Here is a 124,104-nt window from a genome sequence, read left to right as displayed (position 1 = left end):
ATATATTATACCGCTGAGGTAACATGAAAGCTGTGCTGTGATTGGTTGCTATTTCTTATACCGTCGAGGTAAAATGAAAGCCGCGCTGTGATTGGTTGCCATATATTATACTGCTGAGGTAACATGAAAGCTGCTCTGTGATTGGTTGTTATAAATTATACCGCTAAGGTAACATGAAAGCTGCACTGTGATTGGTTGTTATATATTATACTGCCGAGGTAACATGAAAGCTGCACTGTGATTGGTTGTTATATATTATACTGCCGAGGTAACATGAAAGCTGCATTGTGATTGGTTTCTATTTCTTATACTGCTGAGTTAACATGAAAGCTGCGCTGTGATTGGTTGCTAGGGGCAACAAGGATTTTCCTTGAACGGGGTCATACACATGAGCGATGTTTTCCTGTATGGCACCGCGTTGCCGGGAACGAATTACGGCACATCCTATCTTTATGCGTGATTGTTTTCACTGGGGCCGGCGGCAGCATCGCACCACATAATAGGCGCAAATGCTGCGATGCGAAGTCTGCCACTGAAAACAATGGGAGAAACTCCGCGAAGTGATGCGAGACTGTTTTGACATAAAAGCGCCTCACATCCGCGGGGAATTCTCATGTTGTGGAGCGCGATATGGGGTGTGATATGGGGCGTGATTCACAGCCCCATATCGCACTCGGCCGTGTGAAGTTAACCTTAGGCCTCATTCACGCGAGCGTTTCATCGTCGTCCGAAAATCGTGACCATCTATGGTGTTGGATTCCAATGCATTCCCCCAGATGGCCGATTTTCAGCCGCGTCAAAACATCTTGCCCTATCGTTCGGCCGCGATCAGGGGAGGGAGGGAGTTTCGTAGCGGACAGCGCTGCTAAGACATGTCCGCAGGACCCATTTAAATAACAGGAGCCATGCTGAGCATGTATGTCAGCCGGGGGAATTCAGCTCGCGTACGTCGCACCCGGCCGTGTAAATGGACGAGAAAACGCGAATTTTAGCGCAATGCGGCTGGCCGAAAAGTGCCTCGCCCACGTGAATGAGGCCTTAGGGAAACATTACTTCTCGTATGCTGTGAGCTGCTTAAGAAAACAGCAGGTGACTGGGGACAATAGGTAGGAGAGTGGGAGGGAAAGTAGGTGAGCGAGCCAAGGGGGGGCGGAGCTTAGGACAGGATGTAGAAAGGAGGGAGCGGAAGAAGGGAAGCAGAAGAAGAAAGACACGAGGAGAAGAGGTGATCGGTGAACGGAGAAGACGGCAGTGAAAGAAGATAAAGAAAGATTAGAAGCAGAGCAGCTGAACGAGAGCGGGGAAGAGTCCAGGTGAAGAGGCAAGCAGCACAGCAGAAGTCAAGCGGTCGCAGCATCGGACGTGCAGCGGTGAAGAAGAAAGAAAGGCGATCGGAGGGCTGTGAGTTGGCAAAAGAGCGAGAAGTCCCAAGAGAGATGGAAGATTTGCAGAGGATGATCCGGGAGGCTATCGACCGCGATGGAGCCGGGTGGCTGGAGGAACTCCTAGGCAGCTGCAGGTCGGGATCGGAATCCGGAAGGCGGGGGGAGCCAGCAGTTCAGGAGCCGGCAGCAGGAGAAAAATCAGCGCAAGAGGGGGATGCCGGGCGAGGACGCCCGAAGAGAAGGAAGAACCCTCCCGCGAGGCTCAGCCCGAGCCCCGCGGCAAAGAGGAGCGGCCGGAGGAGCAGCCGAGGCGGCGAGAAGACAGCGGGGACAGTTCGCGCCAAACAGAAAAAGGCGCCAAAGTCAAATCGCGCGGCGGGAGGAGCGCCCGTCGCCGACCAGCGGTCACTGCCGAGTGGCAGTCCGCTGGGAGCGGGATTACAAACGGCGGCATCGTCGGGGTGCCCCGGCCCGAGGGACCAGCGCGTGGCAGGGCGCACGGCAGTGGAGCATAACTCGGGACAGAGTCAGCAAGGAAGGAGAGCGGCGCGCGGCGGTGCCCCGCAGGAGCGCAGGAGAAGACAAGATGGCGGCGCGAGCGTTCAGCAGGCGCAGGTAGGACAGACAGGGACGGGTATGAGAGGTGCAAGGGAACGAGGGGGGGGAGGCAACGAGGTAGCAGGCCACAGCAGGAGCAGAGTAGAGGGGAGGGGGAGGGAGAGTTATAGCACGTCTTCTAGTGTAGTTAGCAGCTTGGATAGCAGGAGAGGCAGCAGGCAGGGTAGCGGGGGCAGGGGTTGTGAAACAGATGGTAGCGCTAGTTTGTTCTCGGACAGCCCACCACAGGGCCCTACGCCTGGGGGCTACACAGATATCCCACCCTCACAAGGCTACGGCAGACAACTCTCGCGGCATCAAGTTGCGGCCACTGCGCTCCCACGCGGTGCCGCGGCGTGCAGTCGTGACAGTTACGTCGCCCTTAGTAACCCTCCCCCACAGCAGCAGCATGATGGCGCACGCTCAACGTCGCAAAGGTTCTGCTACGTTAACCCACGTTTCGTGGAGGCTCTCTCTTCAGGTGGAGGAGAGTCATCATATAGCTACGTTAGTCGCGCTAGCAAGAACAGGCAAGGCCAGGGCGCTAAGCGGAGGCAGAGGGAGAGAGCTAGAAGGGAGAGGTATCAGCGCAGGCGTGATAGCGAGCAGGCCAGGCTAGCTGCGGAGGCCAGCGGCATCAGGGCAAGAGCAGGTAGAGAGACCGTAGGCGAAGGGTTCCGCGGTCCTGAGCAGCGGCACCAGACGGGAACTTACCGCCAGAGGGACATCTTGCCGGAGACGCAGAACACCAGGGATTGCACACGCCACAGGAGGCGGGATGTTACGCAGGAGCGGCCGGAGCTGGGCCACCTTGGTACAACACAGGAAACGAGGGCTCGCAGGGCTCCGCACGTGAATTCGCGGCAATCAGCAGCCCTCGGGGGCAGAAGCCCAGGAGGAAGCCCGGCAAGGTCCACGCCCTTGGCGACGCCGGAGGACAGGCATGCCGGTGAGTCCAACTACTTAAATGCTTGGAATAATGTGTTGGATCCCGCCAGGGTGGCGGAGAAATGTGATTTAGTCACGGTATTGAGATCGCTGTTGAGCAGAGTGGATAATAAGGATGGTGTGTCAGAGTCCTGTGGTTCCCCAGGGGGCGCGGGCCCGCCGGTGGGGCAGGAGGGTGGTAGCTCAACAGCCGGTGGTGATGTGGACCCTATGGAGGGCTTGAAATATGCGGACTCGCTGTTTTGTGGTGTCGCCCCTTTGGGGGTCGGTTTGTCCGATGATGTGGTGGAAAAAATACGGAAAGGTATATACGTGGATATATGGTCCTTGCTGTCGGCGGACCATGTGATGGTTGATAAGGAAAGGGTTACGGAGCGTGGTGCGGACAGGAAGCCGAAAGTGGCTAAAACGTTCGCCAACTGGTTACAGGCTTATACAGTGTTGGCGTACGTAGTATGCCAACAACAGCCTAAAAAAGGCCCTGAGATGTTGGTGTACCTAAACACAATTTTTAGTGCATATAAGCTACATGGCGGCGCTGCGTGGTGGCGTTACGACGAGGATTTTCGTCGGAGGATTTCGGGCGTTAACCACATAAGTTGGGCGTCAAAAGCGACGGACGTCTGGATACAACTCATCCTGGCACAGCGCCCGCAAAAAATGACATTTCAGGGAGGAGCCGTGGGGGGCGGGCAACAGCCTCCTGCGGCCTCCTCAAGACCCAATGGCACCTGTTGGCTCTACAATGAGGGCCATTGCAGGTTCTATGCCACCTGCAAGTTCAGACACGAGTGTTCTGTCTGTGGGGGTCAACACGCGGCGGTGCGATGCTTTAGGAAGCAAAGAGCAGCAGGCGCCGGAGCTGGCGCCAGCGGAGCTCCGAACGCCGGTGAAAAGCCAGTACCTCTCCCTGTGGCTAGACAAATATCACAGGAAGGAGGAAGCAAGAATCCTTAGACAGGGTTTTGCAGAAGGCTTCGGTATACCGTTTACGTTTCAGCCCGCGTCCACGTGGTGTCCGAACCTAAAATCAGCGACGGATAATTTAGAGCTAGTCAAAGAAAAAGTACTGAAAGAAGTAGCAGCGGGCCGCATGGCAGGCCCCTTTGCTGAACCGCCTTTCCCCAATTTGCGGGTCTCCCCATTGGGGCTTGTCCCCAAGAAGGAACCCGGAAAATTTCGTTTGATACATCATTTATCCTTCCCAAAAGGGGAGTCGGTAAATGATGGGATATCGAAGGAGGAAGCGTCGGTAGTTTACGCTTCTTTTGACCAAGCAGTAGCGCTGGTAAGAAAAGCGGGAAGGCGGGCGCAATTAGCAAAAGCTGATATCGAATCCGCCTTCCGCCTCCTCCCGATACATCCAGATTGTTTTCATTTACTCGGATGCAAAGTGGACAATCAATTTTTCTTTGACATGTGTTTGCCGATGGGCTGCTCAATTTCATGTTACTACTTCGAGCTGTTCAGCTCCTTCTTGGAGTGGATGCTTAAGTATGAAACGGGCATCTCATCGGTGACGCATTACCTTGATGATTTTTTATTCATAGGTACGGAAACATCCGGCGCGTGCTCCTTGTTGTTAAACACGTTCCGAAAATTGATGTCGCGCGCGGGGGTCCCATTGTCTGAAGAGAAGACAATGGGCCCAGTTAACAGATTGATTTTCCTGGGGATCGAGATCGATACCGAGGAAATGGTTTTCAGGTTACCTCTGGAAAAAATTGCGCGGCTTCGGCAGACGGTAAACGAGATTGCGAGCTGTAAGAAGGCCACGTTACGCCAAGTGCAGGTCTTATTGGGTTTATTAAACTTTGCTTGCAAAGTGATTCCCATGGGCCGCGTTTTTTCCAGGCGTCTTTCCCTTGCGACGGTAGGCATAAAAGAGCCACATCACTTCATAAGGATCTCGCAAGGAATCAAAAGGGATCTCCATATTTGGAGAGTTTTCCTGGAATCCTTTAACGGGCAAGTGGTGTGCCCTAAGGAGGAGTGGTTGGGCCCCGACCTCTGCTTGTTTGCGGATGCAGCAGGATCGGTGGGTTTCGGGGTGATTTTCCGGAACCACTGGTGCAGGGAACCCTGGCCAGTATCCTGGCTGGAAAAAAGTTGGAACAGAAATATTACGCTCTTGGAGTTTTTTCCGCTGGTGGTAGCGTTGGAATTATGGGGCGAAGAGCTCCAGGATCATAAGTTGTGTTTTTGGTCCGACAATGCGGCGGTGGTGGAGATAATTAACAGGCAGTCCGCAGCTTCCCTGCCGGTACTGGTACTGTTGAGACACGTGGTTTTGAGGTGTTTGCAGCGGAACATATATCTACGCGCAAAGCATGTACCGGGTTACAAGAACATGGCAGCTGACGCACTCTCTCGTTCGCAGATGGAGCGTTTCAGGGAGCGGCATCCACAGGCGGACGCCGAGGGCGTACGCTGCCCGCCTTTCTTGTGGAAGCTGGCCGAGCAGAGTTGCTGAAGCTAGTTGAGACATCCGTAGCGGCGGGAACGTGGAAGCAGTACAATGCGGTTTGGCAGAAGTGGGTGAATTGTGCGGGGGGCCGCATGGTACAGGGCGAAAGGGCGCGCGCGGTGACGCTGGACATGTTAGCGGCATTGCGAAAAAGCAAGGCGTCAGTCGACGTGGTCAAGAAACATCTTGCTGGTGTTGCCTTTTTATTAAAACTCCACAGCTTGGTAGACGTTACAAAGGAATTCGTTTTCCGGCAGATTGTCCGGGGATGGAAAAAAGAAAAGGCCCAGGTGGACACCCGCCGTCCAATAACTTACCCAGTTTTGTGTAGGTTATTGGAGGTGTTGGAAGGCATTTGCACGGACTCGGCGGAAGCGTTGCTATTCAGATCTGCATTTTTGCTGGCGTTTTTTGCGGCCTTGAGAATAGGCGAGCTCGTGCCCGCCAGTAGATGCAAGGCGGGAGGGCTACACGACAACGACGTGATGATAGTAGAAGGGGCGCTACGAGTACGGATAAGAAAGTCGAAAACGGACGTGTACGGCAGAGGTGAGTGGGTATCCATCAGCCCGCTGGGCGCCCGTTGGTGCCCAGTCGCGACAGTAACACGTTATATGGCGTCCAGGCCTCAGGGCGATCGGTTTTTGGTCCACGCGTCGGGTTTTCCCCTCACACGTTTTCAGGTTGCGGCTGTCTTGCGCAGGTCCCTACGGGCAGCAGGTTTCGACGCGTCTGATTTCGGTACCCACTCGTTTAGAATTGGCGCAGCCACATCGGCCGATGCGGGCGGTATGAGTGAAGAAGGGTTAAAGAGACTGGGGAGGTGGAAGTCTCAGGCGTATAAGTCCTACGTTAGGCCGGATCTAATGGTAGGGAACTTCCATGGTTAGTCGTGTTAGCGTTTTTAAAAATAATTTTTGTTTGTGCTCAAGAAGAGATCGTTGCCCTTGGAACTGTTTTTTGTTTTCTCAGTTATGGAGCCATGGAAGGTGCACATCGTGGGCCACTCATATATATATTGGGCCCAGAAGAGGGCGGCGGTACGGCCAATGGGATTGGACTTGGGCCTTACCGGAACGTCCGTAACCTGGCACGGCGTCCGGGGGCTAAAATGGCCGGACATGCTAAGACTCGTAGCGGACATTGGGAGGCGTAACCCCGGGAGAGTGGTTTTGGTCGTCCACGCAGGGGGTAACGACCTCGGCAGTTTGAAGACCAGGGACCTTCTGGTCTTAATGAAGCAGGACATTTTGCGTTTCCAGGAATGTTTCCACATGGTGACTATTGTTTGGTCGGACATCGTTGCCCGCAGGCATTGGAGAGGAGCAAAGAACATGGAGGCGATAGAGAAAAGCAGGAGATTTATCAACATGAAAATGTCTCAGTTTGTGCATTCCCTTGGGGGGGTGGCCGTGCGGCATTGGGAATTGGAGGATCAGGAAAAAGGTGCATTGAGGGAGGACGGTGTACACCTCAATGAGCTAGGCTTAGACACGTTTCTATCAGGGATACAGGACGGAGTGGAAGTTGCACTGGCCAAGGTCGGTGGGGTGGGACGGAATGAGCCGAAGTAATTCGCCACATCCCGTGTGGCCCGGAAGTAGTCCATGCTGGGTTAGGGTTAGAGAGGAAGGTTCGCAAGCCCAAGGACCGGGGCTTACGAACGTCCTTGGCAGACGGTTATGGACTGTAATATACCAGCTTTGCAGCATGGATAGGGTTTTTCAGAAAAGTTATGAACATTAATGTTATTTACAAGTTATTCAATAAAGCTGTGGCCTACCCCACGTTTTACAGCAAGAAGTGGTAGATGGTTATTTTGTAATTAGGTAAGCGAGCGGTTTAAGTAAGTTATTTGTCCCCAGTCTCGTATGCTGTGAGCTGCTTAAGAAAACAGCAGGTGACTGGGGACAATAGGTAGGAGAGTGGGAGGGAAAGTAGGTGAGCGAGCCAAGGGGGGGCGGAGCTTAGGACAGGATGTAGAAAGGAGGGAGCGGAAGAAGGGAAGCAGAAGAAGAAAGACACGAGGAGAAGAGGTGATCGGTGAACGGAGAAGACGCCCGCCCGCCCGCCCGGTAAGTAGGGTAGAGAGGTGGAGGGTGCAGAGTAGGTGGTTAGTTAGGAAGTCGTCACAGCTAGTGGTTGGCCCGGAAGTAGTCCATGCTGGGTTAGGGTTAGAGAGGAAGGTTCGCAAGCCCAAGGACCGGGGCTTACGAACGTCCTTGGCAGACGGTTATGGACTGTAATATACCAGCTTTGCAGCATGGATAGGGTTTTTCAGAAAAGTTATGAACATTAATGTTATTTACAAGTTATTCAATAAAGCTGTGGCCTACCCCACGTTTTACAGCAAGAAGTGGTAGATGGTTATTTTGTAATTAGGTAAGCGAGCGGTTTAAGTAAGTTATTTGTCCCCAGTCTAAATGTGTGTAATAACTGACCTTTATATAATGATCTCAGCTATGTAGGAGCCCCTGAAACAAAGGATGGAAAACCCCTTATATAATCACAGGACCGAGGGCGGAGAATGATACAATAAGGTACAGGGGCAAGAAAAAGTAAGTGAACCCTTTGGAATTCCCTGGATTTTTGCATTGACTACTAATAAAATGTGATTGTATCTAAGTCACAGTTCTAGAAAAACACAAGGTGACTAATAACACACAGAGCATTGTACTATTCACCATCCACAGTGCAGGGGGAAGAAAGTAAGTGAACCCTGTGTTATTGACTTCCCCAAGAGTTTGGCTGCTTTTATACGAAACGTTTACCATTCAGAAAATCGTTCAAATGAGTGAAACTGATGATTATCGCGTCTCGCTCGTCGTCCAGTTTCAGCCGGCATAGAAATCAGCGCTGGCGGGTGCAGTTTAGGCTTCTTTCACACAGGGACCCACGCGCGCAAAAATCACGGGTGTGAATAACTTGCAGCTATTAGAATTAATAGTTTCCTATGGGAACGTTCAGATGAAGGAATTTTAGGTGCGCCAAAGACCTCTGAACGTTCCCACAGGAAACCATTGGTTCCAATAGCCTCTAAATTATAGTTAGTTTAGTCACTAGCTCTATATTGATGACAGAGCAGTTACCTACAGTGATCACAGGTGGCGTCACCTCTGATTGCTGTCTCTCTCTTTTCTTCTCTATCCGCGCTCAGACCACCACAATGACTCCTACCATCCACAACCTGCCTCTGCAGAATTTGACACACAGAAATCTTTAGCTCCTTCCTTTTCCATTACGCTCCCAATATTTTCCACATCTCTACACAATCCATAATGCCCCAGATAGTAATTAGGCCCCATGCAGTAGGTGCTGTTCTTGTACCCGTCACACAGTAAAAGTGCCCCCTTTTCTGCCCCCATGAGTAATAATGCTACCTTATCTACCCTCATAAGTGATAATGCCACCTTTTCTGCCCCGTAGATAGTAATGCCATTTTTTCTGCTCCCGTAATTAATAATGCTACGTTTCTTTGCCCCCATTACTAATAATCTCACCTCTTCTGCCCTGTAGGCAATAATGCCATCTTTTCTGGACCCTCCACCCCTATCATTAATGCCGCCTTCTTCTTGTTAGGTATAGCAGATAGGTCTGCTGCTGTCTGTTATCTGAGTTTGCATTTATTTTGCTTCAGTGAACACTTCCTGACTCCACCACCCAGCTGGAGCCTGTTTGCCAATCACTCCACTATATAGCTTCTATAGTTCTGGTATCCAGTGCTTCCGGGTTGTTGTTTTACTATGGCAGCTTGTGGCTGCTACTCCTGCAGTTTCCTTTGTGGCAACCTATGTCCAGTCTGCACCTGCTCACATCATTGGTATTAGTTCCTGATTGGTACAACCTGTTCCTGTTGTAGGGCTTTGACAGGGGTATTCAGCACCTAGGTTCCTGCTCAGGGCTGTCCTTGTCAGGACGATTGCTCCGCTTATGTTAGGCAGGGACTTCCTATTCCTTACCAGCCCAGGGCTAGCTCAGTCCTAGTTGCTGTTTCATATCAAGCCACGCACTGAGAAGTGAGCATCTGTCCTCTGGGTCAGCTGTCACTCCTGCCGGGTGTTTTCCACCTGCCTGGAGGGCCGACACAGTGGTTACACACTTGCATATATAACATTTCTACTCCAGTAATTAAAAACAATGCCTTTTCTGTCCCCATTATTAATAAAGCCACCTATTTCATCCCCGTTAATAGTGCCACCTTTTTCTGCCCTTGTAATTAATACCGCTTTTTATGCCCTCATCTATATATATAAAGGTGAAAGCCCTCACTGAATGACTCAACACTAATTTTCTAACTTCCCGATGTTGTACAAACATAAAATTTGGCAGAAGCATTCTTTATGTCCTAAATAGGAAAAGTAAAGAAGTCACAACTTGATTGTTTAATGCCGAGTGCAAAAGTATTGGAACCCCTGTGTAATGTACCTAATCTAATTCTCTAACTTCCTGATGTCGAATAAACATAAAATTTGGCAGGAGCATTCTTAAGGTCCTAAATAGGAAAAGTAAAGGGGTCACAACTCGATTATTCAATGCTAATTGCAAAAGTAAGTGCACCCCTATGTAATGTAACTTCCCGGTGTCATACAAGCGTGAAATTTGGCACAACAATAACTGGCCTCTGTGTGTATATACTGAAGACAATCTAACTGACCTCTGTGTGCATATAGAGAGGAAAATCTACCTCACCTCTCTGTGTATATACTGAGAAGAATCTAACTGACCTTGGTGTGCATATACTTAATGGCTGTAAAATACATAAGGAAGCGGCCCTGGACTGCAGGCATGGAGCATGCCTTTAAGGCTAAGAGGGGGCTGCAACCTCCAGTCTGGGGGTTAATTTGAATAAAAGGGGTGTTAATTTTAAGGGTAAAAAGTGAGTGAGGGAGAGGTGGACATTCTGCACAGGGACATTGGTACATGCAGTCTGAGTAGAATCTAACGCTTCTCTATGTGTATACATATTTTATTCCTCTGTTCCTCTGAAGTAACTATGACTTCATGAAAACTTTCTGTGCGAACAACAGGTAAACACCTGTATCAAGTTAACTCAGGTGAAGCCGGGTATATCAGCTAGTTAATAATAAAGCCCCCTTTTATGCTGGTTTAAAAAGCAAAAAAACACTGGTGTACTCACCTCCCTGCAAAGCGCACCCCATGCCACTCTGGACTGCTTCTCTGATCCTCCCATCCTCTGGGTGCAGCGCGGTCACGTGGTAAATTCGGTGACACGTGCCTAGTAATAGCACTAGCATATCCCTGGCTAGGTAGTGTTAGTCACGTGTCATGGCACATATCACATAACCGTGCTGCACCCGAAAAAAAGGAAGATCAGAAAAGCAGTCCGGAGCGGCATGGAGGGGACCCTCTGTATGAGGCTGGACAAAGCTACAAAAGCTAAAGACCGGGATGTACATCAGCTTACAGTTATTATCAACAAATGGAGAACATTCAGGACTGTTCTACACTGCTTAGGAGCATCCTGTTACATCACTCTAAGAGAACAACAGAAAATCCTGAAACAGCTAAGAAAAAACCCAAGAGGAACAGAAAAATACCTACAGAAGACTCTACAAACTGCAGAAACCTTTTTTCATATGTCCACTTATTGAGAAACACTAACCAAGAATGATGATCATGGAAGAATACTATGAAGGATGCCACTGCTGGCCAAAAAAATATGACAGCTTCTTTCACGTTTACTGGAAAATGTTCTATGAACTGATGAGAGATAAGTAGAGGAAGAACTCTGGAAGCACACCAATACAAAAACCTCATCCAACTGTGAAACCCGGTGAAGGGGAAATCATGGTGTGGGCCTCTGGTAGAGAGACCATCATGGTTTAGAGCTATGCTGGAAGGGGCATCGTAGTTTGGGGCTCTGGTGTAGGGGGGCATCATAGTGGGGAGTTGTGATGAAGGGGCATCATGGTTTGGGGCTATGGTGGAGAGGCCATCATGGTTTGGTGCTGTGGTAGAGGGGGCATCATGGTTTGGGGCTCTGGTGTAGGGTTGTATTATGGTTGGGGGCTATGGTGGAGGGTGCATCATGGTTGCATTATTAGTGAGGGGTTGCTGGCAAATAGGATCATGATGGGCTTCATGGTGGTTGGCATCATGGTATGAGGCTACAATGGAGAGGGCATCATGGTTTGGGGCTATGGAGTAGGAGCATCATGGTATAGGACTCTGGTAAGAGACCATAATGGTTTGGAGCTATCATGGACGGGGCATCATGATGTGGGGCTCTGGTGGAATTGGCATCATGGTTTGAGGCTCTTGTGGAGAGGGGCACTATGGTTGGGGGTCACGGTGGTGTAGGCATCACGGTTGGGGGCTGTGGTGGTGGCATCATGGTTTTGGGCTATGGTGGAAGGGGCATTCGTTGGAAGTTCTTCAGATCGCTGGATTTTCCCATCTAATATGGATTCACACTGAAACTGATCCACTGAATACCTGTCACGAGATTTTATGCTGCACTCCAGGGTAACGGGGAGAATTTCCATACAGGGAAGCACCAATTGTGACAGAGCCAGGGGCTCTAATATAGGGGCCAGTCAGTGTACATCCCCTACTTCCATACACAGTCCTACCTACATATGTAATTTAGAAGCACTGGATTTATTAGTTCCTTGAGATTTTCTGATAGGACAAGCATCAGACCGACCATCTCTCATAAAGCACAGAAAATGGCGCACACCAATGAATAATCGTCATTACAACCATCTAGTACTGAAGAACAATTAGTCATGCTGCGGTCTCTATGAATTGTGCAATAGAATATAAATATCTGCGTTTTGTTGTTAGGAGATCCTGGCTGCCTGAAACAGAATGTCAGCCCGTCAGCAGTTTCTACCAGGCGAATACAGATCGGTTATTTTTTTATATAAAGTTTTATAGGAATAGTTCTCTATTTTTGGAAATTTAGGCATAGAAAATGGGAATAAAAAACAACAGTAAGCTAATAGTAAAGCCCTTAGTGTGAAAAAAAACCCATGCTCTAAAAAACCCTTGTCAGTCATTTCTATCATTTCTCGCAAAGCATTGACACAGTGACACAGCAATTTTTTTCTCTCTATTTTTGAAAATATATAACTTTTATTTTAACATCGACATAGCTCTATTAGGGCTTGTTTTTTGCAGGGTGAGTTATATTTTTCTATGGCACTATTTAATAATTGTTAAGTGGAGTGAAATGGAAAAAAACCCAATGCTACTGTCTTTGGAGGGAGGGGGGGGGGGTTACAGTGTATACCCTACAGCAAAAATAGCATGATAACTTATTTTTTCTTAGGCCCCTAGGGCTTAAACTTGATATTGCTTAATCATGTATACCCTATACTGCATTACGTCAGTACTGCAGTATATGGTATTTCTTCAGGCATTTTATTAAGACGTGTCACAGGCACATCTTAAAAGGCAGAAATACATTACAACCCTGGGGCCCTCAGAAGGCCCTGGGCTGCCATGACAACTGACTGGCACCTCACATTCTCGCCGTGTGCGGGAAGAGGGGCGTGTTCGGGACTGACTAGGGCATTTAAATGATGCTGTCAGAATTCCCAGTGGCATTTACAGGGTTAACATCAACAATTGGCGTAAACACTGATTTGAAATATTATGGCTGGGAGTCAGCTCTCAAAGACGGCCTTCACCGACCGTGTGGGGAGTGGCTCAACTGCCAATCCCACTCCATACAAACCCTGCACACCCAGGCCTTATATGTATGTTCTAGCGTGTCAAGGGATTAACATACCAAATGTGTAAGCGTTTCAAGATGATAATCTTCTCAGGGCAGGAGACTCGGACCACCTTCTGTGTGTTACCCCCACAGTTTTTAGAGTTTTTTGGCTTTCATTTTCAGTACCAGCAGTGTGGATGATATAGGAATACACTGAGGTTTAAATTGACCTGCAGAGCAGACTTTAACCCTTTCCGATCCAATGTCGGGCCTGCCCCAACATCATCATTTCCCTCCACAGCTCCGATGTCGGGGCAGGCCGGACACTGCAGTGCAGGAGTGCATCTGCACCTGATCATGAGACACATCGGGTGCAGATACACTCCTGCACTGGTCCTCATCAAGCACCCCAGAGGAGAAGGCAGAAAGGGTTAAAAACCCTTTCTGCCTTCTCCTTTACACATTACATAGCGCTCAATTAGCGCTATGTAATGCACAGAGATTCCGGCCGGCGATCATGTGACCGCCGGTGTTACCTAACCCCCAGCAGTCACATGAACACCGAGCCGGGAGCCTGCACCGTGGGGGGACCTGCTTACCTGTCCGGCGTCCTCCGCATTCTCCCTTCTGCCTCCCAGCCCGGCGATCATGTGACCGCTGGGTGCCACCTGACCCAAGCGGTCACATGATCGCCAAACCGGGAGGCAGAAGGGAGAATGCGGAGGACGCCGGACAGGTAAGCAGGCCCCCCCACAGTGCAGGGAGCACCTGCACCCTCCTGAACTCTGTCAGTTCAGGAGGGTGCAGGGAAAATGTATTTTTTCTCATCCATTCTCCACAGCTTCAATTTATTTGGAGCTGGGGAGAATGGATGAGAAACAATAATTGAATTGGAAAGGGTCACTGCGAGCGGGTCATACCTTACAGGAATAAAAGGGTTAGTAATAGGAGAAAACCAATGTGGCTCAATAAAGATGTAAAGGGGGCAATAAACAACAAATAGATGGCATTTAAACTACTCAAACAAGAAGGCAGAAAAGAAGCACTAAAAACCTATAAGGAAAAAAACTTTTGTAAAAAGCAAATATAAACAGTAAAGGTGGAGACAGGGAGACTTATTGCCAAAGAGAATAAAACTAACCATAAACTATAAACTTCTTCAACTATATTAATAGTAAAAAGATTAATGATTCACAGGATAGACTAAGTGGTAAAAAACTAAATTTTATTCCTAATAAAGTTAAAAGCGTCCCCACATAAGGGCACACTGGACTGTCCAGATGGGGCTGGAGGGATTATCCAATCCCCTGGAGAATTGAGGACAAATGCTGTATACATACAAATATACAAACATACACTATTGGTTGGTACCAGTGTCTTGTGGCCCTTCAAATAAATGATAGTATAGCTAAGTACAATGGCCTCACAGAGTCTGGTCCATAAGTAGATAATCTGGGAGTTATATACCTCCTCAGAATTTCTAGTCTCATCAAAGAACGCAAATAGTCACAACTGACCATATGTGTGATGAAATGTTGTGGAATCTCGTATTCAGAAGTGAGACCTGAATTGCCAAACTCACATTTTACCCACAATAGAAGTCAGACTTACCGGCCTGTAGTTTCCAGGTACTCATATAATAGAATCAAGTCTTCTTCATAGTGTCAAAGCTCATCTAATGAATTCTATAATTCATTAGAACTTAGCTTCTATCAATCTATATTGATGGATTGATTGCATCGAATATACATGTCACCACTACACGCTAAATTGGAAACCACTGGGGAACACTGACATGGAGAAGGACTTCGGCATTTTAGTTAAAGGGGTTTTCCATGGAAAACACTATTGATGACCTGCAGTTACAAGCACCGACCAATACACAGAGTTTGGCCCGGAGATTTCCGCTGCTTCAGCTCTGACCTCTGTGTATTTGCAACGCTGACAGCATGCGCCCGCTCAGCTAATCGGTCGGGGGCCTGAGTGACGGACCCCACCCAATCAACTATTAATGACCTATCCTGAGGTTAGGTCATCAATAGTATTACCCCTTTAACTGTAAACCTTACTGGAACAACTAGTGTCAGGCAGCTGCTGCCAAGGCAAATAGGATCATGGGGTGCATCAAAAGAGGTCTAGGGGTGAAGGACGAGCAGTGACACTGTGGAGCTCTCTGCCTGAGAATGTGGTGAACTCGATAATAATGTACAAGAGGTTCCTGGACGCCTTTCTTGAGCGATACAATATTACATGCTATATCACTTATGACTTCGGAAGGATTGGTGACTCGGGATTATTCCCATTACCAGATTCCAGTCAGGAAGGAATTTTTTTCCCTTAAAAAATTAGGATAATTGGCTTCTACCTCATTGGGTTTTTTTTCCCTTCCTCTGGATCAACGTTGGGTGGGGAGGATAAAAGTCTGAACTGAATCGACACAAGTCTTTTAAGTCTTTGTCACAGCCGCGGCAGAGGATCACAGAGTTCTCCCATTATTTTCAATGGGGCCGGCCTCTGGGTGAAATTTGCACGAAAACTCTGCAGCATAAATAGATTTAAACTCTGCGTCACAAGTCAATTTATAGGCAGGTTTAGTGCAAATCTTGTCAGCAGGATGTGGAAATCTCATCTGCTACTCAAACCCAACACCAACTAACGTGTCCGAGGGCACAACTCGCCGTTCCTTAGCACGGATGGGCTATAACAGAAGATAACAAGTTCCAGCGCCATTGTGGCTAAGAGAAACAGAAAGGCGAGACCCCAGGGGGCAAAAGAGCGGAAAACTTGTATCACTGAGCAGCGGAAAAACCTCTCGCAGTCAGAGAGATGCAGCCGATGCACCCGTGTGACTGAGCCCTAAGACTGTGTGAAGAAGGTAGATAGTTCTGATGCTGCTAACGGTTGTTTGGGAGAGTAGAGTCGGCAGCAGGACAGGGGGCAGGGTCATTCGAGGCCCTTGGGCAGCTGCCTAGGTGGTATGTCCACCCCTGACTTGAGCAATGTATGGTGATATTAGTTAGTCACTGTGTACTGTTATTTTTTGGACACTTTATATGAGCTCTTCATGATTTATCGCCTAGATAACAGAATACATATGTATCGAGGTGCGGCATATTATATAATATACTGCAGCTTTCTTAATAAAGTTGCTGTTTAAATACACAAAGAAAGAGAAACTGGAAATAGTGCAGCTCTCACTTGTGCCAATCAATCCGATAATTACATATATATATATATATATATATATATATATATATATACCCTCAAGGTGAAACCCCAGGACACTGACTGCCAATATAATGTGCAGCAGTGGCCACGAAATCACGGACCATGACTGGCGACGTAATCAGTGTACCGTAATTGTCTGTGACAAATATAGTAACTGCTCCTAGTATCACATGACCCTGTGACTAGTCATGTGATCGTCACTGACAGAGGTGTAACTAGAAGCTCTTGGGTCCCGATGCAAAATCTGTAACAGGGCTCCCTACCTACCATGTGCTGTTTGCACAATACTGCTGTCTTCCTCTGTGATGGAGGGGCCTTTTGACCCCCTAAGGTTTCGGTAGCAACTGCTGCCCCCTATAGCTACGCCCCTGGTCACTGCTGTGATACATCCAGGAGCCATTTCTATGGCATAAAGCAGGTTGAAGCCTGGATTATGTAAGCACTGTGTGGCAGTATTACTATATAGGCACTGTCACTATTTTGTAAGTGCCATAATACCAGTATTATATAAACACGGTACGGTTCTGTTATATGGAACTATTACATACACTCTGTGGCAGTATTATGTAGGCGCACTATAGTTCTGGTATATGTCCACTATATGGTGCTATTATGTGCACACTGCATGGCACTATTATGTAGACGCTCTATGGTTCTGTTACATGACACTATACAGTGCTATTATGTACACACTATTTGGCAGTATTATGTAGGCACTGTTACAATTATGTAATAGCCATATGGCAGTATTATATGGTGGTATAGTTCTGTTATATGTTAACTATAGGGTACTATTTATGTACAGTCTATTTAGCAGTATTACGTAGGCACTGTCTGGTTTTGTTATATGTTCACTAATATAGTACTATTGTGTATACACTTTGTGGCAGTATTATGTAGCCACTGTATGGTTCTATGTTTACTATAAGGTAGTATTATGCGTGCACTGTGGCAGTATTATGTAGACAGTCTATGGTTCTGTTATATGTTCACTATATAATGCTATTATGTATGTACTGTGTAGTGGTATTATGTAGGCACTGTCACAGTTATGTAAGTGCCCTATGGCAGTATTATATGGTCATAGTATGGTTCTGTAATATGTTCACTATATGGTGCTATTATGTACGCATTGTGTGGCAGTATTATGTAGGCACTCTCACAGTTATGTAAGTGCCAAATGGCAGTATTATATGGTCATGTATGGTTCTGTTATGTGTTTACTATATTCTATTATTATGTATGCGCTGTCTGGAAGTATTGTGTTGGCATTGTCTGGTACTGTTATTTGGCAAAGTATTACAATACTATTTTGACAGTATTATACTAGCATTATACACCCCAAGTTTCTTTGATATTATGGACATATTGATAAAACTCTAAAGTGGCTACAATGGTGACACCATAGATGTCATCATTCATTTCTTCATTATTCTAGACCACCAGGGACACAGGCATTCACCCATCCTCTACCCTAGAACACTAGGGATACTGCATTAGTTCTGTAGACCACCATAGATATCAACATTACCCTCTTCAATATGCTCTCAATATGCTAGACCGCATCGATTCTAACTCTACTGTAGACTACCAGGGATTTCTGGCATTAACCTCTTTTATTCTTTAGACCACCAGGGATGCTGGGTTTAATCCTATTAATACTCTAGACCACTAGCAATGCTGGCATTACCCTCTTCTATTCCCTAGACCACCAGGGATGCTGACCATAACCACTTCACTTCTGTAAACTACCAGTCATACTGGAATTAACCCCTTGTATATGCTAGACTACTAGAGATTCTACACATAACATCTTCACTACTTTATGCTGACATTAACCCCTTCAATAGTCTGGACCACCAGGGATTCTAACATTAGCTTCTTCACTACTCTTATCCACCAGGGATGCTAGCATTAATCTATTTTCTACTCCAGAGTACTAGGGATACTTACATTAACCACTACACTACTCTAGATCACCAGGGATTCTAGCACCAAATTCTTCACTATCCCAGACTACCAGAGATGCCGAAATTAACCTCTGCACTACTCCAGACCACCAGGGATGCCGGTATTAATCCCTTAACTACTTTAGAGCACTAGGGATGCTGACATAACCCATTCCTCTGTTGTAGACAACCCAGGGAATTTCCATTATCTCCTTTATGCCATAATGTAACCGTGATAAAATGTATTAATCAAGAAGTCACCATAAATCACCATGGATATTATTATTAACCCCAAAAGCCACTCACAGGTATCTGGAAAAGTTTATATTAGTTTTCACGCTAAGTAGTTTATGGTGTTGTAAACAAAGCAATGGCGCCGTATGAATGCCAGACTAAACGTATTCCTCCATGTTATAGTGTTTCCCTTCATTGTGCTGCTTTACCTCAAAATACTCGTATCAGTCCTTGCCTTAGATGACCCTTACATTTACTGACTCCCTAATTGCTCAGCCCGATACCAGTCTATATGACACCTTTTCTGTCTATTCTCATTATTATTCAGATTTTCCTGTGTAGTAAATTACAGTCATGTGGTGGATATACAGAGGAAGCCTCATGAGCAAGAACGGCTGACAAGCTTCAAATTTTTAAGATTTCTCTACTGAGTAAATCTAAAGCAACCACAGTGGTTAACCACAAATGAAGACTACCATGTTGTAAGTATGGGAGACTTCATACAACTCAGCTTCTCAAGAAATCAGCAAACTTTAAGGCCTCTGAAAATATGTCGTAGCTGCAGGAACAAAAAGTAGACATCACCTACAAGCGCTGTCCTGGGTTCCGACACAGCTTCTTCTCGGTCCCTGGCATCTTCTTCTTTATCATCTCTTCTGGACGGGGATTGAAAAATCACCGCATCCTGGAAGCGCTGGCTGTGATTGGCTAACGCTTAGCCAATCACAGCCAGAGCTTGATGAATGGCTGTGATTGGTTGATCAAGCATTGGCTGTGATTGGCTAAGCGCCAGTCAATCAGAGGCAAGGATTTTTCAATCCACAGCCAGAAGAGATAAAGAGAAATAGTGCCGGGGGCTGAGAGGAAGCTGTTGCGGCATCACAGAGCGCTTCTAAGGTGATGTACGTGTGGTTTTTTTATGTTTTAACTTCAGCTAACGCTTAGTTTAGGCTTTGACAGTAGGATTTCCCACGAGAATCGCGTTTTCATGTGATACAACAAAAATGAAGGCTCCATAGGGAAACATAGGCTACAAAACCTCACAAGTTGTCGGCATATCGCCGGATCCACAAGGTTTTTGTATCGGGTTGTTGCATGCTACAAAACATTGCATGTGTGAAGGAACCCATAGGAAAGCAGGGGCTTCACATACATGCAATTTGTAGTATTATCGCAACGTGACAAAATCGTGCGACTTTATCGCCCGTGTGAAGGAGGCCTAATAGTTTTATCATTTACTAGTGATAGACAGACAGAAAGCTCTGATAGTTCCAGATCCACCACTGTGCTGAACGAATGAGAAATCTATCTTAGGTTCAAGGTTTATTGGGCTCCTGAGGACCCAAGTAACGGTTTGGTGAAACGCGTTGAGTCAATCTAACTGTTGAGCTCAGCTAGAATCTGCTTTGTTCAGATAATTTATGCAGCTAGTACCACCAGGTAAATTTCTTGTTGAGCGTCAGACAGAATTAAAGAGCTGCACTGAGCCTGAATCAGCTTTGTCCAGCCAGAATTCTGTTCTAGTTGACCATCATCACCTTTTATTAGGGGAACTGCACCCCTTTCGGTACAGTCTAGATCAAATAGGTGGGAACTCACATATCCATTATCTATTATCGTATCCAGTATAATTGTTCATTGATTTCGAACCAAAATTTCTTTCCATGCTATGTGCTATGACTATGCATCCAAGACGAATAGGCTGTTTTTGAGGATCCATGTTGAAACTCCATGTGTGTAGCCATCTACATTGAGAGTGGTTGACTCATAAGAGTACAGAGAGATATAAGGATTCCTCAAAAAAAAAAAAATGCCACGTGCTTCTGGATGTTACATTATTTTGCATGCTAGAAATCTCTATAATGTGAAAATAACACAATTTGCTTTACTACATTCTGGCCTTTTTTTAATAGTTTATCAATAAACTTTATAATTTAAGTCGTCGTCTGTGAATAGGGCTTTAAAGGAGATGTCCCGCGCCGAAACGGTTTTTTTTTTTTTTAAACCCCCCCCCCCGTTCGGCGCGAGACAACCCCGATGCAGGGGTTAAAAAAACCACCCGCACAGCGCTTACCTGAATCCCGGCGGTCCGGCGTCTTCATACTCACCTGCTGAAGATGGCCGCCGGGATCCTCTGTCTTCGTGGACCGCAGCTCTTCTGTGCGGTCCACTGCCGATTCCAGCCTCCTGATTGGCTGGAATCGGCACGTGACGGGGCGGAGCTACACGGAGCCGCTCTCTGGCACGAGCGGCTCCATAGAAGACTGCTGAAGACCCGGACTGCGCAAGCGCGGCTAATTTGGCCATCGGAGGCCAAAAATTAGTCGGCACCATGGAGACGAGGACGCTAGCAACGGAGCAGGTAAGTAAAAAACTTTTTATAACTTCTGTATGGCTCATAATTAATGCACAATGTATATTACAAAGTGCATTATTATGGCCATACAGAAGTGTATAGACCCACTTGCTGCCTCGGGACAACCCCTTTAATACGTACCGACTTCTTCTGCATCAGTGATTTGCTACAGAACAAGACTAACGATACAATTCCTATAACAGATGCATGCACATATATTTACTGTCTATTGCTTACCTAGTGTTATATACTTCAACACAGTGCACAAACTAAACTCACACCAAAGCGCACCGGTCAGGATTATAATATTGCCCTCTATGTACAAGAATATAACTACTATAATACTGCCCCCTATGTACAGGAATATAACTACTATAATACTGCTCCTATGTACAAGAATATAACTACTATAATACTGCCCCCTATGTACAAGAATATAACTACTATAATACTGCCCTTATATACAAGAATATAACTACTATAATACTGCCTCCTATGTACAAGAATATAACTACTATAATACTGCTCTCTATGTACAAGAATATAACTATTATAATACTGCCCCTTATGTACAAGAATATAACTACTATAATACTGCCCCCTATGTACAAGAATATAGCTACTATAATACTGCCTCTTATGTACAAGAATATAACTACTATAATACTGCCTCCTATATACAAGAATATAACTACTATAATACTGCCTTCTATGTACAAGAATATAACTACTATAATACTGCCTCCTATATACAAGAATATAACTACTATAATACTGCCCCCTATGTACAAGAATATAACTACTATAATACTGCCCCCCATGTACAAGAATATAACTACTATAATACTGCCCCCTATGTACAAGAATATAACCACTATAATACTGCCCCTATGTACAAGAATATAACTACTATAATACTGCTCCTATGTATAAGAATATAACTACTATAATACTGCCCTCTATGTACAAGACTATAACTACTATAATACTGCCCCCTATGTACAAGAATATAGCTACTATAATACTGCCTCTTATGTACAAGAATATAACTACTATAATACTGCCTCCTATATACAAGAATATAACTACTATAATACTGCCTTCTATGTACAAGAATATAACTACTATAATACTGCCTCCTATATACAAGAATATAACTACTATAATACTGCCCCCTATGTACAAGAATATAACTACTATAATACTGCCCCCCATGTACAAGAATATAACTACTATAATACTGCCCCCTATGTACAAGAATATAACCACTATAATACTGCCCCTATGTACAAGAATATAACTACTATAATACTGCTCCTATGTATAAGAATATAACTACTATAATACTGCCCTCTATGTACAAGACTATAACTACTATAATACTACCTCCTATGTACAGGAATATAACTACTATAATACTGCCCCCCATGTACAAGAATATAACTACTATAATACTGCCCCCCATGTACAAGAATATAACTACTATAATACTGCCCCCCATGTACAAGAATATAACTACTATAATACTGCCCCCTATGTACAAGAATATAACCACTATAATACTGCCTCTATGTACAAGAATATAACTACTATAATACTGCCCCCTATGTAAAAGAATATATCTACTATAATACTGTCTCCTATGTACAAGAATATAACTACTATAATACTGCCCCCTATGTACAAGAATATAACTACTATAATACTGCCCCTATGTACAAGAATATAACTACTATAATACTGCCCCTTATGTACAATAATATAACTACTATAATACTGCCCTCTATGTACAAGAATATAACTACTATAATACTGCCCCTATGTACAAGAATATAACTACTATAATACTGCCCCCTATGTACAAGAATATAACTACTATAATACTGCCCCCTATGTACAAGAATATAACTACTATAATACTGCCCTCGGGCTGCTTTTTCCCTTGGCCTCTTACATAGATTGATCAGTAAATATCAGACATTACTCAGCAATGAACTATCTTGTACCCAGTAGAAAGCATCGTTCTGCCACCCGGAATTTCCACACGTGAGGAAACTACTGAAACGTATTCTCCATCCATCGCCTGGAGTATTACTACTTATTTTAGAAAATTATTGTGTTTTCACTTCCTTTTTGATTTTTTGCTGTTTTTAACTTTCTCGTTATTCAGGCTAACGTGCTGTTCCGCTTTCTTAGATGTGCACGTGTGTGAATGCCCAGGAGTTATATAAAGGTTTACTGGTAATGTTGCGCCTCTCTCTCAGCATTACCACTATCCTGAAAATCCTGTCTCATCCAACTACACCTGCTTACTGTTTTTAGCTGTCACTAGGGGGAGCTCCTTGCATACAAACTTTAAAGCTGGGTTGACACAGGGCGGATTTGCCGTGGAAGTTCCATCCGGAATTTCGCCGCAGCAAATCTGCCTGCGGCTGCTAATCCCGGGGTTAGCCAGCCATGTGGATGAGATTTCTCAGCAGCATGTTCATTTTTTTTCCTCTTTCGCTGCGGCTGCGCTCTCCTCTATGGCCGCAGTGGAAGAGCGAGTGGCCACGCCGCTTCAAAACCCGAGGCTAAGTGCCGCGGGTTTTGAAGCAGCGCTTCTCCCGGCGGAAATCTCGCGGTTTTTCGCTTTGGCCAAACCGTGAGATTTCTGCCGGGAATCCGGAATGTGAGAACCCAGCCTTAGTGGTTTTACATATTAGCAGTATATGGGTTTGATACAGTTTTATGCATATTGCTGGACTTTAGACAGTGGAACAAGACATTGTGAACCTCTCTTTTATGCCATGTGTCATGCTCCACCCGCTCAGGTCTTACAATAGGCTCAGCACTTTGTATAGATTGTCCCTTTACATAGGACGACTGTTGGGCACATAAGTTTTACGGAGGAGTGATAGTCGTTCAATGAATGGAGGTGGAGTAAGCCAGGGATCATTCCCGGCCACCCGCCTCCATTCACAGGAAACAGGAATTGCTCAAGCATTGAGCGGCTCTTGTTTACACAGTCCGAGTGTCACTTGGTTTTAGTTTTGCTCAAAACCAAACAACTCTGACAAGTGAGCGACTTCCCCTCAGTGCCCTGTCGGTGGCACGAACTTTCTGTTTTCAGCTATAATTCAGGAGGTAATTGCTCTGTATAAAGTACGCTCTACTCCTGAAGTTGGAGAGCATCTTTAATGGATGTGGTTGGGATCGGTATATTGCCGACATAATTCTCTACAAGGCTCATGGATAGTGACAGTGGCAGCAGTGGTAGCATCCTATGCAGCAGGAAATGGAGCAATGCCAATCCAAGAGTCATCTCACATATACAACGTCATCACAATGGAATACGAAGGTCCACTTGTCTATCTCCACCTGTCTATCGGACAAGTGTTCCCTGAAGAAAATGATTAAGCTGCTCTGTGATTGGCTGATAATTGATGATTGGTGTGTCTAAGCTGTCTAAACCCAAATAAGTAGGGGTAAAGTCTTTCACAGCCCTAAACCACCAGGGATGCTGCTATTAAGCCTTTCACTGCTCTAGACAACCAGGAATAGGATTATTATCCTCTTCACTGTATCAGCAGCGATGTTAAAATTAGCATCTTCACTGCCCTAGACCACCAGGGATGACATTTTTAACCTCTTTACTACCCTAGACCATCAAGGATGTTACCATCAACCCCTTCACTGCCCCAGACCACCAGGGAGGGCATTATTATCCTCTTCACTGCTCTAGACCATCAGAAAAGTTACCATCATCCCTTCACTGACCTAGGCCATCAGAGATGTATCCATAAACTCCTTTACTAACCCAGAACCCCAAAGATGTTACCATAAACCCCTTTAATGCCCTACACCACCAGAGATGTAACCATAAACCACTTCACTGCCCTAGATCATCAAAGATGTGTTATTAACCCTCTAAATTTTTTGAAACCACCAGGGGTGGTATTATTAACCCCTTCACTGGCCCAGACCACCAAGGATGACATTATTATCCTCTTCACTGCTCTAGACCATGAGGGAAGTTACTATCAACCCCTTTACTGACCTACACCATTAGAGATGTATCCATAAACTCCTTTACTACCCCAGAACCCCAAAGATGTTACCATAAACCCCTTTAATGCCCTACACCACCAGAGATGTAACCATAAACCTCTTCACTGCCCTAGATCATCAAGGATGTATTATTAACCCCTAAATTTTTTGAGACCACAAGGGGTGGTATTATATGAGAAAATGTAAATTGCAGGCATGCTGGTAGAAAGGGGCCCACATGTTGTTTTTACCCAGTGGCCCTTAGGTGGTAGTGCCCATCCCTAATTCCAAGGGTATGATATCTTCTTTTAAGACGGAAGGTGAAATGCTATATGCTAATGATTATCGTGGTTGCACCATTTCCACAGGCCGCCATCACATGGCGCTGTGGTTACTGACTTCCTGGACGAGAAGCCACAGAGTGATGTATCCTAGACAAATACAAGTGCAACGGGATATTGGCTTAATAATAATAATAGTGTCATGTTTTGCAGCAATAAAAAGTTCCCCAATTATCATTAGAGAAGGAAACCCCAAATGTAGTATCTGTTAGCGTTTAGAAAATGAAAGTCTGCACAGTATAAAATCCCAGTGATGGAGACTGCTGAGCACAGACATACAAGGGGTAGATTCTCGGACACAGTCTACACTCATGATGAACACAATGATTGCAGGTAGGAGGCTTGCATCTTCAGTGCATAAGACATAGCTACAGTGTTACCTGAAGACCACAATGGGCTCTACAAGGGACTATCAGGTCTTATATCCTTGTAGAAGAATGTACAGTCATGGAGATCACTGCTGGTCATATCCACCAGACTTCATTATTATCAGACTTAATCCCCACAGTAGGAGATTGTGATGAGTGCTAGCTTTCTTCTTCTATGGTGGCTGCAAACTACTTGCATGGGGATGGGGGCAAGCGTTTGTAGATCCAGTTCTTGAGAGACAAGAGAAGAATCCTTGAGTTTAATTCAGCTCATATAGAATAAATACAAGATATGAGAATAGAGACAAGTATCTGTAGACAGTCCAGCCTACTTTACTCTGTAGATCAACATCACAGTCTCTTGCTCAAAAGGAAGGAAACTGCCTGAAAACTGCCCATAGATGATAGTGGAAGGGGAAGGGAGTGTAAAATTAGCAAGAGAGAAGTCTATAAGCAACAATAGCAAGGAGAAGAGAGGCGGAAAGAGTGCTGGAAATGAACTCATTATGAGGTAAATCACGTGAGGACTTGAGGAGAAGGCAGGAAGGTCTACTGTGTATACAGGAAGATTGTTGTACCCTATCCCTGAGACATTGTTTCTTCCAAACAGGTGGATTCTGGTTGCCCATAATATTCTCCGGCATGGTCATGGGATGGACAGTGGAAGGAGCTCCTGTAAGTAACAGCACAACAACGAAGAGCATCAACCTTGGTCAAGACTTCAGCAAGACGTTAAAATTGTCCAGAAGGCTGTTACAGGAGAGCAGACTCTTAACCCATCACTATGTAAGTGACCACCATCAGCTAACTGTTCAGTTTTATGTTTCGGTGACCATTTGGTAAATTTTTGGTGCTGACAGAATGATTTTTGCTCTCAAAATCTTCAGCAAACTTATTTCTTCTAAGTTCTTATCAACTTCCCCATATTTTGTAGTGGTTTCTTTTTAGTTTATACTGTAAATCACAAGATTTAGACCGTGATGCAACGTAATGTTTTCATTTAAGGGACTGTCCGGTTTGGGCAACCCCTCGTCCTTTGTCCCCTTGAGTAAAGTTGATCACACTGTTACATGATGCCTTTTGAATATCTAATGGAGGGAGTCCTAATCATAGACCTTCATTACCTCAACATGAGGGCATTTAAGACCTATAACATTCTGACAATTTTTCACTTGACTTTTTATGTCTTGACCCAATGTAACTAATCCATCATCTTCTAAGTTTTATATCTGACTTCATGAAATAGGATGTTACTGACCAGGTGACCTTGAGATCCACCATGATTAAGTCTTCCTATCCTTTCTTAGAGGCTTGGAGCAATTGCCCTAAGTTTTCTTAACGTGTCTTGTTTTCCAAGATATTACTTTTATCTTCTGATAGGGAATAAATATGTCCTTAAGAAATATCATCTTGAATGTTGATGTTCTAATTAATGTATTTGATTGTTCATTGTTTGTTCTTGCTTGGCCACCACTGCTTGAGATTTCATAATTGTCTCAATAACAATTCTTCCTTTGTCTTTAGCGTATGTGGAAATTGCCTGGGTCACACCTAGATTTCACAGGAACCTCCTCAAACTTCACCTCAGTTCCTATCAACATTAGTACTTGGCTGAAGTTACAGGTGAGCTGTCCTCCAACCACCCTTTTTTATCTTGACTCTAAATGCTTCTACACCTCTAACATCTTCTACTTTCTTCAGCCAAGTGATCGTCTCAGGTTCCTCAGTGATGCTCTCCAGGTTTACCCTGTGTATTTGGAGGAGCTAGAGAAATGGGAGAAAGAGGAGACCAAGAAAGGCTCTACAACACCTCTTAAAAGTGTCACGCATGTACGCCTAGACCTCCGAGATCTCCTATATCACATCCATAGACAGGTAAGTGATCAATCACAGCCATGGAAATTGCTATAGAGAGTCAAGTAAAATTAAGGAGCTTCATCAATGGTGGTCTGACCAGTTGTTATAGAAGATAGGTGACATCATGTGCGTCAGGGGTCTATCATTTGTTCTGTGGTATGACTGAGGATATGTTTAATGATATTTCATTCTTTATAGATGTCGTCACTTGGACTCAATCAAACCAAAGTCTTGTCCTTAGAGCGCCCATGGAGTGGTGCCAGTCACTGGTGCACCCATCTGAAGATGTATCAAGCTCTTCGTGCGATGGAACAAACCCTGCTCCGGGCGGTGAGGGAGTACACCATATTGCAACGTTGGCATGGTTGAGAGTGGGGACAATTCTAGATATGGGGGTCGGTACTCATATTATGTGGGTACTTCCTCCCCTGTTCTACAAGTTATACTGCTAATTAGTACACTATTATACCCTCCTGCTGGGAAAAAGGTGGAAAACTCAGGTAACCCCAAGTGTTAGGGTGTGATTGTCCTCTACCCCAAGTGTCAGTGTTCTCTACCTTAAGTGTCAATGTGTCACTGTGCTCTACCTCAACTATCCGTGTGTTATTATCCTGTACCCCAAGTGTCTTTATGTGATTGTCTTGTCCCCCAAGTGTCAGTGTATCATTGTTGTGTACAATGTCAGTATGTCATTATCCTGTACCCAACATGTCATTATTCTGTACCATGAGTGTCAGTGTGTCACTGTTTTGCACCCCAAGTGTCAGTATGTCATTATGCTGTACCCCAAGTGTGCATGTATAATTGTCTTGTACCCCAAGTCTCAGCGTGTCATTGTCCTATACCCTAAGTGTCATTGTATCATTGTCTTCTACCCCAAGAGTCATGTCATTACCCTGTCCCTCAAGTGTCAGTATGTCTTTGTCCTGTACCCCAAGTGTCAGTGTCTTGCACCCCAAGTATCACTGTATGCTAGTCCTGTACCCCAAGTGTCAGTGTGTCATTATCCTGTACCCTAAGGGTTAGTGTGTCATTATCCTCTACACCACATACCATTTTTTGTATCAGGGATCTAATTTGCCAGCTTCCCAGTTGATGGACCCCACCACCCACTTCCGTTATGTGCTCTGACAATATTTATGGTTTTATACTATGGGACTATTTATTATTATTTATTGCGCTCTGGATCTTGCACTGACATTCGGCCAGTAAGTCGCTGATCTCCTGGAAGCCGCTGATCAATGAGCAGCATCATCGTGTTCAGGGTGGTTACTCACCGTATTACTTGTGACACTTGGTAATGGACGCTGCTCTGATATCACAGGAAATCCTGGACAGAACTGTGAAGGTGTTCTTACTTTTATAGGATATTTTATATATTTTATACATTTTTTATATTTATATAACTTTATTTGGCAGCTACTTTGTTTGTATATGTATGAAGAAGTCTCTTATTTGATCAATGCACTCTCTGTGTATGCCCTATACCATGGCTCAGCAGGCTCCACCAACATGTCCTTCTCCTTACCAAAGAACAATCCGTCAATACATCCCTGGCTAACCTCATGTCCATTATGAATCACTGAGTTTTAAACTATTAAGTGCCTTTTACAGCTTAATGATTGGGCAAGAACGATCCTATAATCAGGCCATGTGAAAGTGCTAATCACCCGACGGATTAACAAGCGGTCATAGTCCACGGATCACACCATGTATGTGGTATGAAAAATTGTTGGCGGCGGCACATCTCCCCAAGTGAACGGAGATGTGCTGCTGACAATGTTCAAGCTCTACGGAGGATAAACGATCGTATGAATGATCGTTCATTCTCTAATAATATCTGAATTCGAATGTCTGAAGGCTCTGTAAACAAGCACCAAACTAATTGATCAGCGCTTGTCACTGGCACCTCATCTTTTAATGTAAAAGGACTCTTAAGGGACTCGTACACAGCCCAATAATTGGGAAAGAAGGTTTACCTAAAAGTTCATTTGCCCAATGTTGGGTCATATAAAAGGAACAAATGATTAGCCATTCGCTCGTTTGTTGACTGATTGTCTCTTTTATGTGAGCATGGTGAGATGCGTCAGCATTACGACCAATGACAGCTCTATGAGGGCTCATTCATCTCTTATTAGAATCTGAACTGGCCTCTGTAAAGGAGAACCTATGTAATTGAATATTGGTGCTCATCTATCACAGCAAACACTCTGTTTAAGTGGACCCTTTAGATTATTGTCATAGACTGTTACAGCCTTTACAAGTACTAGTCCTCTAAACATCTCTTTCTAAGGTCTCCTATGGAAATTGACCTTTTGTTAAGCCTCTACTCTATCATTTTCTAGTCTACAACAGTCTAGTTGTCCATCGACAAGAACTAAAATGTCAGCAATTTTGTAGGCATACCCTTCCCTAACATCTCATAGACTCTAGGACCCTTCATCAGACTACTACACTCGTGGATTAGCTGGCCAACTCTTCATCTACATTTCCTTCACAGTTTTACTCCTCAATGTGTCCTAGACTCATCCTTTATACCAACTCCCAAATTACAACCTCCTTCATGGTCGTTTCCTAGCTGATCAATTCTTCCTCATGATGTTCTATACTCTCAACTTTGACAAATTTTGTAGACTATTTTTACTAAAGTGTCCTAGTCTTGGATTGTTACTCCCACCAGCTCTGGACTGATGGACTCTTCTGCATCATTTCATATGCTACAGAACTTTTCATCGACATGTCCCTGTTGGCCAACTCTTCCTCAACATGCTCCAAATCTGTCACACATGATGTAGATGACCAGCCCCAACATTGTTACACGAATCCTTAAGATGGCTTGTTTTGACCTATGTGGTTGCCCAGATTGTCTAGTCAATACGTTCAGCCTTTAAAGTAGTTAATCACATGATTACACAATTCTGTATAGTCACAGTCTGATTTTGTGGAAGCATTTTGCTGTTAGTAAAGTCGGTGAGCACACATTGGAGATTTTCCGCCATTTGAGGGCTTCTTCAAAAACTCAGAGCTTCATTTCATTATGTGGTTCAAGATTATTTTGTATTTCTATTTCGAGACTAATTTATGGTAATTTATGTTTTTGTTACATTTTGTGAACGTTGGTTCTTTTTATTTATTTGCATTTTGTTCTTGTTTTTTTTAATTAATTTAAATAAAAAAATTCTGCAATCGGAAATTTTTGCTGCTTTTTGATAGGTAAAAGGCACTAACTTTCATGATGGCTGTGAAAGTCCCACCATTAATGTGACATGTAACCCTTAGACCCTTACACCTTCGTTATCATGTTCCTCATTTCCCAAAACTTGGTCCTTATTCATTTTCCTTAAAAGGAAGGACACGATGAGAACTTGGAAGATCCCTACAAGTGGTGCTCAGAAGACCATTTGTGTTGAGTCATTGAATGACTGGGGGAAATCCTGAGTCTTACCAAAAACACAACTCGCACCCCAAGGATTGCATATAAATAATAACCAAAACATCCTGGAAACAACTGCCCATCCCCCATGTTGTTTACACTTGACTGGATATTCTTACATAACACACTATAGATATGGTACACATATACATTATAGAGTCAGTGGTTGGCACTGGAGTGGATGGTGTCAATAATGTCCTGGATATAGAGGGACTGGACTGTAAGTGGTTAGATGGCTTCGGTAGGGCTGGAGATCCTAGAGTCAAGTAGTTGTATTGGGGCTCTACAGCTGACATTAAAAGCTTTTGGACTGGTATTGTTAGGTGATCTGTAGCTAACACTTTATAAGGACTCCATGACTAGCGCTGTATGGGGGTTCTTGAACTGGCACTATATGGAAGATACGTGATGAGCACTGTATGTGGCTCTGGTGGAACTATATGGGAGCTCTGTAGCTAGTAGTCCATGAGAGCTCTGTGGTTGATACTATATGGAGTCTCTGGGCCTGGCACTGTTATGGGGGCTCTGTGGTTGATTCTGTATGGAGTCTCTGGGCCTGGCACTGTTATGAGGGCTCTGTGGTTGACTCTGTATGGAGTCTCTGGGCCTGGCAATGTTATGAGGGCTCTGTGGTTGATTCTGTATGGAGTCTCTGGGCCTGGCAATGTTATGAGGGCTCTGTGGTTGATTCTGTATGGAGTCTCTGGGCCTGGCACTGTTATGAGGGCTCTGTGGTTGACTCTGTATGGAGTCTCTGGGCCTGGCAATGTTATGAGGGCTCTGTGGTTGATTCTGCATGGAGTCTCTGGGCCTGGCACTGTTATGGGGGCTCTGTGGTTGATACTGTATGGAGTCTCTGGGCCTGGCACTGTTATGAGGGCTCTGTGGTTGACTCTGTATGGAGTCTCTGGGCCTGGCAATGTTATGAGGGCTCTGTGGTTGATTCTGTATGGAGTCTCTGGGCCTGGCACTGTTATGGGGGCTCTGTACTTGATTCTGAATGGAGTCTCTGGGCCTGGCAATGTTATGAGGGCTCTGTGGTTGATTCTGTATAGAGTCTCTGGGCCTGGCAATGTTATGAGGGCTCTGTGGTTGATACTATATGGAGTCTCTGGGCCTGGCACTGTTATGGGGGCTCTGTGGTTGACTCTGTATGGAGTCTCTGGGCCTGGCAATGTTATGAGGGCTCTGTGGTTGATTCTGTATGGAGTCTCTGGGCCTGGCACTGTTATGAGGGCTCTGTGGTTGATACTGTATGGAGTCTCTGGGCAGGGCATTGTTATGAGCGCTCTGTGGATGGTCACTTCATAAGGCATAGGCTGCACTATATGTGGGCTCTGTAGCTAATTCTCCATGAGGGCTCTGTGGTTGGCATTGTATGGCAGTCTGCGATTTGTACTATATAGTGTATAGAGTCTCTGTCATTGGCTCTGTTGTCGGCACTGTATAATGCAGCATCCCAGCGGCCACCTAGACACGAGGCCCACACTGAGAAGCTGGCAGGGTAGAGTTGGCTCTACCAGACTCCTCCCCGGAGGGACGCACGCAACCTCGGCCAAGAACCGCTAGGCCTCTTCTAGGCAACGCTGGGACAGCTCTTACCTGTATACGTGTGGTAGACTAGATTTGTCATGCGTGACGCTACTGTTCCTTTGCACCATAGTTTGTACCCAGCGGTTAAATGAAGAGAGTCCACACACACAGTTGAAACATGAATACCTCAGTCAGTGGGAACGAGCAATGACCGGTGAACTGTACTTAAAGCTTGTCAGAGTACAAAGTTACACACACAAGTGCAGGAAAAACAGAGACTGTGAGGTCCGGGAGGAGACACAGGATGATACCGGTCCTACAGTCCAAAACAGAGACTGTGAGGTCCGGGAGGAGACATAGGATGATACCAGTCCTACAGTCCAAAACATAGACTGTGAGGTCCGGGAGGAGACACAGGATGATACCGGTCCTACAGTCCACATTATCTGTAAGGTACCGCTCCTGGAAGGGGAACACTCCGGAGGAGGATGGGGGTAGGAACACTCCATAGACACCCACTCAGTACTTACAGGCAGCTCTGCATGATAGACTCTTCACTTCACTCGCTCCTTAGAGGTGGTACCTGGAAGAAAAGGCATCAGGATGTCTCTCCTCTTCCTCCATCACTTCACCACATGAGGGTTGAAGGTACCCTCATGTGGCCGGCACTCCACCCTACACTCAACCGTAGAAGATGATGAAAGACCCTTTCCTGCTCTCAGACACTCACATTTATAGGGTACAGACAGACACGAAGTGACAGGACATATATCAATACTTTTTCAGACATATCCCAGCAAATTTCAGACATTAACCTCTCACATACTGCAGCTGTGCAATACACATAACAGCAGACAAGACACTTGCACAGTGCATCTACATTGAAGACATGACATGTATGACATTGATGGACAGGTCAGAAATATAGACTTTGGGCCACTGCAATAGCAGTTCCGCTACAGTGGTTGTTACTATATGGTGTCTCTGGTGTTGACACAGTATGGGAGCTCTGGGATCGGTACTATATGGGGCTTTGTGGTTGCCATAGAATGAGGCTCTGAGGTTGGTACTATATGGTGGCTCTGTTTGGCACAGTACCAGGGTTCTGTGGTCTGTACTGTATGGGGCCTTTGTAGTTAGCACTGTATGGGTGCTCTGAAGTTGGTATTATATGGTGGTTCTGTGATTGGTACTATATGTTGGCTCTATGGTGGCACTGTATGAGGGCTTTGCAGCTGGCACTGTATAAAGGCTCTGTGGCTGGCACTATATGTAGGCTCTGGTTGGCACTGTATGGGAGCTTAGCGACTGATACTGTATGAGGGCTATGTAGCTGGCACTATATGGCTCTGGTTGGCACTATAAGAGGGATATGTAGGTGGCACTACATGGGAACTCTGTGGCCGGCACTGTATGAGGGCTCTGTAGTCAGCGCTGTATGACAGCTCTGTAGTTGGCACTGTATGGCAGCTCTGTGGCTTCTACTGTATGGGAGCTCTATAGTCGGCACTGTATGGCAGCTCTGTGGCTGGCACTGTACAAGAGCCCTGTAGTCGGCACTGTATTGGAGCGCTGTGGCTGGCACTGTATGAGGGCTCTGTGGTTTGTACTGTATGGCGGCTCTTTGGTTAACACAGTATGGGAGCTCTGGGGTCAGTACTATGTGGGGCTTTGTGGTTGATACTGTATGGGGGCTTTGTGGTTAGCACTGTACAGCAGCTCTGTGATCAGCACTATATGGCGGACCTGTGGTTGCTATCGCATAGTTTCACACTGTACCAGGGGTCTGTGGTCTTTACTGTATGGGGCCTTTGTAGTTAGCACTGTATGGGTACTCTGAAGCTGGTATTATATCGTGGTTCTGTGATTGGTACTATATGTTGGCTCTATGGTTGGCACTGTATGAGGGCTTTGTGGCTGGCACTGTATGAAGGCCTGTGGCTGGCACTATATGAAGGCTCTGTGGTTGGCACTATATGTAGCCTCTAGTTGGCACTGTATGAATGCTCTAGTTGGCACTGTATAGGAACTCTGCGATTGATACTGTATGAGGGCTATGTGAGTGGCACTGTATGGCTCTGGTTGGCACTATAAGGGATCTGTAGGTGTCACTATATGGGAACTCTGTGGCTGGCACTGTATGAGGGCTCTGTAGTCAGCGCTGTATGAGAGCTCTGTAGTTGGCACTGTATAGGAGCTCTGTGGCTTGTATTGTATGGGAGCTCTGTAGTCGGCACTGTATGGCAGCTCTGTGGCTGGCACTGTATGAGAGCTCTGTAGTGGGCACTGTATGGGAGCTCTGTAGTCGGTACTGTATGGCAGCTCTGTGGCTGGTACTGTACAAGAGCCCTGTAGTCGGCACTGTATGGGAGCGTTGTGGCTGGCACTGTATGAGGGCTCTGTGGTTTGTACTGTATGGTGGCTCTGTGGTTAACACAGTATGGGAGCTCTGGGGTTGGTACTATATGGGGGTTTGTGGTTAGTACTGTATGGGGCTTTGTGGTTAGCACTGTATAGCAGCTCTGTGATCAGCACTATATGGTGGACCTGTGGTTGCTATCGCATAGTTTGGCACTGTACCAGGGTTCTGTGGTCTGTACTGTATGGGGCCTTTGTAGTTAGCACTGTATGGGTACTCTGAAGCTGGTATTATATCGTGGTTGTGTGATTGGTACTATATGTTGGTTCTATAGTTGGCACTGTATGTGGGCTTTGTGGCTGGCACTGTATGAAGGCCTGTGGCTGGCACTTTATGAAGGCTCTGTGGTTGGCACTATATGTAGCCTCTAGTTGGCACTGTATGAATGCTCTAGTTGGCACTGTATAGGAACTCTGCGATTGATACTGTATGAGGGCTATGTGAGTGGCACTGTATGGCTCTGGTTGGCAGTATAAGAGATATGTAGATGCACCATATGGGAACTCTGTGGCTGGCACTGTATGAGGGCTCTGTAGTCAGCGCTGTATGGGAGCTCTGTAGTCGGCACTGTATGGCAGCTCTGTGGCTTGTATTGTATGGGAGCTCTGTAGTCGGCACTGTATGGCAGCTCTGTGGCTTGTATTGTATGGGAGCTCTGTAGTCGGCACTGTATGGCAGCTCTGTGGCTAGCACTGTAGTCTGCACTGTATGGCAGCTCTGTGGCTTGTACTGTATGGGAGCTCTGTGGCTGGCACTGTATGGGAGCTCTGTGGCTGGCACTGTATGGGAGCTCTGTAGTCGGCACTGTCTGAGGGTTCTGAGGCTGATCTTATCTTACAGTGCCAGCCACAGAGTTCCCATACAGGGCCAACCACAGAGCTCTCATACAGTGCCAGGCACAGAGCTCCCATACAGTGCCAACCACAGAGCTCTCATACAGTGCCAGGCACAGAGCTCCCATACAGTGCCAACCACAGAGCTCTCATACAGTGCCAGGCACAGAGCTCCCATACAGGGCCAACCACAGAGCTCTCATACAGGGCCAACCACAGAGCTCTCATACAGTGCCAGGCACAGAGCTCCCATACAGGGCCAACCACAGAGCTCTCATACAGTACCAGGCACGGAGCTCCCATACAGTGCCAACTACAGAGCTCTCGTACAGTGACGACTACAGGCATTAGCTACACCACTTATCGGAATTATGAGGACAGTGACTATGGCTGGCACTGTTATGGGGTAACTGAACCGCACTCAATAAAGTCCTGTATATGCCCCTATTAGACAGATGTTAGTGCACCCAATGGGGTTTCCTGTCTGATGCCACAGACATGTGCCGGTCACTTATAGTGATGGACGCCATCCGGTCTCATATTTTATAGACAATCTTTATTCTGTATTTACAATATGTTAGTTGCATCCCCCCGGGTTCTCCCCTTTGGTCACTCATTGGGTTTCTTCTTCTTCAGACGCGCCTGTAACTCTTGCATCATCTGCGGATGTGGGATCCCGAACCTGTTCATACGGAGAGGGGGAGAGAGTGATAAATGATAGGACTACGTTCCCAGTGTTATTATTCATCGCTACCCTCACACTCTTATGGAAAACATATTACATGATCAATATCGTATGGATGGGGGATGGTAGAACTGAGGCCACAGGCAGATCCCATTAGGGTTTCCCCAGTAGTGCTGATTGCTGGAAGCCTGCAGGGAATTTTACAGCCCTCCCTGTCATTACAGAAGTGATCATTTTCATTGTTTGTCACCAGTGAAAAATGTGAAATTGTCTTTTGCTCACTTTTGGGCCGAGAAGTGACCTGCAGAGCCTCCCCCGAAAGAGGATGAAAGGGGCACTTAAAAATCTGCGCACTAAGCAAGTGCACCGCAGAAGGCATTACTTCCTGTTTTACATTTCCTTAGCATTAATTAAGGGAAATCTCCATTATGATGCGCCTATCTGTATACGCTGGCATAGAAATATTACATGTTCAAGTGTCTTACTGGACCCGTTCCCAGAGTCAACTTGACCAACGTCCCTCCTGCCGTTCCGCCGGTCCCACATTAGTGGGCCCAGTGCAAAGATTAATTCTATCTGCAGTATCCTCCATTGGACACAGCATATCTATATGGCAGCTTTTATATTATGGCAGGATTAGTTAAGAGGTTCTATCTGGCGTATTTGTGCTCCGTATGGCATGTATTTTTCACGCATGTAACACGGACAGCATAAACCGCATTGATTGGCATTGGGGTATTCAGATGTGCGTTTTTCAAGTGCTTGAAAAACACTTTAGTGTGTTCAGTATTTTGGTCTGTATTACAGGCTGAGATTGTCCATTAAAGTCGATGGAATTGCGTAAAAATGCAATGAATACGCATGTATCATTGCCTATCTATGAATGAAGGCAGGAGAAATCAGCGGGACATTCTTGCGATTTTTTTGCGTGCATAAAAAAAACGCAGGGACTACAATCCTGAAAGAAATGCAAGAACAACATCATATGCAGTAAATACGCACAGTTTTGGTGAATGAAAATGCTGCGTCTTACATACATTGAAATAGCATACACCCCTGTGAATGAGCCCTAAAGCTGGGTTTCCACAAGATGGCTTCACTCCAGAAAGCTCGCAGTTTTGCCAGAGTGAAAAACTGGCGAGATTTCCGTGGGAAAAGCGCAGCATCAAAACCCACTCAGCCGCAGGTTTTGGAGCGGCTTCACCACATGCTTTTCCGTTGCGGCCGGCGCTCCCATAGAGAGGAGCGAGGCTGCAACGGAGAAAAAAAAGGATTGATCCTGCATCCTGGAATCCACGCTGCAGCGCCAGCTGATATCGGCTTTGCCGCAAGAGATCAAACGCCCCATGTGGATGGGCCACCAGGATTAGCGGCAGCAGGTGGACTTGCGACAGAGAAATTCTGCAGGGAAATTCCGCGGCAAATCCGCCCTGTGCGAACTCAGCCTTAGTATTCCACGCTGTAATAATTCCCTTTAGTGCCCTGCAAAATGTAACATAGTATGTTAGGCTGAAGGGAGACAATGTCCATCTAGTTCAGCCTATTTCCACCCCCCCTTGTTGATCCAGAGGAAGACAAACAAAAAAAAACCAATGAGACAGAAACCAATTAGCCCATTTGGGGGGAAAAATTCATTCCCGACTTCATAATGGCAGTCAGAATAATGCCCTCTCTGTGCCCCTGAAACCTAATACCTCCAATGTTCCCAAACTAATAGTGCCCCCTCTGTTCCTCTTTAAAATAATAGTGCCACTATGTGCCCCTTCAAAGAGTCTCGCTGTGCCTCCATTAAGTAACAGTGCCACATTGTACTCCTACAAAGTAATAATGCCATGCTGTGTGCTTCTTCCCAAAACTACAGCCAGCAGAAGAAATATGCTTACTCTTTCTGCTGCCGATGCATACATTACATAATCTGACTGCTCCCCTGTCCCCTGCTCCCACTACAGGGCATGCACCAAAGACAGGATAGCAGTCAGATTATCCAAACTACATGCTGACCTTGGCAGCATGGAGAGTAATCATCATTGTTTTCTGCTGGATAGACATAAGAAAAACACTTTCATAGAGGTAATGGGCTGCAGCCACAGCTTACTACAAAAAACATTGGGGCACGGAGCTGATGGCTCCCACCATAGTCCTCAACTGTATCTGCGTCGTACGGAAACTGATACATTTAAAGCGGTGCTGGGTGCCAATGGTCTCAGGAGGACCATTGGCTTTATTATTTAAGTTGCCCTAAACTAGTTCTGAGAGTTGTGTATTACTGGCATTATATTTATGAACCAGGAATCTCAGGATGAGCAGGGCATTGGTTCCCACCAAGATAGGGGGGTGTTGCATTTGTAGCTGCAATCTATGCATCTCCTGGAATAGATTTTTCTAATGATCTATAACCCTTACCCAGCATGCCTTGGTATCCCCTTCTTCGGCTTCACAAGGAGGTCTTCTTCAGCGGGCTTCTCTTCCTTCTGTTCTTCTTCAGGATGTGATACAATAGGCGCCATGGTGGGAGCCATTTTAAATATTGGCATTTTTCCAATTGGTCGAGGCCTGATGACCGGCTGTGTTGGTTCAAGGGGTTCACTTTCAGATGGAACTTGGCGCTGCCCCTGCTTACGACGAATGGATGTTTTTCTACGTAATTGGACACGACTCTTCTGGGCGCTGACATCCAATGTATTGTGAGGGAGCTGAGGGCAAAATAATATATATAACAACTTCACTATACTATATAAAGCATTCCGTGTTGAAAATCTGTCTGTACAGTATGCTGTGAATACAATGTAGCAAAAGCAGATAAATGATCAGACACTTACCAGGCTGTTGTCAATGTCATCTTCTTCTTCTGCACTCGGTTCCATCAGGGTTCCTTTGTGATCCACCACAGGTGGCTCTTGATCTTCACACATTTCCATATGGATTGGTGGCTCTATTACTTTTAATGGTTCGTCTGTATAGATTGTGATGACTTGCTTCTTTTGACCTAGATACAAGGCTTCATCACTAGAAAGCTGTTCCTCGTTTTCACCTTCCATTCCTTCTTGTTTGGTAGGATCAATACTTGGAAGAAGCCTGATCTCTGAGCCTGATAACCCCAAATATTCTGATGTTTCTGAGGATTTGTTGATATCAAAATCAGTGCCGTATTCAGTGCCGATGGTCAAAGTAGTGGAGGATGAATCTTGCTCATCAAGAAGCTTCTTCTCCATTTCCTCCTTAGATTCTGAAGGACACAATTCTTGGGTTGTCTCCTCAGAACCTTCCTTTCCATCTGTTGTGATAATCTCTACAGAAGCCTCATCTGATGTAACTACTTTGACAGTAGATATAATTGTTGTGACTTCCATTGAGTAATCTGTAGTTACCACAGACCGAACCTCTGATAAAAGATCAATTTCTTCAGATTCATGATTATCTAAAGAAATGTGTTGGTTTTCCTCAAGTTCTTGACTGGGCTCAAGACTGGGCACAAGTACTTCTGGACAGGAGATAGTAGAGATACTATTCTGGATCTTCTGTTCATATGGAATAATAGTATCTGCAAGGGTATCTACTTGAACAGCTGATTCATCCAATATATCCCATGCTTTACTTGTGTCCAATATGTCCTCTTCACCAGTAGTAGAGAAAAGGCTGATGACTTCTGTGGGGTGGCTTATTGTCTCGACAGAGTGAATGTCTGATAACAGATCACCTTCACCCTGGGAGATTTCTGAGGTAAATCCCAAAATAACACCAATGTCTTTGGTAAGGGATCCGGTTTCCAAAGGAATCACAGGCTCATTGACTTCAAGTTCTCCGAATTGTCTTCCAGATGCATCATCCAGAGTTTCGAAAGATTGACTTTCTACTGCTTCATCCTTATTTTCTGAGATATTCTCCACTGTGCAGTCTGGGATAAGTTCATGGTGAGAGTCTATTGAAGGATCAGTTTTGTTCATTAGTACACTTTCAGTCGTTTTAGAGTCATAATTGATATTAGAAGCTTCTTCTTGAGTCTCAGTGACAACAATTGAGGAATAAGGGTATGCTTCAAATGTATGTTCGGGCTTTATAATTGATCCAAGTTCTTCTGCAAGACACATGTGAGAGTAATCCTCTTCAGGGTCTTCATGGTGTTCAAAAATGGCTTTGTCATTGGAATGACCCCCATCTTCCCTTCTTTTGTCTGACTCATCTACATTCATAGTAGACACAATGACCTCCACTGAGGGGTCCATGTTGGATAATAGATCATCACCTTCTTCCAGTGTTCCAAAATATGAGTGTGAAACTGATCCCACAATTACTTCAATATGCTCTTCAGCAAAAGATCCAGCATCTAAAGGAATCTCCAGTTCATTTACATTATTTTGAGGTTGATCATCTAAATGTCGACTTGATGTCTCATCTACAGTAACAGAACATTTATCTTCTGCTCGGTCATCTTCTTGGTCCTCATAGATCTCTACTGAAGTACTGTTGATGTCCAAACCAACATCAGAAACTTCTGTTGTAGACTCAGTGGCAGCAATTTCAAAGGAAGAGTAATGTTCTTCCTCAGGTATCTGCTTAGGTTTAATTAGGGACCCAAATTCTTCTGAAAGATGGAGACCATGGCTATGAACGTCAAGGTTTTCATTTTCTTCTACAGTAGTTTTTGCTGATAAGATCCCTGCAATGTTTTCCTCATTGGATTGACCCACAGCAAATATCCCTTTGTCTAACTGAACTACATTAACAGTAGACATAATTTCCAAGACTTTATGATCAACTGACATCACAGAATCATCTACTGACAACATGGGATGAAGTTCAGATAAGAGATCACTTCCATCCTGTGGTTCAGAGAAGTTGTCCACCTCAACATTTTGTTTCAAGATATCTTCAATGTTGTCTTCAGCAGAACATCCAGCATCTAATGGAGGCTCCTGTTCCTTATCAATATGTAGAGATGTATCATTTGTTATCTCATCTAGAGTAACATAAGATGCATCTTCTTCTGCTTGGTCATCTTCTTGTTCCTTATTTTCTGAGATCACTACTGACATGTTGTTGATGTCCAAACCAACATCAGAAACGTCTGTTGTGGACTCAGTGACAGCAATTTCAATGGAAGAGTAATGTTCTTCCTCGGGTATTTGTTTAAGTTCAATTAGAGATCCAATTTCTTCTGAAAGATGGAGACCAGGTCTATGAACTTCAAGATTTTCATTTTCTTCTATCGTAGTTTTAGCTGATAAGATCTGTGCCTGATTTTCCTCATTGGAATGACCTACATCTTCCATCACTTTATCTGACTGACCTGCATTCATAGTACACATCATTTCCAAAATCTCATGATCCAATGGCATCACAGAATGATTTACTGACATCACGGAATGAAGTTCAGATAAAAGATCACTTCTATCCTGTGGTTCAGAGAAGCTGCCCATCTCAAAATGTTGGTCCAAGATTACTTCAATATTATCTTCAGCAAGAGAGCTAGTATCTAAATGAATCTCCAGTTCCTGGACCCCATCTATAGATTCATCTCGCAAAACTTCATCAGCAGAAACGGAATTCTGATTATCTTCTGCCAGATCTTCTGGGGTCTTGTTTACTGGCTGACCTGGCCTGAGCATACACTGGAGATCTAAATCTTTTGCAACATTGTCAGTTTGGAAATTTATCTCTCCTAGAAAACCACTTTCTGTAGATTCCATTCCCATGTCTCCACTGGAGACCGCACCATGAGTTACATCCGACCTCCCCGTCATTTTAGAGATGTCTTGCTCTGACTGACTTCTATTGATCATAGACTCTATTTCTGATAAGAGGTCAAATCCTGTCTCTGAAGGTCTATTGATACCTTCTAACTCATTGCCCGACCCTAAGGAATCTCCTGGATAAAAAAGACTTACATTTCTAGGTTCGGCCTCAGGTGCGATATAAAGATAATTGACTTTGGTTGAGTCTTCATCTGAACCACCGAGTTGCACATTGGTTTGTTCTATCTCTCCATCTTTAGACATGACTTCACTTTCAGAGCCCTTGTCGGGTGACTGCTCAGAGAGTTCATCTATCTTCTCTAGAGGATTCTGACCTTTTGGAGACTCAAGCACGTTACTACTGTCACTGTAAGTAATGAGATCATCACTCTGATAACCATTTTGTGTGTACCATGTATAATCCTCCAATTCTTGTAGCTTAACTTCTCTTATGTGTTTCTCATCTTCATATTCCATTCCAGCCTTGTCTTCTTCTTGAGTTTCAGTCTTCAAGGGAAGGTTTCTTTCCACAGATCCTTCATTGTCTTCTCCTGCTGCTGGATCCTCTGCTGTTTGTGCTTTGTAAATATTTGATATGTCTCTTGAGAGTTGTCTCTTTGATTCAGTACTGATCATGTCACCTTGCTCATTTTTGGATATGTCCAGCTCTTGAACAGATGTTTGGTTATATGATTCATCTGGTGTATAAACAACAGGTGTAGTCTCACTTGGTCCTTTGAGTTCACCCTGCAGTCTGCTAAAACTCTGATGTGAATTTAATTCATCAGTCATTAATGTTAATCCACCTTTGGCTGAGTCTTTGGTCTCCTCCATCAATGGCTGTAGCTGTAGTCCAAACAATTCATCCTTACTCTTAGTATCTTCATTGTCACCCTCTCCATGGACCTGTTGTTTCAGTGACTCTATGTCCGTGATTTCTTCACTTGGCTGACTTATGACTTCAACAGATACTGATATATCTTCATTGTCTGCAAAATTTGATCCATCTTGCTTCCAAAGATCTGATATAACCGCAGGACTTTTCTCTAAAGAACCATCATCCACCTTATTGAAACTGCATGTACCTTCTTCATAATCGTATGCCATCTCAAAGTCTACTCCTGAATGAGTTAGGAGACCATGTGGAGTGGACACTAAGTTCTTGAATGGTTCCTCTTCACAATCTTGCATCTCAACAGAAGGAACATCAGTGGAAGGTTTTTTTGCTGACTCCTTATTAGTGATTGCAGCAATAGTTTCCTCTGGTTGACAGCTTGATGTCCTGCTCAGGCAAATAGACTCACACATCTCTTTATCTGTTGTTATTTTGAGCTCATCATACCATACAGTGTGTCCCATGTACGGTGCGTTCATACGGTCCTCCTCAGTGATTGGATCCATCATTGATGGCTCAATATTTTCCCTGTTGCTTATTAATCCAAAATCGTGTTCTTTATCATCTGCTTCTGGTCTTGGGTATGAATTTGGTGGTTGATCGCTATATTCAGTGGTTGGCTGTAGTGCCCCATCTTGTGTAAGATCAACCTTTATACACACTGTATCCTCTGATGCAAGATCAAACATCAGGTCCCGTTCTTCTGTACTAGGGGAGAAGTGAACTCTTTTCCTCATCTTCTCAATGTTCTGATTTTGTTCATCATGTTGATTGCCTTCTTTTGATTTTGAAAACCCGCTAATCTCCTCTGATCGTTCCTTCTCTTTAGAGTTAAGTTCTTGGACCTCATTTTGATCATGTGATGTCTTTTCTAGATGTTCTCCACCATCTCCCTGCTCATCGGGTCTACTTAAATGCATTTCATTTTCATATGTGGTTTTTGAGATCTCTCCATATCCCAACGTCTCAAACTTTTGGTCATCATCTTGAAGTAAATCACAGTGCAGTGCTAGACGAACAGCTGTCTCCTGGAGATGTTCCCATGTCTTATTCGCTTCTTCTCTTTGATCACGAGGAGAACTGTCTGCTGCACTGACTGGTGTGACCAGCTTCTTATGCTGTCCTTTGATGTCTGACACATCTAAGTCATCATTTTCCATTATGATTGGTGGAGCTGAAAAATGTGATGATTCCTGGTCAACTTCTTCTGATGTTATTATCACATGACATGCTCCTTCTGAGACTTCATGAATAATGATGGTCTTCTCCAAACTTGGAGAATTGTTCACGTTACTTGAACTGCAGGAATTTTCCTTATTTTCAAGATTCAAGTTGCTCTTTAGAAGTTCGTTGCTGGTGGGTAGAACCTCATGTTCTTGAAAGCTCTTTGATTCTAGAGCCTTCAAAACATCTTCTAAGAAAGTGGAAGGTTTCTCTTCAGTCTTGTTTCTTGTGTGTTCTTCATACACCAATGCTTCTTGGTTTATCTTTTGCACCTCTTCATTGGTAACCGCATGCACTTCAAAATGAAGGACTTCCCTCGTAACACTTGAAAGAATATCATTGACATCATCTGGTTTTGTTAGCTTTGCATTATCTGTGATGACTATGTTGCAGCTTTGAGCTTTGTGCTTTTCTACTGTTACTTGGTGATGAATGAAGGCATCTTTGCCATCACCAACTGTATGATGAAGGTCAAGAGGTCTTCTATCTACACTCTCCTTCCGATGTCTGATCTGTGTCTCGTGGCCTTGGTTCTCCACATCTGGGGGTGGGAATGAGAACATATAAGGGTCATTAACTTATGCAGACAGGTGACTTGCCTGCATGATTTGGGGAAAGCCCCTTCAATTAAATGTTTAGCCTATACCAGCGATTCCAGAAACAGATATACTATACTATATATACTATATCTAATGTTTCTATTTTGTTTTGCAGGGTTTACCTTGCTGGGTCACATACTTCTTCATACTTTCCTCCGTGGCCTCAAGAGCAGCATCTTCTAACGACACATCTAAGGTCATGTGATCAGCATCCTGTCCAAAGATGAAACCGGTGATAAAACAACGAGGTACAAGAATGTCAGATGGGCAGGGGAAAATGTATTATTTGTAATAGAGAAACACTGAGGTTAGAAGTAATGATCTGCAGAGAGGTTATTAATGTAATAATCTGCAGACAATACTAATATGTGTCTGCCGGCTGGTAGATGGAGCACAGCAATGTTCAGCAGATTTAGTCATGTGATAATCTGCAGAATATATCGCAATGTCTCTGTCAGGAAGTATGGAGGTGATGTTCTGCAGTGACATAACTTCTATTATTATTATCTTGCTGCATAAAGAAAGAGGAAGATCCCTTGAAGGAGAACTCTCAGCCCCCCCACTCCTCATGAGCTGCTGCTCGATGTTGCGTCATCTATTTTTCCATCATTTTAAAACTCTCTTATTTCCCCAGATGGAGTAACAGTGAGAATCCTGAGGGCTGCCGATACTCATGTCACCACCCCCGCTGGAGCATCATACATGCTCTCTTTATGTAATAACCACGCTTCTGCTTCTCAGCAGCTGTTTGTGTCTGGCTCTGAGTCAGTTGGTCACATGACTGAAGTTACACAAGAATGTTCACTTTTATCATAAAAGGTATAAATTAAAAGTCATCATATTACTGATCCTGAGTTACATCCGGTATTATACTGCAGAGCTGCACTCACTATTCTGCTGGTGGAGTCACTGTGCATATACATTACTTATCCTGTACTGATTCTGAGTTACATACTGTATTATACTGCAGAGCTGCACTCACTATTCTGCTGGTGGAGTCTTTGTGTACATACATTACTTATCCTGTAGTGCTCCTAAGTTATATCCTGTATTATACTCAGGAGCTGCACTCACTATTCTGCTGGTTGAGTCACTGTGTACATACATTACTTATCCTGTACTGATCCTGAGTTACATCCTGTATTATACTCCAGAGCTGTACTCACTATTCTACTGGTGGAGTCACTGTGTACATACATTACTTATCCTGTACCGATCCTGAGTTACATCCTGTATTATACTCAGGAGCTGCACTCACTATTCTGCTGGTAGAGTCACTGTGTACATACATTACTTATCCTGTACTGATCCTGAGTTACATCCTGTATTATACTCCAGAGCTGCACTCACTATTCTGCTGGTGGAGTCACTGTGTGCATACATTACTTATCCTGTACTGACCCTGAGTTACATCCTATATTATACTGCAGAGCTGCACTCACTATTCTGCTGGTGGAGTCACTGTGCATATACATTACTTATCCTGTACTGATTCTGAGTTACATCCTGTATTATACTGCAGAGCTGCACTCACTATTCTGCTGGTGGAGTCACTGTGTACATACATTACTTATCCTGTAGTGCTCCTAAGTTATTTCCTGTATTATACTCAGGAGCTGCACTCACTATTCTGCTGGTTGAGTCACTGTGTACATACATTACTTATCCTGTACTGATCCTGAGTTACATCCTGTATTATACTCCAGAGCTGTACTCACTATTCTGCTGGTGGAGTCACTGTGTATATACATTACTTATCCTGTACTGATCCTGAGTTACATCATGTATTATACTCCAGAGCTGTACTCACTATTCTGCTGGTTGAGTCACTGTGTACATACATTACTTATCCTGTACTGATCCTGAGTTACATCCTGTATTATACTCCAGAGCTGCACTCACTATTCTGCTGGTAGAGTCACTGTGTACATACATTACTTATCCTGTAGTGATCCTGAGTTACATCCTGTATTATACCCCATGGCTGCACTCACTATTCTGCTGGTGGAGTCACTGTGTACATACATTACTTATCCTGTACTGATCCTCAGTTACATCCTGTATTATACTGCAGAGCTGCACTCACTATTCTGCTGGTGGAGTCTTTGTGTACATACATTACTTATCCTGTACTGCTCCTGAGTTACATCCTGTATTATACTCCAGAGCTGCACTCACTATTCTGCTGGTGGAGTCACTGTGTACATACATTACTTATCCTGTACTGATCCTGAGTTACATCCTGTATTATACTCCAGAGCTGCACTCACTATTCTGCTGGTGGAGTCACTGTGTACATACATTACTTATCCTGTATTATATGTGACATTAAAAAAGAATGAACACATAGAAGCAACGTGATAATATGACAACATTTAAAAGCTGCAGGGTTTCATTATAATCCTGGGTGAAACTTTATTTAAAGGGCAACATCACTCTCTGTGAAATCTGTTCTGTAGTAAATGGGACATGTGATATACCATGTGACTCCACAGAACCACAAAGTGCTTCCTCTTTATACCTTCTTTTAGGCACTTTGGGTGGGAGTCTTATTAGTGGATATAATTGTACCCGCTCTATTCGACTGTCACACTGATTGGTATCTTATGGACAGGTTCCTTTAAGAGCATCTCCAATGTCTCAAGTGTTGTTGCCCCCTAGTGGACAATGTCCAACCTACAGAAAGTTTGCACAATGACTTGGAGAATCCCTTTAACAATTGGTAAATATAGTGGGTGTCGGTTTTGGATAGTCAGGAAATCACAGATCCGCAACTGAAGGCATGCTGGGAGTTGTAGTTTCACAAATCCCAGAGAGCCGCACGTTGCAGACCCATGCTTTAAACTCCCCTGGAAGCAGATTTAGACCCACAGTGGTGGAGTTTCAGTGAGCTGAGTCGCACCTACCTGTGACTCACATGACTCTTCTTGTTTTTCTGGGGCTGCTGTATCCTCAAACTTAAGAGGGGTCTTCGCCGGGGCATTCCTAGGCTGAGGTGCGTTGGGCGGCGCTCCAAAAATTTGCGCCGTCACATTGGTTAAATATTCCTACAAGTGCAATACAAAACATCTCTTAGTGGTATGCAAAGGGTTAACACCCAGCTTTCTCAGGGTCCTGAATGACAGCAGTGATACAGCCGCCTAGCACTGAGGCACATAGGTACGTTACTTTATTGCGCCCTACCCCCCCCATAAGCCTCACCAGCGCATTCTGCACGGCCTGGTACACACGGGGGAGATGTCTCTGCAGGAACTCCATGGTCCTGGCACGCTGGAGGGCCACTCGGACGTCTCTCTGCTCGACTGCCTCTGTTTGATATGACTCCGCCGCAGGAAGTGGCCATAAAACCGCAGGCAATGTGTAAATATGTAGCGCATTTCTTCTTGTACAGTATATACTTCCTCTTCTGTCTCTCTAACCCTTTCACTGCTGGTATATAACACACGGGACGAGAGGTGATCAGCTCCCCCAGCCCCCGCAGACGTGAGGATCATATGCACTTCTACGTATAGTGTGGCTCTTACATGTATGTCTGCGGACGCCATGTTTGTTACGTGTCTCACTTTCATGGTAATTCTTTAAATTGTAGCACTTACCGTAGTGTCTGAGTCATTGTGTAAAAGAAGCGTCCCTTTAAATCGCACCTGTGGGCGGAGTCATGACTGATTTCCTGTATTATCCCACTAGGGGGCTGTAGCAGCGTACATGGTCAGATCTGCCGATAAACATGGAAAAACTGGATCTGTAACAGTGGCGACCGGCCTTCTTAGGTCTTACCCCCTGGATGGAGTTTTCTACAAGCAGCCAGCATCTTTTATTTAAAAACCACTGACTTCTATGTCTGCTGTTGCTCACATGAGTCGATGTTTTCAGCCAACGGCTGTGTTGTAACAGGATGTGGCTTACGTGTCATTTTTGTAAACTAACCACAGAAGAAGCAATGATGCTGTCCCAAAATGCAATGCAGTGGGGCAGTGGGGATAGATAGATACTGTGTTTCCCCAATAATAAGCCCTACCCTAATTTTCAGGGTGAGAGGGGGGGGTTGTCTTGAAATATAAGCCCTCTCCCAATAATAAGCCCCAGCTACACTAGATTAAAAAAACAAACACAGCAATTCTCACCTAGCTGGCGGTATCCCAGTCCCCCACGCTGGTCTCCGGCGGTGTGGCAGGCTGCCGTTACTTCTGCGCTGACAGCATTCGCTTTCTGGTAATAGGACTTTCAATACTCCGCCTCCAGCAAACAAGCGCTATGATTGGATCACGAGCGCCACTGGCTCAGCCAATCAGAGCCGGTGCTCGATTATTCACAGCCATTCATTGAATGACATCACTGAATGACTTTGATTGGTTTATCGAGCGCCGGTTCTAGCTGGCTGAGTCTGGCCATCTTCCTGTGCTCCTGGTTTGGTTCCCTGTCTTGGCTTCGCCCTGCCTCCTTATTGGACATACTATAAAAGCCTGGCCCTTGTGCTCCTTGTCAATAGTCTAGCTTCTCTGTCTACCTGATCCTCCATACTTGCACACCTCTACCACCTGTTACCTACCACCGGCTTCCGTAAGACTACGCTATCTGCTTGCTACCTCAACCACTGCCACCTGATACCGACCCCAGGCCTTTGTCTGACTAGGCTATCTGTCTGCTTGGGTTACAATACAAGAGACTCCAACCCAGAACCAGACCGTTACAAAATAATCACGCCTAAATATGGATTCCGTTGTGGTCACCTTGCAGAAACAGGTTGCTGAGCTCCAGGAATTTTGGGTCTCCTACCAGGGAAAGGTTGCTGATGTGCAGAGAGATATAGTTGGTTTACAGGGACCACTTCTGAAGTTGCGCAATTCTGGTTCTGATATTCGCAGGCCACTACCAGCCAAATTTGGTGGGGATCGTCGCCTACTCAGTTTACCAGCAACAGGAGGAGGTGTTATTTATCACATATCTCCTCACAGATTGTATAGATAGTTGTATAAAGAGATTTCTTATATCTTCGATTGTGTCAGGATAAAGCTAATGTGAACTGTAATTGACGTGAGCCTGTAAAACCCGTTTAGTTATGATCGTTGTGCAGCATCCGAGGAGCGGATCTCGGCCTAGGAGACGACGGAGATTAGAGTAGGGCCTTGTCACGGTAGCACAACCGTCTCCCACCTGGAGGGTAACCGAGTCACATCCGAGGGGCCGAGGGTTGGCTATTAAATAGGGTTTGTAGCTTACTTGTTTCTGTAGTTGTCACGTGTGACGCCACCGTTCCTTCCTCTGCGGTGAAACTGAAGGTGTAATAAAGTCCACACACTCGGGTAGTAGTGAAACACACAATTGCCAGGAACGGTTGGCAACTGGAACTTTACTTGGATAACTGTGGATAAATACAGGACACAATAGCTTGACGGAGTTTCAACGAAACACACCAGTGCAGGCAGAATCAGCGGTGAGGACAAGGAGGCATACACAAGATGACACCGGGCCCACAGTCCAAGTTATCTGTGCAGCACCACCCCTAGAAAATACTCCTTAGCAAGGCACGAACTCTCTACCGGCCACTCACTTCTGACGACTTGAACTCTGCATGGCGGACTCCACACTTCAATCCCACATTGGGGTAATTGGAAAACCTCTAGGCCACCTCTCCGCTTCTTCCATCTTCACTACATGCAGGTTGAAGGTACCTGCATGTGGCTAGCACTCCACAGCACAACACTACACCAGACTGACTAAAAGAAGAAAAAAAACACATCCCAATCATCCATCTTGCAAACAAATATATGAAACATGGTCACATGACTTACAAAAGATACATTTCCAGACATGACCCAGACATTAACCCATTCAGTGCTGCAGCTCGGCAATGCACTTCATATTCATCCACATATAACACACTGACAATACACATAAGCACAAGACTACATAGATCAATCAGAACCTTCCAGAAACTTCCATACATGAACTTCTGTACACTACAGCTGTGTAGTTTGTTATCTAGTAAATAATTGGAGCCTTTTTAGAAAGCTAAAAACTCATTCATAATATAAAAAAATGCCGGGGTACCCGGGGTGCGACGGGGGAGCGTTATTTTCAACTCCATTTTAAAAAATGATTACATGCTTTAACCCCTTCCCGCTCCAGGACGTATATTTACGTCCTGGAGCATCAGGGTATGTATGCAGAGAGGTCGCAGGGCGACCTCTCTGCACACAGCGCGGGCATCAGCTGTTTAGTACAGCTGACGCCCGTTCGGCCGATCGCGGCTATTAACCCTTTAAATGCGGCTGTCAATTCTGACAGCCGCATTTAAAGCCCCCGAACGCTGTTCGGGGGTCCCGTACAGTGGGATCGGGGGAGGAGTGCAGGTGTCATGGCTGCCGGGAGCCTTCTGAAAGGCCCCAGGGCTGCCTTGAAAGACTGCCTATCAAGTCATCCCTGTGGGGTGGCTTGATAGGCTGCCTGTCAGAATGCAGTATGACGTAATGCTATAGTAGTACAGTAAGAAGAAAAACTATACCAGTTTGGTATCGTAGTAATCGTACTTCCTCCTTAGAATAAAGCTATCATGTCGCTTTTATTGCAGTTTGTGCGCCGTAGAAACAAGATGCACTGAAAGATGGAGGAATGTCGTTTTTTTTTTCATTTTACTCCACTTAGAATTTTTTTAAAGTTTTTCAGTACATTATATGGTACATTAAACAGCACCACTGAAAAATACAACTCGTCCCGCAAAAAACAAGCCCTCATACAGCGACGTACATGGATAAATGAAGGAGTTACGAATTTTTTAAGGGGGGTAGGAAAAAACAAAAATGGAAAAAAAAAAGGGCTGCGTCATGAAGGGGTTAAAATTCTGGTAAAATGATATTTTCATCAAAAAAGGTCAAATCGTGATGATCTAAAGCCGCTTGAAGAAATCTTTGCATAAACAAAAGGAAAATCACTAAGCAGCTAGTGGGTACCCGGGTGCGGACATAAGGGTAATGACATATTTAGAGATTTTTTTGGATCAATTTGTTGTTGCTTACCTTGATGGCATTCTTATATTTTGTGACAGCTTGGAGGAACATCGCAGGCATCTCCTGCTAGTCTTGGAACGTCTTCAAAGAAATCATCTTTATATCAAACTGGAAATATGTCAGTTTGAACAAACAGTGATCCAATTCATTGGATATATCAATGAAAGCTGTGGCTGATTGACCCACCACAAGAAACCTAAAAGACATTTCAATACTTTATAGGATTTGCAAATTTCTACCGGAGATTCATTAGACTTCTCAAAAATCATCTTCACTCACAAAGAAATCCAAAACATATTCAGTACTGGAGTACCTTGACGCCACCGGAAGCTAGGAGTTTGACTGGAGGAAAATTCCTGTCACGCCCCTAGTTCCCAATTGGCAGATTTGTCAACAGTCCTAGCAGCAGCTTCGGCCTTCATTTTTGACTGGCCTGGAGGGTTAGGGTTCATGTTAGTCTTACATTATATGCAAGCCTAACAGGAAAAGTAACCCTAACCCTCCAGGCCAGGCAAAAATGAAGGCCGACTCTGCTGATAGGACCTGTGGCTCTCTTGCCGCCGGGTCTCCTCCTGCCGCCGGGTCTACTTCAGCCGCCACTGCCGACAGATCTCCTCCTGGCGCCGCCACTCCCTCTCCTCCTGCCGCTGCTGCTGCCGGGTCTCCTCAAACCGCCGGGTCTCCTCCTGGTGCTGCCGCTCCTTCTCCTCTTACTGCCGCCGCTGGGTGTCATCCTGCCGCCGGAGGAGGCTCTTCTCATGCCACCGCCACTGCCTCTGCTCCTGCCACAGGCCCAGCATTTCCTCATGCCACTCAGAAGCTGGGGGCGTTACTGTATGTCGAAGTAGTGTATTATGTCACCACCCCTTTGAAAATATAAAAGCCCTGTTCACTTTGCATCAGTACTGATTCATCCAAACTCGAAGTTACCCTTTGTTGTGGGATTGGACGTGGTTTCAGTGCTGCCGAAAACGCGGCACAACTTGGTACAGCGCTTTTACCATTTTGTCACAAAGACTCTTGAACTATTGCTTTGTTCATCCTAGTGGCCTAATTGTAAGAAAAATGTGAAAAAATATATTGCCTCCTGTGTAATGTGTGCATGAAACAAGACACCACGATCTTCTCCATTAGGACTTCTTCAACCACTCCCAATCCCATCCACGCCTTGGGGATCAATATCAATGGATTTTATTGTGGGTCTCCCCTGCTCGAAAGAAATGACTACCATCCTTGTTGTGGTGGACTGACTCACAAAAATGGCCCATTCCATTCCCACCAAAGAGATTCCCACTGATGAACAAACTGCGGAATTGATGATCGAGGACATATTTAGACTACTCTGTATTCCTGATAATGTAGTTTCTGATAGAGGGGTGCAGTTTACCTCAAGATTTTGGAAAAGCTTCTGCACTGCCTTAGGTATTACTATCAATTTGTCTTCCGCCTGATTGGGTGGACCATTAGTCAATAGCAGAATTCTTTTTATAATAACTCAAAGCATAGTTCTACAGTCCCTTTTTTGCCAACTCTGGTCTTCATCCGGTATTCATTCCCGGTCTTCCAGTGAATACTACCACTCCCACGGTTGCTCATAGGCTGGCTATGTTGCAAGGAACCCAGAGAAAGCTAAGGGAAATGCTGCATGAAGCCCAGGAATGTTATAAGGAGGCAGCAGACACCGCAAAGCTCCCTTTACCTTCCAGGTCGGTGAGCAGGTTTGGCTATCCACCAAAAATCTGAGGATGCATTTACCCTCTCCCAAATTGGGCCAAACGTTTTTTGGGCCTTTTCTGGTTGCTGAAAAGGTTGGTCAGGTCGCCTTCCGCTTGGAACTCCCTAGCAGGCTGAAGATACATCCCATATTTCACATAGCGCTGTTGAAGCCATTCGTTGATAACATCTTCCTGGGAAAAAAACAGCCACCTCCTCCACCGGTGAGGGTCCAAGGGGAGGAGGAGTATGTAGTAGAGAAGATCCTGGATTCGAGAATGCACGGAAGTTGACTGCAATATCTAGTGCAGTGGAAAGGGTATGGGCCAGAAAAAAATTATTCGGAGCCGGACCAGAATGTGCATGCTCCGAGGCTCATGGGGAAGTTGCATAGAAGATGTCTGGAGGCCAACTAGAAGGAGAGGGCTACTATCAGGGCTTGAACCCAGGAGCTCCTGTGCTCTCAGCGGTAGCTCTCCCTACTTAGCTATCCAGTCGGCAGTGGCAGCTCCCCTGCTGGATGTAGTCATTTTCCTGTTCCCAGTCCGGTTCCCTGTTTTGGCTCTGTGCTGTTTGCTGTTTGGACATACTATAAGAGCCTTCCCTCTCACTACGCTACCCGCTTGCTCTTTTGTACCACAACCAATACCTCCTGTTACCAACCTCTGGCTTTTCTCTGACTGTGCTACCTGCTTGCTGCTTTATACCGCAGCTGATAACACCTGTTACCGACCCCTGGCCTTCGTCTGACTATGCTATCCGTCTGCTAGGGTTACAATACAAGAGGCTCCAACCTAGAACTAGACCGTTACAGAAGATGTGATAAGGACAGGCATGGAGGCTCTAGTACCCTGGCGGGCTGCCTCAAGCTTGGATGCAAGATGTGATATGGGCAGGCATGGAGGCTCTAGTACCCTGTTGTACCGCCTCCAGAATGGATACAGGATGGGATATAGGAAGGCATGGAGGCTCCCCTGTTGTAATGCTTCTAGCTTAGATGCACGATGTGATACTGACAGGCATAGAGGCTCTAGTTCCCTGCTGAGCTGCCTCTAACTTGAATACAAGATGTGATACATGCGGGCATGGAGGCTCTAGTACCCTGCTGGGCCGCCTCTAACTTGAATACAAGATGTGATACAGGAGGGCATGGAGGCATACAGGTTTTATAAATTTGCTGTAACTGAGCCTCTAGATCATACAAACTAGTAGGCTTTGCAAGTTGGTGTTCTATATGGTCCCATACATGTTCTATTGGCTATAAATCTGCTGACCGGGCAGCCACTGAAGTGTGACAATGTTGTGGGGGCTCCTGTGACCCCCTTGTGTGTGCCGCCGAGCATTATCCTACTGGAAGCCTCCATAAGAGGAACACATGTGGCCGCAGGATGTCCTGAACATATAGCTGAGCTGTCATTGTCCTTCGTACAACTACTAGGGGGAAACGACTGTCATATGCGATGGCCCCCTGACCATCACACCAGCAGGGGGCAGTGTGCCGCTCCACAGCAAAGTCAGGATTAAGGCCCTCATCCCAAGGTCTACAGACATAAACACGACAGTCGTCAGCGCCCAAACTAAACCTGGATTCATCACTTAAGACAACCCGGTTCCCCTCTGCAGCGTCCAGTTTCATTGTTCACAACATCACTGCAAACACAGGGAAACGGTGGGGATCAGAGGCCGTACATGTAATAAGGGCAGTGAGACCAAATGTCCTTCAGACACAGAATGTTTACTGATGGCGCCCCCTGTCTCTGGATGGCAGAAAAATAACAGTTGGAGCTACTGGTGCTTGTGGGACGATCAGACGCTCCTCTCTACTGGTGGTCTGTAGGGGGCGTCCTGAGCCTGATTACCTTGTCTGCCCCCACCACTGGTCACAACACCTCCTAACAGTCTGGTCAGACGCTCCTCTCTACTGGTGGTCTGTCGGGAGCGTCCTGAGCTTGATCACCTTGTGTGCCCTCACACATCCACTGGTCCCAACACCTCCTAACAGTCTGGTCAGACGCTCCTCTAATGGTGGTCTGTAGGGGGTGTCCTGAGCTTGGTCAACGTGTGTTCCCCCACCCACTGGTCCCAACACCTCCTAACAGTCTGGTCAGATGCTCCTCTCTATTGGTGGTCTGTAGGGGGTCCTGAGCCTGGTTACCTTGTGTGCCCCCAACCACTGCTCCCAACACCTCCTAACAGTCTAGTCAGATGCCCCTCTCTACTGGTGATCTGTAGGGGGCGTCCTGAGCCCGGTCACCTTGTGTGCCCTCACACATCCACTGGTCCCAACACCTCCTAACAGTCTGGTCAGATGCTCCTCTCTACTGGTGATCTGTAGGGGGCGTCCTGAGCCTGGTCACCTTGTGTGCCCTCACACATCCACTGGTCCTAACACCCCCTAATAGTCCGGTCAGGACTGACGGTGGGGGACAATTCATTGATATGACCATCCAGCTTCTCACATCCCAATAATGCGCCCCCCTCTGGTAACGAGGTGAAATCTCTTTTCTGTGTCGTAGAGACGTCTAGTGGCCAACAAGCTCTACAAAAGCAGAAGAAAAGGTCACTGCACACAAGGAGCCTCCAAGAGCTTCTTATAGGCCAAGGGGGGAACCACTTGTAGGACCTCCGGTGATAAGACCGTCCATCTAATCACCACAACTCGCAGGACGAAGTTTGTAGTAAAATGACAAATTCTCCATCTCAGTATCTGGCACCACCATTACCCCCAGACAACATGCCCGCTACCTTGGGGTCACACTGGACTGTGACCTCCCCTCTACCCCCCACATCCAATCTCTGGCCCGAACATGCCACATGTACGCAACTCAGGAATATTGCTAAATCTGTCTGTTTCCCACCAGGGGGTGAAGGATGGGGGGGGGTGAATTTCAGCACCCAGTTGTGTTGTTCCTTGAGGGATAAGCTGATGCCATAGTTGTCCATCTGCGGTTTATCTCCCTACACTCACGTGTATGAGACAGCCAGAGGTTTAATTTTGTGGTGATGGTCCCTTTAAGGCTTCTGATCCTTGGTTACAGTAACTATGGTGTGGGCGTGGCCAGAGAAGCAGGAAGTGCTGAGGAGCAGGAAGCGATGGAGCCGAGGAGAGTAAATGCCAGCCGCAGCTCTGACTCTGACTGGCAAGGTGAAGGGGGCTCTGCCAGTAGGGGTACTACAAGTCCCAGCATTACTTGTTCAACATAGACTGTTATATGACTACAAGTCCCAGCATTCCCTGCCAGACAGACTGTTATATGACTACAAGTCCCAGCATTCCCTGCCAGACAAAGACTGTTATGACTACAAGTCCCAGCATTCCTTGCCTTCTCTGTTGTGACTACAAGTCCCAGCATTGCATCTGTTCTAGGCGTCAGTAGTACTACAAGTCCCAGCGGCTACTAACTATTCCCCTACAGACCCCCAGAGCAATGCTGCTGATCTCCTCTTGTAGAACTATAACTCCCATCATCTCCTCCTAGAGACCAGGCTGCTGTAAAACTACAAGGCAGGGAAAGCCGGTGTGTAATGTGGGAAGAGGTTCTGCAGCAGCAGCAGTTATATGACCTTGTATGTGTCCTGTGTTACAGAGGAGGCGGATGATGACGCAGCGGCGCCCCCCGACCGCGCCGGTGAGAGACGCTCTCATTGGAGGAACCTGTCTGCTTTCTGGTATGTTTGACAAGCTGAGGGCGCAGTAGAAGAGCAGAACTGTGATTGCAGCTCCGCAGCATCAGATGTGATTGTATTACTCTTCTAGGCTCCTGGGTCTGTGTAATAACTTCGCCTACGTGGTGATGCTGAGCGCTGCGCACGACATCCTGAAGACGGAGACCAACCAGACGGCCGCTGTGAGTGATCCTTTAACCCCTTAGTCACCAAGCCTGTTTGTGCCTAAATGACCAGGCCAAATTTTGGAAATCTGCCATGTGTCACTTTAACGTAGAATAACTCCGTAAAGGTTTTGCATATCCAAGTGATTCTGACATTGTTTTCTCACCACATGTTGTACTTCATTTAGGTGGTGAAAATAGACCAATAGAATTTCTGTATATTTATTAAAAGCACCAAAATTGGGAAAATTTTGAAAAAATTGTTGGTTTTTCACATTTTTTAACGGCAATATCTCAAATATGTGCAAACATACAGTGTACATTTTTGATGAGATATATATTTCCATCCGTTTACTTTATTCTGGAAGCACATTGGAAAAACTTTCATTTTTTTTAACCATTTAGGAGACAAGTTTAACATTAATGATTTTGAGGAACACTTTGTTTTCCTACACCAAGCCAAGATTATAAAGGCTCATGAGTGTCAGAATGATAGATACCCCATTTAAAAAACTACACCCCTAATGTATTCACTGAGGGGTGTCATGAGTATTTTGACCCCACAGATTCTTTTCAGAAGTTATTGCAACTTAGAGGAGAAAAAATGAAATTTCATATTTTTGCAAATACGTCATTTTAAAGACATGATTGTTTTCTGTAGTTCAAATGAAAATGAGGAATTACACATCAAAATGGATCCCCCTGTTTGTCTCGTGTTCAGAGACATACCCATTGTGGCCCTAATCTTATGTTCTTATACACAACGGGGCCCAAACCGAAATAAGCATTACACTGCAACTGTCCTTAAACTTTTATGTGATTGCCATTATCCATTGGATAACGGCGATCACATGACCGGAGATCGCTCACTACGGCCCTCGCTTACTGCTCCAGGCTCTCTCCGCTATCTTTAGTAGCCAGCAGCACAAAGATTTTACATTTCCCAGGCCCTTCCCAGCTTCTGCGCTTGTGTCCACCATTTTGGCGACGGGCGCATGCACCGAAACTGGGGAAGGCCCGCGGATAAGGATCCCGTCAGGGGACATCGCCAGAGGCCTTAGGTAAGTGATTTCACTTATCGGATCCGTGATGGAAGGGGAAACGTTTACGTAAATCACTTGATCACTTGACCCAGGACCGCGTACTGCGACCCTCCGTGAAATCTCCAGGCTCTCGACTACATTTGGTACCCAGGAGTGCGGAGATTTTAAATTACCCCCGCAATTCGTGGCTTTTGTGCATGCATCCATTATTTTGGCGACGGGCATGTGCACAGAAGCTGGGGTAAAGTCCGCGGATAAATCCCGGGGGCATCAGGCACCTAATTGCATCTCCCCTCGCGGATATGATTTGTGAGAGAAGAGGAAACAATTTTTTTTTAAACACTTTTTTTTTAGTTTTACATGATCACTGTTATCCATTGGATAGCAGCGGTCATGTGACCGGGAACTGCATACCACTGCTTCCGGTGACAACCCACTGCTCTCCGCTATTCATACTAGCCGGGAGCAGGGAGCTTTACATTTTCTGGGCCTCCCCGCCTTTTGCGCATTCGCATGACGTAATGACGTCTGGCGCACATGCGCAGACACCGGCGCCAGGTCCTGGAGGACCAGAACTTTGCGGGACATCGCGTAGCATGGGGGTGAGTACTCTCAGCTTCCCGGAGTTGAAACTTTAGCTTTTTTAAAACTTTCTTTTTACTTTAATGCGGTCGCTGGTGGATACCGGCGATCGTGTGGCGGGGGAGGGGGCTCCCTGCAGCCCCCAATGACAGCTCCATGTTGTCAGCATGGAGCTGTCACGTCCACAGCCCGCAGGGCTTTAATCCCCAGAGGAAGCGTGTTTTTACAGGCCTGAGGATTAAAGCCCAGCAAACCAGGACGTAAAAAGTCTATGGGGTGGTCGCTAGGGGGTTAACCAATTCATAATTGCCCAGTGACCGTCTGGGCAGTCCTTATCTTCATCCTAAAGGGTTTTTTTTCCAGGCAGCACCCTCTGTCAGAGTTGGGGTACACCAGTGTTGGGGCAGAAGCCGCTGCTCTGACCCCTGTATAGTGGCCGGGGCTTGTAACTGCAGGCTGGGGTCTCATACAAATCAACTGTGCCTGCAACAGGGGAATTCAGGAGGTATTTAATGACAGCTGATCACAGTGCTGGACCAGTCGGCACGGTCCCCGAGCGTGTGATCGCTGTGCCCTACCCTGCATCTCCGAGCTCTATCGCCGACTCCGCTGGCTCCCAGCTGCGCTCATTGGAGCTTTACCCGGAGACCCACAAGGTCACTCAGTGTGATCCCTGTCACCGCAGTCACCGTAAGGTCTGTTCCTAAGTAAAAAATGTATAAGACCACGTTCCCACGGCCGATCACGAGATTTGTGCGTTGCGAGACAAACAAACCTCGCATGCATATGAACCCCATTCTTTGCACTGGCGTCATACCCATGAGCGATTTATTCCCGCGTGGCACGGCACAATCTCTCTTCTGCGCTGGACTCCAGGCTGCAGTGATACATTGTAACAAACCCATCCTCTACAGAAGCAGGGCTAGGCAGATGTATAGCCTGTTTTGGGCGGCGGCTGGTCACACAAGGTATGGGGGCGCTCTGTACATAATGTCTGGACCCCGTTAGCAGTGTGTGACCTGTGACCTGCCCTGACGGTGGACTGGGGGGAGTTGGGGGTGGCCTGCTGCACCCCCACATACTGCGAGGTCGGTAGTTTCCTAAATCTCTTTTCCTTTCAGCTCAACGTGACGAACGCCAGCCGATACGACTGCAATGAGATCTCCACCGCGGTAGGTACCCCGCCTCCACTTACTTAAAGCCGGTTTCAGACGAGCGTATGGTAATACATCCGCAATACTGACCCAATAGCAACAAATAGAAATACGGAGACAAAAACAGAAAAAATATCTCATGCCGCGCCTAAAGAAAAACGTGAAAAATACGGCCATGTGATTAGATACATATTTACATTAGCTCCGTATTGTGGTCCGCAAAACACAGACCAAATATGGAGCTAAAGGCCTCAGGCCTCCCTCACACGGGCGTTCTTGTACAGCGTTTAGCGCTGCCTTTTCAATGGGGCTGATCACACAAGCGTCAAAATGCAGCATCTTCAACGCTGCGCTTTGACAGCGATGCATGTTCTATCTTTGGCCGTTTTGAGCCGTGTGTCGCCCATTGAAATGAATGGGCAGCGGTTTCAGCGCTGCTGAAAACCTGGCATAACTTGGTGCCATGTTTTCAGCAGCGCTAAACACAAGCCCTAGCTACGCTACCTGAAAAAAAAAACCAATACTCACCTTGCTGGTGCTGTCAGGGTCCCCACCGCTGCTCTCCGAACCTCCAGGCAGCCTGCCGGGAACTTGTCATGGTCGACAAAGCATCTATTGCTAGTGACAGGGATTGAAATCCCGCCTCCAGCAAGAGATTGCTCTGATTGGCTGAGCCAGCTGACTGTCAGCTGCCTCTGTCAATCAGAGCTGGCACTCGATGCACCAATCACATCCATTCAATGAATGGCTGTGATTGGTGCATCTAGTACTGGCTGTGATTGGCAGAGCCAGCTGACACTCAGCTGGCTCAGCCAATCAGAGCAATCTCTTGCTGAAGGCGGGATTTCAATCCCTGTCATTAGCAGTAGATGCTTTGTCGTCTTGGTAACTGCCCGGCAGCATCCTTGGCTGCGTTTTTCGCTGTACTGAAAACGCAGAAAAAAATGTTGTCAAAAAATGCATGACCACGCTGCTGAAATCGAAGTAAGTTCTGCGTTTCTGCAAACGCCTGTGTGAGGGAGGCCTAAAAGGGAAACTCCACCATCACTGCCTCTGGATCTCCAGAGACCACAGACCTGATCACTCACTGTACCAGTGGGGATGTAGTTGACGTGACTGCCGCCATGATTCTTCTGGGTATAACCTCTCTCTGTGTTGCAGGCCGTCCTCCTGGCTGATATACTGCCCACTCTCATTATAAAGTTTACGGCTCCGTTGTACATCCACCAGATCCCATACAAGTAAGGGTTAATCTGACTGCAATATCCATCGCTATAGATATCGGGGGTTATCAGAATAATGGAAGCACCTAGGATAGATAACGCAGTAATCACACACGTGACACTCCCATCTGTTAGTGCGGCGTCTATACAAGTCAACAGTAAAGCAGCAGACGTTCATCTGCATACGGTGCAATGACCCAGACCTAGGAGGTATTAAGCACCAAGGCGAAAATAAGATGGTAGTCACGGTGGCTCTACTGCTCCTCTTGGCAGATGACAAAAATCGGTGGTCTGTTGGGCGGAGCTAAACCAGTGGTAGAAACTGTAAACGTAATAATGAAAATAAAATAAAACAGGCAGCTGTTGTAGTCTTCTACCCGCGGAGTCGGGTAGGGTAGGATGTTAATTTGTTGTGCCACCAGTCCATAGGGACCCATTCTGTACCAAAAAAAAATACAAAAAGTAGAGAACTAAACCATAATGGGCGTAGTGGTCCTGGCACTTCTGTAGTGTTGAGTGGTACTCAGTGCAGTGGTTATAGGTGGTGGGAAGCACTTCAGGAAGACGACTTTAGAGGCAAAACATTTCCAAGCTTTATTTGGAAAATTCTTTCTCCCCACAGCAGTTACGCCATTTCCATTACGTTGGCACTATTCAGATCACAGACTCTACGTGCATCATTCACTATGGATTCAGTTAGCTGACTTGATTGCTTTACTTCTCCTTTGCCCTCTCCCTCTCTCCTCTGCTAACTCTCCAGAATAAACGTGGCTTATTAGTACTCACTCTTGATGTTTCCTTCCCACCGCACTGACTGTTGTATATATTCCATATGGAAGACTTTGTGAAGATGTTTTCCTCGTAACTCCCCAGTCTCTATTCCTGGCTGTCTTCTCTCAGCTATCTTTAGTACTAGGCTGGCTAACCACACCCACTCTCTGTTTTTTATACTCTCCCCGCTAACCAATCCTGAGCTAAGGGAACTCTCTCTACCCAATCCCAGGCTAGCTAGGGGTGACTGACAAGGGTTAGAGCAGGTTAAGTTATATTCTGCACAGTCGTACAGTGCTAGGTAGTAGGAACACCAACAGTTAACCCATTATTGACCATTTAAAGTCATACACACACCATTTAACATAACTGCACACATTTATAAATATATACACATACAATTGCACTAAATGGTAATAGTAATGCTATGGGACTTTCACTTTGGGATACTACAACGGTGTTTTGTGTTGTGGCTGTACGAGTATGACCTTACAGACTTTCAGAGTGGGTAGATGATTGGTGTTGTCTAGATGGAGCAGGTCCGGTATCAAAAGCCCTGTCTCTTCTGTGTTCTCCCTGCCAGTCTCCCATGCAGTCTCTTCTGTGTTCTCCCTGCCAGTCTCCCATGCAGTCTCTTCTGTGTTCTCCCTGCCAGTCTCCCATGCAGTCTCTTCTGTGTTCTCCCTGTCAGTCTCCCATGCAGTCTCTTCTGTGTTCTCCCTGCCAGTCTTCCATGCAGTCTCTTCTGTGTTCTCCTTGACAGTCTCTTCTGTGTTCTCCGGTCACCTACTTTCTCTTCTCCTGCTCAGTTACAGGGTGTCTCTGTGCATCGTCACGGCTGCCGCCAGCTTCTTCATTGTGTCCTTCTCAGGACATGTTACAGTCAGTCTGCTGGGTGAGTTCATTACTTGTAGAGGATTGCAAAGGTTAAGTGATGGCTGTGTGAATATCTATCTATATATATATATATATATACATACATACCGTATATACTATCCCGAGTACATTTTAAGTAAGAGAAGATGATATCAGAACATACACATAAATATTTTTGATTAAAGCTATGTTAATGTATTAACTTAAACAGTAGAAGCAGTTTTTGGTGCCCCTAGCAGCCAATCACAGAGCAGCTTTTGTTTGTTATACTGCTGAGGTTAAATAAAAGCGGTGCTGTGATCAATCGTACGGTTGGTGTGTGAGGCTCAACAAACAGACATTGACAAATATATAGCAGATGTAATCAACTAAATAACAAATCTCTTCATGACCTCGTATCGCAGGTGTGGTATTCGCCAGCATCTCATCGGGTCTAGGAGAAATCACTTTCCTCAGCCTCACTGCTTTCTTTTACAGGTAACATAAAGTGAATTTGGTACAATAGTTATATGCTTAGCCACAGGGGGCAGTATTATAGTAGTTATATTCTTGTACATAGAGGGCAGTATTATAGTAGTTATATTCTTGTACATAGGGGGCAGTATTATAGTAGTTATATTCTTGTACATAGGGACAGTATGATAGTAGTTATATTCTTGTACATGGGTGGCAGTATTATAGTAGTTATATTCTTGTACATAGGGGTCAGTATTATAGTAGTTATATTCTTGTACATGGGTGGCAGTATTATAGTAGTGATAGTCTTGTACATAGGGTACAGTATTATAGTAGTTATATTCTTGTACATAGAGGGCAGTATTATAGTAGTTTTATTCTTGTACATAGGAGGCAGTATTATAGTAGTTATATTCTTGTACATAGGGAGCAGTATTATAGTAGTAATATTCTTGTACATAGGGGGCAGTATTATAGTAGTTATATTCTCGTACATAGGGGGCAGTATTATAGTACTTATATTCTTGTACATAGGAGCAGTATTATAGTAGTTATATTCTTGTACATGGGGAGCAGTATTATAGTAGTTATATTCTTGTACATAGGGGGCAGTATTATAGTAGTTATATTCTTGTACATAGGGGGCAGTATTATAGTAGTTATATTCTTGTACATAGAGGGCAGTATTATAGTAGTTATATTCTTGTACATAGGGACAGTATGATAGTAGTTATATTCTTGTACATAGAGGGCAGTATTATAGTAGTTATATTCTTGTACATAGGGGTCAGTATTATAGTAGTTATATTATTGTACATAGGGGCAGTATTATAGTAGTTATATTCTTGTACATAGGGGGGCAGTATTATAGTAGTTATATTCTTGTACATAGGGGGGCAGTATTATAGTAGTTATATTCTTGTACATAGGGGGCAGTATTATAGTAGTTATATTCTTGTACATAGGGGGCAGTATTATAGTAGTTATATTCTTGTACATAGGAGCAGTATTATAGTAGTTATATTCTTGTACATAGGGGGCAGTATTATAGTAGTTATATTCTTGTACATAGGAGGCAGTATTATAGTAGTTATACTCTTGTACATAGGGGGCAGTATTATAGTGTTATATTCTTGTACATAGGGGGCAGTATTATAGTAGTTATATTCTTGTACATAGGGGGCAGTATTATAGTAGTAATATAATTGTACATAGGGGTCAGTATTATAGTAGTTATATTCTTGTACATAGGAGCAGTATTATAGTAATTATATTCTTGTACATAGGGGGCAGTATTATAGTAGTTATATTCTTGTACATAGGGGGCAGTATTATAGTAGTTATATACTTGTACATAGGGGGCAGTATTATAGTAGTTGTATTCTTGTACATAGGGGGCAGTATTATAGTAGTTCTATTCTTGTACATAGGGAGCAGTATTATAGTAGTTATATTCTTGTACATAGGAGGCAGTATTATAGTAGTTATATTCTTGTACATAGGGGGCAATATTATAGTAGTTATATTCTTGTACATAGGAGGCAGTATTATAGTAGTTATATTCTTGTACGTAGGAGGCAGTATTATAGTAGTTATATTCTTCTACATAGGGGGCAGTATTATTGTAGTTATATTCTTGTACATAGGGGCCAGTATTATAGTAGTTATATTCTTGTACATAGGAGGCAGTATTATAATAGTTATATTCTTGTACATAGGGGGCAGTATTATAGTAGTTATATTCTTGTACATAGGGGGCAGTATTATAGTAGTTATATTCTTGTACATAGGGGGCAGTATTATAGTAGTTATATTCTTGTACATAGGAGGCAGTATTATAGTAGTTATATTCTTGTACATAGGGGGCAGTATTATAGTAGTTATATTCTTGTACATAGGGGGCAGTATTATAGTAGTTATATTCTTGTACATAGGGGCAGTATTATAGTAGTTATATTCTTGTACATAGGAGGCAGTATTATAGTAGTTATATTCTTGTACATAGGGGGCAGTATTATAGTAGTTATATTCTTGTACATAGGGGGCAGTACTATAGTAGTAATATAATTGTACATAGGGGGGAGTATTATAGTAGTTATATTCTTGTACATAGGGGCAGTATTATAGTACTTATATTCTTGTACATAGGGGACAGTACTATAGTAGTAATATAATTGTACATAGGGGGAGTATTATAGTAGTTATATTCTTGTACATAGGGGTCAGTATTATAGTAGTTATATTCTTGTACATGGGTGGCAGTATTATAGTAGTGATAGTCTTGTACATAGGGTACAGTATTATAGTAGTTATATTCTTGTATATAGGAGCAGTATTATAGTAGTTATATTCTTGTACATAGGAGGCAGTATAATAGTAGTTATATTCTTATACATAGGGGGTAGTATTATAGTAGTTATATTCTTGTACATAGGAGCAGTATTATAGTAGTTATATTCTTGTACATAGGAGCAGTATTATAGTAGTTATATTCTTGTACATGGGGGCAGTATTATAGTAGTTATATTCTTGTACATAGGAGGCAGTATTATAGTAGTTATATTCTTATACATAGGGGGCAGTATTATAGTAGTTATATTCCTGTACATAGGGGGTAGTATTATAGTAGTTATATTCTTGTACATAGGGGGTAGTATTATAGTAGTTATATTCTTGTACATAGGGGGCAGTATTATAGTAGTTATATTCTTGTACATAGGGAGCAGTATTATAGTAGTTATATTCCTGTACATAGGGGGCAGTATTATAGTAGTTATATTCCTGTTCATAGGGGGGCAGTATAATAGTAGTTATATTCTTGTACATAGGGGGCAGGACTATAGTAGTAATATAATTGTTCATAGGGGGCAGTATTACAGTAGTTATTTTCTTGTACATAGGGGGCGGTATTATAGTAGTTATATTCTTGTACATAGGGACAGTATTATAGTAGTTATATTTTTGTATATAGGGGCAGTATTATAGTAGTTATATTCTTGTATATAGGGGGCAGTATTATAGTAGTTATATTCTTGTACATAGGGAGCAGTATTATAGTAGTTATATTCTTGTATATAGGGGGCAGTATTATAGTAGTTATATTCTTGTACATAGGGGGCAGTATTATAGTAGTTATATTCTTGTACATAGGAGGCGGTATTATAGTAGTTATATTCTTGTACATAGGGGGCGGTATTATAGTAGTTATATTCTTGTACATAGGGGGCAGTATTATAGTAGTTATATTCTTGTACATAGGGGGCAGTACTATAGTAGTAATATAATTGTACATAGGGGGAGTATTATAGTAGTTATATTCTTGTACATAGGGGCAGTATTATAGTACTTATATTCTTGTACATAGGGGGCAGTATTTTAGTAGTTATATTCTTGTACATGGGGGGCAGTATTATAGTAGTTATAATGTTCTACCTGGGGGGCAGTATTTTATAGTATTCTATTACCATTATTTCTCCTATCTTTTTTCCCCTTCTGATACGTCGTCTCCAGTGATGTGGTCTCATACTGGTCTTCTGGTACTGGCGGTGCAGGTATCCTTGGTGCTCTTTCTTATCTTGGTCTCACAGAGGCTGGACTGTCTCCCCGGAACTCCCTTCTTGTCATGCTCATTATCCCGGCTCTGCTATTTATAAGGCAAGTTGCAAGGAGAGATGATAATGCATAAGAGTGAGATGATATATATGTGGCGGGTTTATAGTAATACAACACACATGCTGTCTACACTGCAATGAAAGTGCATCCATGTGTCACTACACTGTAATTAGCAACTGACTCAAATTACTCATGAAGGGGCATAATGGTTAGTATGCTGAATTCCAGGTCTGTTGAAAATGTCTTTTTTTCTTTCTTTCCTGTCCGACAGTTATTTTGTTCTACTGCTCCCCCCATCCTCTCTCCCACGATGGAAGTTTCCCACAAGTTATAGTTTAGTGGACACATCAGACCAGCGACCGCTACTAGATGAACCTTCATCTCAAAAGTCAGGTAATAGGGCAGGGTATGTTTTGGGACAGGAGCGGTACGAGGGCGGACCACACAAACTCACTATGCCTCTTCTATCCAATTCTTGCAGCGACGAGCTCTCATCGGTCGGTGGCTGATAAATGGAGCATAATTAAGGTGAAGGAAAATATATGAAACTAGACTTATTCCCAGTGCTAAACTTGGGGGCGCTGTGGCAGTGGGGTGACTTGTTTGGTTTATTCTGATGTGTATACAGGCGATAGTACAAAATTACGTTTTTGGGAATGGAACGATTCACCTTTTTTCCCATGTATCAGACCCCTATACATGGAATATATGCACTGTGTACACTGCTATATATTGCCGTCACATCACCTTCATTCTTGTTTTATACAGTCTCTCTTGAAGTACATGATCCCTTTGTCCATTGTTTACTTTGCTGAATACTTCATAAATCAGGGCCTGGTAAGTGGAGAAGTCGGACCGGGATAGACTATTGCGAGCAGGTAGGTGCACCTGGTCTTTTGTAACTCCCTCTCTCTTTCTGTTCCTCACAGTATGAGTTGATGTATTTTCCGAACATCAAGATGAGCCACTCGGCACAATACCGATGGTAAGTAACAAATGATGGCCATTAAGAAGTATATGGAGTCATGTGGTGTGCAATGGATATTTGGGAGAAAGGGTTAAGTATTCATTCTATTGACTACTATTATATAAGGGGTTCTTGGCAGTAAGACTCCTTTATTCTCATTAAACACTGAACCTCCCTCTACTTAAGTTTTGATTTTCATTTCTAAAAAGATGGAACCGTAATGGGGTGAAACTTGGGGCCTGTTCCAATTCTCTCTGTGCAAATAGTCGGACACTTCATTGGTGCTATATGGTGAACTCTCCCAAGATCAGCAGCTCTGTAGAGTAATGATAAAGCCCAGAACATTGCTGACCCCTGGAAATATGTAGAATCAGGCCAAGAGTTAAACGTGAGCCCATCGCGGTACCTGCCTTTTATAGTTAATGGAAATGTGAGTGAAAGCATGGTGAGGGGGAAGTTTAGTGCTAAGACTGCCTTTCCTGACCTCAGAACAACCGCCTGTCCTGCTCCTATGACAGGAGATATGCTGACTCCCATCCTCCTCTATCTCAGGTACCAGATGCTCTATCAGGCTGGTGTGTTTGTGTCTCGATCTTCAGTCCGGTGCTTCAAGATCAGACACATCTGGGTCCTTGCTTGTCTTCAGGTAACTTGTCTGCCTCTTAGAGAAGATTACTAGGGGGTCTTGGTGTCTATATTAACACTGCTGATTTGTGTTCTTAGTGTGGACTTGCCACCTTTCTTCTCGTGGGGGTGGCATATTTCTTCCTTCCGAGTCTGACACTGCCAGGCATCTTCCTGATTATCGTGTTTGAGGGTTTGCTTGGAGGCGCTGCGTATGTCAACACTTTTAACAACATCGCCATTGAGGTAATGGTGGCCCTGGGCAGGACGATGTAAGATTTCTGCGGCTGTGCAAGTGTGCATGTTTAAATCCACTTCTGTCACTCACAGAGTAAACCGGAAGACCAGGAATTCGCCATGTCCGTCGCCTGCGTGTCGGACACCCTGGGGATATCGCTGTCTGGAGCCATCGCCATACCTGTCCACAACTACTTTTGCTGCCTGTCATGATGCCGTCCTCCTGCGCTGCCCGGGAGACCCTTCTACTAGTCCTAGAGCAGCATGAATGTAAGAGCTGGGCTACAGCCTGGAAGATCACACGATGCCAAGACCGGGTTAGGAGTCGGTCTGCAGCGTTGCCAATGCACGGTACAACTCCTGAAGCCCTGCTTGTCGGATGTCATTCATCAGGGTCGGGATGCGGCACAGTGCAACTTCTTTGTCATGTGACATTCTCTGTTTTTTATGAAGGCAAAAAATTCTCTTATTTCTGAAATTACTGGTTGTGGAATTGTCTGAATGACTCGCAACCGAAGAAATCTACTACTGAAGACACTACGGATCGATTTATAGGCAGTGGCGGATCTATTTATAGGCAGTGGCGGATCTATTTATAGGCAATGGCGGATCTATTTATAGGCAGTGGCGGATCTATTTATAGGCAATGGCGGATCTATTTATAGGCAATGGCGGATCTATTTATAGGCAGTGGCGGATCTATTTATAGGCAGTGGCGGATCTATTTATATCTCTGGAGCAGTTTCTAAAGAACGAGACTTTTAGTAATATTGATTGTAAATTTCTATCTGAATGGAGAAGGTTGTCCCTAAGGCCGGCTTCACACGGGTGTATTTGCTCACACAATACGCAGAGAATATCCATTGACTTTAATGGGTTCGTTCACATGTCCATATTTTACGCATTCATTTTGGTTGTGCAAAAAAAAAATATAGAGCATGTTCAAATTTTCTGTGTATTTGTGCACCAACGGTACCCATGGAAGTCAATGGGGGGTCCACAAATGTGCGCTCAATGTGCTAGGAGATGCGTGAAACACTGCAAAATTCCGCTGTACAAAGAACACATCTGGAATAGAGATGAGCGAGCATACTTGCTAAGGACAATTACTCGATCGAGCATTGCCCGCTCAGAAGAAAAGGTTCTGCTGCCGGCGGGGAGGAACGGAGGGGAGATCTCTCTTTTCCTCTCTCCCCCCCCACTACCCCCTGCTCACTACCGCAACTCACCTGTCACCCGCGCCGGCAGCTGACCCTTTTCTTCCGAGCGGGCAGGTACTCGCTAAGGACAATGCTCTATCGAGTAATTGTCCTTAGCGAGTATGCTCACTCATCTCTAATGTGGAACCCAGTAGCCATTCCTATCGCTGCATCTTTGTTTGCCACACAAAAATAAACGTGCCTTGTGGGTGCAAAAGTACGGATGTGTATGCAAAAAAGCATCGCAGCGCTCAGGCACGTGCAAGTACGCATGCGCCCGTGTGAAGCTGTCTGAAGGGTTTGCGGATCTCTTTGCGACCGCCGTTCCCCCGGGATACGGATTTCTCTGGAAATATATTTTACATGCATGTTCTCTAAATTTTGGATAAAAGGAAACTCTTAGTAGATCAGGCCGAACACATTTTTTCTGCCCCTATGCCCTACGAGGATCAGCCCAATTTCAGCTTTCTGCTCAGCCCTCTAATGAGCATATAGGAGAGCTTGAGATCGAGGTGATCCATCCAAACCGGAGGAACAGGATCCGCAGGACGATGATATTGTCATGGGTTTCCACATGAATGACATACTATAAAGGAAGCGATCTAAGGTATTTACACAGCTGATATCGCACTTTATATCCTTAACGCTCCATGACGTTCAGTTGCATCATGGAGGTTCGGGGGGATCACAGGCGCCATACAAGGCAGGTGTCGGCTGTCTGACATCTGACGCTCTCTCTCAACAGCCACGATCAGTGCTCACGGTGAGCGCCGCTGTTAACCCTTTAAATGCCTGACTCGCATTTAAATGCTCCGATCAAAATTTGGGGTCCTGAACCGCACCCCCGTGATGAGATTTTGCTGTACTATTCAGTTGCCATGGGCCTTCTGAAGGCCCCCAGGGCTGCCATTGCAGATAGCTTGATAGTCTGCCTGTCAGATCACAGTATGGTAAAACTATGGTATTACTTCATACTGCAAGAGTGACGAAATGATCATAAGTTCAAGTCCCCCATGGGGATTAAAAAAATAATGTAAAAACGAGGAAAAAAGTAATTATTTAAACAATAAAAGGTTTTCCCATATTCTTAATAAAAAAAATGTAAAAATATATTTGGTATCGCCACGTACGTAAAATTCCAATCTATCAAAGTAATATATTATTTATCCCGCACGGCGAACGTCGTCAGAAAAAAAAGGGATGGCGGCAGAAATTTTTTTTCCCCCAAAGACATTTTATTTTTTAGAAGTAGTACAGCACAAAGACTATATAACTTTAGTATCGCCGTAATCATACTGACCCTTAGACTAAAGGTAGCAGGTCATTTTGCCGCAAATAGGAACCCCTCCCACCCCTTCATAGTAGAATTGCGGCGTTATTTTCCATTTCACTCCACTTAGAATCTTTTAAAAGTTTTTCAGTACATTATATGGTACATTAAATAGGACCATGGAAAAACGCAGCCCACAAAAAAAACAACAAGCCCTCATACAGCGAGGTTGATGGGTAAATAAAAGTGTTGAAAGAGGGGAGGAAAAAACAAAAATGGAGGGAACCTGTTTTTATCCTCCACTAGACCAATATTAAACCCCAGTGAATTATCAAGTACACTAAATGCATCACCCCCCCCTGATATAATCCACCTATCACTACTTTCTACTTCCCATTCACAATACCCATCCAACAATGAGCATCAATGTACCATTTTGCCTTATTAATTGGCGCATGAGTTTAAAGGGATTGTCTAAGTTATGGAAACCCTTGTTGGGGTCCACATGCTTTGAAATAAAGAATCAGCAGCTACATGCCGATCCTGTTCGTCCTCCACCGCTGGTCCGGTCTCCGTTGTGACGTCACTTTTACATGATGAGCCTGTCTCCAAACAAGATGCAGCAGCCAATGACAGCGCTCGGTGATCACGGCTGAGCACCGTCATTGGCTGCTGCAGCAGGTTTACAGGATGTCACAGCAGACACTGGAACCGGCGGCGAGGAACGGATGGGGAGCAGTGAATGACTGCTGATATTTTTTTATTTTAATGCATGGGGGTTTCCCTAACTCAGGCAGCCCCTTTACTGAAAGCATTTAGGTATTTTATAAGAGGTGTAGGGACCGCTCTTTGCTCCACAAGATGGATGTTAGACATTTTGATGATTCTGGGGAGATAAGCCGCACAGTTTTTTTTTACTTAACGGGGTATTTGCTTTAATGGGGTAAACATGTGATTTCTGAATGTTAAAAAAGTAACAAAGACATCTTCTTGTCTCTGGAAATGTTAACACACACTGCTCAGTATGGCTTCTCTTGTATGCTGGGTGTAATCCTCACTATCCGCTCTTAGGTATTACGAGTGCATGACCCGCACGCAGAATTCACCGTATCTACATGCTTGTGTGAGCCCAGCCTTATTCTGCATACACTGAATGGCCACTTATTAGGGACCCCCATCTAGTCGTGTGTCAGACCTCCTTTGGCCTTCAGCACCGCTGCAATTCTGCATGGCATGAATATCGGCCCCTGTGGACAAGATGGCTTCCTTCTTGTATTTGCTGCAAATTGGATGAAGGGTTCAGCGATTCATGCTGCTTGCCCCAAATTCTGACTCCCATCAGCACGGAGCAACAGAAATCTGGATCCATCTGCCCAGGAGATGTTTTTCCGCCGCTCAGTGATACACGTTTTGCGCTCTTCTGCCCGCTGGAGTCTCACCTTCTCTGTTCCTCTCGGACACAATGGCGCTGGAACTGGCCGTCTGTTGTTATATCCATCGGTGCGGAGGAACGGCGAGTTGTGTTTTCGGATGCGTTAGTTGGAGCACCAGCGTTGTATTCAGCTGCGATTTTCTAGACTGTGCACCACCAGCTAGTCAAATGATTCTTGACTTTCTCCTCTGACCCCTTTCGATGACAAGTTGTTTCCATCCACAGGATCTCTTTTTAGTGGCAGTGGCATCCTGGCGCGGGTAGTCTCGCACCGATGACCGGGCCTCCTTGGAGGTTGCCTAGATCGCCGTGGATTCACACTGAAACTGATCTGTGGAAAACTTGTCACGTGATTTTATGCTTCACTCCGGGGTCACGGGGCGAACGTCCATACAGGGGGCGCCAGTCAGAAAAGAGTTGGGGTCGCTAATAAAGAAAGTATTCAGACCATGTGAACACCGTACCACCTCTCTGTACACATGGACAATATACAGTACTGTAAGGTCAACAAGGGCCTCGTATGGAATAAACACTGAGAACGACCCAAAGAAAACAGGGGGACTATTTTCTTTTTAACTTTTATTGACTCCTCGTAAATCGGCCCCATTGGAGGGATGAGGCTGTGTCTGTCTGGGACTGTAATACTCTGCGGAACAATCCCTTGGTACAAAGTTTGCTGTAATAAAGTGACGTCCGGTAGATGGATGTGGATCTGCCCTCCCACACACCGGTTTGGCTTAGGGCTATGAGAAGGCAGCACCTGGGGAACCCCCGGTTTTCACCCTTCTCCCCTCCAAGTGGGATGTGATCTTTGCTGTGGGGTCCCCAAGCCATTACTTGCACAGGTTGTCCCGGTAGTGTGGTTGCTGATGCTGCAGAGGGCCAAGGAACGAGACCTGATGATGTGAATAGCTGCGTATCCGAAAGACTAGTATAGTCAGGGCTGGCGGCAGAGGTGTAATAACGAGGTCCGGGCCGGCAGCGGGCAATAACGAAGTCCGGTAAGGAGAGAGAGAATTTTCAGAACTGAAACCCACAACTAACTTTGTCACAAAGCTTGGATACAAGATGTGATACGGGCGGGCATGGAGGCTCTAGTACCGTGTTGTACCACCTCTAGCTTGGATACAAGATGTGATACGGGCAGGCATGGAGGCTCTAGTACCCTGTTGTACCGCCTCTAGCTTGGATACAAGATGTGATATAGGTGGGCATGGGGGCTCTAGTACCCTGTTTGTACCGCCGATAGCTTGGAAACAAGATGTGATACGGGCGGGCATGGAGGCTCTAGTACCCTGTTGTACTGCCGCTAGCTTGGATACAAGATGTGATACGGGCAGGCATGGAGGCTCTAGTACCCTGTTGTACCGCCGCTAGCTTGGATACAAGATGTGATACGGGCGGGCATGGAGGCTCTAGTACCCTGTTGTACTGCCGCTAGCTTGGATACAAGATGTGATATGGGTGGGCATGGAGGCTCTAGTACCCTGTTGTACCGCCTCTAGCTTGGATAAAAGATGTGATATGGGCGGGCATGGAGGTATACAGGTATATATGATATCCTGCAGCATATCGCTCCACATCTGCTGTAACTGAGCCTCTACTGGTAGATCGTACAAAATCGTAGGCTGTGGAAGTTGGCATCCCAGATGGTCTCATACATGTTGTATTGGTGATAAATCTGGTGACCGGGCAGCCACAGAGGTGTGACAATGTTGTGGGGGCTCCTGTGACACCCTTGTGTGTGCGGCCGAGCATTATCCTACTGGAAGCCTCCATAAGAGGAACACACGTGGCTGCAGGATGTCCTGAACATATCGCTGAGCTGTCATTGTCCCTCCTACCTGTACTAGGGGACCGACTATTGTATGTAATGGCCCCCTAGACCATCACACCAGCAGGGGGCAGTGTGCTACTCCACAGCAAAGGCAGGATTGAGGCGCTCACCCCGAGGTCTACAGACCTGAATACAGCCGTCGTCAGCGCCCAGACTAAACCTGGATTCATCGCTGAAGACAAGCTGGTTCCTCCATAACGTCCAGTTTCAATGTTCATGACACACTGCAAACGGAGGCAACGGTGGGGGTCAGAGGCCATACATGTAATGGGGGCGAAGGTGGGGGTCAGAGGCCGTACATGTAATGGGGGCGAAGGTGGGGGTCAGAGGCCGTACATGTAATGGGGGCGACGGTAGGGGTCAGAGGCCGTACATGTAATGGGGGCGAAGGTGGGGGTCAGAGGCCGTACATGTAATGGGGGCGACGGTGGGGGTCAGAGGCCGTACATGTAATGGGGGCGACGGTGGGGGTCAGGGGCCGTACATGTAATGGGGGCGAAGGTGGGGGTCAGAGGCCGTACATATAATAATAATAATAATAATCTTTATTTGTATAGCGCCAACTTATTCCGCAGCGCTTTCAGGCATGGATAAATGCATGTAAATGGGGGCGACGGTAGGGGTCAGAGGCCGTACATGTAATGGGGGCGAAGGTGGGGGTCAGAGGCCGTACATGTAATGGGGGCGACGGTGGGGGTCAGAGGCCGTACATGTAATGGGGGCGACGGTGGGGGTCAGGGGCCGTACATGTAATGGGGGCGACGGTGGGTGTCAGAGGCCGGACATGTAATGGGGGCGACGGTGGGTGTCAGAGGCCGTACATGTAATGGGGGCGACAATGGGGGTCAGAGGCCGTACATGTAATGGGGGCGACAATGGGGGTCAGAGGCCGTACATGTAATGGGGGCGACGGTGGGTGTCAGAGGCCGTACATGTAATGGGGGCGACGGTGGGGGTCAGAGGCCGTACATGTAATGGGGGCGACAATGGGGGTCAGAGGCCGTACATGTAATGGGGGCGACAATGGGGGTCCGAGGCCGTACATGTAATGGGGGCGACGGTGGGTGTCAGAGGCCGTACATGTAATGGGGGCGACGGTGGGTGTCAGAGGCCGTACATGTAATGGGGGCGACAATGTGGGTCAGAGGCCGTACATGTAATGGGGGCGACAATGTGGGTCAGAGGCCGTACATGTAATGGGGGCGACGGTGGGTGTTAGAGGCCGTACATGTAATGGGGGCGACGGTGGGTGTCAGAGGCCGTACATGTAATGGGGGCGACGGTGGGGGTCAGAGGCCGCACATGTAATGGGGGCGACGGTGGGGGTCAGAGGCCGTACATGTAATGGGGGCGACGGTGGGTGTCAGAGGCCGTACATGTAATGGGGGCGACGGTGGGGGTCAGAGGCCGTACATGTAATGGGTAACGATGGCGCCACCTGTCTCTGGATGACGGACAACAAAACAATTGGAGCTACTGGTGCTTGTCGAATGATCAGACGCTCCTCTCTACTGGTGGGCTGTAGGGCGTCCTGAGCCCGGTCACCTTGTGTGCCCTCACACATCCACTGGTCCCAACACCACCTAACAGTCTGGTCAGATGCTCCTCTCTACTGGTGGTCTGTAGGGGGCGTCCTGAGCCCGGTCACCTTGTGTGCTCTCACACATCCACTGGTCCCAACACCACCTAACAGTCTGGTCAGATGCTCCTCTCTACTGGTGGTCTGTAGGGGGCGTCCTGAGCCCGGTCACCTTGTGTGCCCTCACACATCCACTGGTCCCAACACCCCCTAACAGTCTGCTCAGACGCTCCTCTCTACTGATAGTCTGTAGGGGGCGTCCTGAGCCCGGTCACCTTGTGTGCCCCCATCCACTGGTCCCAACACCTCCTAACAGTCTGGTCAGACGCTCCTCTCTACTGGTGGTCTGTAGGGTGCGTCCTGAGCCCGGTCACCTTGTGTGTCCTCACACATCCACTGGTCCCAACACCCCCTAATAGTCTGGTCAGGTCGGCCGGTGATGGACAATTCATCGATATGACCATCCAGCTTCTCACATCCCAATAATGCGCCCCCTCTGGTAACAGGGTGAAATCTCTTCTCTGCGTCGTAGAGGCGTCTAGTGGCCAACAAGCTCTACACAAGCGGAAGGAGAGGTCACTACACACAAGGAGCCTCGGAGAGCCTCTTATAGGCCAAGGGGGAAACCACTTGTAGGACCTCCGGTGACAAGACTGTTGTATCGCACTCACAGCAATCTGCCCTAATTCACGTCCATCAGGTTCTGATGTCACACAACTCCACCATCATCTTCTGTTCGCTTTGTCAGGTAGCTGTAGCCCAATACAATGAAGTATCATCACGTGACTATTAATGAGTGTGAGCTACCACTGGCTCCCATCATTACAGAGCTGCAGGACGAGTCATGAAGCTAAAGGACAACTTCTGGGCCGGAGTGTGTTTGACAAGAGTGTATATGCATAACATGCCGGCTGTCTTATGACTGAGCATGTGACACGGCGAAGTGCACGCTGGGAGATGTAGTCTTATGAAGGACAGGAAGTAATTGTCATTTCCGGTGCGAGTTTTCCCGGTTAGCGCATGCGCACTGCTCTTTTCGCCCCGTCTTTCGGCGCTGGCCTGCCGCGTGTGTGCGGCCCGTGAGGTGAGTGCGGAAGAACATCCCGGTTCCGGTCCGGCGCACCTCCCCGTGGTCTGGGGGGGATGGAGGGGTGTATGAGGGCCTGAGGCCGGACAGCCGCCTGCTGGGGATGTGAGCAATATGGAGGCCTGTGTACATTGGGGGCTGACTCATAGCACTGCCTGCTCCCAAGAGCTGACGATCTGCACACCCTGGAGGGTCAATCTGTGTGCTGACGCTCCACAGACCCCCGAGACTACATTATACGGGACGGTGACCCCAAGAGCTGACGCTCCACAGACCCCGACACTACATTATACGGGACGGTGACCCCAAGAGCTGACGCTCCACAGACCCCGAGACTACATTATACGGGACGGTGACCCCAAGAGCTGACGCTCCACAGACCCCGACACTACATTATACGGGACGGTGACCCCAAGAGCTGACGCTCCACAGACCCCGAGACTACATTATACGGGACGGTGACCCCAAGAGCTGACGCTCCACAGACCCCGAGACTACATTATACGGGACGGTGACCCCAAGAGCTGACGCTCCACAGACCCCGACACTACATTATACGGGACGGTGACCCCAAGAGCTGACGCTCCACAGACCCCGACACTACATTATACGGGACGGTGACCCCAAGAGCTGACGCTCCACAGACCCCGACACTACATTATACGGGACGGTGACCCCAAGAGCTGACGCTCCACAGACCCCGAGACTACATTATACGGGACGGTGACCCCAAGAGCTGACGGTCCACAGACCCCGAGACTACATTATACGGGACGGTGACCCCAAGAGCTGACGCTCCACAGACCCCGACACTACATTATACGGGACGGTGACCCCAAGAGCTGACGCTCCACAGACCCCGAGACTACATTATACGGGACGGTGACCCCAAGAGCTGACGCTCCACAGACCCCGAGACTACATTATACGGGACGGTGACCCCAAGAGCTGACGCTCCACAGACCCCGAGACTACATTATACGGGACGGTGACCCCAAGAGCTGACGCTCCACAGACCCCGAGACTACATTATACGGGACGGTGACCCCAAGAGCTGACGCTCCACAGACCCCGACACTACATTATACGGGACGGTGACCCCAAGAGCTGACGCTCCACAGACCCCGACACTACATTATACGGGACGGTGACCCCAAGAGCTGACGCTCCACAGACCCCGACACTACATTATACGGGACGGTGACCCCAAGAGCTGACGCTCCACAGACCCCGACACTACATTATACGGGACGGTGACCCCAAGAGCTGACGCTCCACAGACCCCGACACTACATTATACGGGACGGTGACCCCAAGAGCTGACGCTCCACAGACCCCGACACTACATTATACGGGACGGTGACCCCAAGAGCTGACGCTCCACAGACCCCGACACTACATTATACGGGACGGTGACCCCAAGAGCTGACGCTCCACAGACCCCGAGACTACATTATACGGGACGGTGACCCCAAGAGCTGACGCTCCACAGACCCCGAGACTACATTATACGGGACGGTGACCCCAAGAGCTGACGCTCCACAGACCCCGACACTACATTATACGGGACGGTGACCCCAAGAGCTGACGCTCCACAGACCCCGACACTACATTATACGGGACGGTGACCCCAAGAGCTGACGCTCCACAGACCCCGACACTACATTATACGGGACGGTGACCCCAAGAGCTGACGCTCCACAGACCCCGACACTACATTATACGGGACGGTGACCCCAAGAGCTGACGCTCCACAGACCCCGACACTACATTATACGGGACGGTGACCCCAAGAGCTGACGCTCCACAGACCCCGAGACTACATTATACGGGACGGTGACCCCAAGAGCTGATGCCCCACAGACCCCGAGACTACATTATACGGGACGGTGACCCCAAGAGCTGACGCTCCACAGACCCCGAGACTACATTATACGGGACGGTGACCCCAAAAGCTGACGCTCCACAGACCCCGAGACTACATTATACGGGACGGTGACCCCAAGAGCTGATGCCCCACAGACCCCGAGACTACATTATACGGGACGGTGACCCCAAGAGCTGACGCTCCACAGACCCCGACACTACATTATACGGGACGGTGACCCCAAGAGCTGACGCTCCACAGACCCCGACACTACATTATACGGGACGGTGACCCCAAGAGCTGACGCTCTACAGACCCCGACACTACATTATACGGGACGGTGACCCCAAGAGCTGACGCTCCACAGACCCCGACACTACATTATACGGGACGGTGACCCCAAGAGCTGACGCTCCACAGACCCGACACTACATTATACGGGACGGTGACCCCAAGAGCTGACGCTCCACAGACCCCGACACTACATTATACGGGACGGTGACCCCAAGAGCTGACGCTCCACAGACCCCGACACTACATTATACGGGACGGTGACCCCAAGAGCTGATGCTCCACAGACCCCGACACTACATTATACGGGACGGTGACCCCAAGAGCTGACGCTCCACAGACCCCGACACTACATTATACGGGACGGTGACCCCAAGAGCTGACGCTCCACAGACCCCGACACTACATTATACGGGACGGTGACCCCAAGAGCTGACGCTCCACAGACCCCGACACTACATTATACGGGACGGTGACCCCAAGAGCTGACGCTCCACAGACCCCGACACTACATTATACCGTAGGGTGACCCCAAGAGCTGACGCTCCACAGACCCTGAGACTACATTATACCGGAGGGTGACCCCAAGAGCTGACGCTCTACAGACCCCGAGACTACATTATACCGGAGGGTGACCCCGAGAGCTGACGCTCTACAGACCCCGAGACTACATTATACCGGAGGCTGACCCCGAGAGCTGACGCTCTACAGACCCCCCCCGAGACTACATTATACCGGAGGGTGACCCGAAGAGCTGACGCTCTACAGACCCCGAGACTACATTATACCGGAGGGTGACCCCGAGAGCTGACGCTCTACAGACCCCCGAGACTACATTATACCGGAGGCTGACCCCGAGAGCTGACGCTCTACAGACCCCGAGACTACATTATACCGGAGGCTGACCCCGAGAGCTGACGCTCTACAGACCCCCCCCCCTGAGACTACATTATACCGTAGGGTGACCCCGAGAGCTGACGCTCTACAGACCCCGAGACTACATTATACCGGAGGGTGACCCCGAGAACTGACGCTCTACAGACCCCGAGACTACATTATACCGGAGGGTGACCCCGAGAGCTGATGCTCAACTGACTCCGAGACTACATTATACCGGAGGGTGACCCCGAGAGCTGACACTCTACAGACCCCGAGACTACATTATACCGGAGGGTGACCCCGAGAGCTGATGCTCAACTGACTCCGAGACTACATTATACCGGAGGGTGACCCCGAGAACTGACGCTCTACAGACCCCGAGACTACATTATACCGGAGGGTGACCCCGAGAGCTGATGCTCAACTGACTCCGAGACTACATTATACCGGAGGGTGACCCCGAGAGCTGATGCTCAACTGACTCCGAGACTACATTATACCGGAGGCTGACCCCGAGAGCTGACGCTCTACAGACCCCGAGACTACATTATACCGGAGGCTGACCCCGAGAGCTGACGCTCTACAGACCCCCGAGACTACATTATACCGGAGGGTGACCCCAAGAGCTGACGCTCCACAGACCCCGAGACTACATTATACCGGAGGGTGACCCCAAGAGCTGACGCTCCACAGACCCCCGAGACTACATTATACCGGAGAGTGACCCCGAGAGCTAACGCTCTACTGACCCCGAGACTGCATTATACCAAAGGGTGACCCCGAGAGCTGACGCTCTACAGACCCTGAGACTACATTATACCGGAGGGTGACCCCAAGAGCTGACGCTCCACAGACCCCCAGACTACATTATACCGGAGAGTGACCCGACTCTCTGCAGACCCCAGAAGGCCTTGTACCCCCTCCTCTACTGTAACCTTACTATAGCTCTCAGAAGAAGCCCCCCTAAGTGCATACCCTCTTTCCTACCTGCTCCTGCTCATACAGCTGAGGGTTTGGCACAGTGTACCAGTGTCATTAAAGGGGTTCTCCCTAGAAATACTGTTGATAACGTATCCTTAGTTGATCTGCTCCCACTCCGACCCCCGTGCCTTCATGCGCTGACAGCGGCTGCCCGATCAGCTGATTGGCTGGGGTCCCGAGTTAGCGACCCATCCCGAGCCCAGCACAGACCGATGCTTCTCACAGCTGAGGGTTTGTTGCAGTGTATTACAGCTGTGCAGGTTTTCAGCCTTCAGATGTAAACTCGGATGTTTCCGTTCACTGACAGCCAGTAGGGGGCATTATAATGTAAGCCGCTCAGCATGTAGTCCCAGTGATGTGTGACCCCCGCTGACGCCGCTCTCTTCTCTCCCCAGGACTGAGTGACTCGGCTCGCAGCCACCATGTCTCGTTTTTTCGCCACCGGCTCAGACAGTGAGTCGGAGTCATCGCTGTCGGGAGATGAGATCCTGCCCAAACCCGTGGGGGGCACCTACGGCAAACAGTGAGTACCTCTTCCCTGCCGGGTGATGTTGGGGTGTCCTGCGCTGCGTACGTCTAACGAGCTCTTCTTGTACCTTTAGGCCGATTCTCCTCAGTGACGATGAAGAGGACACCAAGCGTGTGGTGCGCAGCGCCAAAGATAAGAGGTCAGTAAAAACGCCGCAAAACTACACTGCAGTCGCTGGTAGCTGATAGTCGCTGGGTATGGGGCAGACCCGAAGCCCACTCCATACAGCCTTCACAACCCCAGGACATATAGTAACGTTATGCGGTCAGGAGGGGGTTAAGCTGCGCCTCTGTCACCTCAGTAACTAGTTCTCGTTTCCCCTCATGCAGGTTTGAGGAGCTGACAAACATTATCAAGACGATCCGTAACGCCATGAAGATCCGCGACATGACCAAGTGTCTGGAGGAGTTCGAGCAGCTGGGGAAAGCCTACATCAAGGCCAAGAACATTGTGGACAAGGAAGGCGTCCCGCGCTTCTACATCCGCCTCCTGTCGGACCTGGAGGACTACCTGAACGAGGTGAGACGATGGGTGCCGGAGGGGAGCTCCGCCTCGGAATATAGTTCATCTGGCTGCTTCCACCACTAGGGGGAGCTCACTGTGTCCCTGGATCTCCCTGTTCCCCCTTGTGGTCATTGCTTTAAATTACCACCGGAGAAACGCCCCATGTGAGCGATTCATGGCGTCTATATCCAGCCATCTACCAGTATTGTACGTTACCGTGACTTTAACGCCCCTCCCCCTCCTCCGTCTTACTCCATAGCTTTGGGATGATAAAGAAGGCAAGAAGAAGATGAACAAGAACAACGCCAAAGCCTTGAGCACGCTGCGCCAGAAACTGCGCAAGTATAACCGGGATTTTGAGGCTCCCATCACGGCCTACAAGCAGGTGAGATGATTGATCTGACGGAGCAGAAGTCGGCTGCGCCTGAACCGCGTTTCCTCATTGAGGACGGACGCCGCTGCGCAGTCTGAGTCTTCGTGTATTTTCTTTTCCCAGAATCCCGAAGAGTCGGCTGATGAAGACCAAGACAAGGATGAGGATGAAGGTGACTCGGATGGTGAGTGCGTACCTTGGATGCCGCCCTGGCAGCCATTTTTGTTTCCTGTATTAAATTCGTTGACCCTAATATTCTGTGTCCTCGTCTTCAGCCTCGCTGTCCAGCGATGACGAGAAAGACGAAGGCATCAGTGCCAGCAAGTTCCTGAAGAAGGCGGAAGCCGCCCCTCCGGATGCCCGCAGCAAGTTTCAGAAGAAAGCCGAGGTGAGGAGAATTCTTGGTAATTGGTTACCAGTGATGTCACACCGCTCATCTGTCATCTGGTAATCCGGAAAGTCTGAATCCATCCCAAACGGTAACATGATATGGACTTTATCAAAGGAAATCCCTCTAATGACTGGAAGGATCTGCGGCCATGTAAGGTCCCAGTGAATTAGTGCTGTGACTTGGGGTCACCCATGCTGCCGCGGAGACCAAGTGATGGCAGAAGACTTGGCTTCTGGCTACAAAGGCGACTTTCGGCTGCTTGACCCAAGATCTCGGTGTAGCCCTGCCATTCACGTCACTGAAGCCCATAAGATTGCGGTGTGAAGTTTCCGGTTGATGCAACCTGCAGCGTGTAAAAATCCAAACCATGTAGGTTTTTGCACCCAGCGTCTCACACCGCAGTCCTCCTGATTTCAGTGTAGTGCGAGGTTGTAATCACATGGTGATTTTTGGTTGTGGCCAAAACTTGTTGCCTTTGCATTCTCACGGGCGCATTTCCTGTCCATGTGCTTCACAGCACATAAACCCGTTATAGCCAGCATGGGCCGATTCTGGTCCGTATTTTCGTCTGCATGTAGGACCTCTTCTGCATTGTGTTAGAAACGTGTTGGTCCTCACCCCACATGGGAGCTATGCATGGAAGTCCAACACTGGATTGGAAGGGGTTAAGTCCAATGGATGCTGGATTAAAGGAACTTTAATGAATCGCATAATGTCTGCATTTAATCTCTGCTCTGTTCCAGGACGCAGAGGAGGAGGAAGAATCCTCTGATGATGAAATCTGGGAGTCCGACTCCGAGGACTCGGACTCCGAATCTGAAGACGATGAAGGCAAATACACGACTCTGGCTGCCAGGTTCCTCAAGAAGTGAGTAGATGGTGATGGAGAAGCATTATAAGGGGGCACATGTGTACCCGCTTCTTGCACCGTTGCATATGGGCAGGATGGGGGACGGGGCACAGACCCATACAGTCTCCGGGGTGCAGTTGTACATTTTGGCTCAGTGTTCTCAGTATCTCCTCGGTCTGGCTTTGGTGCCATTAATGAGTTGACTCTTTTCTGCGTTGCAGGACTGGACCTCCAGGAGACCGTCAGGCCACAGAGAAGAAGAAGGATGAGAAGGCCAAGAAGAAACAACATCGAAAAGTGAAACTTAGAGCCGAGGAGGGACTGGAAGGGGAAATGGACGAGAATGAAGCTGGCGGAGAGTGGGAGAAGGTCAAAGGGGGTGCCCCAATGGTCAAGGTGAGATCTGGAGCAGTTTAGGGGGTCTGGGGATCTCTGCCCTATCCTTTCATACCACTTCTTTGACCCGCTGTAGGAAAAACCCAAGATGTTTGCTAAAGGTACAGAAATCACTCCTCCCATCGTGGTCAAGAAGCTGAATGAGATCCTTCAGGCCAGAGGAAAGAAGGGCACAGACAGGTAACGGATGATGACAGGGGAGGCGGTCCTCCTTCTTGGGAGTTGTCCCTCTTACCTTCTGTGTTTGTCTCCTTGCAGGGCGGCACAGATCGAGCTCCTTAACCTGCTCGTTGCAATCTCTGAAGAAAATAACTTGGGTCAGGGGATCGCTGTGAAGATCAAGTTCAACATCGTGGCCTCTCTTTATGACTACAACCCCAATCTGGCGGCATACATGAAGGTAACGTGTCCTGTGTGAACACTGGCCTCAATATTGGCTGTCTAAGCTAAATCGTGATCACATGACCTTAATCCCACCTTGTTTCCTTCTGCAGCCTGACATGTGGAAGAAATGCCTGGAGTGCATCAACGATCTGCTGGACATCCTCTTCTCCAACACCAACATGTTCATTGGGGAAAACATCGCCGAAGACTCCGAAAATCTCGTAGTCTCAGACCAGGTGAGCTGGGAAGCTGCATAAACCTTCCCTATATGGAACTGCAACTTCCAGCATGCCCTGACAGCCTCTAGATTTGTGCGTTTCCCATGGCTGTAGAACTGCAGGCTGTGAGGACTTGCTGGGAGTTGTAGTCTCACAGCCACTGCCTTGTATAATGCCTTCGTCATGACATACAGCAGCAGATATCATAGCTGCTTGCAGTAATTCCACTACTAGTGTAGTGACCGGTGCCAGATAGGGGAACTAGAACTGCGAGGAAGGAATTGATGGCTCATCATTTAGGGGGGCGCTTACTCATATCAAGTTCTCCCCATTTCCTCTAGCCTCTCCGTGTACGCGGCTGCATCCTCACTTTGATAGAGAGGATGGATGAAGAGTTCACCAAAATCATGCAGAACACGGATCCACATTCCCAAGGTACTGAGGAAGTGTCACATCACTAGGGGAGGGGTTGCTGAATGATATACGGCAGGCGTAATGATTCCGGAGTTGTCGCCTTTCTTTGCAGAATATGTGGACAATCTGAAGGATGAGGCTCGCGTATGTGAGGTGATCGAGCGGGTGCAGAAATACCTGCAGGAGAAGGGCAGCACAGAGGAGGTCTGCCGGGTCTACCTCCGCCGCATCATGCACACCTACTACAAGTTTGACTACAAAGCCCACCAGAGGCAGCTGAGTACCGGCCAGGAGTCTAAGGTGCGGGAGGTGGTTTGCAGGGGTGGTGACCCCTGGGAGGGGATGTGCAGGGGTGGTGACCCTTGGGAGGGGATGTGCAGGGGTCGTGACCTCCTTGCTATCTGCAGCTGCCTTACTTTACCGATTCTTCTTCCCTGTGCAGTCAGAACAGGACCAGGCAGAGAACGAGGCGGAGGACAGCGCCGTCCTAATGGACAGACTCTGCAAATACATCTATGCCAAGGACAGGACAGACCGTATCCGCACCTGCGCCATTCTGTGCCACATCTACCATCACGCGCTGCACAACCGCTGGTTCCAGGCTCGAGATCTCATGCTTATGTCTCACCTGCAAGACAACATCCAACACGCTGACCCCCCTGTGCAGGTGAGAGCAGGCGCTCCAGCATTCCTACCCAGACCCGGGTCGCCCAGACACTTTAATACTGGACTATCCAGTAACGTCCTGTAATCCAGCCTGATTATGACCCGCTCCTCCTTGTTCCCTCTAGATCCTGTATAACCGCACTATGGTCCAGCTGGGCATCTGCGCCTTCCGGCAGGGGATGATCCGCGACGCACACAACGCTCTTCTGGACATTCAGTCTAGTGGCAGAGCGAAGGAGCTGCTGGGTCAGGGGCTGCTGATGAGGACCATGCAGGAGCGCAACCAGGAGCAGGAGAAGATCGAGAAGCGGCGACAGATCCCCTTCCACATGCACATCAACCTGGAACTGCTGGAGTGCGTCTACCTGGTCTCTGCCATGCTGCTGGAGATCCCGTACATGGCGGCACACGAGTTTGATGCCCGCAGGAGGATGATCAGCAAGCAGTTCCACCACCAGCTCCGTGTGGGCGAGCGGCAGCCCCTGCTGGGTGAGTGGTGGTATCTGCAGCGCCTCTAAGATGTGCGTTCGTTCTGGTCTTACAGTCTGTCCTCCGCTCCTCAGGCCCCCCAGAGAGTATGAGGGAACATGTGGTGGCCGCATCCAAGGCCATGAAGATGGGAGACTGGAAAACCTGCAGGGATTTCATCATCAATGAGAAGATGAACGGGAAGGTGTGGGACCTGTTCCCGGAGGCCGATCGTGTGCGCAACATGCTGGTTCGGTGAGGACGAGGGTCCTGGATGTGGGGGGGGGGGCTCTTTATAGACTTCTTGTACTTGATGATATTTTCTCGTCTTCTCTGCAGGAAGATTCAGGAGGAGTCTCTAAGGACGTACCTGTTCACATACAGCAGCGTATATGACTCCATCAGGTGAGACCCCACTGCCACACATGTCCCCGGATGGGCTTTCTCCTTGCCACAGCTCTCTGTTCCCTCGCTGTCATCCCTACAGTGTGTGTGTGTTTGCGCACAGACTGCAGAGAGGAGTCCGCTGCAGCTTCATGGCTGACGGCGCGGGGACGGGCAGCTGGGTTAGTGTATAAAGCACATCCTCGGCTGCTCTCCTATAAACCATAAACTTATTTTACGCTGCTTATAGTTATGTTCCTTTTTGCGTGGTGGACTCGCAACGTCTGCTCTCCAGCCACTGCAAATCCCAGCAGGCCCTGGCAGATGAAGGCTGGGACTTGTAGTTCCACTAGAGCTGGGGTTGGAGATCCCCACTGTGAGACCCTGTTCACACAGCACATTTTATTGTGGCATCTGCACCAATTCTGCATCGAATCTGCCGCCAGTCCGCATCATGTAAAGTGGAACTGCATGTTCAAATAACTTTTACATGACCTAAGGATATGTCAAGAATCTTGATGGGTGGGGGTCCGGGTGCTGAGACCTCCGTCGATTGCCTAAATGAAGCAGTAAAAGCGGTCATCTCAGTGCTGTCTATGCTCGCTAATGAGGATAGACTCAATAAAAAGCTTATAGACCAGTCGTCAGCTAGCGAGCCGTGACTGCACTCGGCTGAGCGTGTCTGCTGCTTCGTTCTGGCAATCGATGGGGGTCTACACTTTGGCTGGGTTCACACTGGGCGGATTTGCCGCAGAAATTCCATCCGCAGTTTTGCCGCGGCAAATCCGCCTGTGGCCGCGAATTCCGGAATTAGACAGCCATGTGGACGAGCTTTCTCAGAAATCTCATCCACACGGGAAGGCGAATCCGCCGGCCACAGCATGTTCATTTGTTTTTCTTCTTCCACTCCTCAATGGGAGTGCCGGACGCAGCGGAGGAGCATGTGGCCAGGCCGCTTCAAAACCCACAGGTTTTAAAGCAGTGGACTCCTGGCGGAAATCTCATGGTTTTTCGCTGCAGCCCAGTGTGAACCCAGCCTTTGTTTCATTCATTTGAACAGTAATCTGTACTGTGTGGGTCTGAAATCCATATCTGGAAAAAGTGTCTCCACTACCGGACGCAGATTCTGCATGCTGATTGGCTCAGTTGAACTACTCCACGGCGACCAATATGCAATCCGTACTTGAGTGCGCCGTCTCTTCCTCAGTTTTATAATGAAATCTGCATTAGATTTTCTCAGTGTGAATGTAGTCCAATTTTGATTTGATTTCTCACCATTTTCAAGATCCCTGCTACTTGTCACTGAATTGTAACATTCATTGTTTTACACCCAAAAGCCATTATTGAGCGATAATCGCTGCGTCTAAACGTGCGCACTTTTCGTTCATCGCTGGCTTGTGTTTTCCCGGGACCGCACACTGAGTTCTCAGCGGGATAGCGCTGATAATATTCTTTCAGCTGCTGTCCCACTGGAGAACAAAGCAGCTGAATGCAGATACCAGACCTCCAGCTGTTATCTGCATTCAGTGAACGGCTTCATTTGCATACTAATAAACTCCTAAGTAGCTGAGTAGCTACTAAAGAGTTTATGCAAAATCGCTCAAAACTGATGTTTTAGCGAATTTTGAGTGTTCATCGTTGCGTCTAAATGGGCCTTTACTTGGACCAACGTATAAAATGCCAATCTATTAGGAAGTTGCGGTGTTTTTCATTTTCTTGCATTGTGTCCTCCCTCAGGATGGGTATCTTGGGCGACATGTTCCAGCTGGAGATCCCCACCGTACACAGCATCATTAGTAAGATGATCATTAACGAGGAGCTCATGGTGAGTGCCCCTGTCCACCATGTCATTGTACCCCTCCGACCCTGAACATAAGGATGGGCAATGATTCACTTATAGCTATAAGTCTCCCAGCATCCCCTGCTTGTTCAGTGTCTGCACAGCTTGCTCTGGTGATTTACATTCAGGGAAGTATAGTCTTTACCCCAGACTTTGTACAGTCATCTGATGTAGAAATAACTAACTACCCCTATATGATGGGAGCTCATCTAAGCTGCTAGTGGAGTGTCTACAAGCTTGCTGACTGTTTCCAGTAACCACCAGCATAGTATACTGACCATCTCGCAGATTTCCGGCCCCTGCCATTGATCATTGCTTCCGTCTTTTTCCTGGCAGGCTTCTTTAGATCAGCCAACCCAGACAGTGGTGATGCACGGGACGGAGCCTAGTTCCCTCCAAAACACTGCTCTGCAGCTGGCTGAGAAGCTGGGCAACCTCGTGGAGAACAACGAGCGGATATTTGACCACAAGCAGGGCAGTTATGGTGGATACTTCAATCGTGGTGAGGACAGCTGTATGTGTTGTAGGCTCCTGCTCATCATCTCTTACCATCATCTACCTGAACCGTTCATCTATAACCCTCATCATGCCCGCAGCGTAAGGTCGTGCTCTCCAGCCGGCGGCTCTCCAGCTGGTGCGGTGCTACTACCAGCTTGTCGGATCCTGCTGGGAGTTGTACTAGTGCCACAGCTGGAGAGCCGCCGGTGGGTGGTGACTGGTAGAAGGGCGTCTCTGCATGTAACCTTCTCTCACCTTCTACATTCCTCATCTTCCTCTCCAGCTTTTCTCCATCATCCTGAGACCAGATTACTGCTGGAGGTGTAGAGGAAGCATTGAAGCGCTGCACATCTACTTCCTGTTTTGTCATTAGATTAATTGAGAAAATAATTGCATTCTAAAATGCAGTGGTTGTTAGCCTGCGACTGTCGGGGCATGCTGGGAATTGTAGTATTACACAGGTTGGAGACCCCAGGGCATGCTGGGAATTGTAGTATTACACAGGTTGGAGACCTCAGGGCATGCTGGGAATTGTAGTATTACACAGGTTGGAGCCCTCAGGGCATGCTGGGAATTGTAGTATTGCACAGGTTGGAGACCTCAGGGCATGCTGGGAATTGTAGTATTACACAGGTTGGAGACCCCAGGGCATGCTGGGAATTGTAGTATTACACAGGTTGGAGACCCCAGGGCATGCTGGGAATTGTAGTATTACACAGGTTGGAGATCCCAGGGCATGCTGGGAATTGTAGTATTACACAGGTTGGAGACCTCAGGGCATGCTGGGAATTCTAGTATTGCACAGGTTGGAGACCTCAGGGCATGCTGGGAATTGTAGTATTACACGGGTTGGAGACCCCAGGGCATGCTGGGAATTCAAGTATTGCACAGAGAGGTATTCCTGCCATAGCCATGTGAGGCCAAGATGGGGGTCTACCTATGAACTGCATTATGTGAATATACGTCATTTGGTCGCGAAGGGTGTTATGTAGTGCAGTCCGCCGCATACGTGATGGGTGTCGGCTGTTTTAAACAGTTGCCAGCAGCACCCACAGATGGAGTTGGCGCTGATCATGGCCGTTGATTAGCTGGTATGGTCAAAGCTGACTGCATCTATGCATCAAGTTGGGGGGAGGAGCATCCCATCAGCCCTCACGCCATGCCATTAAGGGCTGCTGATGGGTTAGTGTTGCAGCCCGGGGCTTAGAAAAGGTTTCCTGGGCTGTGACGCCCCACTGTCCGTTGTCAGGAAAGTGAAGGGTGGGTGGGTTACTTGGTTCCCTGTTGGAGATAAGTGGCGCCATATAATCTGCTCATCTTCTATTTCCTGTTGGCTGATATGAGCGTACATTCCTTAGGGGGCATCCAGGAGGGATTCCTATTGGCTGATCTGAGCGTACATTCCTTAGGGGGCATCCAGGAGGGATCTGTGGACACACGATAGTCAACCAGCTGCCCTCTGATGTAGTACTCTGCAATCTGCAGCTCTCCAGCTGTTGTGAAACTGCAACTCCCAGCATGCCCTGGCAGCTGGAGAACTGCGGACTGCAGACTACTACTGTCAGGTGGAGAATCCTAGTTCGCCCTCCAGTGGAGACATTGAGTAATTACACCCTTGTGTTCTCTAACCTCTTCTCTTGTGTGTTTCTAATCCTCCAGACCAAAAAGACTCTTACCAGAGGAAGGAGGGCGGCTACATGCGGCGTGGATACCGGCGAGACCAGCAGAACCAGAACAACTACTGATCTGTCCGCCATCATTCCCTCTTCACCAAATCCTGGAGTCGGCGCCGGCTCGTCTGTTAGTTTTATTTCCTGTTTCACCCTCATGTCTCTTAATAAAGATATTGGAGTGAACTCGCTCCGCCTCGTGTATACAGATCTACACCAGTAACAGACGGAAACCAAACCTTAAAGCCACCCGTCAGTTTTGGGAAAGATGGTGGCTGCAGTTTTCTAACTACCTAAGGCACACTGCTCTGTCCTGATTGGCCAATGCTGCTCACGTAATTAGCCAATGAGCAGGTATAGGGCAGGGGTAGTCTAACACTACCAATGTATTGTCGAGGATTAGTGCGAGGGTTGCGTTGGCCATCTTGGCCAAACTATAATGGGACCAGAAACCAGTAATATACCCCCCCCCATTTCTCTGGTCCCGGGATAGAATTTTGTAACCACATTGGAGGGTCACTTTTTAAAGGGATGAACTGGACTTTTAAAGTTGATGGTCTATCCTCAGGATAGGCCATCAATATCTGATTGGTGGGGGACCAACTCTTGGCACCCCTGCTGATCTGTTTGTAGGGGCTGCAACGATTGAGCGCTGCAGCCTCTTCAATGTTTTATATCGGCTCATTTAAGACAAGGCAGCAGTCCTTAAAGGGACTGTCAAGGTTAGAAAAACATGGCTTTCTCTAAACACAGCACCACCCTTGTCCGTGGGTTGTGTCTGGTATTGCAACTCAGCTCCCATTCACTTCAATGGAACTGAGCTGCAATACCACATACAGCCCGCAGACAAGGGTGGCGCTGTGTTTGAGAGAAAGCAGCTGTGTTTTTCTAACCCTGGACAACCCCTTTAAAATGTCCGCTATGAAAAGTACAGCGATCTAAGCACGACTCAGACCGGAAGGCAATGTAAAGAAGCTACAGCTCTTTTAGAAGACTCCCGCAGCCCCTTCAAACAGATGATTGGAGGGGACGTCGAACATTGGGGCCCCCCTCCCCACAATCAGATGTTGCTGGTCTAGCCTAATTTTAATAGAAACCTCTTTAAAGGGGCAGTTTAGACACTCCTGTTGTTGCAGAAGCCCCCTGGGCACAGCTGATCACTGCGGGGGTCCCTCCGTTGGGGGTCCCATCCCCATTTACTTTAGTGGCTGTAGTATATATTTTCATCTCATAAAACCTGTAGTAAAAAGTATGTGCCCCCTATAGTGTGTGATATGTACAGGGAGGCGGTCAGCGACTGGTTATCAGGTGGGAAGTTCCAGCTGCCGTCTGATAAGTCCCCAGGTGAGGACCCCAAACAGATGTGCAGGTTCTCAGGGAGCGTCCTGTGGATGGCGCCACACTCACCATGTATGATGGGGTTATAGAGAGCTGTGTTGCCCCTGGTGGTAGATGGTGGACATTGCAGTGGACCTTCAGGACTGTCATCCCGGGACATCAGTGACTTATTACGATGTCATTGCGCCCCTCCTGGATATGTTGTGACTGGCGGTTTGTGGAGCGTTTGGTCTTTTACTGACTAATCAGCGCCTGGTGAACCGTTAACCCCGGCCGTGGAGCTCAGCGCCGCGAAGAGTTAATAAGTGATGAAGTTAATGGACACTGGATGAGTGTGACATCCCTGCAGAGCGTTGCACTTTCCATGCATGTGGCCTATACATAGGCTGTAGATTAACCCCTTCCTCCCCCGGCCTTCAGTGTATTGATTTTGTTGGATGTCGGTCAGACACCTATGTACACAGCTGCCGCCGTCCCATGTCCGCTGTCATTGGTCGCTGACCACCCCCCTTGTACTTTCGCTCACTGCTGTCGCTCAGGTGTTGGAGAACCTGCGTTGAACATGTGGAGCTTCCCCCGTTGGCTTCGTTCTGGGGCTTCGCTCTCGGCCGGAGCCTGGACTCGGTCTCTGTCCTGTAGGGCGTTCGCTCACGGGTCACAGGCGGCGCTCAGCTTCTCTGATGGAAAGGCCTTCAGGCTGAAGAGCGGATGGGAGGTGGTGCGGGGGCTCCTCATCTTCAGGCTCTGCTCCGTGCCCCGGCTGGTGAGGAACTCCGAGAAGGTGAGGAAACACCAAAGTACCGCGATTCACCATGTGGTCAATGGGAGCGCCGGTATTCATGACCGATACCAGAAGGGAAGATCTTCTCTACATCCAGAGGATGAGAACCCAACCTGGCCCCATACTTCTCACAGCTGAGGGTTTGTTACATCTTATCCAGACTGGACAATGCTCTGTGAGCTAAACATCCTGGCCTGCAGGCTGATACAATGTATCAGTGCCGGCAAATGGAACAAACTAGCAGGACTGTTCAGACTGATACATTGTACCAAATCTGTCCTGCCCCAATCCTGCATACACTGCTGAGGACTTGTTACAATAGCATGCAGGCTGGGCTATCCTCGACAGGGGTGCCCCTACATGAGGCCAGCTGACACTGCTGCCTCAGGAGGCAGCCTGCGGGACCTCAGAGGGGCGGCAGGTTGCTGCTTGGCCGTAAAAAATAATTCCCACTGTGAGCCGGCGGCGGGCAAGCTGACAAGCATTTAATGCACTTGCTCTGTAGTCCTGGTTCAATGGCGGCAGGGTCCGCCCCTACTGTAATCGGAGTGTGACCTCTTCCCTGGCATCTGCTAGCACACAAACAGGCCTTTACAAAGTGCAGAGGTCAGGGGTCATCGAACTAGAAATACAAAGCAAGTGAGTTAACCCTTTCCAATCCAATTTGTATCCTGGTTTTCCTAGGGGGCTTACTCTTTTGCTGCCGTTATACAACAGCACTATCTGCTGGCTAAAGCCAGTACTGCATGAGGTGACACATTGGATAGGCTCCGACAGCAGAGAGGCTGCCAATATACAGTAAGAGAAGCCCGACGGATGTCTTCCAACATCGGAGCTGTACAGCCTTAAATCATAATGTCTTCAGACGTCATACAGTGGATTGGAAAGGGTTAAAGGGGTTTTCCGTGGAAAATACTACTGATGACCTATCTTCAGGATAAGACATCAATAGTTGATCGGCCGGGGTTCATCGTTCGGGACCCTGACTGATCAGCTGAGCGGGTGCATGCTGTCAGCGCTGCAAGTATACAGAAGTTGGTGCAGAAGCCACTGTGCCGTCCTCTATGAAGTGAACCCCAGCCGATCAGCTATTGATGATCTATCCAGAGGATCGGTCATCAGTAGTATTCTCCCTGGACAAGCCCTTCAAATGCTTGTTGGGTTGCTGCCTGGCTGGGAGTCATTATTACTACTTCGGCCATTATGGGGTCACTATGGGGTAAACTATTGCTACTAGGACCACCTGGGGGTCACTATTACACCTGGTGCAGAATAGTAGAAAAAAGTGGTAGAGCGGCTCTAGAAGAAAAATGGAGCTATGAAATACAAACTGTGTCCTAGGGATGGGCGACCGTGTGGAACATACAGAAAGGAAAACATGTTTTTCGGGGGTATAACACGCGGCCTCCAGGTGTAATATAATATGAGGTTGTATAGCGTCAAAACTTCTCTATGATTAATTATAGCCGGCGTGTATTCGGGTTTCAAGGTTGGCGCAGCCCTTCCTCAGTGCTTGCCGGGGGCACACTACATATATACATGTCAGAATAAGGGGCGACAGGGAGACATGGTAACCCCATGGTACCCCACGGGCTCCTTGCTTGGGGGTCGTTCAGGATCCGGCTAAACTGATCGTAGGATTTAAGTGCGTCATTTACAGGGTTAACGGCTATGATCAGTGTTCAGCGTTCCCCCTGGACAGACGGCACAGGGTCGGACCCTCTTTGGACCCCGGACTCTCTGAAGCTCATGGTTGTGTGTAATCCTCCTCTCTCCCCACAGCTGCTCTCCGTGTCTCGCAGGCTCCTGGGCCGCAGACTCTTTGAATGGGGCATGAGGGGTTCGGTGTACGGGCAGTTTGTCGCTGGCGAGACCCTCCCTGAGATCCAGGATTGTATGGAGAGGCTGGCAAGGCTGGGCATTCGGCCCATGTTAGCTGTGCCCATCGAGGAGGACTTGGGAGAAGGCAAAAGCGGGTAAGCTGGGACCTGATGATGACAGTGTTCTGCTAGTCTTTGTAATAACTTGACCAGTAGGGGGAGCTGTTGTAGTTTTCAGGGATGGTTATATTGTTCTTTGTAGTGGACAGTGATGATGGCTGACTGGTCACTGACTAGTGGAGGTGGCAATGTAATGTATATTCTACAGCTAGGGGGGGTGGGGGTATCTGTTCTGTATGGACACTGGTGTCAAGGGGTGCCCAAATGTCAGCTACATATCAAGACCCCAGGATTATAAATGGTGCATTGGTAGGTGGGGTCTATTACAGATTGTGGCCCAAGAGCTTCCCATCGCACCTCCGTCTCCCGCCAGCGAGGCCGACACTTAAAATACTAATAATGTAATGCAATTCTAAAAACTATACTAAGCTGCAATACCGACTGCCGCCAACAGGTGTGGGTCAGGAAGGGTATAGTTACTCCTTAAGGAGAGCATCTAGAAAGCCATCCATGCTACTCTGACAAATATGTAAGCTGAAACCCAGAAAAACCATACACAGGCAGCTAACACTGACTTGCAGGACTGCTGCCTTCCAATAGGTGGCGCTGCAGAGGTATTATTCCATCTTCCCACTGCCAGCAGATCTCACTTCTGTCATTCCTAGTGAGTTAGAAGCTGTTGTTGACATTAGCGCCATCTATACTCTATAAGCGTTACTACACCCAATCATATAACATCCCTGCTGCCCACATACACTGAGGGGCCCCATAGAGCCCCCGGGCCTCTCACGATTGGCGCTTCCCAGTATGGTAATTCTCCCCGTGACCCCGGAGTGCGGCATAAAATCACGTGACCAGTTTTCCGTGGATCAGTTTTAGTGCGAATCCACATTAGATGGGAAAATCCAGCGATCTGAGCGACTTCCAATGTGGCCGGGTCATCGGTGCTGGACTAGCGGGGGTCTCGCTGCCAACCGTAGGGGGCTTCATGTAACAGTGTGGAGAGTATACCGGTAACGGTGCGGGGAAGGTTTTGGTGGCACATCGGGGTCCTCCGGTAACGCAGGATGGTCGCCATGATGAACTGCTGCAGTTGTGAAGGATGGAGGAGGTCCAACATACTACTAGATGGGGGTCTCTAATAAGGGTCCGCTCCCTGTATGCCCCGCCCCCGTATGGCTCTGTAGCGTCTGACCGCCATGTTTTCTGGCTTCGTGTGCAGGGAGCGCTGGTACGAGCAGAACGAGGAGGTCATGATGAAATGTGTGGATCTCTCCGCGGCTGGAGGCGACCGTCCGATGATGCAGCTGAAAATCACCGCCATGATGAGCGCTGATCTGTGCGTGAGTGCGAGACGTGATACCTGCGCCCATAATACAGGGGGCGCCATATCAGGGGGGAGGGGCACAGACTACTCCGGGCGCATCCAGACTGTTCTCACATTGACCAATCCGTTTTCTCTTTCCGTTGACGTCATCAGAAGATTCTGTCCACGTGTCTGTCCGACCCGACGCAGCGGGCGCAGCTCAGTCCTCAGAGGATGGTCTCCATCATGGAGGGGCAGGTAGGAGGGGTGCAGCTGTCTCCAGGGGGTCCTCTATGGGTGTATTCACACATTATGGTCATATGGCGGCACTTTAGCGCAGTTTTCTGTGAACACTCTATGACGCAGCCTGTGGCTCTAATGTCCTTATTTCCTGGGCCCAGGAGCTAACAGTCGCCGTCCTTCCACTCTTACAGGGTTCAGCTCTTCCCTTTCTGTCAGATCAGCAGAATCAGCATCTCCAGACGTCCGTGCGCCGGCTCAGCCGCGTTGGGAAGGTGAGGGCGGTGAATGTGTGACGTGCGGATATAACGGGGGTTATCGGTGTGGGGTGACCACAGACCTGCGGGGTGACAGGACGTTCTCTCTCCTAGATGGTAGACCCCTCTCTTCTCTCCCCAGCACGCTAAAGCGAATGGCGTCCGTGTCCTGGTGGACGCTGAGTACACGTACATGAACCCCGCGCTCAGCCTGGTTACCATGGCCATGATGGCTCAGTGCAACACGGACGAGCCCTGGATCTGGAACACCTACCAGTGCTACTTGAAGGTAAGTTGGCCACCAGCTATCATGTATGGTCGCGTCTAGGTGTCTTCCTGTGGTCTCCGCCATCTTGGATGGGGCATTATATGCAGTGCAGCAGTGATCGCATCAGTGGCCACCATTTTTTTTCTTTCCTCGTGGAGGATTCCTACAAGAACCTGACCAAGGACCTGGACACCGCGCAGAGGCTGGGACTTTGTTTTGGGGTGAAGTTGGTCCGTGGGGCATATATGGACAAGGAGCGGAAACTGGCCAAAGAGAAGGGCTATAGTGACCCCATACAGCCCGACTGGACAGCGACCAACACAAGGTGAGAGCAGGGAGCAGCACAAGGTGAGGGGCGGGAGCGAGGACCAACAGCAGGTGAGGGGCAGGAGCGAGGACCAACGCAAGGCGAGGGATGGGAGTGAGGACCAATGCAAGGCGAGGGGGAGAGAGGGGCCCAACGCAGGGTGAGGGGCCGGAGCGTCACATATGACAGGGCCGGGAATGTCTTATATAAGGAAAATTTCTGAAAGTTTTTAATTTTTCAGAATTTTCATGATTTCTGCTTGCTGTCAGTGAATAAAAATAATTTTGTTAATATCCGAATACTGAAACCCCATATAGGTTTTACCCACGATGAGTTTTCAGTCTTTGAATATTAACAACAAAAATTATTCACTGACAGCAAGCAGAAATTCTGAAAATGGCAAGGAATTAAAACCTTTAAAAACTTTTCCTTACATAAGACCTCCCAGCCCGTCATCTGTGACCGTCCGCCCGCTCACCTTGTGTTGGTCCTAGTGCTGCTCACGAGGGTGTGTTACAATGTATCAGTCAATATCCGGATTGTAATGTAAGGAGCTGTAAGACCTGCTGACATGTACTGACTGTGGACAGGATACTGATCCCCAACACACAGGACTATAAGATCCCTGTAATGTAAGGAGCTGTAAGACCTGCTCACATATACTGACTGTGGACAGGATACGGATCCCCAACACACAGCAGGACTATAAGATCCCAGGGATATTCACATGTTCCACGTCTGATGTTGTCTACCTGATCCAGGATGAGATCTCATGGCCACACAATTAGAGAGGGAAGTATGAAATTACCTGTGGCTAAACATTTTTGTGGTCAGGGACACAACATACAGCAGATGAGAGTTATCATATTTAAGGGCAACTTCAAGTCACAGCGTCACAGAAGAATTTTGGAGTACAAATTTATGGTCATGCTTGATACCCTCAAGAATGAAATGAACCTTGGCCCGGGATTCTTGCATAAGTGGAAAATATGAAAGGTCTGAAGGAGGTCAAGAGGGATGTCCTCCTCCGAATCATACTTTTTTTTTTTCTCTTGTTAAAATTTCATAAAAATCCAAAACTTGACTTGTAATAATGTTGCCATCCACTAGGTGGTGCTGCATCTCCTTCCATGTGCAGGTTGAAGGAGAGATAAGACATCATACAACTGTCCTGAGCTCAGTGGACGGATTTATGATTTACATCTCCGCTCTGTTTGTCTGTAGTTTTAAGTGCAAAGCAGTCTGAAATTTCTGTGTGTGAACATGTATTTAGATCATGAGGAATGTGTCCTCCTCCCCTCTGCATCTGTATGTTATAATTGTGTGCCACCCAAACTAGTGTCATTCATAAGCCTGATGAAGGGGGAGAGATATCCCTGAAAGCTCGCTGTAACATCATGTATTTTTGTTAGCCATTAAAAGGTATCAGATCTACAAGATGACCTGGTTTCTCTCACTGAGAACAATCACACATGTCCGGATTGTCTGCACTGATACATTGTAACACTACAACAGCTAAGTATTGTCTGTAGTCTTCATATTAAAGGGGTCACAGAAACCCCCAAAAGTGACACCTCTGACCTCCCCCCAGTTACCAGCGCTCCCTGGACAAGCTGCTCGATCTGATTGGACAAGGAGGTCAGCGATATAACCTGATCATAGCGAGTCACAACGAGGAGTCCGTGCTTCATGCTGTTCGTAGGTGAGTGTACCGCGTCTCAGCAGGAAGTGTCACGCAGTAGGATTAGATACATTAGCTCACAAGATAGTATCACACATAAGGCTAGATACACAGCTCAACAGGGTGTATCACACATGATAGGAATAGATACACAGTTTAGCAGGGTGTATCACACATGATAGGAATAGATACACAGTTTAGCAGGGTGTATCACACATGATGGGATTAGATATGGCAGCTCAGCAGGGTTTTTCACACATGATGGGATTAGATACTCAGTTTAGCAAGGTTTATCACACATGATGAGATTAGATACATAGCTCAGCAGGGTGTATCATACATGATGGGATTAGATGCATAGCTCAGCAGTGTGTATCACACATGATGGGATTAGATACACTGCTTAAGAGGGTATATCACACATGATGGGATTAGATACACAGCTCAGTAGGGTGTATCACACATGATGGGATTAGATACACAGCTCAGTAGGGTGTATCACACATGATGGGATTAGATACATGGCTCATCATCTTGATGTTCCTCCAGGACAGCGGAGCTCGGTGTAGACAGGAGCAGCGGCGCTGTGTGCTTCGGGCAGCTTCTTGGCATGTGTGATCACGTCTCGCTGACTCTCGGTAGGTCCTTGGAGGGCACCCAGCTTTCCCCGGAGCAGACTTCCGCGCTCTGTGTGTGATTTTGTCTCTTTCCCCTCAGGTCAGGCCGGATACTTGGTTTACAAATCCATTCCGTACGGCTCTGTGGATTCCGTCCTCCCGTATCTGGTGAGACGGGCGCAGGAGAACCAGAGCGTCCTCCAAGGAATCCGGAAGGAGAGAGACCTCCTGCGCCGAGAGCTGAGCCGACGCCTGCTGGGCCGCAGCTGAGACCGCCAACGAGACGTCCGACCGTGTTCTCAGATCGCGGGGCGAGATCATAAGACTCTATGGTGGAGATCGAACCCGACAACCCAACAACCTGACAACCTCACCTAAACTGTGCCAATGCTGTCACAATAAAGATGCCCAGGGGGCACTTACTTATCTACTTCCACGTACGCGTCCTGCGCCTCCTGACGCTTATTAGGAGGGTAATAAGGGAGGCTCTACGACTTGTGCGAAAAATCCCTGAAAACCCCCTGATAAAAGATTATAGACGTCATCCACAAGTCACTTCACCCATCTATAGACCCCAAAACCCTGCAATTCACAGACCCTGAACCAGCAGGGGCAGCAAGAACTCTGATGTACGATGACCCATGTATTGTCTGCATTTCCAACAATGCATTTCAGCAGAGTAAACTCTGTACAGACACCGAACCAGCAGGGGCTGAGGAGTTTATGTATTCTCTGTACTATACTCCATGTAATCACTACATCTCCCATAATGCATTTCAGCAGAGTATGCTCTCTACAGACACTGAACCAGCAAGTGATGCAGGTCGGTCTACTTTTATTTATTGTGCAGTGCCCAACACTACCTCTCCCACAATGCAGCACAGCAGGGTATACTCTATACAGACTCTGGAGCAGCAGGGGGTAACGGATCCCGGGTGGTCTATTTTTTCTCGCCGGGGATGGTTCATAGATGAAGGCCTGCTCACACGGCCGATCCCTCATTCAGTTTTATGCATGCAGAAATTGAACGAAAATCAAGAAGCAAACAAATTCTCATTCGTCGTTCAGTCGCTGAATGATAATCATTCAGATTCCCGCTGGATCGTAGGACTCTGAATGATATTGGCCTGTGCATGGCATAAAAGTATGCTCTTTACAGACCCTGAACCAGCAGGGGGTGCATGGTATATATAGTTGTTTTCATTGTGCAGTTTCCCATAAATCACTACATCTCCCACAATGCAGCACAGGGGAATATGCTTTATACAGAGTCTGGAGAAGCAGGGGCAGCAGGGTCTGTGTAGTCTATTAATGCTCTGTTCATTGCCCCATATAGTCACTACATTTCCCTTTATGCAGTGCAGCAGAGTATGCTCTGTACAGACTGGACCAGCAGGGAGTGCAGTGCTCGACCTAACACTAAAGGGGCTGCATAGGTTGTTTTATTGTGTAGTGCCTCCATATAACACTGCATTTCCCACAATGCACCACAGCATGGTATACTCTTTGATTGGGGTAGTAGTGTCTCTGATGTCTAATTTTTCTTCATGTAATCACTGCATCAGAGTATGCTCTGTACAGACACTGAACCAGCAGGGGATACAGGTCCTACATAGTTGTTACACCATTACATCTCCCACAATGCCGCACAGAGGCTGGAGAAGCAGGAGGCAGCAGGGCCGGTGTAGTCTATTTTTTCTATGTACAAAGCCCCATGTAATTGCTGTACATACTGAACCAGAAGGGGCTGCAGGTCTGTCTAGTTTGTTCTATTGTGCAGTGCCAATATAACACTACATCTCCCACAATGCAGTGCAGCAGAGTATATTCTGTACAGACCCTGAAGCAGCGGGTTCTGTGTAATCTATTTTTTACACTGCCTTGTATCACTACATCTACAATACAGCACAGCAGTATGTACACTGCAGATAATGGACCAGCAGGGGGTACAGGATCTGTTGATTTCCTAATATGCATTGCCCAGGTAACACTTCATCTCCCACAATGCAGCACAGCAGTATGTACTCTGCAGACACTGAACCAGCAAGGGGTACAGGCTCTGCATATTTCCTTATGTTCAGTGCCCCAGATACACTACATCTCCCACAATGCAGCACAGCAGTATGTACACTGCAGACACTGAACCAGCAGAGGGTGCAGGCTCTGTATATTTCCCTTATGTGCAGTGTATCAGATACACTACATCTCCCACAATGCAGCACAGTAGAGTACACTTTTTACACATTCTGAGACAGCAGTAGGTGCTCTGCAGACACTGAATCAGCAAGGGGTACAGGCTCTGTATATTTCCCTTATGTGCAGTGTATCAGATACACTACATCGCCCACAATGCAGCACAACAGAGCATGTGCTCTGCAGACACTGAACCGGCAGGGGATGCAGGCTCTGTATATTTCCTTATGTGCAGTGCCCCAGATACACTACATCTCCCACAATGCAGCACAACAGTATGTACTCTGCAGACACTGAACCAGCAGGAAGGGGGAGCAGGCTTTGTATATTTTCTTATGTGAAGTGCCCTAGATACACTAAATCTCCCACAATGCAGCACAACAGAGTATGTGCTCTGCAAACACCAAACCAGCAGGGGGTACAGGCTCTGTAGATTTCCTTATGTGCAGTGCCCCAGATACACTACATTTCCCACAATGCAGCACAGCAGTATGTACTCTGCAGACACTGAACCAGCAGACGATACAGGCTCTGTATATTTCCTTATGTACAGTGTATCAGATACACTACATCTCCCACAATGCAGCACAGCAGAGTACACTCTGTATACACCCTGAAACAGCAGTAGGTACTCTGCAGACACCTAACCAGCAGGGGGCGCAGGCTCTGTATACTTCCTTATGTGCAGTGCCCCAGATACACTACATCTCCCACAATGCAGCACTGCAGAATATATCCTGAACCAGCAGGGGGTGCAGTGTGATATTTATCATGAAGTCTCACAGTGACTGATGGGTAAATATCCGTCCTCCAGTCGTGTCCTTGCTACTTCTTAGCTATATCTGTTCCTGGGAAAGCTGGGTGGCCGCCGTTACGGCCTATAACCTCCTATAGAGGTCGCCACCCAGCTTTTCTCGGCCCCTGAAAGGCAGATCTGCATAGCAGAGAGCTTTACAATTCAGGGCGTATGAAAAGCTGGGTGACATTATTGTACATTCTGACTACTACAGGGTTAATTATATATGACCCCGGCGGACGGTCCTGTATAAGGACTATATTGGGTTAATAAGCAGCCGTCTGAACTTTGACCTCTGTGGTGGCCGAGTGCCCAGACTGCGCCCGCATATAGGCATAGAATGTGCTGAGCGCAGGGACACTAACCCCCTGGCAGGGAAGGGGTTACATCAGACTGGACCCGGGTCACATGACACCCAAGACTTGAGGGGGGGTTCTGGGGTAGACAGATGGGATTCTGGGAAGAACCTTCTGCGCAGCTCCTGCTTCACACCGAGAGGCATCATGGAGAGCAAGTAAGAGACTGAGCTGCTGCAGCGTCTCAGACCTCCTATCTACTGCTCCCTGTTATCAGCCACTTCAGGCTGTTGTGTTGGGATGAGTGATGGGAAGTGCAGAACACTCCATGATTACTATTTTATGTCACCTACCTCCAGTGCTGAGAAACTTACCCCTATATGGGGGGGGATCAGCCGGCCGCACCCCCTTATTGTAGAACTAGTCGGCGCATTTCCCCTTTAAGGAATTTTGGGGTTTAATTAACTGATCTGCAAAGATAGAAAATCTTTCAGCAGCGCCCTCTGCTGGTCATTTGAAGACACTGCATGGAATAGAGGTCCTGTGTGGGTAAAGGGCCGCACAAGCAGAGCTGCAGTGTAAAGCATGGTGGAGGGACAGAGCAGCAGCCTATGAGGAGCTGGATGTCAGACTATAGCGGACATTGCAGCAGAGCTGGAGTCACTGATCATAGCCGTGCTCTAATGGAGGTGACCATGGATAGTCAAGGGGGCGGGGCTTATGTCTGTATTAACCGTTGTCTGTCTCAGGCCGCCGTCACGTGACCTGTACGTAGCCGCCATGTTGCTGAGCGGCGCCGGAGACGCTCTGGGCTACAGGAAGCAGCTGTGGGAATACTGTAAGTCCGGGCCGCAGATTCACAGGGAGCTGCAGGAGCTGGGGGGCCTCCAGAACATCGCCGTGTCCCTCCCGGACTGGCCGGTCAGTGACGACACCGTGCTCCACCTGGCCACGGGCGAGAGCCTGGCAACAGGTGGGTCCTGCTGGGGGCCACAGGGGCCGCAGCCACCCGTCCGACCCCTGCTTGATCTGTCCTCGTTCTCCGCCTGCAGGGAAGCTGAGCGAGGAGCTGTACCAGGAGCTGGCGGCCAGATACGTGTCCGCCATGACCGACATGGAAGGAAGGAAGTCGGGGCCCACCAGTATTCTGGGTAAGACTCCACTCACACCCAGAGCTGCACTCACAGTTCTGCTCACTGTCAGCTCTTAAGCAGTTGCTGCTGGTTTAGTGTTGTACGGAGCGGGCCCTGCTGCGCTGCATTGTGGGAGATGTGGCAGTGAGCTGGTGGGGCTCCCGCGGTGGGTGCAGCTGTGGGTGTGACTGGAGTATATAACTGTCTCCCTCTCTCTTCAGGAACCTCCCAGCTGCGCCCCGGGGAACCTGGCGGCTATAAGATCCCCTTTAACCCCTCGGCGACTGGCTGCGGAGCAGCGATGAGGTCCATGTGTATAGGGCTGAGGTAAGGCGCTGGTTAGGATTAGTGGGGGTCCGCAGTGCGCCCCCTGATGGTCTATAGGAATCACTCTCATACATGATCCCGCCTCTCTCCGCAGGTTCCCCCGTCCGTCTGAGCTGTCTCTTCTGGTCGCGGTCAGCGTGGAGAGCGGGAAGATGACGCACAACCATCCGACAGGTCAGAGAGTCCCCCATGCTTTACCTACCCAGCTTACCGAGCCCCCTGAATGGCAAATCTACCGCTGTCCAGGGCCGACGCCTGTAGTACTAGGCAGATTCAGTATGGAGGTCCATGGGAAAGCTGGGTGACGCCCTGCCGAAGCTGTCGTGGTGGTCCCATCGTTGTCACCCAGCTTTCCCAGACCTGAGTAAGAAATGGCAGCAGAGGTTTAATGACTCCCCCGGTCTTATATTGACTCTCGTCCTCCGCAGGGTATCTGGGCTCTCTGGTCGCGGCTCTCTTCACGTCCCTGTCCGTTCAGAGGGTCCCCCTAGAACAGTGGGGGTCCATCCTGCTGGAGACGCTCCCGCTGGCACTGGAGTATCTGCGCTCTACGGACAGCGATGCGCAGCGGCACGCAGACGAGTGGGATTATTTCCGGCAGTCCTGGGAGAGGTGAGGAGGGGGTGACGACCGCCACGGAGGAGGGTCCTTATCTCATGTAAAGGGGGCTCCAACCCTGAGGCTGCGCAGACATAACATAAGAGGTCATTACTAGAAGCCTTCTCACTATTTGGCCTCTTCTTCGGTTCCTGAGTGCCACCTGCAGTGTAAAGCATGGAGGTTTTCCTGTCTGTATACACTAGATTACATGATGGGGGGTTTAATAATGACACATACGTCGCTCTCTAGTGTAATGGTCTCCTTTATGTGACCCTGGGAGAGGCTACAACCACCAGAACGACATCCTCCATTCTTTACACTGCAGGCTGCATCCAACTGGGAACATACCACAAAACAGAAGCCATAGTGTTGTGTTGTCTTGTGACTCTGCGGCTTTAAGGCCCCTTTAATGCTGAGTGTGGGGGTTTCTTCCTCCTCAGGTACCTGTCGCAGAGGGGTCTTCTGCAGGGGGCCGGGCCGGCAGTCTTCCCATCTCCTTATGGCCCCGCAGAGAGGGATGTGGAGTACGGCCGCTGGAGTCTAGACGGCTGGCCGGGGAGGAGCGGTCACGATGCCCCTATGATCGCCTATGATGCTCTGCTGGGGGCCCGGGGCTCCTGGGAGGAGCTGTGCAGCCGCTCCATGTTCCATGGAGGTGAGGATTGGACGATGGCCCCCGCTTTATATACAGTGCCGCCCCCCGACTTACAGTGTTTGTCCCCACACAGGTGACAGCGACTCCACCGGGGTTATTGCCGGCTGCTGCTGGGGGGCGCTATACGGACTGACAAGGGTCCCCAAAGGAAACCACAGTCAGCTGGAATATCGGGGGCGGATGGAGGCGGTGGCGGCCTCCCTGCACATGCTGGCCTGGGGGGAGACCACCGGAGGTCTCTGATAACACAACCCAAGCCCCTCTACAGCCGGAGACCACGGACATAGCCGGTACCGGTGAGAAGTGACCCCTCCCTCTGGTTGTCAGTGCTCCGCCCCTTCTGGAAATAAAACTGGAACCGCGAGGAAGATCTGTGATGCTGCGAATACGTGATTTCTGTGATTGATCTCCCGGTTGTAAATAAGTGCGAATGACGTCATGTGACAGGAAGTAATGGACTAAAAATGGAATACGCGTATAAGTCACTCTGACCGGTACAAACCTCGCGACAGATGAGAATATGGCGGCGACTGTCCACATTAGCATATAAAGTACTGTCTACGATGGATGATGAGAGTAGTGATCATCTCTATAGGGAGGGGGGGCTGGAGAAGGCGCCACATGTGGGACGCAGCAGGAAGACTTTATGACTACAGGTAACGTAAGGTGACCAGACGTCCCAATTGAGGCGGGACAGTCCGCTTTGGGACCCTGTGTCCCGCTTTCTCCAGGTCCTCTAAGTGGGACAGCCTTTTGTCCTGTTTTCAGCACGTCTGGTCACCATGAAGGTGATTACCCGCCGGGGATGCTGCAGCTCTCTGGCTGGTAATCACTCAGTGGCGCTGCTGCGGGACGCACACACTGACAGCAGTGTGTGCACCCGGGATCTTCCTCCACTGACATATCCTCCTTGGTTCCCCCAGAGGAGAAGGGAGGAGAGGTCCGGGCGCACACACGTCCTCCTGCAGCAGCGCAGAGCAGAAGACTTCTTTGAAGACAAGGAGGAGGTAAGTTTATTGGTCTCAGGGGGTCACTATTACTGCTGAGGCCACTGTGGGGGTCACTATTACTGCTGAGGCCACTGTGGGGGTCACTATTACTGCTGAGGCCACTGTGGGGGTCGCTATTACTGCTGAGGCCACTGTGGGGGTCCCTATTACTACTGAGGGCCGATATAGGGGACACTCAGTGGTGTACCATCAGGGGTCGCAATTGTGACCGGGCCCCTGTGCTGAGATGGCCTAGAGGCCCTGCCATATACAAAATGCACATTGAGTGCATTATCAGCCAAACGCACTGCTGGCCATGTGATTGGTGCGACCGACAGTGTGTGGTTGTGGGAGGAGAAGGGAGAGAGAGAAGAGGCGGGGAGGCAGCGCTGCAGGTCGGCACTCGGAGAGGGGAGGGCTGTTACCTGGGGAGCCAGCAACCAATTACAGAGCCAGCGCCCAATTACAGTCTGGAGATTTCCACGGCGCGTGGCCCTCCCACTGAGAGACTGTGAGTGGTCAGTGCACTGCAGGCTAGCGATTACCAGGGGCTCCGACGGCGGGTCTAGGTCCCCTCTTTACTCATGAAAGTCCAAAACCTGTGGTCGCACAGCAACGCAGATCACACAAACCGGTTCCGGTCATGTGATCCATGCTACTATGCGACCAGGTCCTGGACTTTCATTTACAGGCTGCCCAGATATTGCTCCAGAGAGGAGTAGAGCAGGGAGCATACTTAAATATGTATAGTTGGTATAACTTATACCAGCTGTACATATAACCTGGGTATAAACTGTATATGATTATATATCAGCTGTACATATATAGTTCTATACAGGAGATACCTAGGTTATACCAGCATGCTCCATATCACTATATACAGGAGATGTATAACTTATACCAGCTGTACATATATAATTATATACAGGAGATACCCAGGTTATACCAGCAGGCTCCATATCACTATATACAGGAGATGTATAACTTATACCAGCTGTACATATATATTTATATACAGGAGATACCCAGGTTATACCAGCATGCTCCATATCACTATATACAGCATGTATAACTTTATACCAGCTGTAGATATATAATTATATACAGTAGATACCCAGGTTATACCAGCATGCTCCATATTACTATATACAGGAGATGTATAACTTATACCAGCTGTACATATATAATTATATACAGAAGATACCCAGGTTATACCGGTAGGCTCCATATCGCTTTATACAGGAAATATACAGGTTATACCAGCTGTACATATATAAGTATATACAGGAGATACCCAGGTTATACCAGCATGGTTCATATCACTATATACAAGGAGATGTATAACTTATACCAGCTGTACATAAATAAGTATGTACAGGGGATACCCAGGTTATACCAGCATGGTCCATATCACTATATACAGGGAGATGTATAACTTATACCAGCTGTACATATATAATTATATACAGGAGATACCCAGGTTATACCAGCATGCTCCATATCACTATATACAGGAGATGTATAACTTATACCAGCTGTACATATATATTTATATACAGGAGATACCCAGGTTATACCAGCATGGTTCATATCACTATATACAAGGAGATGTATAACTTATACCAGCTGTACATAAATAAGTATGTACAGGGGATACCCAGGTTATACCAGCATGGTCCATATCACTATATACAGGGAGATGTATAACTTATACTAGCTGTACATATATAATAACATGCAGGAGATACCCAGGTTATACCAGCATGGTCCATATCACTATATACAGGGAGATGTATAACTTATAACAGCTGTACATATATAATTATATACAGGAGATACCCAGGTTATACCAGCATGCTCCATATCACTATATACAGGAGATGTATAACTTATACGAGCTGTAGATATATAATCATATATAGGAGATACCCAGGTTATACCAGCTTGGTCCATATCACTATATACAGGAGATGTATAACTTATACGAGCTGTAGATATATAATCATATATAGGAGATACCCAGGTTATACCAGCATGCTCCATATCACTATATACAGGGAGATGTACACTCATACTGTATATAGTGATGTGGAGCATGCCGGTGTAACCTGGAGATCACCTGCATGTAATTATATAGGTACAGCTGGTATAACCTGGGTATATACTGTATATGGTTGTACACTTTACACACAACTAAAAAACGTATCAGAGACATGCATGCAGTTCAGTTATTGCATTGTTTGATGTACCGTCTGAATCCACATGCGGTTTTTAATAATCCACGCAGTTTTTTTATGTGATTTTAATTGTAGTTCAAAAATACAACAATAAACATGGACATGGCCCCGGGCTAATTTCACACGGGTGAGTCTGATATTGGGCCGTGAGACTCTACCCGATATCACACTCGCCAACGTGCGATGTCCCCACGGACGCGAGGCGTTTTTGTGTTAAAACCAGCTTGTATCACATCGGGGAAGTAGCGATAATTCCAATGGGTACACCTTGCATCGCATCACACTCTCATGCATCTTGTAGGCCGTGCGACGCTGTGCCAGCCCCAGTAAAAACAATGGGCAATGCGAGGTGTTCCAAGGAAACGCCCAAAGATAGGTCACGCCGCGATATTTTGGCGAAATGCGAGGAAAAAAAAAAGCGCTCATGTGTATGACCCTATTCAAAAGAATGGGGTTCATATTTGTGCAAGACTTGTACGTCTCCAACGCACAAATCTCGCATGAATTTCTCAGACGCGTGAAAACAGCGCAAGGGGCTGCAAACGTGTGTCATGTGTGCGGATTGTCATATTACAGCATTTACTCACCAGCACGGGGTTCCGGGCGATGATTCTGCACGTGGGTCATTCCGTGTCAGTTCAACCAACGCTCCCGGTCGACCATCTCAGATTACAATGAAACTTTGCACAAAGATAGACCCTGACCCTAAACTAAGATAGCCAGAATATTAGGCTTCAAAGTGCTTTGCTTCACGAGCTACAGGTCTTAATCTATAGGGTTGTCATGTGATTACAGCGCGCAACCTGAAAAAAGTGGCGATTTCAATCCATTGCCAAGCCAGTTCCAATGACTCTAGAGCAATGAAACTTCACACACTAGGAGAACTTTTGGTGCTGAATCCAGCTAAGCTCCTCAGACTGCCACTCTTATCATCATTCTGCCACCATTGCATGTCAAAGTAGCTGAAAAATTCTATCGCGCAAAATAAAACTCATATTTTAAGCAGTAATAACTCATAATCAATGCAATCCAACTCAGCTATGAATTTATCAATGTGTACTCCATAGAAATGTTTCTCATTATTCACATTATGGACCCAAAAGGATGCATAGCTCTTAAGATACAATGAGTCAAAAATGGCAAAGAACACTTTTTTGCTAATTTTTCCCTTTTTCAAAGGCGAAAATCGGAATGTACTCCAGTTTTATTTTTTTTCATTTTTGTTCTATTTGGAAGAGAATTTTTTGCTCTACAAGATTCGATGTTTTTCATTTTGTTCCCAGACCTTCTAGATGGGAAAATATCAATGCCTGTGAAGGTCCTATGTACTCACGGAGGTAATAAATAACTAGTATAAATTTATTTATTACACAAATGCTAGCCTTAGCTAATCTTAGTATCCAATATGGATAGAGTGCTAAATAGGCCCAGTGATCACTGGAATATACCACAATCATTATGCAACACTCAATGATATTCTGACCACCTTAGGCCAAAGCTTGTGACTCACCTGAACTCGCCATGCAATTTTTGATCACATAATTTTCTTGAGCACAAAAAGTTGTCTCATTCCAAAAATAATTTACCTTCTCATGAGTTCTAAACTAATTATACATCCATGCAAAACTTACACTTATTTTATTATTTGACCTCCGCGAGTGCATAGGACCTTCACAGGCATTGATATTTTCCCATCTAGAAGGTCTGGGAACAAAATGAAAAACATCGAATCTTGTAGAGCAAAAAATTCTCTTCCAAATAGAACAAAAATGAAAAAAAAATGAAAATGGAGTACATTCCGATTTTCGCCTTTGAAAAAGGGAAAAATTAGCAAAAAAGTGTTTTTTGCCATTTTTGACTGATTGTATCTTAAGAGCTATGCATCCTTTTGGGTCCATAATGGGAATAATGAGAAACATTTCTATGGAGTGCACATTGATAAATTCATAGCTGAGTTGGATCGCATTGATTAGGAGTTATTACTGCTTAAAATATGAGTTTTATTTTGCGCGATAGAATTTTTCAGCTACTTTGACATGCAATGGTGGCAGAATGATGATAAGAGGGGCAGTCTGAGGAGCTTAGCTGGATTCAGCACCAAAAGTTCTCCTAGTGTGTGAAGTTTCATTGCTCTAGAGTCATTGGAACTGGCTTGGCAATGGATTGAAATCGCCATTTTTTTCAGGTTGCGCGCTGTAATCACATGACAACCCCCTAGATTAAGACCTGTAGGCTGTAATCACATGACAACCCCCTAGATTAAGACCTGTAGCTCGTGAACCAAAGCACTTTGAAGCCTAATGTTCTGGCTATCTTAGTTTAGGGCCAGGGTCTATCTTTGTGCAAAGTTTCATTGAAATCTGAGATGGTCGACCAGGAGCGTTGGTTGAACTGACACGGAATGACCCATCTGGCTTGTGCATTTTAGTGGCCTGACCCCAGTAAGGGTATACTTAGTGCTATTGGTGGGAATTGCCATATTCTTATACATTCTGATGAGCAGACAGACTCCCAGGAACTGTTCTCGGGCCCCTGCCTTGATTGGGAAAAAATGTTTCCTCTCTCACCTGAGGAGTTTGTCGTGACTGATGCCCAACCTTTGGAAAGTTCCCGGGGTCCGGGTGATGAGACTGGGGACTTGCGGCAACTGTCTCAAGAGCTTTCAGTGGGTGAGGAGGATGATGATGATGAGACACAGTTGTCTATCAGTGAGGTAGTAGTAAGGGCAGTAAGTCCGAGGGAGGAGCGCACAGAGAATTCGGAGGAAGAGCCGCTGGACGATGAGGTGGAGGCTTGTGGAAACGGAGGCTTTCAAAAACATGATAGCGGCGGCGGTCCTACGCTACTCAGTCCCCAGTGGCCACTATTTTTCCCGGTGTGCCGAAGTCCGCTTCATGCCTACGATTACTGAAGTTGTTGGCTGAGACCTAGGTCCTGGGGGAACTGCAACTGCGCCAAGTTGGGCCTGTGGAACTTTTTCCTGGCTAATCCAATCATTGGAGCGGTGAAAGAAAACGTAAGTGATTTACAGAGACCTTCGCAGCTGAACTAGCATCGAAGTCCGCTTCATGCCCTCGATTGCTGAGGGTTTGTGCAGAGGCCTATGTCCTCGGCGCAGTGAAAGTCTGCCATGTTTGGGCACTCTGATTTCTTCATGGTTCATGTCTTGGGTCGCCTAGGACCCACCTATGCTGTGGGTGCACACAGACTTCCCATTGCGGTGATTTACCTATCTGGCACAAAGAAACTGACTGACTTGGGTAGGGGGCAGAGTGCAGATGGCTTTCCCCTTACGGTGTCGATTGAGCTTTCCGACACCTAGACAGAATGAATACTGTGTGGGCACATGGATTCCCCATAGCTATGTAACTCATGCCCACGTTTGCAGCTCGTGACGGAGGTTGGTACTTTATTGGAATAAAGATCGACCGTCAATTTCTCATTGATTCTCAACTGCATTGTGGGCTGTCGGTCCCCCCCCCCCGCCCCTTTACAGAAGGTCGCTGCCTGGCCCTGCCAACCCTCTGCAGTGTGTGCCTCCGGTTCCTCTTTATGGCAGACGCACTTGCAAATAGACATGAGGGTGGTGTGGCTATGAAGCGAGCGTGTGGCATGAGGGCAGCTGAAGGCTGCGCAGGGACACTTTTGTGTGCGCTGTGGACGCTGGGTCGTGCGGGGGGGGGGGGGGGAGGGGGGTGGGCAGCATGTAACCCAGGAGAAGAGGCAGCGGTGTGTCCTGCAGGCAGTGATTGTGCTTGGTTGGAGGTAGTGTGGTGCTTAGCTAAGGTATGCCTTGCTAATGAGGGTTTGTCCGAAATAAAAATGGGGGGGGGGGGCAGACTCTTGCCGCTATTGTGGCTTAATAGTGAGACCTGGGAGCCTGGGATGCAGCCCTGCATGTTGCCCCTGCCCTGCCCTATCCGTTTCTGTGGCGTTTCCATCACTTTCGTAGGTTTTCCAGATTTTCACAAGTGAAAACCTAAGCGAGCATCGGTCATATACAAAAATGCTCGAGTTGCCCATTGACTTCAATAGGGTTCGTTACTTGAAACGAACTCTCGAGCATCGCGGAAAGTTCGACTAGAGCAACGAGCACCCGAGCATTTTGGTGCTCGCTCATCTCTAATATTATGCTTTTTTTCGTCCCCCTGACACCGCCCCCTTTCTTCTCACCAATCCTAGCAGAGATATTGAGATGTCACCATCCACTCTAAATACAATTCCTGCCGCCCCCCATTCTGGCACACGGCACCATGTACAATGATTCTACTGACTTGACGTAAATGATCGGACGGCGATCTGAAAAGGGGCAGATGGTCAGACCACACACGAACCTCACCAACAGACACCGCGGGATCGGCGAGTGGGTGGGTATAAACATGTATTCCCCGGCTGCCTGTCCCCACAACTTTGGGTCAGAGTTGGCAGTGACTGTGCCCCCATTTGTAGTCCCCAGAAGATGGTTGTGTGGTCCCAGTACCGTCTGCAGAGATCCAGTCTACAGAATCATTGCCGGGATGGATATTAATTATATGGAAAGTAGTTAACTATACTTTCAAAAACTTTTGACATGTCATAGGGACATGTGAAAAGTTTTGATTGGTGGGGGTCCTGGTGCTGAGACCCCCAATGGTCACTAGATCAACGTAGTTGAAGTGCTCATCTGAATGCTGTCATTGCTTGCTAGCTAGAGGCAGGCCCAATAGAAAGTCTATGGGTCCAACTTCAGCTAGCGAGCCGTTACAGTGGTCAAATTAGCACTTCTGCTTTTTTGTTTTAGCGACCGGTGGTGGTGGTGGTGGTGGTGGTGGTGGGGGGGCTCGGCACTCAAACCACCAACTATCAAAAAGTTTTTGAACACCTAGTTACACTTTTTAAAGTGCTTTTCCAGGCAAATGTTATTGATGACTGATCCTCAGGCTAAGTCATCAGTAGTGATCGTCTGGAGTCCTGGTTGGGATAAGGAGTGATGAACTTTTCTGGTGCCTGCTGTCAGTGCCACAGCACACAGGGGTACAGAGCGGAAGCAGATCGCTCCAATCCCTATGTAGTGGGCGGCACTGGTAATTGCAGGCTGGGGTCTCATTAAAATTAGTGACATAGAGTTGATTAAGTTGTTAGAAAATTGAAAACTTTAATAAAGAGAATTTTAATATAAAAAAAAAATCAGTGACACCTGCAGCAGCAATTACCCGCTCTGGCCACTACACAGGGGTCGGTGCCATCTGCTAACGCTCCAAACTCTGTGTACTGTGGTGCTAACCCCATCCAATCAGCTGTTTATGACCTAGCCTGAGGAAAGCTTAAATAATAGTATTTGCCTGGAAAATCCCTTTTAAGTATTTGCTGCACTGTACACCTGCCTGTCCTAGCACTCCGAAAGAACACTTGCTGACTACTACTGGCACAGTTGCAGAAGGACTGGCAGGGCCGGCTGTACAGAACAGCAGAGGATGTGGCTGTCCGTGTCACAGGAGAAAGGATCCTGCTCAGTGGCGTACATGGAAGAGACTGGCCTCTTACTGTAGAATGGCATAAAATATACCCTTCTTCGGGGGCTTTTACAGTTTCTCGTTAACTCGGGGGGTCAATTAGAACACAAACTAATTGTTGTTTTGGTTTTTTTTAAACAGGATTGTTCAGTCGTTCGGTTCGCTACACCAGTGAATGAGAACGGCGAAATAAGCGCTGTTTAAACCGAATGTCTAGCGAACGCGCCAGGATGATTTTTATGGTTGCATACAATGAACGATAAGAGAACGAATTATCATTTATTTTTCAGTCGTCGGCCGTGTTTACACTAAACCATAATCATTCCGTGTAAGAGCGTCCTTAGTAAATGCGGCCATTTCTTTCTAATACCGGTCCTTGCTGAGTGGCGCTCCCTTCCATGTCTTATTGGGTCACCATGACTACTTGTTGCACCCCTGCGAAGGACTAAAGGCTCTTTAGTCAGTCTCCTATTTGTTATTCGAGACCCCCTGTGTCTTCTGTACTCAGTTGCTCTTCTTGTTGCAGTCTTCAGTCTCTTCCATGTAGTCTGTTGTGTAGACGCGAGGACACAGACAATGTTAGCGCCCCCATCAGAGACTGAACCCCATGACACTTGTAACTGGAGATACCGTAGGAGCTGACATGATGACATTGCGGTAGGTGGAGTTATAGGTTCTCAGATCTCTATATGGAGCCCCGATAGTTCCTGCCCTGCAGCAGCTGCAGTCTTTGGGAGATGATACACTATACTATATGTAGGATAAGACTACTTCTAGAACATTGGGCTGCAGCGATCACTCCCATCATGGTCGCTGTGTAAGGAGAAATCGGACAAAAGACAAACACCATGATGTAGATTATAGAATTCTGTTTTATTAGAATAGCAATAAGCAACATTGTAATTAAGTATTATCGGCCATTTAATAAATGACACAATGATCACAGTGACTCTCAGGTTAGAACGGGTGGAGACCACAGAACTTGCTGCGGTCCTTCTGACCAGTCCACCGATGTCCTAAGATGAGAGCCGCCAGACCCAAAGATCCAGAGGAAGGCGAAAAAACTCCCCGGAGAGTTCTACCTCAGGGGGGCAAAAAATTCCTTCCTGACCCCAAATGTGGCGATCGGCTATCACCCTGGATCCAATCTGTCCTGCTGCATATTGCTGTTTAGATGTATGTAATTATAGACTGGGGACAGCTAATGCTGTGCAGGAATAGAACACAGCCTGCTTCTGTAATCTGATATACAGTAGAAATTATAGCCTGCCTATACCTGCCCTACCACCCTCAGGCCCCGGCTTCAGGCTACCTGCCCTACCACCCTCAGGCCCCGGCTTCAGGCTACCTGCCCTACCACCCTCAGGCCCCGGCTTCAGGCTACCTGCCCTACCACCCTCAGGCCCCGGCTTCAGGCTACCTGCCCTACCACCCTCAGGCCCCGGCTTCAGGCTACCTGCCCTACCACCCTCAGGCCCCGGCTTCAGGCTACCTGCCCTACCACCCTCAGGCCCCGGCTTCAGGCTACCTGCCCTACCACCCTCAGGCCCCGGCTTCAGGCTACCTGCCCTACCACCCTCAGGCCCCGGCTTCAGGCTACCTGCCCTACCACCCTCAGGCCCCGGCTTCAGGCTACCCGCCCTACCACCCTCAGGCCCCGGCTTCAGGCTACCCGCCCTACCACCCTCAGGCCCCGGCTTCAGGCTACCCGCCCTACCACCCTCAGGCCCCGGCTTCAGGCTACCCGCCCTACCACCCTCAGGCCCCGGCTTCAGGCTACCTGCCCTACCACCCTCAGGCCCCGGCTTCAGGCTACCTGCCCTATCACCCTCAGGCCCCGGCTTCAGGCCCCGGCTTCAGGCTACCTGCCCTACCACCCTCAGGCCCCGGCTTCAGGCTACCTGCCCTACCACCCTCAGGCCCCGGCTTCAGGCTACCTGCCCTACCAGCCTCAGGCCCCGGCTTCAGGCTACCTGCCCTACCAGCCTCAGGCCCCGGCTTCAGGCTACCTGCCCTACCACCCTCAGGCCCCGGCTTCAGGCCCCGGCTTCAGGCTACCTGCCCTACCACCCTCAGGCCCCGGCTTCAGGCTACCTGCCCTACCACCCTCAGGCCCCGGCTTCAGGCTACCTGCCCTACCACCCTCAGGCCCCGGCTACAGGCTACCTGCCCTACCACCCTCAGGCCCCGGCTTCAGGCTACCCGCCCTACCACCCTCAGGCCCCGGCTACAGGCTACCCGCCCTACCACCCTCAGGCCCCAGCTACAGGCTACCCGCCCTTCCACTCTCAGGCCCCGGCTACAGGCTACTTGCCCTACCACCCTCAGGCCCCGGCTTCAGGCTACCCGCCCTACCACCCTCAGGCCCCGGCTACAGGCTACCCGCCCTTCCACTCTCAGGCCCCAGCTACAGGCTACCCGCCCTTCCACTCTCAGGCCCCGGCTACAGGCTACCTGCCCTACCACCCTCAGGCCCCGGCTACCTTCCTTTTTTACTGTACCCCTTCTGTCTACTATAGGTTTATAGGAAAGCCCTGTGAGTCCGGGTTCACACATGGCGCATTTCGTTCTTTTTGAAAAGGCAAAATACATGGCGCTCAGATGCGCACATTCTCCATAAGATCAGGTCAAAGATCAGTTCTTTAAAATCTTTCTTTTTAATATTTTGTCCTGATAATCAAAGCAAGTAACACGTCAAAGAGGTGTCTGTGCTGAAATTTTTTGGGAGTAAAATGGTGCAGTTCTGAACTTCACCACTCGCCCCCCGGCTACACGATGTGTGAACACGGCCTTAGCACTGAATGAGGAGCTACTTACCTGGACCCGTCCTCGTCAGGCTGTCCTGCTGAACTGACACAAGATGGTTCCGGTTTAGAACTTTCACATTCTGTTCCAATTATGATGTCATAAGCCCTGTGACATCATGTTAATTGTGATGTCATCATACTTTCTGCTGTTGTTTTTTTCTTAAGATTTTTTTAACTTGTACATGTACTGATCCGAAGAGCTTACAATCTAATATCATTCTATGTGAAGCGCTGAGTTGGTGAGAATCTCCCGATCCAGCAATGCTTTTTATGCTGAAAGACAGCGATTAATGAGAAGTAAAAGAATAGTAAACATTTTTTTGTATTTACTCGGGACGATGATCGCTCATTTTAATTCGTTTGAAGAAATTCTGAGCAATAATCATTCCGTATAAATGACCATCTTAGAGACCAAAAAGTACGAAACCCCTGCGGCAATTCACATCTGTGCCGGATTTGCTGCAGACTTCAGCTGCGGATCTGCTACGGACATTCCACAGCAAATCCGCCCCGTATGAACATGTCCTTATAGAAGGCAATGGGAAGTTTTTTTACAGTTTTTTTTCCTTATATTTAAATTTTGTTATGTAGAGATGAGCGAGCATACTCGTCCGAGCTTGATGCTCGTTTGAGTATTAGGGATGCTTGTTGCTTGATGCTCGTTACTCGAGACGAGCACCACGTGGTACTCGAGTCAATTCCATTTCCTTCCCTGCATGTTTAGCGCCATTTTCTGGCCAATAGAAATGCAGAGAAGGCATTACAACTTCCTCCTGTGACGTTCCAGCCCTATCCCACCCCCCAGCAATGAGTGGCTGGCGACATCAAGTGACCGAGTACTTAAAGCGGTCCCGTCCAGGGCTCGCCTAAGACACACACTGAGAGAGATCAGGGAGAGTGCTGCTGCTGCTATAGGGAAAGTGGTAGTGTAGGTTCCTGTCTTCAAGAACCCCAATGGTCCTTCTTAGGGCCACATCTGACCGTGTGCATTACTGTTGTGGCTGCTGGGAACAGTTTTGCACCAAAAATTTTTTTTTTCATCTCGGGCTGTGCAGGCTATTACAGCTATAGCGTTCTCAGTCTGCAGTCAATTATACAGCGTATAGGGGCAGTGCTGGTGAGACAGGGACAGTGGTAGTGTAGGATCCTGTCTACAAGAACCCCAACGGTCCTTCTTAGGGCTACCTGTGACCATGTGCATTTTACTGCGTTGCTGCTGGGAGTTGTAGTGCATCAGTATTGCAGAGCCAGACCTTTTTGCAGCCTTCCGTATAATTTTTTTTCTGCCTGCAGTTTGCGTTACAATACCGCTGTCAGCCTCCAACTGTACGCCAATAATTCCATAATTTTTTACACCGGTCTGTGTCTGCCGTCAACTTCACGCGCAGCGTACGGCCACTGATAGAGGGAAAGTGATATACACGCTATATAGCCTGTATTCTTTTTCCAAAAAATTTAAAACAAAGCTCCTTCTTATGGCTACCTCTGACCGTCTGAAATTTGCTGGGTGTCTGGTGGGAGTTGCAGTGCATCGGTATTGCACAGCTAGGCCTGTTTGCAGCCTCCCGTATTCTTTGTTTCTGCCTTAAGTTAGCGTTACAATACCGCTGTCTTCCTCCAACTGTACGCCAATAATTCCATAATTTCTTACACCGGTCTGTGTTTTTCGTGAAGTTCACACACAGCTTACGGCCACAGTCACTGATAGAGGGAAAGGCATATACATGCTATATAGCCTGTATTCTTTTTACAGAAAATTAAAATAAAAGCTCCTTCTTACAGCTACCTCTGACCGTCTGAAATTTACTGGGTGTCTGGTGGGAGTTGCAGTGCATCAGTATTGCATTGCTAGGCCTGTTTGCAGCCTTCCGTATTCTTTGTTTCTGCCTGGAGTTAGCGTTACAATACCGCTGTCAGCCTCCAAATGTACGCCAATAATTCCATAATTTCTTACGCCGGTCTGTGTCTGCTCTATTCGTAATCCACCATGCTGAGGGGTAGGGGTAGGGCTAGAGGACGTGGACGCGGACGAGGATGTGGAGGTCCAAGTGAGGGTGTGGGCACAGGCCGAGTTCCTGGTCCAGGTGAATCACAGCCGGCTGCTGCAGGATTAGGAGAGAGGCAAGTTTCTGTGGTCCCCAGCTTCATATCACAATTTATGGGTCCACGTGGTAGACCTTTATTACAAACAGAGCAGTGTGAGCAGGTCCTGTCGTGGATGGCAGAAAGTGCATCCAGCAATGTATCGGCCACCCAGTCTTCTATGCAGTCCACTGCTGCAACTCTGAATCCTCTGGCTGCTGCTCCTCCTTCCTCCCAGCCTCCTCACTCCATGAAAATGACACATTCTGATGAGCACAAAAGCAATGAACTGGCAGCATATGTGGATGTAGAAAGATGCAAAAAGTTGTTTTATTGCCCCGTTACATGAAGACGCATGTAACGGGGTAATAAAACAACTTTTTGAATCTTTCTATATCCGCCTATGCTGCCAGTTCATTGCTTTTGTGGACATTTATTAGAACCTTTTTGGTTTTTTGGTTCTTGTGTGTTAATGTCACTTCCTGCCGCAATCATATTATCTGATGACCTCACATTTTTCTGCGCCGCAGTCTGCTGGTTCAGTGTCTGTAAAGAGCGTGCTCTGCTGTGGTGCATGATGGGAAATGTAGGGTTTACATATGATGCTATTTTGTAAGCTTATATGGAAAAGAAATGGCGCATTTACGAGAAAACAATGCAGAACTATGTAATGCGTTATGGAATGTTAGGCCCCGCCCACATGGCGTATTCTGCTGCAGGTTTGATGCAGAATCTACACCGACTGTGCATTAAAACTGCGGCAAATATGCGCCAAACATGCATCCCATTCATCTGAATGGAAACGCATGTCGTAATCTGGATGGTGCAGATTTTGTGCGGATTTTGTTCACGTGTGGGGAAAAGAATAGAAATCCTAGAATGGTAGAGTTGGGAGGGACCTCCAGGGTCATCGGGTCCTATAGTGGCGCGAAGTTAGGGCCCCCACAGCACTTAGTTAGCTACCTCATGTGGAATGTCTGCATGTCTAATTGTGGTTGGGTTATGTGTATTGACCTATCCAGGTCATCAGAAGGTCACTGTCTGGTGTCAGTGTCAACTAACCTGTTTATGTCTTGCCCAGTTCACCCAAGCCTGTTCTGTGTTTTTTCAGTCATCCCTGTCTAGCTCAGGATGGGTGAGGGTGAGGAGTTAGGGTTAGTAGAGGTCTAAGAGAGAGTAGGAGAAGAGAGAGGGAGAAGATGGGAGTCAGACTGGCTGCTCTGCTAAACCTAGGCTGAGTGTTCTTCAACTAAAGTTAGGACTCGAGCCGTGGAGCCAGCTGTTGGGAGAGTCTTTTTCCTCCCTTCTTAAGTGGGATCTTAAACCAGGGCCGACCCCACGGAATCTGGAGGAAGAGCGGACATTTTAACTGTGAGTTATCTTGTCCCTGCAAAAGCAGACTACAGGAGAGCCGGCTCCACTCCCTCCATTACACTACAAGTAGTTCTTAAATGTCACAAGCTTGAACCTTAGCTCAGTAGCTTTACCCCTCACGAGAGACAGAATTGAGGGAAGATTGTAATTCATCTAGAGCAGGGGTGGGCAATTAATTTTCCCATGGGGCCACATGAGAAATTGGAATAGTTTTAGAGGGCCAGACCAACATACGAAGGCTCCATGCACATTGCCTTAATGGGGCCGTATTCCAGCCGCCCGATTTGCGGCCAGAATACGGCCGCCATTGAAAATGAATGGCGCTGTAATACGGCGCGGTGAACACCCGGTGTTTCACCCCGTTTTACGGCGCGGCCCCCGTGTCTGCCAATGGAGAGGGGAGCGGTAAGGAGCACTCCCATCTCCACTCAGAAGTTACAGTGGCATCACTTAGGGCTCATGTCCACGGGCAAAATGAGATTTAAAATCCGCAGCGGATCTCCCGCGCGCGGATCCGCACCCCATAGGGATGCATTGACCACCCGCGGGTAGATAAATACCCGCGGATCGTCAATAAAAGGGATTTAAAAAAAAATGGAGCATGAAAAAATCTGGACCATGCTCCATTTTCGTGCGGGTCTCAAGGAATTTCAAGGATTTACTCACCCGCAGCGGGCCGCGAAGCTCTTCTCTTCCTCACGGCCGCATCTCCCTTGCTTCGGCTCGGCGGATGTGCCCGGCGCATGCGCGCGGCACGTCGATGACGTGCCGGCGACGTGCCGCCGGCGTAAGGAATTCATCCGCCGGCCGAAAAAGAAGATCCGGCCGTGAGGAAGAGCAGAGCTTCGCCGCCCGCTACGGATAGGTAAATTCCTTTTTATTGTTATTTTCAGCGCTCACGTCCGCGGGGCAGGAGGGACCCGCTGCAGATTCTACATGTAGAATCCGTAGCGGGCCCGATTTTCCCCGTGGACATGAGCCCTTAGTTTCGCTGCTTCCCGTTGCTGACACCGGACTCATTGGTGAGTCACCAGGACACTCTTTGCGGGCCGGTCCGAGCTATTCAGCGGGCCGGATGTGGCCCGCGGGCCATGCTTTGCCCAGGTCTGATCTAGAGGGACCGAAAAGTGTTGAAGCGGTTACCAAGTGTTCAATTGACAACTGTATACTGTATCATTAAACTGCCAGCTTGAAGTAAACTGTGTGCCTTCGGTTTACTACTACTTATATGGACTGGTCTCTTTATTTCAATGGTACATAACATTGAAAGACACTGGCGTCAAATGACATCTACACCATCGTTACCGCTAACAATCTTTTGTGTAATCCACCTGCTGCACGAGCCATCGCTCTAGGTAGAGTAGTCACCACCGTGACACAAGCTGAAGTTAGAATATTCACTCAAGCTACTCCTGCCAACGCCAGCCCGCTGCAGCCCAACCCCCTGCTCAATGCAGGATTCACTAAATCATCCCAGACAGATATTTGTCCAGCCTTTGTTTGAACACTTCCATTGAAGGAGAACTCACCACCTCCCATGGTAACCCGTTCCACTCATTCATCACCCTTCACTGTCTAATATCTAATTTGTGTCTGGTCTTTCCATGTGCAGATGAGAATAGGGCTGATCCCTCTGCACTGTGACAGCCCTTCAGATATTTGTAGACAGCTATTAAGTCTTCTCTCAGCCTTATTTTCTGACAGCTAAACATTCCCAGATCCTTTAACCGTTCTTCATAGGACATGATTTGCAGACCGCTCACCATCTTGGTAACTCTTCTCTGAACTTTCTCCAGTTTGTCTATGTGTTTTTTAAAGTGGGGTGCCCAGAACTGGACACAGTATTCCAGATGAGGTCTGACTAAGGAAGAGTAGAGGGGGGTAATGACCTCACGTGATCTAGACTCTATGCTTGTCTTAATACATCCCAGAATTGTGTTTGCCTTTTTGGCTGCTGCATCACATTTTTGACTCATGTTCAGTCTATGGTCTATTAGTATACACAAGTCTTTTTCACATGTGCTGCTTAGCCCAATTCCTCCCATTCTGTATGTGCATTTTTCTTGCCCAGATGTAGGACTTTGCATTTTTCCTTGTTGAATACCATTCTGTTAGGTGCTGCCCACTGTTAAAGCTTTTCTAGATCTTTTTGAATATTCTCTCTCTCTCTCTTCCCTAGTTTTAGCTATCCCTCCTAGCTTTGTGCCATCTTTAAATTTGATCAGTTTCCCCTCAATTCCCTCCTCCAGATCATTTATAAAAATGTTGAACAGCACTGGGCCTAGGACAGAGCCTTGCTGGCTCTGGTTAATTACTCCATTTTCATCCAAGTACTTGCATGTATGCTGTTTAATAATTTGTTCAGAGATCTTTCCCAGTATAGAAGTCAGGCTCACAGGCCTGTAGTTTCCTGGATCCACCTTCTTCCTTTTTTTGAAGATAGGGCTAACATTTGCCCTTCTCAAATCTTCTGGGACTTCTCCCATTCTCCACAAATCTAACGTCGAGTGGTTCAGCAATTACCTCCGCTGCTTCCTTTAGTATCCCAGGATGTAATTCATCTGGACCTTGAGACTTGAGGGAACACTTAGCTGACCTAAATGAATTCAGCATCTCTCTGCTTACAGATAGCCTGCATTCTTTTATTCCCCCAATAGCACAGGGAAGATTAGTTGATGTTGCAACTACTTTGGAGAGAAAATAGATACAAAATAGGAATTTAAAAGTTCGGCCTTCTCATCATTCTTAACCAAATTACCATTAGCATAACGTCCACCCTGACAGCACACATGGAATTAACGGTAAGTAAAATCCCAGTTTTTCATCTTGTAAACATCCTATAGGATCTTTGACTTTTCTTTTGTTATACCCCCAAAATCCTTTTTTACTGCTTTTGGCCTCTGTTGCAAGCCCCAATTCATTATCAGCTTTAGCTTTTCTGACACTTGCCCTATAGTTTTTGCAGACCACATTATATTCTTCTTTAGATATTTTCTCCCTCTTTCCATTTGATAAACATATTTTTCTTCCTTTTTAACATGTGTACAACTTCTGTGTTCATCCATCCTGGTCTCTTTAAATGCTTCCCATTCTTCCTTCTTTAGGGATTGTTAACGATTGTGCTTTGAGAATCTCATTTCACAATATTTCCCAACCTTCTTGGACATTTCTGTCCTTAAGAACATCCAGCCATTGGATTCTTCCTACCTTCTTTCTGAGTTCATTGAAATCTGCTTTTCTGAAATCCAACCTTGAGGTCTGAGTTTTCTCAGGTCTTCCTCCCTTTGTTATCCAATATCCAAGGATAGCCTGATCATTGCCTCCTAAGGTCCCAGCCACCCATACTGTGTAAGAATGAATAATTGCTTGTGTAGCAAAGATTTGCAGTTTGAAAGCATATTAAGTGAAATATGCGCCCTGCAATACCCACACAAATACATATTGCCACCACCAGCTTGTTACACGTAAACTGGAATCCAGTCTTATGAATTAT

General features: G+C 47.3%; 6 protein-coding genes across 10 annotated transcripts; 5 read left to right on the top strand and 1 right to left on the bottom strand.

The window, feature by feature from the left end:
- Positions 1-26,113: 26,113 nt before the first annotated feature.
- IL27 (interleukin 27) lies at positions 26,114-30,529 on the top strand. The gene is made up of 4 exons (XM_066576839.1): positions 26,114-26,369; positions 27,108-27,206; positions 27,285-27,458; positions 27,639-30,529. Exons 1-4 carry the CDS (start codon positions 26,226-26,228, stop codon positions 27,807-27,809), a joined length of 588 nt encoding a protein of 195 aa, XP_066432936.1. The 5' UTR covers positions 26,114-26,225; the 3' UTR covers positions 27,810-30,529.
- Positions 27,668-70,497, top strand: CLN3 (CLN3 lysosomal/endosomal transmembrane protein, battenin). 3 transcript variants are annotated; one of them, XM_066576838.1, is made up of 16 exons: positions 27,668-27,770; positions 44,909-45,041; positions 57,101-57,182; positions 57,271-57,361; positions 60,090-60,140; positions 61,284-61,363; positions 62,926-63,011; positions 63,397-63,469; positions 66,959-67,102; positions 67,332-67,453; positions 67,542-67,588; positions 67,829-67,897; positions 67,990-68,045; positions 68,580-68,673; positions 68,751-68,897; positions 68,982-70,497. In XM_066576838.1, the coding sequence occupies exons 2-16, from the start codon at positions 45,017-45,019 to the stop codon at positions 69,099-69,101; spliced, it is 1,287 nt and encodes a 428-aa protein (XP_066432935.1). In that variant the 5' UTR covers positions 27,668-27,770; positions 44,909-45,016; the 3' UTR covers positions 69,102-70,497. The 3 variants fall into 3 exon arrangements, with proteins under 3 accessions (XP_066432935.1, XP_066432934.1, XP_066432933.1); XM_066576837.1 differs by lacking the exons at positions 27,668-27,770; positions 44,909-45,041 and adding an exon at positions 56,577-56,658; XM_066576836.1 differs by lacking the exons at positions 27,668-27,770; positions 44,909-45,041 and adding an exon at positions 56,606-56,682.
- On the bottom strand, positions 36,198-48,139 carry APOBR (apolipoprotein B receptor). Its single transcript, XM_066576835.1, has 6 exons — positions 47,995-48,139; positions 47,700-47,840; positions 44,916-45,006; positions 39,163-44,735; positions 38,747-39,036; positions 36,198-36,340 (listed from the first exon to the last, which is right to left on the bottom strand). The coding sequence occupies exons 1-6, from the start codon at positions 48,049-48,051 to the stop codon at positions 36,268-36,270; spliced, it is 6,225 nt and encodes a 2,074-aa protein (XP_066432932.1). The 5' UTR covers positions 48,052-48,139; the 3' UTR covers positions 36,198-36,267.
- A 6,673-nt stretch (positions 70,498-77,170) lies between the features above and the next one.
- On the top strand, positions 77,171-91,081 carry EIF3CL (eukaryotic translation initiation factor 3 subunit C like). 3 transcript variants are annotated; one of them, XM_066576834.1, is made up of 21 exons: positions 77,171-77,289; positions 81,706-81,833; positions 81,913-81,978; positions 82,169-82,358; positions 82,603-82,728; positions 82,840-82,900; positions 82,992-83,104; positions 83,851-83,975; positions 84,179-84,353; positions 84,442-84,533; positions 84,612-84,753; positions 84,848-84,973; positions 85,297-85,390; positions 85,482-85,669; positions 85,812-86,036; positions 86,161-86,524; positions 86,599-86,758; positions 86,843-86,908; positions 88,625-88,712; positions 89,064-89,241; positions 90,885-91,081. In XM_066576834.1, exons 2-21 carry the CDS (start codon positions 81,733-81,735, stop codon positions 90,968-90,970), a joined length of 2,766 nt encoding a protein of 921 aa, XP_066432931.1. In that variant the 5' UTR covers positions 77,171-77,289; positions 81,706-81,732; the 3' UTR covers positions 90,971-91,081. The 3 variants fall into 3 exon arrangements, with proteins under 3 accessions (XP_066432931.1, XP_066432930.1, XP_066432928.1); XM_066576833.1 differs by having other exon boundaries at positions 84,430-84,533; positions 89,064-89,229; XM_066576831.1 differs by having other exon boundaries at positions 84,430-84,533.
- Positions 91,082-92,795: 1,714 nt separating this feature from the next.
- On the top strand, positions 92,796-99,910 carry LOC136577997 (hydroxyproline dehydrogenase-like). The gene is made up of 10 exons (XM_066577905.1): positions 92,796-93,014; positions 94,797-94,990; positions 96,177-96,297; positions 96,435-96,518; positions 96,695-96,775; positions 96,900-97,046; positions 97,184-97,350; positions 98,924-99,034; positions 99,563-99,651; positions 99,731-99,910. The coding sequence occupies exons 1-10, from the start codon at positions 92,796-92,798 to the stop codon at positions 99,898-99,900; spliced, it is 1,383 nt and encodes a 460-aa protein (XP_066434002.1). The 3' UTR covers positions 99,901-99,910.
- Positions 99,911-103,065: 3,155 nt separating this feature from the next.
- LOC136577103 (ADP-ribosylhydrolase ARH1-like) lies at positions 103,066-106,005 on the top strand. The gene is made up of 8 exons (XM_066576830.1): positions 103,066-103,133; positions 103,665-103,888; positions 103,968-104,066; positions 104,270-104,375; positions 104,470-104,549; positions 104,804-104,987; positions 105,416-105,630; positions 105,704-106,005. Exons 1-8 carry the CDS (start codon positions 103,123-103,125, stop codon positions 105,871-105,873), a joined length of 1,089 nt encoding a protein of 362 aa, XP_066432927.1. The 5' UTR covers positions 103,066-103,122; the 3' UTR covers positions 105,874-106,005.
- Positions 106,006-124,104: the final 18,099 nt, after the last annotated feature.

Source organism: Eleutherodactylus coqui, chromosome 8 (genome assembly GCF_035609145.1).
Source record: "Eleutherodactylus coqui strain aEleCoq1 chromosome 8, aEleCoq1.hap1, whole genome shotgun sequence".
NCBI lineage: Eukaryota > Metazoa > Chordata > Amphibia > Anura > Eleutherodactylidae > Eleutherodactylus > Eleutherodactylus coqui.
The sequence above is the reverse complement of the archived record's forward strand: the minus strand, read 5'-3'. Positions and strand labels throughout refer to the sequence as shown.

What these genes read in the sequence shown, in the direction of transcription:
- APOBR (XM_066576835.1), bottom strand. Translation starts at nt 48,051, where the DNA reads ATGGAGTTCCTGCAGAGACATCTCCCCCGTGTGTACCAGGCCGTGCAG. An exon ending in ATGACATTGACAACAGCCTG is followed by an intron (nt 39,037 to 39,162) that starts GTAAGTGTCTGA and finishes TTTTGCCCTCAG; the next exon opens with CTCCCTCACAATACATTGGA. An exon ending in GGGATACCAAGGCATGCTGG is followed by an intron (nt 36,341 to 38,746) that starts GTAAGGGTTATA and finishes CCGTATGAACAG; the next exon opens with GTTCGGGATCCCACATCCGC.
- CLN3 (XM_066576836.1), top strand. Translation starts at nt 56,607, where the DNA reads ATGGAGCCGAGGAGAGTAAATGCCAGCCGCAGCTCTGACTCTGACTGG. An exon ending in CTCACTGCTTTCTTTTACAG is followed by an intron (nt 63,470 to 66,958) that starts GTAACATAAAGT and finishes CGTCGTCTCCAG; the next exon opens with TGATGTGGTCTCATACTGGT. An exon ending in ATAAATGGAGCATAATTAAG is followed by an intron (nt 67,589 to 67,828) that starts GTGAAGGAAAAT and finishes TGTTTTATACAG; the next exon opens with TCTCTCTTGAAGTACATGAT.
- EIF3CL (XM_066576831.1), top strand. Translation starts at nt 81,733, where the DNA reads ATGTCTCGTTTTTTCGCCACCGGCTCAGACAGTGAGTCGGAGTCATCG. An exon ending in CACGGATCCACATTCCCAAG is followed by an intron (nt 85,391 to 85,481) that starts GTACTGAGGAAG and finishes CTTTCTTTGCAG; the next exon opens with AATATGTGGACAATCTGAAG. An exon ending in GTACCGGCCAGGAGTCTAAG is followed by an intron (nt 85,670 to 85,811) that starts GTGCGGGAGGTG and finishes TTCCCTGTGCAG; the next exon opens with TCAGAACAGGACCAGGCAGA.
- LOC136577103 (XM_066576830.1), top strand. An exon ending in GGGCGAGAGCCTGGCAACAG is followed by an intron (nt 103,889 to 103,967) that starts GTGGGTCCTGCT and finishes CTCCGCCTGCAG; the next exon opens with GGAAGCTGAGCGAGGAGCTG. An exon ending in TCCATGTGTATAGGGCTGAG is followed by an intron (nt 104,376 to 104,469) that starts GTAAGGCGCTGG and finishes CTCTCTCCGCAG; the next exon opens with GTTCCCCCGTCCGTCTGAGC.
- LOC136577997 (XM_066577905.1), top strand. Translation starts at nt 92,796, where the DNA reads ATGTGGAGCTTCCCCCGTTGGCTTCGTTCTGGGGCTTCGCTCTCGGCC. An exon ending in TCTCCATCATGGAGGGGCAG is followed by an intron (nt 96,519 to 96,694) that starts GTAGGAGGGGTG and finishes CCACTCTTACAG; the next exon opens with GGTTCAGCTCTTCCCTTTCT. An exon ending in GTGCTTCATGCTGTTCGTAG is followed by an intron (nt 99,035 to 99,562) that starts GTGAGTGTACCG and finishes ATGTTCCTCCAG; the next exon opens with GACAGCGGAGCTCGGTGTAG.
- IL27 (XM_066576839.1), top strand. Translation starts at nt 26,226, where the DNA reads ATGGTCATGGGATGGACAGTGGAAGGAGCTCCTGTAAGTAACAGCACA. An exon ending in GACTCTTAACCCATCACTAT is followed by an intron (nt 26,370 to 27,107) that starts GTAAGTGACCAC and finishes CTTTGTCTTTAG; the next exon opens with CGTATGTGGAAATTGCCTGG. An exon ending in TATATCACATCCATAGACAG is followed by an intron (nt 27,459 to 27,638) that starts GTAAGTGATCAA and finishes CATTCTTTATAG; the next exon opens with ATGTCGTCACTTGGACTCAA.